Source organism: Pimephales promelas, chromosome 18, assembly GCF_988280905.1.
Source record: "Pimephales promelas chromosome 18, fPimPro1.hap1.1, whole genome shotgun sequence".
Taxonomy (NCBI): domain Eukaryota; kingdom Metazoa; phylum Chordata; class Actinopteri; order Cypriniformes; family Leuciscidae; genus Pimephales; species Pimephales promelas.
Genome location: NC_142786.1, coordinates 7,418,497 through 7,529,555, shown reverse-complemented (window position 1 = coordinate 7,529,555; position 111,059 = coordinate 7,418,497). Strand labels below are relative to the sequence as shown.

At 38.5% G+C, this 111,059-nt stretch overlaps 4 protein-coding genes across 6 annotated transcripts; 3 read left to right on the top strand and 1 right to left on the bottom strand.

Annotated features, from left to right (window-relative positions):
* Positions 1–14,731: 14,731 nt before the first annotated feature.
* cacng7a (calcium voltage-gated channel auxiliary subunit gamma 7a) lies at positions 14,732–43,611 on the top strand. The gene is made up of 6 exons (XM_039652964.2): positions 14,732–14,986; positions 21,662–21,857; positions 27,150–27,236; positions 29,676–29,816; positions 36,205–36,350; positions 42,763–43,611. The coding sequence occupies exons 2-6, from the start codon at positions 21,662–21,664 to the stop codon at positions 43,213–43,215; spliced, it is 1,023 nt and encodes a 340-aa protein (XP_039508898.1). The 5' UTR covers positions 14,732–14,986; the 3' UTR covers positions 43,216–43,611.
* A 5,905-nt stretch (positions 43,612–49,516) lies between these two features.
* Positions 49,517–64,244, top strand: cacng8a (calcium voltage-gated channel auxiliary subunit gamma 8a). Its single transcript, XM_039652912.2, has 6 exons — positions 49,517–49,759; positions 52,197–52,487; positions 56,644–56,871; positions 59,941–60,024; positions 61,785–61,925; positions 62,344–64,244. Exons 2-6 carry the CDS (start codon positions 52,457–52,459, stop codon positions 63,129–63,131), a joined length of 1,272 nt encoding a protein of 423 aa, XP_039508846.1. The 5' UTR covers positions 49,517–49,759; positions 52,197–52,456; the 3' UTR covers positions 63,132–64,244.
* Positions 64,245–73,775: 9,531 nt separating this feature from the next.
* On the bottom strand, positions 73,776–77,468 carry cacng6a (calcium voltage-gated channel auxiliary subunit gamma 6a). The gene is made up of 4 exons (XM_039652227.2): positions 76,980–77,468; positions 76,813–76,887; positions 75,931–76,068; positions 73,776–73,996 (listed from the first exon to the last, which is right to left on the bottom strand). Exons 1-4 carry the CDS (start codon positions 77,371–77,373, stop codon positions 73,776–73,778), a joined length of 828 nt encoding a protein of 275 aa, XP_039508161.2. The 5' UTR covers positions 77,374–77,468.
* On the top strand, positions 73,831–110,510 carry LOC120463267 (uncharacterized). Of its 3 annotated transcripts, XM_039652223.2 has the most exons (9): positions 73,839–73,921; positions 75,434–75,540; positions 75,743–75,806; positions 88,464–88,555; positions 97,884–98,946; positions 102,756–103,359; positions 107,163–107,413; positions 109,692–109,871; positions 109,949–110,510. In XM_039652223.2, exons 5-9 carry the CDS (start codon positions 98,161–98,163, stop codon positions 110,156–110,158), a joined length of 2,031 nt encoding a protein of 676 aa, XP_039508157.2. In that variant the 5' UTR covers positions 73,839–73,921; positions 75,434–75,540; positions 75,743–75,806; positions 88,464–88,555; positions 97,884–98,160; the 3' UTR covers positions 110,159–110,510. The 3 variants fall into 3 exon arrangements, with proteins under 3 accessions (XP_039508155.2, XP_039508157.2, XP_039508156.2); XM_039652222.2 differs by lacking the exon at positions 88,464–88,555; XM_039652221.2 differs by lacking the exons at positions 75,434–75,540; positions 88,464–88,555 and having other exon boundaries at positions 73,831–73,921.
* Positions 110,511–111,059: the final 549 nt, after the last annotated feature.

Sequence of the window (111,059 nt, the reverse complement as noted above, 5' to 3'; positions counted from 1 at the left end):
CCTCGCGTTAATGTCCGTTAAAAATCAAAGATGGCGCCGACGTGTTTACGCAAAATGAACTATCCTGGTATAAATTCAGATCATTGATGCAAATGCTTTAAATGAGCATGCTTGTTGGCATAACAATTTGAGTGAATCTCAGATGTTAAATGTTTACTAGCCTGGATTCCACTGTAGGTGCAGCGATTGAACATTTTCAATGTAATTAAATTACGAATAAAAGGCCCATATATCATGGCATTCTCATACCATGCCACAAGGGGACAGCATTTCCATACTTCCTTACAGGAAATCCCAAATAGAAACGTTCAACAGGATAGATCATAAATCGGAATGACAACCAATTACACAGCCTTCTGCCTATTAAATCCACTAGTACAGCCACATTTAGGCCAAGAATGAAAACACACAAAGAAAATATGGCCCAGCTGTCTTGACGCATTAAATATACCAATAAACTTCACAGTGGTGGATAAATTTATCCTGCGCATGTGCCACAACTGACAGCACAGCAGTGGGGCGCTCTCAGGCTGAACTGGGGCAGATAGACAGAGGGAATATCTGTGTTCGAGCATATACTGGATGTTAGACAATATAGACAAGTAATAATGACGAGATGGAATTTTATTGGCATCGCTAAATTAAAAAAAAAAAAAAAACTCAACAAACGGCTGTCAATTTAAAGTGGTATCGACAAGAAATGATCAGTAATGAGAAAACTTCAATTGGGGGCTAATTGATTATGAGCAGTAAATAGGCTACTACAGATGTGGTTTTTTTTGTCTTTCTACCCGAACAAAATAAACGTTATAAAATTAAATAAAACTACTCAACTTTCTGATAATGGAGTTCCCATAATGCACTTGGGCATGAATAATGAATAAGGTTGTATTTTCCAATGTTTTGTCATTGATCTTGCTTTTTTGTGACATCTGGAGTTTATTTTCTACTCAAAATGATCACATTAATATACCTAAAAATGATTTAACGAATGTGTGTGTTTTCGCGTGCGTTTTTTTTTTCATATTCGTGATTCGGTGCCTCTGATTTGTCAAAACACCATTCAAAACCCATTCAAACTGCTTGCTATTGCAAAGTAAACTTCAACTTAGTAAAAATCACTCAAACAATTTTATTGTTTATTGTAGCCTACTTAACTTAGTCAAGTAGACTTACTTAATTCATATGTGAAATTTACATAAAACATGTGTGCAAAAGAAAAAAAAGTAAAGTTAATTTACAAGTAGGCCTAAAGTAAATTTAACAATTGTTTTCAGTGTGCAGACAGTTAGCAAACAGCATACCTTTTTTCAACGTTCATTTTCTCACTCTGGAAAAAGACTTTGAATTTGATTTTCCTTTTGCAAGTGCATTTTTCACTTATACTGTATATAAATAAATGTTTTATATTTATATATATATATATATATATATATATATATATATATATATATATATATACACACATTGTATTGTGTTACAGTTTGCAAAAGTAAAATGTAAAGTAAAACAATAACTGTGTAAAGAATTGTCCTAGATAAAATTGCTGAAATAAAACACTAACTCCACACAATATTTACCCTACCTTCAGATTAATAACAATGGTCTGACAATGGTCAGTAGATTTTGCCTTTCCAGTCACTTAGGCCTATATGATTCAGTGAGTGAGTGGTTTGACTGATTCATTGAACTTATTCAAAAGAAAAATTCACTCTCAAATTGAAAACCACTTTGGCTTGGAAGCAATCTACTATTTTAGTTATTTAAAAATATGATCATCAATCATATTAAAAATTAAAACATGAACACGTAAATAAATGAACAAGCTATTATAGCCTGCTTATTGCCTGACTGTTTCACGTAGTTTTCATACAGCAAATTCAAGGAAATTGCCATAATTGAGATGACTGTAAATATTGAATTGCCTGAAAGATGTTGAATTGCCTGAATTATCATCTTAAATCTGAAGTTAAAATGAGCAGAAGTAACTAACAGAAAACAAACAATGAAAGACCAAAACAGTTGTTTCTCACTTTTAGGAAAGAGTTGTCAAAGGTCAGATATGAGGAACATATGAGGGAAATAAACTGTTACAAGCTGTAATGAAATGAGAGAGATAAAAGCCGAGTCGTGCACACACACAACTGCTCCAAACATGCAATCCAAACATCATTAGGTAGGCTACAAATGGCAAGCTGGCCTTAAGACATTTTGTGATATGGAGAAATGAGAAACTGTGATCTGACATCTTAAGCTGCTGCACACTCAATTGTGTCTGTTAGATAATCGAGGGGAGCCGAGCCGGAGTGAGTGGGTGTACGGACATTTCAAATGTCCTTTTAGTTATGACATTTTCTAGGTAATAATTTGCCTTGAACTATAATGGCAAAGTCAAAGTGTCATTAAAAAAGGATTGTTTAAACTGTTGGCCACTGAAGCATTCCTAGTTCATTCCTGACTCACCTTAGTATCCTAATTAGTCAAATTAATTAATAATTGGGCCTAGTTTCTCTTAACAAGACTATTAGCAGCCCCGTATGAGTGTAGCTATAGGAACAGATTGCGCCTGTATTTTGACCTAAAGGGGCTTATGTAACTCGTGAGTTTCTATGTTTGTGTGCACTAGTGTGTTTCTTTTTTGTGCACTTTTTGCAGTCATCTGACAGTAATGAGGAACTGCATGAAAAAAATAAACAAAGTCTTTTTTTCACATAAACGTTTCTATATAATCCTTGAATGAATTTAACATTGCTTTCTTTATGTCATATTTTCTCTCTAATTCTCTACACTTCACTGGTTTACATGCTTTATGCAGAGATGCAATGATAACCGTTATGCAAATAACTTCAACTTTAGTCTGGTCTTTAGGATGTAAACTTCCAAGGCTGCAAGGCTGCATTTATTAAATGAACATTAAAAATATCTGTTGTTTGTTTTAATATCTTTTATTCCTGTAATGGCAAAGCTGAATTTTCAGCATCATTATACTCCAGCGATTGTCTCATGATCTTTTAGAAATATTTCTAATATGCTGATCAAGAACATTTCTATCATGACAACTCTCTGAAGATTTGAGTGAGTGAGTGATCATGTATATTTTAATCACAATCGCGATACGGGAGGTAAGACCGCATTTTGAGCCAGCGGCTGGAATTTATATGGCCCTGTGTCCACAGACAATTCCTTCACTTCAGGTGAAGGTGGGGGAGAAAAGTCCTCGACTTCAAATGACCGCTCTGTTGCAAAGCTACAGTCGCTCTTTTTTATTTTAGAGTCTGACAGCCCATTTTTCAAATATTGCCAGTGGGTGGAGTCAGGCTCTCATCCCAAGACGTCATATAACTGACGTCTTGGGACGTCTTTTGACCATACATCAACATCCGCCTTTTTTTATGGTACCCTTAAACGTCGGTTAGATGACGTTATCGGATCCTAACCCTACCCCAGAGCTAATTATACCAGGTCACACAACCGACGTTAAAGGTAAAGCGTCAGTTGCATGACGGCCTGGGATCGTCATGTAACCGACGTTTAAGGGTACCCTAAAAAGGCGGATGTTGACTGATGGTCAAAATACGTCCTAAGACGTCAGTTATATGATTTCTTGGGATGAGACTGTGTTAGACCAGGGGTTTAGTTACCCATTAAAAACTGCTAGATCTGCTTATTTTTTCGACTCTCTTAGAAGAAAACAAACACAAACCTATGTGTTTATTTGATACAGTAGCTAAGTTTACAAGAAATTAGCTTCTACTTCTGACATTTCCAATGAGCAAAAAAGTAATGATTTTATGAACTTCTTTACTTAATATATTAATTATATTGGAGAGAAAATTATAACTATGCAACTGTCTAGTAGTATCGCATCAGACAGTGCAATGTAATGTCCCTGAGAAAAAAAAAATCATTCATTCGTTGCTATAGAAGAGGAAGAATTGTCTAAACTCGTTAAGTCATCTAAATCAACAACATATGTTAGACTCTATTCCGACTAAGCTACTGAAAGATATGCTTCTATAGGTCATAGATCCTCTCGTTAATTTCATTAATTTGTCTTTGTAACTAGGATATGTACAGAAAACTTTTAAGCTGGATATTATTGAACCTCTTATTAAAAAAACGCAACTTGATCCTATACAAAATTAGTCAATTACAATTACATCTCAAATCTACCCTTTTTGTCAAAGATACTAGAAAAAAAAACAGTATTCTCACAATTTATGTTCCTTTTCAGAAAGAAATGGTATCTACGAGGATTTCCTGTAAGGATTTAGACCATAGTACTGAGACAGCTTTCAATAGAGTTTGATTTGATTTGCTCTTATCATCAAATTGTGGTTGTATCTCTATTAGTGTTACTTGATCTTAGTGCTGCATTTGACCATTGACCACAACATTCTTTTAAATAGACTAAACAATTATTTCGGCATTAGTGAAATTGCATTGTGGTTTAAATCATACTTATCTGATCATTATGAGTTTGTAGCAGTAAATGAAGAGATGTCATATCGATCACAAGTTCATTATGGAGTACCACAAGGCTCAGTATTAGGACCTTTGCGGTTCACTCTGTGCATGATGGTACCTTTGAGTGATATCATTAGGAGGCATGGCATTACTTTTCACTGTTATGCCGATGATAGGCTACTCAGCTGTATATCTCTTCGCGCCCCAACGAAACTTGCCAATTCAAGAAATTAACGGAATGCATAGCTGATGTAAAAATGACTACTATGTATGACTAAATGACTTTCCTACTACTTAATTCTGAAAAAAAAAGTCTAATGAGAGTTTCTAATGATTGGACCAAAAACCTCTGCAAAACTGTCTAACAATCGATGGTTGCTCCGTCAAGTTTTTGTTGTCGATTAGGAACCTGGGTGTGCTCTTTGACAATCTTTCATTTGAAAGTCACGTTTTTACATCTGTAAAAACGCATTCTTCCATCTTAAAATACATATATAAATTACGTTATATGCTCTCAATGACAAATGCTGATCAGTTAGTTCATGCATTCATGACCTCAAGGCTTGTTATTGTAATGCTCTCATGGGTGGCTGCCCTGCACACATAGTAAACAAACTACAGCTGATCCAAAAACCAGAACCAGGAAGTATGACCATATTAGCCTGATTTTGTCAAGCGTCCTATTAAACATTATACATTTTAAAATATTGCTGATTACTTACAACGCACTAAGGCCTCGTTTACACTGCATGGTTCAAGTGACCCAAATCCGTTTTTTTTCCTCTCATATGGCACAGATCGGATATGATCGATGAACATGTAAGCAGGAAAAAACGCATGAATTCCGATTTTCTCAGATCGGATTCATGCCTCATTCATATGTGGTAGTAAATCGGATATGAATCAGATACGTGAATTTGCGTGTGCCATGTAAGCAAATATTCCCCATTAAATGCGAGTCGTCCGTCATTAAAAAGTGTGCGATTACAGGCGCGATGGAAGAAAGGATACACACAGTGGAGCAATGCGGAGGTTTCATGTCTTTTGAGTGTTTGGGGCGAAGAGTGCAGGCTAAAATGCAGGGTTGTTACAGAAATAAATCTGTATTTGAAGACATTTCACGAGATATGAGGCATCATTTTAAGCTCTCGTGGCTACAGTGCTTCTCCTCCCCTCTTTTTTGTCCGCCGTATGAGACCAATCTTTTGATGACTTTTCAAAATATTGTGGAAAGAAAAACACTGGATAATTTTATTCACATCTGTATCCATTGCATTTCGTGCTGTTTTACTTCATTTCCCGGGTCAGAACGTCTACATTTGGTAGTTTCAGCAGTGTATAGTGTAAATGCAAAAATCGGAAATGGGTCATTTTTAAAAGATGATGTAAGCAGGTCGTCCAAAAAATCGGATATAGTCAGAAAATCGGATTTGGGCATCAAGACCTTCAGTGTAATGCAGCCTAAATGGTTTAGCTTCCCAGTACTTGAGCAATGTCCTTCAAGTCTATTGCGATCTCAAATTTCTGACCAGTTGATAATTAAATAATTAGGAATAATAATTAAGTAATAAATAATTAAGTCGATTGAATATTAAAATCCACTGCTGGCGGTAGATCATTTTCCTATTTACAGTAGCACCTAAACTCTGGAACAGTCTTCCTAACATTGTCCGGGAAGCAGACACACTGTCAGTTTAAATCTAGACTAAAAACACATATCTTACACATAGAAATGATACATTTCTATTATTCAAATCAGTTAAATGATTATTAGGTTGGATAAATTAGGTCAGTCGGAAGCGGGAACACTTCCTATAACACACAATGTACCCGTTACATCATAAGAAAAATGGCATCTACGCTAATGTTAGTCTTTCTGCTTATTCCGAGGTATATCAGCCGGATCTGGGCAGTATCCCTGAAGTGTCAGCAGAGATTGTGTCAACTATAGGCTCTCCCCTGTGAAGGCCTCATCAACACGACAGCCATCGGCACTGATCCTCAACAAACCCATCTCCATACCCATGTGAGTCCAATCTTCAACCAGATGGAACTGGATAATATTCTGATTGTTCAAAATCCAATCTGACTTCTGACCTACTGTATAACGCTGCCTGAATCATAATCATACACTGTTCATTCGTTGGCCAGACTAGAACTGGCCCGCGACTGAGCCTGGTTTCTCCCAAGGGTTTTTTTTTTTCTCCATTCTGTCACCTGATGGAGTTTTGGTTCCTTGCCAATGTCGCCTTTTTAGCCTTTGTCGCCTTTTTTCACCTTTGTTGCCATTTGCTAATGGCTTGCTTAGTTGGGGACATTTAAAGGAGAAGTTCACTTTTCAAAAAACTTTTGCTGATCATTTATTCACCCCCCATGTCATCCAAGATGTCCTCGTCATTCTTTCTTCAGTCGAAAAGAAATTAAAGTTTTTAATGAAAACATTCCAGCATTTTTCTCCATATAATGCACTTCAGTGGTACTGGGAACCAAACGGTTCAAGGTCCAAAAGACAGTATCAGTGCAAACCGCAAACTGTTCAAAGGGCTTTAAACGATTCCAAACCACGAATAAGGGTCTTATCAAGCGAATCGATCGCTCATTTTAAAAAAATTCTTGCCTTGGTCTGCACTGCGATGCACGTTCGTGACTCTCCTGTTCTAACTCGTTCATCAAAATGAGCGAATCTTTTTCCGAGTCAATTAGTTATTTCGTTCGTTGAATGAACCAAATGACTTGAAAAAAGGTTTGTTCATTTTGATGAATGAGTTCGAACAGGAGTTTGTGTAGCAAAACAGAGCATTTGAGCTTATAAAACTTAAACTTTATTATTTATTTATTAAATGAGCGATCGTTTCGCTTGATAAGACACTTATTCATCGTCTGGAATCATTTAAAGCCCTCTGAACAGTTTGAAGTTTGTACTGAAAGTGTCTTTTGGACCTTGAACCGTTTGGTTCCCACTGAAGTGCATTATATGGAGAAAAATGCTGCGATGTTTTCATCAAAAATTATCAGCAAAAGTTTTTTCAAAAGCGAACTACTCCTTTAATTTAATATTCAACAATATTATTGGTCTGCCCAACCCGATCTCACGACCAAGTCGTACTACAGTAATTCGACGAATGATTAAAAAGTGGCTAATTCGTAACAATTCATACGACCTCACTCGTACGAATTAATACGATTTTGCTAAATTGTACATATTTTACGAATTGGCCAATTCGTATAAATTCTTACGAATGACCTACCCCTTACCCCGCCCCTAAACCTAACCATCACAAGGGTTTAGACAAATCGTACGAATTAGTACGAGTGAGGTCGTACGAATTAGCCACTTTTTAATCATGCGTCGAATTCGTACGAATTGGTCGTGAGATAGTGTTGGTCTGCCTGCATTGACAACATTATACAAGAACGAAATAGCTGGACGATGACATCACAGTTTTCCCCAGAACAGCTATATACTGTGTATAAATTAACTAAATTAATAACTTTTTTTTACAACACAAATGATCCATCACTGGACTGTGATGCTATTTTCTTTTGGAGACAAACTTTGCTGCATTATTTTCCTGTTATCTCCGTAAAGCTGCTTTGAAACCATCTGTATTGTAAAAAGCACTGTATAAATAAATGTGACTTGACTTGACTACAGTGCAGATACAAATACATGTGAGTGCTAACTCCTGTACACTCCACTGCACACTGACCAAGCAAAAGATGCAAGATAGAAGTGTATTACATTTTCCACATGCATATTCAGTTCGGCGTGTATATGGCCAAACATTTGCCGGTTTGTGTGTAGAGTTAGGCAACTATGCAAAAACACAATTTTTTTAGAAGAGTTTTGAATGAAGTGTTTGACTTTTGCAAGAGATGTGTGGGACATTTTATTGTGACGTTGTGCGCGTAGAGTTTTGAGAAATGGAGCCAGTCTTGTAAGCATTTTTTCAAAAAATTATGATATTTGCATAACAAATATTTAATAGTTTGCATATTTGCTTTTCTTGTCATTAAGGTTGGTCTGTTCAGATACACGTGAGTCGTGTGACAGAAAAGATGGGGCATTTTTGAATGCTTATCTTCCTGGAGGCTGTGCGTGAATGTGCATGCAATTTGTAATTAAAGCTGCCTCAAACAAACAAACAAATACATTTTGCTCCATGTAAAATAAAACCACTTTTATGGATATAGTTGGAGTTTTAACATATTTTTTTCAAAAGTACCATTGATTTGTCTGTGTGCAATGTTTAATGGGAAAAAAAATATTTCAGTATAGTGAATGCAATTTTCACAGGTTCCTATTCTATGTTTTTGACAAATGTGACTAAAAGTGATCAGTTTTTTGATATCAGAAGGATTTCTTAAATACTGAAGATATCTTGAAACATTGCAGAACTAAGTCCTGAAAAACCTGAGTTCTCAGAGATTTTTGTCACAGATGTGGCAGAGCTGGACAGCTCGAGGCCACTAACACACACACACACACACACAGAGAGAGAGAGAGAGAGAGAGAGAGAGAGAGAGAGAGAGAGAGAGAGAGAGAGAGAGAGAACATCAAGGCACAGCACATCGCTGCCCTGAACTGGGTCAGAGCCACAAAACATAACAGTCCTAAAAACACCCAATGCATCACACAGATACTTTTAATCATTTCCATTGACTAAGTGAACCCACTTATATATCCTGGTGAACCCTACGTCGTGAGGACCAAGACAAGTGTCCCCAAAAATATAGCAATAGCAGAAATCATTGACCTTGTGGGGTCCCCATGAGTAAAACAGCTTATAAATCATATTATATGTTTATGTTTTTAGAAAAAGGGATAATGCAGAAAGTTTTCGGTGAGGGTTGAGCTTAGGGGTAGGATAAGGGGTTGAAATAATCGTTATCCCTATTTATAGTCCCAATAAAACATTGAAACCCAGTGTGTGTGTGTGTGTGCTATTATGCTAATACTATAAAATCTATTAGGTATTATAAAATAAAGTATTATGAAAAAAAATACTATGCACTATATTGCTTACATAAAATTATATGCCTTTTCAATTAACTGATTTCATCTCCTGATTAAAAAAAAAAAACAGGAAAATTTTTTTAAAGGCCAAAAATGATGTATTACTTTTAACAAATGTAGAAAAAAAAAAATGATTTACACTTCTTTTTTCAGCCTACGTACAAATCTCTGATGCTCAGCTTGTTCTGTCTCCATCCATCTTTCCCTGTACGAGCTGCCTTTATCCCTACGAGTTCTCGGCATATATGCATAAATGAATTCCAATCATCTGTACATGTACATTTCCCTATAATCTGTGTCCTCATTTGCATAATCTTCACTTGGGTACTTGTGCATTTCCCTCTCTCTGTTCTCCCTGGCTGGACTGTGAGCTTCTCCCTCTTGCATTCCTGCCTTCCCCTGTCCTTTTCCATCAAACTCTTACTCTCTCTCTCTCTTTCTGTTGATTTCATGTTTTAACTCGCCCCTACTTCCCGCCTCTCTCTGATGAGACCTCTTTGAAGTCACGGTTGTCACAGCAACGACATGATAGTGAAGGGATGGTTGCGGGCTATCTCTCTGTGGAATGCTGGGGATTCTCTGATCGTCCCAAGTCTATAAATCAAACTCTAAAATTAGCATTTTTCCTGGTGAGTGAATGTCTATCATTCAAACACACTCGTAAATGTTCACCAGCAGTAGTGGAATGCCCACCCCAGCACATTTAACAACGTGAGCATCACTGAATGCTGCGAAAGCGCTTTGATTGATTTCAAATGTCACGCTGTCTGTGATATTTGATAGTCCAATAGAGATATGAATGCAGATTTTAGGCCATCCTTGAATGGAGATATCAGGTCACTCAACAGCACTGTGTTTTATTTTTGTCACATGTATTGGGTTTCCCCACCAGGCGCCTAAAAATAGACTCAAAAAAAGAAGGGAGAGGCAGTTTAGTGGGGAGTGGGAGGGAGGAAGAGGAGAGAAAAGAAGAATGAGCAAGTGAAAGACTAGCCCGCTCCTCCTCTTGTGTCCTCTCTTCTGGAGTGGATCGATCACGAAGACTCTCAATGTCGGGACCACCATACAGTGAATCCTTCATTACACTGCCAGTGGCCAAGCCTTTTGTGGTGTGTGAGTCTAAATTGAAGCCTGAGTTCAGTGAAAAAGCTCTAGAAATTGGATGAAGCCAGATTTGACAGAATCTGACAGATTTATGCGTTTAGCTAAAGCTGTTTTATGAAATATTATCATTACTGTTATTTACGCACACGCACACACACACTGACCTTTCCATAGACATTATGATACAAATTCAACCCTAAACTTCCCCTTAAAGGGATAGTTAACCCAAAAATTAAAATTCGCAACGCATCCTAGGGCGTCATCTAACTGATGCTTTTGACCATGCGTCTAAATCCGACGCACATGGCAACCTTTAGCGTCAGTTATATGATGCGGGTAGGGTTAGACCATTAGGAGGCGCGTCTCATATTGACGCTAAAGGGTGCCATGTGCGTCAGATGTTGACGCATGGTCAAAAGCCTTAGGCTAGTTAGATGATGCCTTCGGAGAAGAACCTGCTGAAATTAGCCAATGACAACGCATTCTCCTCCTAGGACGTCATCTAACTGACGCTAAAGGTTGCCATGTGCGCCGGATTTAGACGCATGGTCAAAAGCGTCAGTTAGATGACATCCTAGGATGAGTCTAAATCCGACGCACATGGCAACCTTTAGCGTCAGTTAGATGACGCTCATCCTAGGGCGTCATCTAACTGACACTTTTGACCATGCGTCTAAATCCGATGCACATGGCAACCATTAACGTCAGTTAGATGACGCTCATCCTAGGATGTCATCTAACTGACGCTTTTGACCATGCGTCTAAATCCGACGCACATGGCAACCATTAAAGGGTTAGTTCACCCAAAAATGAAAATTAAGTCATTAATTACTCACCCCCATGCAACCCCGTAAGACCTTCGTTCATCTTCGGAACACAAATGAAGATATTTTTGATTAAATTTGAGAGCTGGATCACTCCTCCATAGACTTCCTAAGGGACTAGCACTTGACGGCCCATAAAGTCATTAAAGAAAAGGTTTAAATATTCCATGTGCCTACAGAGGCTCAATTATAAGTTTATCAAGCGACGAGAAAACTTTTTGTCCGAAAAAAACATAAATAACGACTTTATTCCACTATTCCATTACTTCATTATGGGCCTTGAGACGAGAATTGAAGAGATTTCCAGAACGCATGCGCGAGAACTGAGATGAGGACGTTCTTCTTCGACTACTTCTTGCTACCGGCTGCTCACCGCTTAGGAGTTTTACCGCCACCTACCGTATAAAATGATGATCCATATATAAGGCGCTCCGGATTGTAAGGCGCACAGCACTGTCGTATTTCAGAAGATTAAAGGCTTTTAAATGCGCCTTATAGTGCGGAATATACGGTAATTGAAACGCGTATGTACAGCGCGCGTCTTCCTCTGCTTGTAAACAGAAAGTTTTGTGCTTCCAGCTATATCAGCACATCATCTTATACGGTAGGGGGCGGTAAAACTAGCGGTGAGCAGCCGGTAACAAGAAGTAGTCGAAGAAGAACCCCCGTCCTCATCTCAGTTCTCGCGCATGCCTTCTGGAAATCTCTTCAATTCCCGTCTCAAGGCCCATGAGGAAGTAATGGAATAGTCGAATAAACTCGTTATTTATGTTTTTTTCGCATAAAAAGTATTCTTGTCGCTTGATAAACTTATAATTGAGCCGCTGTAGGCACATGGAATATTTAAACATTTTCTTTAATGACTTTATGGGCCGTCAAGTGCTAGTCCCTTAGGAAGTCTATGGAGGACTGATCCAGCTCTCAAATTTAATCAAAAATATCTTAATTTGTGTTCCGAAGACGAACGAAGGTCTTACGGGGTTGGTACAGCATGGGGGTGAGTAATTAATGACTTAATTTTCATTTTTGGGTGAACTAACCCTTTAACGTCAGTTAGATGACGCTCATCCTAGGATGTCATCTAAGTGACGCTTTTGACCATGCGTCTAAATCCGACGCACATGGCAACCTTTACCGTCAGTTAGATGACGCTCATCCTAGGATGTGATTCTAGACCACTAGAATGGATGTGAAAGTGAACACTCCTGATTTCACTGAGAGCAAGTCATGTATTGTAGTGTGAACCGCACAGTTCAGCCTGACGTTTTAAAATCATGTAGTGTGAACAAGGCATTACATGCCAAAACTATTTAGAGAGGTGTCATGATTGAACTACTTTTGAGTCCTGTAAGAAAGTCATACAGGTTTGGAATGACACGTGACGTGGATGAGTACATGGGTAAAACTGTCACACATTTGTGCATTTATTTGACCTTTCTTCCTTCCTTTCTTTCTTTCTTTCTTTCTTTCTTTCTTTCTTGAGATTGCTTCAGATATATGTTGAATTTTTAACCTCAGGATCTATTTTTCAACTCTATTATTGATCTTGATAGAATTGTTAAATGTATTACTAAGACTGAGAAAGAAACAGAGGAAAAAGCGTGGGTGTGTGATTGTTGGTGTATTTGCAGTCTGTTTTGGTACAATCTAAATGTTTCCAAATGAGAGGCTTTTGTTTTTCACCTTATGCTTCCTTCTTCAATCACACATGCAGAAATGCACATGCTCCACAAATGCTAAAAAGCTCAGTTAAAAGCTCAAGGCTGTGCAGTGCTGCAACATGAACCACACACACACGTTTTCTTCAGGCTATTCTTCACATAAAGCTTAAAGGTTTATCACATACAGACACTAGAGGTGTATACAACACTCGATTTTGTTATCTTTGTTGGGCCTCTCCATAGTCGTAATGATTTTTTATACTGTTCAAACGGTATAATTCCCTACACTAACCCTACCCCTAATCTTACCCATCACAGAAAACTTTCTACATTTAAAAAAACAAACAGAAAAACCCCCACATATGTTTATTAATCCATTTCCCTCATGGAGAACGCTGGTGAGTCCCCACAATGTAGGTGATCTCAGTGTTACTATCCTTGTGGGAACATTTAGTCACTGTAACATAAACCTGTACACACACTCACACTCGCGCACACACTCGACACTCGCACACACCTCACTGCAGTGTTATAAACATCTGCTCATGTGCTGCAGTCTAGTGGTATCTCTTAAGTTTCCCATGCAGAATTAGTTTTCTTTTACTGCAGTATAGTGGACATCTGACAGTGTGTCATGGACCAAAACATCTGTTATGCATCACCATTTCACATTGGATTTCACACACAAGTTTGTAGATGTTCTCCTTGAGAGTTAAGGTAATAGATATTGGGCATCTAAATCTTTATGTTTCTCATAGTTTTTTTTTTTAAAGATTTTTTTTAAACGTTTAAATGCACAGTAGAAAATGTTAGTAAAAAGTTAGCACAGTTAGAGTGGAAAATTTTACATTTTAAAATGTCAAAACAGGCCTATTAATTTAATATATCTTGTACTTTATATAGGCTAGTTTTAAAACTGTAAGACTGTTAAAATCGTGTCTTATTAGTACATTTTGGACATTAATTTGAACTTTTAGACATCATTTATCACCTTTGTGCTGTCTATGAATATTCATTCATTTTACTGAAAAAAACAAAATATCGAATGACTCAAATTGGTCGTTATATTAACATTAGCCTACTTTATACTTTAATGACATACAGTTAGGAACTGAAACGTAGTCACCCAAATGACATTGTAAAAACGCACCATATGTTTGCAAAAATTACCTTACCTTAACATATATGTATTTTTTATTTAAGACCATACATATACTTAAAGTCAAAGTATAGCCCATTGTTAAAACTAAGTTTTTAGTAGTACAAAAGTCAAAAGTATGACTCTCTCTCTCTCTCAAACACACTCACGCGCACACACAGACACACACACGTAGGCTACGTCACAATTACTAAAAAATATTATATATAGGCCTACAGTATATATATATATATTATTTTTTAGTAATTTTAGTACAGAAAATGTAGTACAAAAGTATATTAAGTAGGCTTATATGCACTTATGCATTTTAGTTTTAAAGGACACACAATTTTTGTTGTTTAGGGATCTGCTAATTAAACGTTAACCGTGTACTGTATGACTCACATGCCTTCACCGACATATGCAGACCTAAAACTAACGGTGACCTTATTGAGCCTCATCAACGTCAAACTGAGTGAAAGTCTCTCTTCTGTCATCCCATCCCCATTCAGCCAATTCACCGCAGTGCTGAAAGAGTGAGAGCGAGCGAGCGAGCGACGTGAGAGAGCGCGAGAAAGAGAGGGAGAGAACACGCGTGTGTGCTGTGTGTGTGTGCGAGTGCGCGCGTGTGTGTGTGTGTGTGTGTGTTTGTTAGTGTGTGAAAGAGCGAGTGAGGTAGAGAGAGAAGAAAACTGCGAAATCTGTCAAGGTTTTCCTGGCGTTTGGTTATTCCTCTCGACGCCTGTGCCGCGCTGACTCGGTCGCGTGCTGGAGGGTGAGTGCTCGTGCTCTTCTTTCTTCATGCACATTACCTGAGCTGTATGAGTGGCGCGTGATTAGAGAGATCGATTCGTTACGGTGCTTTCGAGCCAAGTATGACAGGTCAATTCATATCCAATAGTCCTGCGGACCACGTAGCCTACTATAGTGAAACGCTGATTTTTATTTATTTATTTATTTTTAACATGTATTCAGTAACAGTATATTCTCTAGTTTGCGACCAAAGTCGAAATTGTAACATGTGAGTTTTGTATCTTTATTTTTTTTTTGTCGCACTTAGCGCGAGACTCGTAGTTAGGTTAGATTATGCGCTCGTGTCGTGGACGGACTGGTATGTGTCATGGATGTTGCTCATTTCTCTAGTGCTGACTTTGGGAACGCTACGAGAAGAGAGAGTAGGCTACTGCGGTTGTGAGGATTTGACAAGGGGTAGACACGATGCTGTATATGGGACAGGATTTGCCTTCATTGTAAGAAAGAGATGAAATGCAGCTGACTACTGTACTGAAATATGCTAAATAATGTCCTAATGATATGTAGCCTAAATATATAGAAATGTTTCTGTCAGTGTTGTGTTTAGATGGATAGAAAACATCATTAGCCGAGATAAGGAAGTCCCCATGTAATATAGGTGTTTGTTTGTCTGTATTGTAGATAGTAAAATCTGAAATCACTTTGTGAAATGACTTTGTAGGGTCCAACTAACTGTCTCAACGAGGAAAACCGGCTTAAAGTGATAATGTTCTAATGAAAAAAATGTTTATGTGAGGATATGGAATATCATTACCTCAATATAAAAACAATAGAACTCTAAGGAAAGTCTCCTTTATGATGTTGTGAGAGAGATGGGGATAAAGTGACGTGTAGAATGGCCAAATTATTTATATATTTGATTCTGCCTTGAGTCAGGTATGATTATTTTCTGCCTCCTTGTGCCTAGAATGAAGATCAGTTTGAGCTTTATGAATGGCGCTCTGTATCTCCGGCTGAAATCATGAATGTGCACATGTGAATGCATGTGCGTGTGTTATTGAAAGCTCGCACATGCGTGCAGGCCTGCATGCGTGACTGTCCTCTGAGATATTTTGGGCCAAGGTCTTTCCTCAGACCCCTTCCTTTTTTTCTCTCTCTCTCTCATTCCTTTTGCTCTAAATACTTGAATACCATCTTTTCATAAGCACGCATTTCTGTGTTTTCTCTACTCATTTCCTCCCACACTCTTCCCACTTGCCAGTTGGCCTAACCTGCTGACAGGGGAACATATTGCCATCTCTACAGAAAACTACACTCCCCTTGGGCTCTTGCTCCCCAGTCGAGTGGACACACCATCTGTGGAAGTCCCAGTTCACCACGAGGGCTGTCTTTCTAAATGTGGTCATGTCTGGCATATTGAACGCCCTCCTACGTAAGACCTATATTGCCCAAATCCCCTGGAAGACATAAAGGACGACTGGATATTGTTCTGTTGTGCTGTAAGGCTAATAGGGGCCGATGTTTTAGATTGGTTGAGTTATGTTATAGTGTTTTTAATGGTCACAGCAGTGAGGGTTTTATTACGTTCTTTACCGGACTGCCAGATTTTCAGCCCGATGTAGATTGCAGCACTGTACAGTTATTTTACGTTCCTGTAGGATGTCACTCTTTTTAGGTGAGCACACCTAATTTTATTGAGTGCAGTTTTATATGTTGTACACAAATATAATATTTTGTACTTTGTATTTTCACAAACATGTGACAGAAATCACTAACCCCCTAGAAACCCTTCTTGGTCAAGATTACAAAGTTTTGGTCTGTGCGTCGCCTGATTTCAGCACCACTGTGACGGACAGCTCCCAATTGCCTGTTTCCTCTCCCACCCTGTATGCCTTGATTTGCCCTCTTTTATCTTTTTCTCTTTCACTGAGTGTCTTTCTACTCGCTTCGCCCCTCACTTCATTTAAATGGGTTATATTGGTACCTGCACATTTACATTTCAATAGCTGTATCACATGACCAGCTGTTTCTGCAGTATGCACATTTTGACCACTATGATTTATTCATGTATTTTTAAAATCATCTCTATGGTATGACCATATGCTACTTGTACAGTATTCACACACTCATATTTAAGTAATTTAAATATTTAAATATTTTCTCTCTCCCTTAAATTATTCAAATTTAATTGCTTTAAATCATTTAAATATTATTTTTATTTTAATAATTTTAAATTTTGGCTTAAATATTATAAATATATATATATATATATATATATATATATATATATATATTATAAACATAAAAATAATATTTAAGCCAAAATGTAATCTATAAATAGGGCTGATATCCCTCAATACATGCATACTTGAGGCACTGACTGGACTCCGTGGGATAATCAAATGAGTGTCACCCTTTGGGTTATCAAGTGGGCGCCCTCCTTCTTTGGCGTCCTGGGTTCACTCCCTAGGTGCCATCACTTCATTTGACGACCCAGACCCAGAGTCCTTTCTCTTCATCCACAGCCACTGGCTTCCCTTTTCAGCAGCCCTGGAGAGGTCTTTGACTGCCTGCCGATGGGCTTTCCCTCGCACTCCCATCTCCCTGAGTAGCCTGGATGTTGAGGTGGCTACGGACCCTCTGCAGCCTACTTCCACTGGGCGTATGTTCGCTTTCCAGCCTTGTTGTTGTGCATCGGCTGCAAGTTCGACCCAAAAACCCTCCCAGCGCACGGTGAGCTCGATGATGTAAACAAGCTTGAGTGATGTTGAGCACAGAACAAGGTCTGGTTGCTGGTTTGTAGCGGCGATCTCAACTGGGAAGCAGAGTTTCTTGCCCAAGTCAGCCAGTAGCTTCCAGTCCCGTGCTCTACCCAGCTGACCAGTGTCTGGTATTGTGGCGGTGAGGCTGGCTTGACCCTCTCCCTCTCGAACAAATGGTATTAGCTGCCCCCGGGATGACTGGAGAGGAAGGGCGTTCACACTTGCCCTTCGACTTTCTAGCACAGCTGCAAGACTCTTTAGAACCTGGTTGTGCCGCCAGGTATAACGACCTTGGGTGAGGCTGGTCTTGCATCCCACTAAGAATTGCCAGACTTGGACATAGAGGGCACGAAGGGTCTTCGGTGTACCACTGGCTTAGGTTTGCTGGGGAAGGCAGGACATCGTAGGCAGCCCTGATTGTGAAACTTGCCCTGAAAGCCTCCATCTCCCACAACTCTTTCCAGGAGATCCTCTGCCCTTGTTTTGCCTGCGCCACAGCTTGGGTGCACTTTTCTGCTTCCTCCTCCCGACGTATCTCCTGAGTATCTCTTGGTGTACTGACCCCGCTGCCTAGACCACTCCTCCCCTCTTGTACTCGGCCCACAATGTCCCTGTGTCTGAGTGCTGCCTTTGCCTGCTCAGTAGCAGCCAATGGGGTCCATCTCCTCCCGGTGGCGAGGATGGGGGCCACGTGGGCTACAAATGGATCACTCGAATCCAGCAGCATCATCTCCAGTCTGACTTTGGCGCACTTGTACTCCTCTGTCAGACTGGAAATGGGCAGTTGTAACATCCCCCTACCATAGAGTCCAATTCTACTGAGGCGCCTGGGAAGGCCAAGCCACTTCCTTATATATGAACTGACCAGTCTCTCCAGCTTCTCCACCTTTGAGAGCGGGACTTCATAAAGAGTTAGCGGCCACAGGAGATGTGGAAGTAGTCCAAACTGCATGCACCAGAGTTTGAGCTTGCCAGGAAGCATGGTTTTGTCAATGTTCTCCAGTCCGGTGGCTACCTCCGTCCTGAGCTGCTCTACCTGGTCTTTGTCTTTGAGGGAGGCGTCGTACCAACGACCTAGGCCAGGGATGCCCAACCCTGCTCCTGCCGATCGACTGTCCTGCAAAGTTTATCTCCAACTCTAATCAAACACACCCGAAGCAACCAATTAAGGTCTTCAGGATCACTTGAAAATTAAAGGCAGGTGTGTTTCATTAGAGTTGGAGATGAACTGTGCAGGACAGTCGATGTGTAAAAAAAAAAGTGTATTTATGTATAATAATTTAAATTATGTATATATACATGCAAATATTTCTTAAATATATACATGCATATGTGTATATTATATATATAGATAGATAGATAGATAGATAGATAGATAGATAGATAGATAGATAGATAGATAGATAGATAGATAGATAGATAGATAGATAGATATCATATATATATATATCAATGATTTATCGCAATTAATTGCATCCAAAATAAAAAATATATATATTATTTTTATATATATTATATTTTTATTTTATTTTATTTTTCTACTGGACAATGAATAGCATACTATACCCAAGCAACACACACATTTTTTTGGGGTGATACTTGGGCCAGTAACCCAACCATCCAGAGTTCCCTATAGCTGCTCAGAACACTTTAGACGCTGTGCAGCAATGCCCTGGCAACCACCCACAACATCCTTGAAAGAGATTTTGCATATGGAAACTCTGAACCTTCATAAAATGTACTACTATTGCAATGCACGTACACCGGGTGCTAATGCATTCTTCAGAGGAACTTCATTATTCACCATATTATCTTTCCTGCAGCCATTTTTCCTAACCTTTAACTTCTTCAAAGCTCCTCTTTTCTCCTCTGCTCTGTCAATGCTCTCTGGATTATCTTAACCCTCACACATAAACCACCATTCACTACGAATCCTTCATTCATATCAAGCACGCCCTGGGGCTCCCGACACTAACTGGAGAGGATTTCACCAATAATAACCCATTGTGTTCTTCTCCCCCTGCCAAAAACCAAGCCTAAAAAAAAATTAAAAAATTAAAAAATTCAGGGCTTCTAATCCAACGCTGTATGGTGCCATTCTGTGAATTAAGGGGAATTGTGGCTCTTCAGGAGGCATGTCAATCAAATCCTCGCTCTTGTTCCAGAGCGTGAGTGCAAACCGTGTAACAATCCAGGAGGCATTACATTGCAAAATCTTTCCAATACTATTCACATTCTCTATTTGTTGCTTATTCTTTCGGTATTTACCTTCAAGCTTTGATGTGTCGATCTATTCAGCAGATATAGCTGTGATGTTTCAGTGCCGGGTATTACCACAACCAGTTCTGTAAGACCAAACAATGAATGTAGCTAATGATCTGTTTGTGTAATCGCCTATTTGTCAGAATACAGACCTTTTTAGGGGCTAGTTGATAGCACAAGTGGGTAGTGAGGTGCAGAATCCAGTTTGTGTCCCAATCTCATTCTCCCTCTTTCTCCCTTGCACTTTCCTGCTATTCCGTCTCGTTCGTTAGAGGCAAAAGCCATACAAATAAAATAACTAATGATTTATAGTGTCTTTAAGCACTCATATAAGTCCAAAGATATGTCTCACTGCACGCTTGCCCCTAATCATTTTAGTCATACATTATTTAAAGGACACTGTTTGTCCTTCATCTGTTTGTTCTGTTGATGAGTCACACACTTGTTCAGTAGTCGATGGAGGGGAATTTTTCATCAAGCCCTTCAGGCACAGCTAATATAATCATTTTTGACTTATAGTTATTCTAGTGTCCTCTATTTGCCTTGGCAAGTGGTTGATATTAAAATAAAACCTGGTAAAACAATTCAAGAGTTTTTCCACATGACTACCGCTTTTGCACAAATTAAGGAAGAATTATTCATTGGGAAATGGTTGTTTCACCTCTTTGCAGAGACATAAGTTGTTGAACAATTTCTGAATGGTTCAAATTGAGTGGAATTATTTTAATTATATTTAATAATTGCAACTACTCAAGTGACTAAGTTGGTTTGAAACCAGCAACATTATTACATACAATTTTTTTTTCTGCTCAATTTCTCTGCTCTCTTGGCTTCGAGTACACACAGTGACGGGATAGAATTGCTTATTTATAAGGTTATGTATTATTTTCAAGTGTTTTTATTTATTTGTTTGTTTATTTATGTGATCAGACCGATCGTTTATCGTCCAGAACATATATAGTGTTCAAAAGTTCAAGGTCAGTGAAAATATTTGTAATTTTTTAAGTCTATTATGCTCACCAATGCTGCATTTATTTGATCAAAAGTTGATCAAATATTTTGTAATATTATTAAAATTTAAAATAACTATTTTCTACGTGAATATATATATATTAGAACGTAATTTATTCCTGTGATGGAAAAGCTACATTTTCATTCCAAAATCATTCCGGTGCACAAGAAATATTTGTTATCATCAATACTGAAATCAGTTATGCAGCTTCAAATAAAATTTTTTTCCTGATTTGTAATCGCAACATTTTTTTCTTTTGTCAAATCAACTTAAATGATTTATTGTGAGTTTCTGGTGATTAAATCTCCTTCATTGTATTAACTCAATTTTTCCATTTCAATGAACTTAAAATTTTAAGGCAACCAGGTTACTTCATTTTTTAAGTTAAACCAACAACATTTTTTACTGTGTATAGTTAAAAAAAATAGCATTTATCTATTGTAACATCATAAATGTTTACATTTTTGATCGATTTAATGCATTCTTGCTGAGTAAAAGTTTTATATTATTTTTTTAATGTTAGTGTATGTGTTCTTGTTTCACTAGGGCCAGTAGCCAACAACCCAGAACACAATTGCAACCACATAGCAAAGCCATTTATTTAATTGCATATTTGTATGTTTATTTATTTATTAACGTTCTTCTTCTCTCCTCTTTTTAGATGAGTTCATTTAGCACCAGGGCACTGACGCTTCTGTCGTCGGTGTTTGGGGCTTGCGGGTTGCTCCTGGTTGGTGTGGCTGTGTCGACGGACTACTGGCTGTTAATGGAAGAGGGTATTGTCCTGCAGCAGAACCAGACCAATGAGGTGAAGATGGCTCTGCATTCTGGACTCTGGAGGGTCTGTTTTGTGGCTGGTAGGTCCCATTACTGATAGAGCTGCATCCTCTTCTATATCACCTGACATGGGGTGCGTTTCCCCAAAGCATCGTTAACCAACTATGGTCGCATTTTCCGTCATTACCAACTTAGTTCAACGATTTGCTGTTTTCTGAAACCATAGTTCCAATGAACATTCACATACAGCATCGCAAACTTACAGTGGTGGAACTACAGCTTTCGACCTGTGGTTAGAAGCATATTTTCTTGTTAAATGACACATGGACTTAAATAGATCATGCTATTTTTGCACAATTAGCAACCTAACATTCAGTATTCTTTGGGCCCTATCATACACCTAGTGAAATACGGAGTATTTTTTTCAAATTTCAGCCTGACGCAGGGCGTGCTGGTCTGAAAACGAGGTGTGTTCAGGCGCATTGTTGACGCGTTGCTAGTTTGAGGCAACTGAAATAGACAACTGAAACATGGTCTAAAGATAAACAACTGAAACCTGTCTAAAGTCAATGGCGCAATATTTTATTTTGTTATTTAAAGAGCGTGTTTGTAATGTGCACCTATAGGTGCATCCACAATGCGCGTACACTCTTCTTATTAGCCACACAGGGACACAAACCAGCCAAATATTAAAAATGAAAGTATCAAAATTTAAAAGATTATTATTGTGTACATATGGTGGAATCCGGCTTGTCCCATAGATGATCTGTTGAGATGAGACTGCAATTGTTTCAGCTCAAAATACCCCACAGTTAATTTATTATAACCATTTGAAAATGTCATTTTTGGGGCCTGTTTTAAAATGAGCTGTTTTGGTGTATACAACCTTAAATGCAAATGAGCTGCACATCCCCGCCCTGCCTTTGGATGAGGGCGTAACTTGATACCTATGGCAGTCGTTAAGCAGAAGGGCTGAGAGAGTGAGAGACCCGCTGTTTTGAATGTCATTCAGTCGTACATGTTTGAATCGAAATATATAAATAGTCTCTGATCAGACCCAGATGACGAAGAGACTCCGGCAGAACAAACACAAATGAGAATGGACCAGTACCTCTTGGTATGGTTATTTGATACATTTATATACTTATAGAGTTGTAATCACGTCCCCTTTGAAATTATGGATGTGCAACACACACTCACAAACACTAACGTTGGCACAATGTTTTGAAACTACATACACATACTGTGATAAAGTTTGCTACGTACAAGCGAAATTACATTTATGTGAGGGACCTGTTGCGTCATGTTTACTTGTCATACAGGTGCTTCTGTGGCAAATGTGAGAAGGTGACTAACTTACAGAACAAGAACATATATGCAGTTTTTAATACAATATCTTTAAATATATATATATAAACGTGTGGTTACACACTATACAAACAAGGTTTAAATTAAATACACAGACATCCTACGACGACAGCCTAGACGCATTTGTTTTTGATTTGGCTGACATCGACTGAAATGACTATTTGCTCAAAAATCATAAAATACACTTACTGTTACTGGAGGTGTCGTTGGATCGCAAACAGTAGACGACGATCCACGCTTGAGGATTAACTTGAAGCAAGACCTGCTTTCAATTGACCCTCGTTCACAAAACAGTCAGTCAGAAAATGATTCGCTCAAACATAAACTTATTTACGAAGGCAAGGCGCCACTTAAACTTCCAAAATACAATACATCCACTGTGTTTTCAGTGGCTCTGATGTCGGAAATAAGTGAAAACTACTATGTCATTATTACATCCCATCCCACAACAGAACACTTATGATGCTAGGAGACATTACCGGCTGTCGTTGAAACAATGGAGCATGGTGTACAGATCACTGAGGGCGGGGTCTATGCCACAACCACACTGTCAATCAAACCCCTTGCTCAATTCTACGTCACAAAGCGCTGAATCTTCGCTGAGACAATGCATATGATTTATTGACATTAAAAAAAACACTAGGTGGATTTTTTATCATTCTAGGGTGGTTTTGCTCACACACTGCCAACGCACATTTAAGTTCAAACACCATGTAAAAGTGAATTTTCCATAATAGGTGCCCTTTAAGAGAATAGGGACAACCCTTTTAGACCATGCGCCGGACACACCGACCATTTTTCCCATCATTAAACTAGCAGAAGTGGATTCAGACTCGCCCTAAGTGCACTTGCGCCGTGCGCTTCAGACCATGCGCTTAGATTGTTAAAATAGGGCCCTATGTCTTTCATTCTAGTTATATATATATATATATATATATATATAAACCATTGTGAGTTGGTTATTTCTCCAGTGATGCATCGTACTAGATAATCAATGAGTTACATAGTTGTATGGGAAACACACCCCAGTTTGTTTGATTAAAACCCAAATGGCAAATGATTGTGGCATCATGTTGTGTGAAGCAAGCATCACTTGATGTTGACTCTTGCATCTGGTGTTGCTCACAGATTCAAAGGTGAATCCCTTTGCAACTGTGTATCATCAAATGGCAGTGTCATCTGAATGGTTAAGAAGCAGATTATTTGTGGGGCGTCATGCTGTGTTATGCAGCTGGTCTTCAGTGTCCCTGCACTGGTGTGGCATCCTATTGCATCACCCTCCCAAATCGTGTCACACATTGAAACAGGAACTAGTGAGGCTGTGTGGGCAAAGCACTGCAAGATGCCAAATCAGTAACTACAGTACATAAAATTCCTAAGCTAATAAAAGATGCAATGAAACACACCTTTTTTAGTTTGACTGAAAGTGCACCTATTATTCTATTTTTAAGGTTCCACATTTTTTTTAGGTCTCTTACAATAGCATTTAAGGTCAAAAAACACTCACAGCGTCTGAAACGGTTTGATCAAGGATCTGGTCTCTCTAAACCCCTCCTTTTCGAGAGCTACTCTGCTCTGATTGGTCAGATGGCCCAGTCTGTTGTGATTGGTCTACCGCTTACAGCACATATCAGAAACGAAACTCCTATTATCATCTGAATTTGAGCTTCCTCAGCACTTTTATACACAGTTATGTACAGTAAAGATGGCGTCAGTTTTAACGTATCAATTCGATCCAAATCCTAAATCCTAAGTCCTCATCCTTGGAAGTACATGCAAAGTGGATTTGCTTTTGCAGTCTCGACATGTCGACAACACAAACCAAATTTCTCCAGGCATCAGCTACAACTACAGTGTTTAAAGGAGTAGTTCACTTTAAAAAAAAAAAAAAAAACTTTTGCTGATAATTTACTCACCCCCATGTCATTCTTTCTTCACTCGAAAAGAAATTAAGGTTTTTGATGAAAACATTCCAGGATTTTTCTCCATATAGTGGACTTCAATGGGAACCAAATGGTTCAAGGTCCAAAAGACACTTTCAGTGCAAACTGTTCAAATGGCTTTAAATGATTCCAGATGATGAATAAGGGTCTTATCAAGTGAAATGATTGCTCATTAAAAAAAAAAAAAAAGTTTAAGTTTTATAAGCTCAAACGGTCGCCTTGCTCTGTTCTGTGATGCATGTTCGTGACTCTCCTTTTCGAACTCGTTTATCAAAATGAACGAATCTTTTTTTTTTGTCATTTGGTTCATTCAACGAACAGAATTAACGAGTTCACTCGGGAAAAGATTCGTTCATTTTGATGAACAAGTTCGAATAGGAGAGTCATGAACACGCATCACACCCTAACCCTAACAGAGCAAGGCGACCATTAAAGCTTATGAAACTTAAACTTTGTTTTTGTTTTTTTTTTTTAAATGAGCGATCGTTTCACTTGATAAGACCCTTATGCATCATCTGAAATCGTTTAAAGCCCTATGAACAGTTTGCAGTTTACACTGAAACTGTCTTTTGGACCTTGAACCGTTTGGTTCCCATTGAAGTGCATTATATGGAGAAAAATGCTGGAATGTTTTCATCAAAAACCTTAATTTCTTTTTGACTGAAGAAAGAATGACATGGATATCTTGGATGACATGGGGGTGAGTAAATTATCAGCAAAAGTTTTTTTTAAAGTGAACTTCTCCTTTAACGGTCAAAATGTTGTTCATGGGCAGCCAATGAAGACCTGGCATTATGCAAATTTGTTGCAAACCTACTTAGGTTCATACAGGAAGTAAGACTGGAATTACTGACAACTCGTTTCAGAGAGTTCAGAAATGTTTTTTTCAAAAAACAGCTATGTTACACACTACATGAAAGGTAATACCGGAATAGGCATAATAGGGGCACTTTGAGGAAAATGCAATCGTTTGTGTTGCAATTCGTATATGTTGCTTTGCATGGCATGCTGGTTTGTTTTCATGACATTGACAGGAAGTGCTGAGGTGGACTGAAATGATGCCACACCAGCTGGTGGCAAATGGCTGACTAAGAGAAGTGTGAGGATGATGTCACCTTGTTTCTAGCTTAACCAGGTCTGGTATTTAGTTTGCCTGTATGCCTGTATGTGGGTGTTTGACAAATCACTACAGGAAGGCGTTTTGCCCATTAGGTGTGTTGTGTGAATAATTTGCACTCTTTTCATGCGCTCTAGAGAGCATATGATTTATGTGTTTAAAAATGATCTTTTATATGTGTGTGTGCCGAGAGGGAGGTCTAATGTGTCCTTCTTTCATGCACATTATGCAGAAGTGTCATGTCCATTTAGAGCCTCTTCAGATTTTTGTGTTGTTGATTTAAAATAATTAAAATGATTGTAGGTTAAAAATGTTTTCAAAATTGGGACCACAATGGGGTGCTAGATCTGCGAAAAATTTGAGAGAGAAAAAGAGAAAGGATTATTTCAATGAAAAAAATCTCACAAAAAAATATTGCATTTCCCCCAAAATGTTCGCATTCACTCGATAAAGCACAGATCTAGTTTTCCTTCCTCCTCATATTATTTCGTCACAAGTATTTTACACAAGCAATGTACTGTAATTTTTGCCCAATCAATTTTTTTTTTTAAAACTATCACCACGTCCATTTAAGGGCTCTGTAAAGATATGTTGTAAACCTATTTTCCAGGTAATATTTAACAACATCATTTATGCCAGGTATTTAAATTAGTTGTCTTCAAAATGCAAAATGCATACATGAAATTATTTAGCAACCTTTAAAAAACTGTATGACGCTTCTGACTATAAGTGCAGTGTATACGTGTAATACATGTCAGTTTTTTTCCGCCTCTGAACCAAAATCATTGGTGTGTTTCTTTCTGTTTGTCCCTGTCTCCCCTACTGTCATTGTCAATCTCTGTCCCGCTCTGCCTGTACACCCTCTCTCTGTCTCTCTTTGTGTCCCTGTCTCTCTTTGTTCCCCTGTCTCTCTCTCTTTCTCTCTGTCTCTTTTTCTATCTCAGGGCCAGAGAAGGGGAGATGTGTGGCATCTGAATACTTCACCGAGCCAGAAATAGAGATCACTACTGAGAACACAGCCAATATACTGAGTAAGAAAAATTAATACACTTATTGTGCATGAATACACTTGGAAAAACAACGGTTTGAGTGCAAGATGTTAAATTCAGTAGTTCCTTTAAAGTGCTGTAAAAGAGTGAATTGTATTCTGTAATTGTAAATACAAAAAATCAATGGCATGACCTTTTTGTTTTGCAAAATCTAGATTTTACACTGTAAAAAATGATCATGATTTTAACGGTAAAAGACATGATGCTAAAATGCTACAGTACAGACAAAATGCTACAGTGCAAAACTGTTAATTCGTTAACAGAAAGTTTCCTTCCTATATACGGTAATGTAATTTTATTGTAAAATACCGTTACATTTACAGTTTTTGAAAGTGAAAAAGAACAACTCATTCTATAATTTACAGCGAAAAACCATAAATTGACATAAATTTCCTGCGTGACACTTCACATTTGATTTATTTTTGTTGAAATAACTGTTTCTTCTTAGTTTTCTTAGTTTTTTTCTAATCAGTTACGTACATTAGGGTTTTATGTTGCATTTAATGTTGTTAAATGATTGTTCACTGTAAAAATTAATCCTGTAAAACAAACAAAAAAAACAACAACAAAAAAAAAAAACGGTAAACTACTGGCAGCTATGGTTGCCGGCATCATACCTTAACAATACGGTGTGTTACTGTTTTCGTGTTACAGCATATAGCTGTTAAATTAAAGTTTTATACTGTAGCTGACCATACGGTATTTAGCTGTTAATTTATAAAACAGTAACACACCGTATTTTTATGGTATGATGCTGGCAACCACAGTTGCCAGTAGTTTACCGTTTTTTTTGTTTTTTTTTACAGGATTATTTTTTACAGTGTATTGTATTTTTAAAATTTCATGCGTGTTACCATGATGGTGTTTAATGTTTGTGCAAATAAGTCTGTGCAGCTTCTATATAATAGACTAGTATTAATTTTCTTATGGAAGACTGTTTGAGATGAGCTTTGATCATGTGACTCTCATCACTACTGTGATGACTGTTGGTTGTCAGTGTATTACAATGGTACATATATTTATTTTTAAATAGGTTGGTAAATTAAATTAGATCAGATAATGAATTGGGTTTATTACTGTAAATTTTAAGATAAATCTGTTAAATCAGTAACGTTGATACCGTATTTTTGACGGTAAAGTTCTGGTAACCACAGCATGCGTTTTTTTTCCCCCGTAAAAATGTAGGTTAAAATATATAGAGAGCATATATTTTATTATATTATATTATATTATATTATATTATATTATATTATATTATATTATATTATATTATATTATATTATATTATATTATATTATATTATTGTCACATTGCACCGGTCAAATACCATGACGAAGGAGATATACTTATGTAGGTTTTCTTCAAAATACTCGGGACAGGAATACGCAGGAGAAAACACAAACTAGACTTCCACATACACGTTAACGAGAACCGACAACTATGAACTGAAACCGAAGGATATGAAAACAGAGGAAACAAACAAAGGGAACTAGATTAACAGAATCTAATCAATGATTAACGACCAACGAACTAGAGAGTGTTTTGAACACAGGCAAACGAGAACAAAGGATATACACGTTACAATTATTATATTATATTGTGCTATAAATTAAAAGCATTATAATCACGTTTTAGTTTAGTTTATTAGTTATTTAGTTTTTTTTTAAATCACAGTTAGTACAATTTTAAGTTTTTCAATATAATATGAGGCCATAAAATGCATACACATTTTACAAATACACACACAAGCACAAATATACAATATATATAATATATATATATATATATATATATATATATATATACACACACACTAATAACACTAATATTAAAAGTCCCCCAGGTCTGTTAAAAACAGTGTACTGTAAATAAGAATGAATGGTATTATACTTTAAATGGGCACTGTATGTAAGCAATAAGGTTCGAGAGCCTGTGCTGTGTCGTGAATAAGTAACGGCTAAAGGCGTTGTTACCCCCTGCAACCCCTTCAGCCGTTACTTATTCACGATACAGAACTTGCCTCGAGTACCTTATTGCTTTTATAAAACGGTTGCCACACAATATTAAAATAAAAAACAATGTATTAGTGCAACTTTCTTGAAGTAAAATCACTAAAAGCCTTCCTTCCGCTAGAAAAAAATAGTCCCTGACTGTGAACAGCAACAACGTTCCAAGGTGTAAAATGCATGAAAGCTCAAATAAAAACAACATAGATCTGCAGTGTTGCGCAGCGATCAATAGAACTGTTGGGTGAAGCGGTCATAGCCGTGTTTTATTGTGAATAAAACACAGCTCTTGACCAATCATAATCAAGGATTCGAACTAACCGTTTTATATATATATACTGTATAAATACTGTATATACTTTGAGGGACTAACATTTGATAATTTCAATAATTTGTTGTTTCCTTTCCTCTTCAGAAATGGTGAGGACGGCCACCCCCTTCCCGATGGTCTCACTCCTCTTCGTCTTCACGGCCTTTGTCATAAGCAACATCGGCCACATCCGCCCTCAGCGCACCATCCTGGCCTTCGTCTCTGGAATCTTCTTCATCTTATCAGGTAAGTTGTGTGTACTCTGCTCAAAACCCTTCTTGATTCTCATCATCATGTTTCTGATGATGTTCACACTTTTGCAGCCTATAGTTGTGTACCCTCTTAAATATTACATTCTGTTTACTGATATTCAGTTTCAGTGGTAAGCCTGGTAATCCTCCACAACTCTGTCCGAAATCAGGCTACGAATCCCACTGAGAGCTTTGCATATTTAATAAATGGTGTTCCCGATATCCATCTATGGTAATGTGCGATACACAATATCCATTAAATGTTCCTTTTTCTCACAAACAGTAATTAATAAGAGAGGTCTCTCTGATCCAGTCGACAGAGCTCTGCCTAACAGCTGTCATTTGCTCTCGGCTAATATAAACAAATTATTAAGAATGTCAAAGTGCGTTTAGATTTAACTAATTTGCATGCAAATTACGTCCTAAAACAGATCTGGTGTGCATTAATGTTCTGAAAGAAATCTTTATTGGAGCATTACTCTAAATACAACATCACCAATATATAAAGAATGATACTGCAGGGCTGTATTGATACCAGAAGAATAATTGCCAATTTTCTCAAGTTGTACCAGGACATCCAGATTGTTGTGAGGAATTGTGACTTTCACAATACTCCGTGTGGCTTGAAGACAGCTATATGGCAGATCTATATCAGTTGATTGTATCAGTTGCCTGCTGACAGTTGTACAAATCAGCCTGCAGGAACAGATTTCCCTTAATGGTTTAGAAAGCTTGTGTTTGAACAGTGCTAGTATACTGGAACAGGACAGGTTTTCGAATAGCTCTATGGAATACTTGATTCTAATTTTGGAATATTGCATTTAGTCATATATTTTTGGATTATGTAATAGTGTAATATCTGTGTAATGAGGATAAATGTTCATCGACAAGCTTTTTTTCCCATGAATAAGACGAGACGATGACGAGGCAACAATAAGCTCAATAAATGATAACTGCGATTATATCAACTTGCAATATCGACTAAAGACTAAAATGTAGTTAAAAAATAAAAACTTTACAAAAATTATTTTGGTTGAAAGAAAACCCCCGAAATATTACTGATGCTGTACAAGCCTCTACTGCAAGCGTTCATGTTTGCGGTTGCCAGGTGTCAAGAGTGTAAATCCACCAATCAGAGCTGTTCTGTTAAAAGGATACATTTTCTGCCCATTTTTTTTTTTTTTTTTTTTTACTTAAAGGGATAGTTCACCCTAAAATTCTGTCATTAATCACTCACCCTCATGTCGTTCCAAATCCGTAAGATCTTCGGAACGAAAATGAAGATCTTTTTTTTATGAAATCTCTGAGAGCTTTCTGTCCCTCCGTTGACATACACAATTACCACTTTGAGGCTTATTTTTTAATTTATTTTTTCATATAATCACTTTATATGATGAATAGATTTTTTAATTTTTTTTAATTCACATTTAAACATTTGGTTAACACTTCATTTGAAGGGGTGTGCATAAGACTGACATGACACCTTCATAATCATGACATGACATACGTCATAAATATGAAGGGGGGTTTATGTAGGCTACAGTATGTTTACGACAACTGACATTTAAGTGTCATTCGCTCAATTATGACATTTTTAATGCAAATATGACTTTGTTTGAGATGTCTTTGTTATGACAACTTGACATTACCAAGACAAAATTAATTGTCATAAATATGTCATAAACATGACATGGCAGATTAATTATCAAACTTAAGAAAGCACTTGGCTTAATGGGTTAACATTACATTAAAGTGTCATGTGGTTGGTTTTGACCTTGGCTGTCATGAGGGCATTATAAATGTGTTATAACTATAAGAAACATCTTTCTTGACCTCAACTACAGTGGTACAAATTGAATTTGTCATGAAAATGTTATAATGCCCTCATGACAGCCAATTTTAAGAAATATAAAATATGTCAAAACAAGTCATGATTATGAAGGTGTCATGTCAGTCTTATGCACACCCCTTCAAGTAAAGTGTTACCAACATTTGTCAGCGAACAAATAAGAGAATGTCAACTGAACCTGCTTCACGCACAAGAACAAACCTCATTGGTTCTTGAGGAAGCTCAGACGTGCTACGTAACACGTGAGAATGAACCTCATTTGTTTCATGGACGTTCATTTCATTGATTAAAACTAGACTAAAATGCCCAGACAATATTTCACAGACAATGCTTAGATTAAGCCAGGATTAGATCTTAGTTTAATTGAAGTATATTTTCATAAATGTTCCTTAGAACGTTTTAACCGATGTGCATCTTGAGACAAAACAATGGCACTGGCATATTTTAAGATATGCCAAAGCAAGTTGCTTTCAGTTAAAACAGCTCATGTATTCATTTTAGTCTGGGACCACACTGTAGACTTAAACTTTGTTTGTAAAACTGGGTATTAGTTGACTAAAACTTGACCTAAAAACATGGATGAATATGATAGAATAAATATGATAGAATTTAAGAAGTGTATTTGACACAACAATAGCAATTACTGTGTAATTGATCATGTCCCAGGCTATCGATTTTCCTCTTAGCTCTGCTTGTTTCATGTCTCTTATATCACTCAATGGTCTAAAATAATAAAATAGTTTCAACTAACTTAAATTAACTTCATACAGAAGCAGTGGTTCTCAACTTTTTTTTTTTTTTCAAAAGTTTCAAAACAAAAACTAATTCAGTGTGAATCCCAAAACTAACTAAGACAAAAAAAAAGACATTTGTCAGTTTTTTTTTTTTTTTTTTTTTTTTTCAGTTTTTTTTTTAAATAAGTTATTTAAATGAATAGAATATCATATTTGTGTATTCATTTAATTTGTTTTCAATAATTGTTAGTAATAATCAGGCATCTCCCTTGGAAGTTTGCTAAGGTTGGACCACTGGTTGGTCTCAAAAACATCCTGATCACAATGTCAAGAACGACTGACTCAATTTAATCTTATTACACAACTTGATTCTGATTGGTTAGTCACCGCATTCTGAATTTTTATATTGTATAACAACAGTTACATTACTGTTCAAAAGTTTTGGGGTGAGTACTTTTTTGCTGTTCTTTTGACTTTTCTATTTTACAAAGAGTCCTCAAAAAATGTATTGCAGTTTCCACAAAAATATTAAGCAGCACAGCTGTTTTCAACATTGATATGGTAATAAATCTTCTTAAGCATCAACTCAATGATTTCTGGAGGATAATGTGACACTGAATACTGGATTAATGATTCTGAAAATTCAGCTTTGCCATCACAAATATAAATTACATTTTTAAATACATTCAAATAGAAAACAGTTATTTGAAATTGTAATAATATTTCACAATTTTACTGTTTTTACTGTATTTTTGTTAACATGAATGAAACCTTGATAAGCAAAAGATGCGTTTTTCCCCAAAAACAGTAAAAAATCTTATGAACCCCAAATGTTGAATGACAGTATACATTGTTTAATTGACCATTGACCCAGGTAACTGATTTCCTACATAACTTTGCTAATTAAATTTTTCCCATCACTCCATCATCTCTTTCTTTTCACATAATAGTAATTTCAGCTCATAACCTTGTGTTTCTGTATTCACAATACAGCTTAGTCTATCACTTATTGCTTAATTGCAGCACTCGATTTGCACATCTACGCGATACCCTTTACACTCCAATCAAAACAATCAACATTTGCTAATGAGGATACAGTAAATCATTGAGTGGCTGTTAAAATCTAATTTGCCTCACCGCCTTCATTAGATGTCAGGAAATGAACAAAGAGGCAAAAGCAAGGAGTCAGCAGCAGTGGGAGAATCAGCTCTCCCCCCCAATCGTTTGTAACATGTCCCATGTGTTGCAACCGATGTGGCTCTAATGCATGCACTGCTGCAGTTTAATAACACGGATTTTGTAATGCTGGAGAAAGTGCGACTGCAGATTCCCGTGGAAGCACTGCATCAGGTGCTAATGTTACATTTAGCTCAGCATTTTGTACTACAGAATTATTAATAAAGGACAAGACAACACAACAGCGCTGTTGCAAAGTGCTGAACGCAGATATGCACAACGCTGCAAAAAACAAAACACAGACTGTGATGTTCTTTACCATTGTATAGAAGCAGGTACTACATCCAGTATGAATAGTCTTTACTCATCTTGCTTGGTTGTCCTGAAATATATGCCCTGATGTGACACAGCATCTTAATATCAAATCTCTTGCATTTCTAATGTGAAAAGGAAATATGTATGCACATTCCTTGTCGATATTAGCAGCATAGACAGCTGGCAGTGACAGACTGCGATAATGTGTTTGATTGTGCCAGAGGCTTTTCCTCACCGCTGTCTCTCTCTCTCTCTCTCTCTTTCTCTTGCACTCCACAAATACCGCAGCAGAGATTTCTCCATCATAACACAGCAAAATTTGAGCACACTATAAATGTTAATGTCTCCTTTTATGACAGGTTGCGTGTTGGTGGGCTGCTTTATCGGTCGCTCTCCGCATATAGCTTTCGGGAAGAAAACAGTGTTGACTCTATATAGTACCGTAATAGGAAAACACTGCAGTAATAACAACACTTTTACTTGTGTGTTTACAGGGCATATTTGCTTCTTTCATTTGCCGTTTTCATTAAAAGCTTTTATTCTCCTTTGGGTGTATAAACTAGTTTTTCCCTTAACTAATGTGAAGGTGTAGCATAGTTATTTTCCAAAACCCTTTCAGACAAACACAAACCGCTTCACACCATATACACAACATGGCAACATTGCATTGCTAAGTAACAACATATGTATTGCTAATACCCTAATTCTCACCCAAAGACTTTAGTCCCAGTAAGTAACCACCTAGCAACCACATAGTTATCACCCTATCAACCAAATAGCAGTACACACACACATAAATTTTGCATCTGTGAGCACCACTGATATTTTCTTTACAATATGTTTCCTGCCAAAAAAGAAAGAAAAAAGGTGGTTTGCTGGTCTTTGAGGGCTTGGCGAGGCTCAGAGACCAATGTAAACTAGCTAAGACCCGGTCAAACCATCTAAGACCAGTAAACCATAGACTGGTCTGGCTGGTCTATTGGCTGGTCTTAGAGGGGTTTTGGACACTTTTCATCTGGTCAGGCTTGGAGCCCAGCTAAACACAAGCTTTTCCAGGTTTTCCAGACCTAAACCTACCATAATACCATTATTGACGCTAAAGGGTGCCATGTGCGTTGGATTTAGACGAAATTTCAACAGTGTCACTGTATGACGCCCTAGGATGAGAACGCGTTGGTAAAAAATGCATAATGCTTATATATAGTAATGACAGCTTACAGTAGTAAGGTGAATAAATTGTATACTGTATCCACTGCAGCAGTGTTGTACTGAATATTGAATAGTCGGATGTCTGTATATTCACCACTTGCATAGTGTGAACATAAAGTGACCCAACTGCAAAAGCCAAAAAAGTTCCAATACGTAATAAAACTCTACATGAAAAGCATTTTACAGTAAAGTACACTCAGAAGAGTTGTGCAACTACAAAATCAAGGTTAGTTAGAGAGATCTGATTCTGCTTCAGCATCATGTCTTCATGTTGGTCCGGCTGAAGGAGTTTCTATACATCTCGGACAACGTCATCTCTGCAGACAAAGGGAAAAACGCTAAAGCGGAGTCAGCCTTGATAGTTTTCTCCTTACCTTGCTCTTCCTCATCCTCTTCCTGCTTGTTCACCTCCTCTTACTCAAACTCTTCCTTCTCTCCCTCTTATATTGTTTCCATCCATGGTTGGTTTCAACATTCAGTGCAACATTTTGAGTACATTTTGGGACTCTGAACTGACTTGTATTATGTACAGTTGGTTTGGTCACGTCATTAGAAATAAGTGTGAACAATGTTGAGTCGTTGTGTGTAAACAATGACAACTGTGTTGCAGTTTAACTTGTTTAACTTTCGCCTGTCTGCGTTTAGCATTTGGAAACATAAGGGCATCAAAGTGCTAATTGTGTTTTAGTGAGTGAGAATGTGATTAGAGTTTTGAAAAAAGTGCATGAGAGTGTTTTAACCACCTGAACTTATTTAATGTTTTGCAAAAAGAGTGATTTATTCAACAAATTGGTTTAAATTATTGAGAATTTGGTTCAGAGAATGGGGTTTAGTGTTTTAGCAATTCAGAAAAACTAGCTAAGACTAGTTTAAACCATCTAAGACCAGCAAACCAGAGATGGGTCAGACTAGTCTTTTGACTACAGTCCAGCTAAACACAAGCTTAGCCAGGCTGGGGAGCCATCTTAAACAAGCTTTTTCAGGAGGGTTGTTTCCAATATTTCTACTTTACTTTTACTCTTTTATGCATGATTTACCTTTTGTAAATCTGTGTAAATTGCCTTTATGCTGCCTTTATCCTCTTTCATTGTCTTTCTCAGGTTTGAGCTTAGTGGTCGGTTTGGTGCTGTATATCTCCAGTATCAACGATGAAGTGATGAACAGGCCTCGAGAGCCAGAGCAGTTCTTTCACTACCACTACGGCTGGTCGTTTGCCTTTGCTGCCAGCTCCTTCCTGCTCAAAGAGGTCAGTCACAGAGACCAGCTACTGTTAACACTTGAGCTGACTGCGTGTGTACTCTTATCACAGAGCTCAGTTCATTAATATGCAGCTGTGTTAACAGCTTTCTCTCCTAAACCAACAGCTCTGCCCTCATCAGTATGCATTCATTTTAGCCTAGCTTTTGCGAGGGGTGAAGGCTACACATTTTCGTTATGCTGCATATATGCTAATTCAGTAAGTTCAGTGCAGCAATTTGTAAATGTCAGCATCTAGTGTCTGCAGTAACCTCAACTTATATTCATATGATGTATATGCATAGACAGTGGGGTTCAAAAGTATGGGATCACAAAAAAAAAAAACACTAATTCAAAAAAAGTCTAAATATAAATGGAATCGGTACATAAATGCATAATATTATAGATGAATGAGAAACAATGAGTGCTCTTTGCCATTCCGGCTATTTAACTACAGAAAACGGGCAAATACCGGTCTATCTGGGTTCCCGAAACCATTCAGTCACGGAGTCATTATGGTGAACACCACTGTATGTAAACGGAGACATATAATCAATTATAGGACAGTTTCTCACTGCTAGAATGAGCTTCTCGTTCAACTTGCCTCGGTCAGACTCAGCACTGAAGAGTGACTCGCTCCACTGACTTCACTACTATTGGTTGTCGCTTGCGAAATCGCTCTTCATTTGCATAAAGTTAAAAATTTCTCAACTTTGTCGCGTCGACAGACACGCCCCATCCAGTCGACAGCGGTCGCCGGAAGTCGCCCGCTCACCATTGAAAATGAATGGTATTGTGTCGCTTGGTCGCGCGTGTAGTGTGAACGCAGCTTTAGACGGAGCCGACCGTAATGAAGACACTGGTGGAGCCGAACAAGGTCTAACCGGTCTTGGAGCACAAGGCGGACTAGCGGCCGAGGCGAAGCTAGGGTGCCGGAAGACTGAGGTCACACCGAAGGGAAGCCAGAGCCAAAGGGGTTGAGGGATGAGTCGCAGACGAAGGCCCAGAAGTCCATGGCGAAGGCAGAGCGATGAATGACGAAGGCGGCGCAGGAGGGACGGGGAAGCCTGGTGGAGCCGTAGGGATGACAGTCCCAGCTGGAGCTGAGGGGAAGAGGTAGACTTGTAGTCAAGACCGCCTAAACCGAGACCAAGACACTACCAAGACCAGAGGGTATCGAGACCAAGACAGACCAAGTCGAGACCAAGACCGGTCTCGAGACATACATCACTAGGAAGAGGAGCCACAGTTGAGCCGACAGCTTGATGGGTAGAGGTGGAGTTGCGGGCTCTGAACTTCTAGGTAGAGAATTAGGTCGGCAGTCCAGGGTCGAGTTGACAAACAATCAGCCCGAGGCGGATACACAATGTACCGAGCAGCCAACATAGGAAGAGATGAAGGGCTGATGAGAGGCAGTGAGGAAAGGGCTGGAGGACTGGGTAGTGCAGAGTGAGGGTTAATTAACGACTGACATGGAACAGGCAGACATCTCAGGAACGGTCTCGTTGGCCGACACGGAACAGACTGAATTTTTTAGGAACGACTCTCTAGGCCGACTAGGAAAAGGCAGAGGAGGTGGGAGTGGAAGGCAGGGCGGGAACATCAAAGATATCATTAACAGTGCTGGGGCAAATAAGTAAGGGTTAATGCCCGACGAGGTGTCCATTGTCAGGTTTTAATGGACGACGGCGAGAAACGAGATTTACTTAGATTTCCACGACGCATGCGCGAGAATTGCGATCTGCTTTACACTACTTCAGATCGCAATTCTCGCGCATGCGTCGTGGAAATCTAAGGAAATCTCGTTTCTGGCCTACAAGGAAGAAAAGAAATAGTCGAATAAACTCGTTATTTTTGTTTTTTCGCACAAAAAGTATTCGCGACGCTTGATAAACATATAGTTGAGCCACGGTAGTCACTTGGGATATTTAAACATTTTCTTCATTGACTTTCTGGGCCGTCGAGAGGCAGTCCCTTAGGAGCCAATGTGGTAGTTATACAGCTCTCAAATTTAATCAAAAATATCTTCATTTGTGTTCCGAAGACGAACGAAGGTCTTACGGGGTTGGTACAGCATGGGAGTGAGTAATTAATGACTTAATTTTCATTTTTGGGTGAACTAACCCTTTAACAGATACTTTGACTGCCTGTTGCTATGGTTACTCACAGCTGTTGTAGGCAGCGCATTTATTTATTCATTTCGAATGGTAAACAGGCAGTTTCACCAGAACTACTTTACTAGGTGTCCTCTGTCACTTTTTAACGGACACCCTGCAGCCAATCAGAATCGAGTATTCACCCAGACCATGGTATAACAGGCAGTAAAACAGGCATTGTGCTCTTTTCATACTCCTCAAGCTACTACAGTACATAAGTGGTTCTGAGTTCAGCACACTTATTTCCGCATTGGTTGAAGGGATTGGGCTCCATCCCATTCCACTAGTATCCATTCTGCAACAGACGATGTTGTCGCCTCACACACCTGGTCAGACTCAGTGTTGAGCTCTGGTTCTGCGGAGATATAAGGATCAGGTGTTGGCGCTGTCTCTGATAACGCAGCAGGCTCAGGCTCTTTGTCTGCTGTGGGCTCTGCCTTTCTGTCTGCTGAATTGGTTGCGGTGAGTGACACAAAGTGCACGGAATGGACTGTTGTGGTTTGATCCTAAATCTCGCCGATGGTAAAGGGGGACCCACAGTGAAACAGGACCCATTCCACAAACGCCTGAAATCTCCCTCGAGGTCCGTCGCTCGTCATCATCGTAGTGTACTAGATGGGCAAAGTCTAAAAATGTGTGTCTCTTGAGGGAGCAGAGGAGGAGGATGCGAACTGATGCTAGCTCCATGTGTTGGTCTGTCCTTCTGTCACACACGGTTGCAGAAATGAAGGAAAAGAGCTGGATCTAAATGCAGTTAGTGTTAGTGTTAGTGTTTAATAAGAAAAAAAAGAAAAAAAAAACAGGTAACAAAACAGAACAACCGGTAATACATGCAAGACCTGACGATGAACAGAACAAATGTAGAGTTTAAATACACAGAAACGAATTAACAAAATTATGTTGGATATAAATCAATAAGCAACTGTGGAAACATTAAAAAGCAAAGCAATGACACTGAACTAAACCCCACCCAAAACAGAAACAAACACAGATTTTAAAACAGCAGCTTAATATTTCTTGAAAACTTTGATTCATGATTTTTGGTTTTTTTCAGGAATATTTGATGAATAGAAAGTTCAAAGAACAGTAGCCTATGTATTTGAAATAGAAAAATCTTGTAACATTAGAAAAATCTTCACAGTCACTATGCATCTTTGCTGAATAAAAATGATTATTTTGTTTAAAAAAAAAATCATACTTACCTTAAACTTTTGAACAGCAGTATACAAATGTCAAATATTTACTTCATGCCATCATGTGTTATGGAATCAGCATTGGCATTCAGCATGATTTAAAAAAAAACTTTTTGCTGACTTTTTACTCATCCCCATGTCATCCAAGATATCTTCAGTCGAAAAGAAATTAAGGTTTTTGATAAACATTCCAGGATTTTCTCCATTTAATGGACTTCAATGGGAACCAAATGGTTCAAGGTCCAAATGAGAGTTTCAGTGCAGCTTCAAAGGGCTTTAAACGACACCAGACGATGAATAAGGGTCTTATCCAGCGAAACGATCGGTCATTTAAAAAAATAGATAACAAAGTTTAAGTTTTATAAGCACAAATGCTCGCCTGGCTCTGTTCTGTGATGAGCGTTCGTGACTCTCCTGTTCGAACACGTTCATCAAAATGAACAAATCTTTTTTCGAGTCATGACTCGATGGGTCCTAGATAACACCCTTATTCATCGTCTGCCATCGTTTAAAGCCCTTTGAAGCTGCACTGAAACTCTCATTTGGACCTTGAACCATTTGGTTCCCAATGAAGTCCATTATACGGAGAAAAAATGCTGGAATGTTTTCATTAAAAACCTTGATTTCTTTTCGACTGAAGAAAGAAACACGTGGACATCTTGGATGACATGGGGGTGACTAAATTATCAGCAAAAGTTTATTTAAAACTACTCCTACTCCTTTGATGGCAGTTGCCATCTAGTCGTATAGACACTCTGTAATAATGGAGCACTAAAACAGTGTTGTAGTCGAGAGTCGAGACCACCTCACTCGAGTCCGAGTCGACACCGAAACCAGAGAGAGTCGAGTCCGAGTCAAGACCAAGTCCATAGAGAGTCGAGTCCAAGACCAGAGACGGTCGAGTCCGAGTCGAGACCGAGACCAGAGAGAGTCGAGTCCGAGTCAAGACCGAGTCCATAGAGAGTCGAGTCCGAGTCGAGTCCGAGACCAGAGACGGTCGAGTCCGAGTCGAGTCCGAGACCAGAGACGGTCGAGTCCGAGTCGAGACCGAGACCAGAGAGAGTCGAGTCCGAGTCAAGACCGAGTCCATAGAGAGTCGAGTCCGAGTCGAGTCCGAGACCAGAGACGGTCGAGTCCGAGTCGAGTCCGAGACCAGAGACGGTCGATTCCGAGTCGAGTCCGAGACCAGAGACGGTCGAGTCCGAGTCGAGTCCGAGACCAGAGACGGTCGAGTCCGAGTCGAGTCCGAGACCAGAGACGGTCGAGTCCGAGTCGAGTCCGAGACCAGAGACGGTCGAGTCCGAGTCGAGTCCGAGACCAGAGACGGTCGAGTCCGAGTCGAGTCCGAGACCAGAGACGGTCGAGTCCGAGTCGAGTCCGAGACCAGAGACGGTCGAGTCCGAGTCGAGTCCGAGACCAGAGACGGTCGAGTCCGAGTCGAGTCCGAGACCAGAGACGGTCGAGTCCGAGTCGAGACCGAGACCAGAGAGAGTCGAGTCCGAGTCAAGACCGAGTCCATAGAGAGTCGAGTCCGAGTCGAGTCCGAGACCAGAGACGGTCGAGTCCGAGTCGAGACCGAGACCAGAGAGAGTCGAGTCCGAGTCAAGACCGAGTCCATAGAGAGTCGAGTCCGAGTCGAGTCCGAGACCAGAGACGGTCGAGTCCGAGTCGAGACCGAGACCAGAGAGAGTCGAGTCCGAGTCGAGACCGAGACCAGAGAGAGTCGAGTCCGAGTCAAGACCGAGTCCATAGAGAGTCGAGTCCGAGTCGAGTCCGAGACCAGAGACGGTCGAGTCCGAGTCGAGACCGAGACCAGAGAGAGTCGAGTCCGAGTCGAGACCGAGACCAGAGAGAGTCGAGTCCGAGTCAAGACCGAGTCCATAGAGAGTCGAGTCCGAGACCAGAGACGGTCGAGTCCGAGTCGAGTCCGAGACCAGAGACGGTCGAGTCCGAGTCGAGACCGAGACCAGAGAGAGTCGAGTCCGAGTCAAGACCGAGTCCATAGAGAGTCGAGTCCGAGTCGAGTCCGAGACCAGAGACGGTCAAGTCCGAGTCGAGTCCGAGACCAGAGACGGTCGAGTCCGAGTCGAGACCGAGACCAGAGAGAGTCGAGTCCGAGTCAAGACCGAGTCCATAGAGAGTCGAGTCCGAGTCGAGTCCGAGACCAGAGACGGTCAAGTCCGAGTCGAGTCCGAGACCAGAGACGGTCGAGTCCGAGTCGAGACCGAGACCAGAGAGAGTCGAGTCCGAGTCGAGACCGAGACCAGTGAGGGTTGATTACCTAATTTACTTTTATTTACTTAGAGAAATCCTTTTTTTTTTTACTGAATTTACTTAGAGTTTAAAAAATATGATCAGTTTAGGGTAAAAAGGCCACATAGTAGGTGGTGTTAAAAGTAATTTTATTACAATTTGTCATGCGCAGTTGCGCACTAGAAAATCACCAATCACTGGGCGTGTCAATCAATTTAAAGAAATATTTTATTAACATACATTAATAATCATGAAAAATATTTTGAATTGAACTCGAGTGGACTCGGAAATAATTCCGAGTCCTAAAAAAAAATAATGTTCGAGTACGAGTCAATTCCGAGTCCAAATGGACACGAGTCCATGACAAGACCAAGACCATTAAAATATGGTCTCGAGACCGAGTCCGAGACGAGTCCGAGTCTCGAGTACTACAACACTGCACTAAAACATCTAATATAATGAACTATTTGTGATTGATATTTGTTCTTGCAAAATACAAAAATGTTTAATGCATTAAACTAAATGAAACATTCGTTTTGAATGGCTTTTAATGCAAAAAGATGATTTTGTCCCCAGATGGTGCAGTCACAGCTAACTGGGTCATGTCAAGCAGCCAAACCTTGACCCCTTAGGTGGAGAGCATTTTTAATTGGCAAAGTTTTCTGTTTCAAAAGACAAGAAAAGAAAAGCACAAGCTCAATCCCTGTCAGTTTGTCGAATTTTTCACAGAGAAAGGTGCCATTTCTCAGAACAGTGATAGCCGTTAGGTTGTAAGGTTGATAATCCGTGAATTTAAAAAGAACTGATTTTGTCTTTCTAGGGTGCTGGGGTCATGTCTGTATATCTCTTCATGAAACGCTACGCCGAGGAGGAGATGTACCGGCCCCACCCGGCGCTGTATCGCCCCCGTCTGTCTGAATGCAGCGACTACAGCGGCCAGTACCTGCACCCCGACTCGTGGCCTCCTCCTCAGCGCGGACGCAGCGGCTCCGAGGTGTCCAGCGACATCTCCATTCAGCTCAACCAGGCCCCACTGCCTCCGCCCAAAAGCAGCGGGCCGTCCAATCCGGCCTCTTCCTCGGGCCCCTCCTCCGGGGCCAGCTATCACCTCCCACCTGCTTCTTCCTCCTCTTCCTCTTCCTATCCTCACACCATCCACTCCTCCCATTCTGGTGGCCACGCCCCTCAGTCCCTCCCAATGGCCACGCCCCCATCCGCCGTCCCGCCCCCTCGCTACCACGCACACATGCGTATGAGCGCCTCTCCGTGTTAGAGATTCCTCCGTATGCGATACCTAAGCAGAAATATGTGCATAACATTAGGTAAGAGGATCACCGGGGCTTTTAGTACTCCAGAGACTACGGGAGAAAAATGGCAAAAAGGGTGCTAAGTGGAATAGAGGTTGGCGAGGAAGCACTTCACTTACAATTCTGTGCCTGAATGATGTTTTAACAGATTTTTAGAGCGAGAATAATAAGTGAGGGAATAGCATTTATACATATGGAAAGAATGTATGGAGGAGGAGGACGAAAATAGGGGAAAAGTACAAAATAGTTGAGAACAGTTGTATCTAAATTTGTATGTAAAATGTTTAAATCTTATTGACAGCATTTTTCAACCCCTCATTCCTCATATATCATCATTATCATGAGGCTATTTCTCCATTTCTTGTTTATACAAAAGCAAAAAGACACGAATGTGCCCGAAAGGTGGCGGATTCCTTTTAATGGTGTGGCAGATTTATTTGCATCATTTCTGTACATAATGTATCAAAAACAGCAGTCATCTAGTGTAGTCCAACATATTTACCTGTGTTTTATCACGTGGGCAAAGGTGCAGGGGGCCCGATTGGTCCTTTACTATCAATTTGTAATGTTTTTAGATTTGTACATCAGGGTAGATGTTCTACAAAGCTGGCTGATGATGTTGTACGCTTGGCCCCACGGCCCTCAATATGCCTTGTTTTCTTGTGCTCAAAAAATGTTCAAAAAAAAAAAAAAGAAAAAGAAAAAATTTTAGCAGTGATCTAGCACGACACAAAAAGGAAACGTTTGAACATATTAAACATATTTACCTTCACCTAGAATGGAGGCTGACTCCTATATGAATGCCAGAGATCTACTCTCCTTCACTGTTCAGTCATGCAGCCGTTACTTCTCTTTTATCACTACAACTATTAATTGAAATGTTTATTATACAAAATGAATTGTAAACGTGTTATATTACAACAGAAGCTATTGTAAATCAGTCCTGTGCGTGTTGCATCAGTGTTTCAGAGATCGTGTTTTAGAGTAATATGGGTTAATGAAAAATAAAAACAGATATCATCACGAGGAAGCCTTCGGTAGCACAAGGTGTTTAGTTTTCCACCTCGAGTGAACGGTTGTTCTGCCCCTTGTATCTTGCGCCATCTTCTGGTCAAGCATTAATAGTGCATCAAAACAAGCACTGAAGTCTTAGCTACAGTATATGGAATCTGTATTCAATTCATTGACTAAAATGAGGCAGATGAGTCAGCATGTCCATACCTGGTGCCTGCGGATGCTGCATCGACTGAGCAATGCAGTAAAGAGAATATGTACAGTATGATTAGCTATTATACCACCAAACCCCTTTCCCCAATAATACATGAACATTGACCGTTGTAGAAAAATATCCCTAAATAAGTAACAAATATTATAATAATTATGTGTTATGCCCTATTTTCATGCACAAACGCTTGAAATGTTTTCCAGAGAGTTATATCTGATAGAGTTCATTATTGTGTGTAAATATTATAAACATAAATAGTTATAAAGAACAGGACTGGCTCCTGCTGGATAGTAAAGAAAAACATAGAATAGCCATTTATATTATAGCCATATTACAAGTGAAATATGCAGAAGTGAAAGTATGATATATGGAAAATTAAAAGAGCGAGAGGAATGATTTTGTTTTATCCTAATATTTATTCAAGCAATGCTGATGGTACAAATTTAGTCTGCTTTTAAGTCTCAAGCGTGTAAATATCTGTTATTGTTTCTCGTCTGTTGGTAATAATTGCGTTATAATGATCTTTCTGTTCTCACTGTTACAGTTGACATTTTGACATTTGTTGTTGTTGCGGTCTACGCTGAGGGTCTGGCTTATAAATATATGTACCATTTTGCATGACATTTTTTTCGTCTTCTCACACTTTTCCTCTTTTTTTTTCTTCTTTCTTTCATTTTTTTCATTCCTGTGGCTTTGGGGGGTCCTTTGTCTTGATTTGTCTCTCTCAAAGTCCCATTAAGCTACAGCTGCCTCTCTCATTTGACATGTCTTTTTCTCTTTTACCCCTCATTTCTCTCTTCTCTCTCTCAACCTTCCAGGCTTTAGTTTTTCAGTTTTTTAGTTTTGCATGCCTTTGCCTTTGCCTTTCATTCCATAATGCCAAAGCAATTGTGCCTGATACTTAAGATGATGATGACAGTTATTATTATTATTACTATTATTATTATTAAAACTGTGGCATTTCTTCTTTGTAATCTGGAATTTGCTAAATAAAACTTAAGAAACTGAAAAAATGTACACAATAAATGACTTGTATTTTGTGCACAATGCATTTTACTGTACATACTGTATGGGTGTACTTTAATGTGTTGTTTAAAAATGCAGGGCCAAATTGGAGATGATTATACCCAGCTTAAAGTTTCCATTATAGATACAATTTCATTATATTCTTGTAAAACATTTTGTGTATTTAAAAAACTGAAGAAGAAGAAGAAGAAGAACATGTCCAGTTACATTTCTCCCCAAAATAAATAAATTTAAAAATAAAGTGAAAAAAGACTAGATTTTGCCTGAAGGCATTGAAGCTTTTTACAAGATCATTACAAATATTTCGGTAATGCTTCCTTTTACAGTCCTGTTACCCATGTACATACTATGTATTTATTGTAGTAATTATTACTGGGTAATACTAACCCTGAACCTATCCCTGACCCATGGACTTGCGTTATATTAGCGAGTACTTTCTAGGTAAGTACACTGTAAGTATACTATAAGTACTGTACTGTAAAAGGAAGCGGTTCCAATATTTCCATTGTGACAATTTTCTAATTATTTTGGACAGGAAAAAAAAAAATCAATAATTACATTTCAAGAACATATTTAAATAGTATTTGATTATTTATTTTTTGTGTTACAGCAATAAGAATGAGCCGATGCTTAATTGATGATTTATTTATGTATTTAAGTTTATTTGAATAGGGACAAGTATGTCACATAAGCTCATGTTCCATACTACAACATTTTAGCCGAGGCTAATTCTCAATGTTAGTCCCTAGTGGGTCTTTACATAAAACTACACAATACATAGTTAAAATAAACACAATATAACAATTAACAATGATAACAAGTTACATTTAACTATTTATTTATTTTTAATTTTATACATTATTTACATACTGTATTTCTTCTGATTGTATAGGGTGAAATATAACCAGGGCATGTTTCATGAGATTCACCCATGCTAGTTTTTGAGATTTTAACATTTTTCACTAAAAATTCATTGAAAAATAGGTAAGTCTAGTTGTCTGTGTTTAAGGGTTTGTGCTGTTAATCACTTATCGATCACATGGCGAATTTCAGCCTGGTGGTTTTCATTATTGTTTGACAACTATATGTTTACATTCAAATCATTTTCATCTTGCTATTCCTTATGCAGATCGGTGTTGTTTTGCATCAGAGAAACCTTTCTTAATATTCTTAGCAGTTTAAATAACACCCAAGAACGAGACCGATGCTAGCTGGTTTGATTAAAGAAATGTTGTCTGTGGACATTAAAATTATCTCTGGTAACACTTTGAAATTCATTAATGGGTTACCATTACTCATAATATTAGGTAATGGTAAGGTAAACCCATTAGTAATGAATCAAGTGTTACAACATCCTTCTAAAGGAACTACCAATAATTTGGATCAGTATTCTGTTAAATTCTAGTTGAATTCTAGTTCATTGTTAGCTAATCATCACGACTACTATTTTTACTGAAGACTGTAAGAAATACTATATACAGGTTCATAATTAATATAAATAATGCTTAAAGGGACAATTCACTTTGAAATTAATGTTTGATATGTTTTAGCTTACCTCAAGGGCATCCAAGATGTAGGTGTCTTTGTTTCCGCAGTAGTTTAAATTTTTATATTTTTAGGTCAAACCGTTGTCTGTCAGTCATATAATGCAGGTCTATGGTCACCACCTCAAAGAGCAAGCATGGAGAAGACCAAATTAAACATGATTTAATGACTCGTAAATGTAAGTACACATTGATGGCCTAAGACACAAAATGAGTGGTTTGTGTGAGAAAACGAACAGTATTTATATTGTTTTTACCTCATGTAACCACAGCCATGTCCAAGCGATCTGAGGGCGCGGGCGCTTTGGTCTACTCAAGCAACGGAAAGCACCCGAAACAAAGTCACCTACATCTTGGAAGCCCTTGAGGTAAGCTACAACATACCAAAGATTCAAAGTGAACTATCCCTTTAATAATATTAGGTATGGTGGTAACCCATTAGTAATGAATCAACAACATCCTTCTTAAGGAACTACTAATAATTTGGATCAGTATTCTAAATTGAAGATCATGGGAAAACACTAACGACTCAAGTGCTTCCAAATCCATCGGAATGAATTATTATTCAAAATCTTACAAAAATCTCAAAAGCTTACAATGACTTTTTCACTTTAGAAAACTGATCCAAATTATTACGCTGTAAAAAAAAAATATTGTTGGTTTAACTTAAAAAATGAAGTAACCTGGTTGCCTTAAAATTTTAAGTTCATGGAAAAAACTAGTTAATACAATAAAGGAGATTGATTTAATCATGAGAAACTCAAAATATCATGTTATCTGAACCACATAAATTAAGTTGACTTGACAAAAGAAAAAACATTTTTTTTTTTCACAGTAGTTCCTTTAAAAAGATGTGCTAAAACTTGATTCATTACTAATGGGTTAGCATTACCTTATATTATTATGCATTCTTAATATTAATTATTAATTATGAACCTGAAGTATTTCTTACAGTCTTCATTGAGGTATCAAAAATAGAAGTCACACTGATGAGCTAATAGAGCCAGCATTCTGATAGAACCCAGCGTCACGACAATTAATGGGTGAACTAAAAACTAACTAACCCTTTAATAAATCTGCATGATCAAATAACAACTCAAGCATGTCTGCGGGGCAGGAACTTTGGGGCAAATGACTTAGTTGTGAAGAAATGAGTAAACGGTGGAGGAGTGTGTGAATTGATGGGTCAGTGCATAAGCAATGAGCACTTGCTAATGTTTGGCCCACAAGCTTTAGATTCAGGATCGACTTTCATGCATTCAATTTCCATTGATTCCTGCTTTCTCATGTCTAACTCTGATAGAATGGCCTTGGACGACCTTGGGAAATTTTCCCAGAGTGCTCAATGCACCATGCTCCTATAAGGAAAGGCCCCCTGTTGTTTAATACGATCGCATTATTGCTGCAACAACAGCATCACTTGGAATTGCTTTGGTGGCATATACCCTGGTGACAGAATGAACACCCACATGAATAAGGAACCACAGACTCTAATACATGTTCAGTGTGTTCAAACCATTTGAAGCACTACATAACTGAGTGTGGATTATCAGCGCTTCTTCCCTACCTGAAGATGTGTGGGCGAATAGTGTCTGTGTGTGTGTCTCTCTCTCCCTTTTTCTCTCTCAGAGGAAAGAACATTGAGGAACATCTGAGCAAATGAACACACGAAGCTGCATTATCTTCATCATTTTTCCAAGGAATAACAAAATAAATACTTCACAAGTACATTTAATAGTCACACCACCATGCATGTGCTCCATTTCTGATCCATTTCACCAACAAGAATTATTAATCACCCTTGACCAACCAAAAATTAGAGGATTCTTGTTGGAGGAATATTGCAATGCTTGAAATGACATGAAGTATGTTTTATGAGGGGTCTCCAACTTGAAAGTGAGGGGTAGATGAGATCAGACATATTGCACCATCTTGCTGACTTCTTAAAGCAAACTGATTTTGATATTATTTTACTGTAAAATATAATGCCTTGTTTCCTTTTCTCTGAAATCAATATTGAAAGATTAACAGAAGTGTTAATTCTCCTTTACGTGAGTTACAAAACCAGTCACCATGTCAGTTGTATTATAAGTGGATTTTAAGATAATATGGTGTACAATTATTTATAATAAATGTCGATATCTTTGTTTTTAGATATGAATTTCAGCATGGATCTTTAATAGATCTTAGGGTAGATTTATTTATTTTTCCAAATGAAAACGAGACAGCTGAAGGAAAAATGCTAATGAACATTGCATCTATTCTGGCCAAACATCAGTGCCTTCATTAGACTTATTAAACTATAAGGTTCAGATTAGATTAGATCAAGAGATGAAAATGGCTTGATGAAAAAAGTGTGTGTCAAGTAATTAAATAATAATAATAATAATAATAATTAAAACGTTAGTGCCATTTTTAAAATATCAGGCATGCTCAAACAGCCACAAATCAGTCAATTCCTCATCTTCTGACAGAATCCATAACATTTGTTCTATTAGTTCGGGTTTGTCATCGTTCAGACATGTTCCTAGAGAACTGTGATTTGTCTCTTGATCAATATTAACCAAGTCCTGTCGGCTAACAATTCCTGCTTCACCATCGTTTATTCATATGAACACAACTGTCTCTTAACGCCCCCTCGTTCACCGCCTCTCCAGAACCGCCTCAAAGAATTACGACCAAAAAGCAACAGGGATACATGTCTAAACTGCAAAGGTAAGGCGAAAAACCATCAACCATTTACAATTTTACACGTCTGGTGATCTCTGAAATCCGTTTAGATTTATTTACAGACTACACAGTATCAGAAATGAATCGAGAAATTTAACGGACGCTGTCTGGTCGGTTTACTGACGTGTGGAAGCTTCAGTCGATTGTTTAGCGATACATTCGAGTCAGTTTTTGTATCATTTATGTTTAACGAACGTGTTGTATGTTGTTTCTATATACAATTGTTTGTGAATACTGTGAAATTTGTAGGCTAAGTCGTTTCACGAGCGTCTTGGAGCGCTCAAAGGAGACGCGCGCGGACTGAACGCTTGTAACGGTCTCGGGAGAGTCATCTGTCAGTCATTTTGATGGCTGGGGGAAATCAGTCATTGGTTTTATGTTGTATCATTCCCTTTAGCACCTAAACAACAAATCATTCATCGAATGGAGTTTGGCACTGGCACTGCAATATCACTACGTGTTGCACTAGTGCATGGCTGATTTACAACCAAGGGTTGTGATGTTAATTGACACTTTTACTTGAAAAATGTAGGTGATATACATGATTTATGCACGTATATTAAATAGCCTAATAGCAAATGTAAGTAGGCTACAAATCAGAGCCATTGATGCTTCTCATTCATTCATTCATTCATTCATTCATTCATTCATTCATTCATTCATTCATTCATTCATTTATTAATTCATTCATTCATTCATTCACACCAAAGATGCAAATGTCTCCTGGTGCTTATATTGTGTTTTTAATTAATTGGTCACTTTTAACTGCTCTAAATGCTTTATATGTGGCAACAGCAATAACGTAAGCAATGTGAACTGGCTGCATGTGAAGTTTAAATGAAATTACTGAAGAGGTTTGTATGTATTCCTCCTGTTGTATGAGATAAGCAAGGTCGAACCATTCCTGCAAGGCTTGAATCCTTTGTAGTCCTATCAGACATGACACATGGTTGCCATATTATGTGAATGTTTCAGCGCAGGGAGGCCATTAGTGCCCAAGAGAAGTTCATTCAAATGTATCATTAAACCTATAGCTTTCTCCTCAACTTGTGTAATATGTGACCAGAGGATGACTCAAAGTATTTTATATTATTTCAGTATTTTATATTAGAAGTAAAATATTACATTTAAAGTGATCAGTAATAATGGTAATATTAAATAATATAAAATAAGCATCATATTTAAGATGAGTGACAATTTTATTAGTATCTTTGCTGAGACTTAAAGTTATGTGTGCGAAAACTGCATGCATTTTTAATTAAATTACAATATAAATGAATATATACATTTAAAAATATTACAGGAAAAATTGTCCATAAAAATAATAATACTTATTATTATTAAATTCATTACATGCATAATATAGTGTGGGAAATTTTCAATAAAAGAGATCGAAAGTTTCGTGCATCTATTATTTTATCAATAAATTTACATTATAAATTAAATGATTGAATTTGGCATATAATAACAATAATAGTATTTATAGTAATAATAGTATTATTAATAATTAATTAATTCTTTATTGTTCTTACTATAATTCCATATTCCATTTTTTGTCACCAGGGTATATTCAACTTAATAAAAAAATAATTTTAAATTAATTTTAATTAAAAATTAATTTTAAATAATTTTAAATGAATGTAAGTTAAGTGTGCATGACAACCTTTCATTTGTATGTTCCTGGAGGAATATACAAATTTTATTTTTATTTATTTATATTTTTGTGTTAACTTATTTTGTTCCTAAACACCGTGTAACTTCCGTTCTATGTGTCTGGCTGTCGTGTTTGTTACCATTTGGGTTCCTGTTTCTGAGAATGAGCAAGAGTGACACAAGACTCTGAACATAACAGAACAGAACTCTAAGTAACTGCCTATTAGAGTCTGAGCTCGTTATGGGGGAAACAGATCAGCTGTGCATGTCATTACCGCATCACCACACGGTAAGAAAAGAGTGTTGATCGAAAGCACACACCAGGTGCATTTCTGAACATCCATGACAGTCCAGAGTTTGGCAAATCACTAGGTGTGTTATGATGAATATCGCCCCCCCCCCCACCCCCACCCCACACATACACATACACTAGCATCACCTCACTCACCAACATCACACACACCATCCTGTTCTGTTCCCGACTTCAGAATGCGCTGTTGCCATGGTGACGGAATGGCGCACGCTCTGTCTTGCTTTCTCTCTATTCTCTTTTTCTTTATATATCCCTTGGTCTTCCCGCGGATGTATGGGCGATGTAACCATCTAGGTTCACTGCTCGTCTGGGTGAAATACACGTAAACCGTACTGGTGTCATGATAATGATCATTTAATGGCACTTACACACTTTCGAGCTGTTGTTTTTCTCCAGCATGTACCTTAAACATGTTTTGTCTCTCTGTTCTCTTTTTTTGTTGTTGTCTCTCCTCAGGAGGAGAAGCAGTAGGATTCCTGCCATGAAATCTCTCTAAGAGGAGAAAAGCAGCGAAACCTAGAAAATCTACACCCACCCACGGGCAGGAGACAGGGGGAGAGAGAAAGAAAGAAAGAAAAAGAGAGAGAGAGAGAGAGTGAGTAGAGGGGTGCGTGAAAGAGAGGGGAAAGAAAAAGCGAGGGACAACAGTCGATGGATGCTGCTTGGACGCTCTGGTCGGCACAATATTCAGTGACAACGATTGGAGAGCTGCAGGGATGGATGGGAAGGGAAGACACATTCCTCCAGGTAATCGGATCTCATTAATGGCCGCCAGTGCTGTGCTGAGACCACCGTGTCTAATGCTTGTCATCATGTTTAATGAAATGCTCTTGAGTGAGTCTCAATGTGTTCCACTGTATGACAGCATCATTTTCAGCTTACTGTTGTCTTACCGGGAAACTTTTTTGCAGATTAAGATGTTCCACAAGAGTTTATAGTTCTTGCATTATGCTTGGTTTGAGTTCACTGTGTATTTTATTACTCAGCTCTCTATCTGGATTTCTTGATGTCAATTGTGGAGCAGTGAAATATTTTTGTATAATGGCGCTAAATTGTGTTGTTCACCCTTGTTCACAGAAACATATCGGTTCTACTTTCAGATCACAAAGACATATTGTATATATATGTATATATATTGTACAGAAACAATATATATAAATATATATATTGTACAGAAACAATATATATAGATATATAATATATATTAGGGCTGTCAAACGATTAATCGTGATTAATCGCATCCAAAATAAAAGTTTGTGTTTACATAATATATGTGGTTGCACTGTGTATAATTATATATATATATATATATATATATATATATATATACACACTTGCATGTATATTTAAGAAAAAAAATATTTATATATAAAATATTTATATATAATATAAATTATATATAAATCTATATACATGAAAATAATTCTTAAATATATACAAGCATGTGTGTGTATTTATATATATATATTAAATAATTATACACAGTGCACCCACATATATTATATAAACACAAACTTTTATTTTGGAAGCGATTAATCACGATTAATCGTTTGACAGCCCTAATATGTATGTGTGTGTGCGTGTATATGTGTGTGTGTATACTGTATATGTGTTTGTGTATATATATTCAAACTTGATTCATTAGTGGCGTGATGTGTGTATCCAGCAGTATCTCACGACCAATTCGTACGAATTCGTACGAGTGATTCAAAAGTGGCTAATTCGTACTAATTCATACGACCTCACTCGTAAGAATTTGTACGATTTGTCTAAACCCACGTGACGGTTATGTTTAGGGGCGGGGTCAGGGGTAGGTCATTCGTACAAATTCATCCGAATTGGCTAATTCGTAAAATATGTACGATTTAGCAAAATCGTACTAATTCGTACGAGTGAGGTCATACGAATTGTTGCGAATTAGCCTCCTTGTAAAATTCGTTTCTTAAAAATAAATTTCTTTGCACTTGAGAGTTCATTAACTTGGTGACAATGGCAAACGCACAACGTTCAATATTACACTTTTTCAAGAAATTACGGAAAGATGAGCCTAAAAAAGGAGAAAAAGTGGCATCTACATCGGAACCTTCTTCACCTTTCCATGAGGAGACAGCGATTGAAGCTGTTACAAGAGGTTTCCCATTTCCAGGACAGGCACTTCATCACTGGACTAGTAGTGAGACTTCCACGACACAAACTGTCGGAATATACAACTTAAACAGAGAAAACAACATGTCATTTATGGTCATACAGATAAAATAAGACATCATTCGAAACTGTAAAGGGTCTATTTTTATCTGTGTACACTCACAGAAAAAACAAATCATTGCTCTTTTGTAAAATAAAGAAAAACAGAACTGCCCTCTCAGTTTCCTTTCCATTAAGTTTGTGGAGCGCGTCACAAAAATGAACTGAAACTCAGTGGCTACTAGCAAGCTCTTGCGTGTCATCTGAACTCTTGTTTTGGGTTGGTGCATAGCATAGACATATACACTAGACGTCACCTTGGGGTTCTAAGCATGCGTCAAAACCGCCGCCATCTTGGAACAGGGGTCTTGTCATAGGAAGTAGCTAGGTAACGCTGCTATCTCTGGCTTTACTTCAAATTCATTGATGGTGGCGGACTTTTGTGCAGCGTATGGTGTTCACGGATGAAATCTGAACTAGGAAGAATGTTTTTTTTTTTAAATGAAACTTTTTTTTTCTGGAATCCATGATAAATACATGTCTGACCGTTGGAACAAACCAAAATAATGAGAAAAATCGCATTCATTATGATTTGTGGTGATTTTATTTCCATTAGACCTGTGTCTACATTGACTCTGACGTATTAAAGTGGAGGGGCTCCCCTGTTTCAAGATGGCGGCACTATTGACGCATTTGTTCCAATGAACTGCCGTAGCCAAGGTGACATCTAGTGCATATGTCTATGGGTGCATAGATGGTCTCTTCTTCTTCTGCTCTTTTTTTGATGGTTAACAAGCATTACCATGCATACCCACTTCTGGATTGGAGTGTGGATCGCCTCTGACTGACTGTATTCGTCGTCTGACTGTATACTGAATCGTGTAGGGATGCACAATATATCGGCCAGCATATCGGTATCGGCCGTTATATGTCCATTTTTAATGTTATCGTTATCGGCCCGGTAAGAAAATGTGGACGATATATTAAAGCCGATGAATAATGTATTATTCCCTTTAGCTGAGACACTTGTTGAGCACTGTTTATGTTTTATGTCTTGAAATATGATTGAAATCTCTTCAAAAAATGAAAATACGGTTCGGTACAACATGTGCAGCGCAAATCTGTCATATCGGCTATACAACACTATAATGAGAACATCATTATAATTGTGCGCTTGGGACATGGATTTAATTGTGAGACTTTTGTTTTTGTAATCAGGCTCTCAAAATTAGATAAAAATTTGGATTTAAGTTTATCGGCCGATATATCAGATATCGGTTATCGGTATCGGCCAAAATTTTCATATCGGTGCATCCCTAGAATCGCGACGTCCGTACAATGATATATATAGACTATATATAGATATATAGTGCCGAGTTTTGTTCTGCACTGTAACAAAACAAACGTCAAGCTAATCTAGTAAAAAATATACATTTTTATTTGTAAAAATGTTGAAAAGATGGGCTGGATTTTCATGCTTGGGTTCATTATGTTATTTTGTAATGGTGTATTTAAACCTCTCCAACAAATACTTAATAGACTTAATAGGGACTGTTTACACGACACCATTTTCAACTAAAAACTTAAAAAATGTTATGCTTTTTGGCCATTCGTTTTCACCATAAAAGCATTTTGGGTGCCTGAAAACGCAAACCTTTGAAAACGGGTTTCAAAGTGCAAGTTTTTGAAATCGTTCTCCTTGTAAACTACAAAAACGCGAATCTCTGAAGACGATGAAGTCATGCACAAGGGGATTACATGGTCAGTCTATAGTTTGTCATCGCCATCTAATGGCCTGGCAGGAGAACACAGGGTTTTTATTCGTTTTCGCGGATCCGTGTGAATGGGGATCGTTTTGGCAATGGCGTCGTCTGTACGCGAAAAACTCAAAGGAAATATTTCTCCGTTTTAAGCATGTCGTTGTTGTGTAAAAGTACTCTTAAAATGTCAATGAGCAATTTTTTCTTTTTCATTTTGAACAAAAAAAGAAGGCGTTTTGATAGTATGTAGTTAAGAAATGATGGCCATGTATATTCACTATTATTATCATCATTGTTACTGAAATAAGCATTGTATTAAAAATAAAAAATCGGTCACATGATTGTACTCATACTTGAAATATATATAGTAATGCAGTCAGCTGACATATTTAGCTTTATTAATAACAAACAATCTAATGTTCTTCAAGAAAGCAGTGGACCATAGCCCTAAATATGTTTTGTCCAGTTCAACATGCTTGAATTGCTTCATATAAAAGATGTATCCATGCAAAGAAATCTCAATTACAACTGTCTTGTGACTGTTCATAGCTGCCTGGCTACTATACATTCCCAATGGGACTATGAGTAGTTTGGTTATGAGCTAAAAGATATGACCCTTCTGGCCTCTGCATTGTATTGTGATATTTGGCTCTTAAAGTTATACTATATTCTGAAATGTGCATCCAACGTGGCGTTTGATCGTGATCTTAGTAACATATATTTGGGCACACTGATGACAATTTGTGCATCTGGGTTCAAAATGTCCTCAGCAACTGATCTTCCAACACTTCAGGATCACACACTCATCTCATCTGCTTCTTCCTCTAACCTTGGGCTTTGATTTCAATCTTTTTATGTGTTTTTATTCATACCCATCTTTTTCCACTTAAACTCAGGTTCCTGTTCACACTCTCGTATTCCCTCGTTTGACCGAGCTGTATTTTTGTTTATGACTCCAGCCATGGTATGGTGCGAGCGGGGAATTCAGGTGCTTCTCACCACTGTGGGAGCATTCGCAGCCTTCGCCTTGATGACCGTGGCCATTGGCACGGACTACTGGCTGTATGCTCGGGCCTTTATCTGCAACAGCACCGCCAACTCCTCTCAGGATGACCCACACAACAAGGACAAGAAGGATCCTGGAGCTCTCACCCACTCCGGCCTCTGGAGGATTTGCTGCCTGGAAGGTAAGTGAACAGCTGTGTTTGTGTGTGGGGGCGAAGGTATGGATTGGGTCATGTGTGGATGTATGAGAGGGGGAAATGATGCATGAAGGAGGTCCCCACCTGTGCAGTTTGCATAAGTGATTCATGAAGGGAAAATGGTTGGATTTGAGCTTGTGTTATACAGTCTGGATGGCCTAACATTTCATGTTTTTGCATCTCTGTTTTGATCAATGCCACTTAATATACATTATTTGCATGGGCAGGTCAAGTGCCCTAAGGCAATGTTTTTATTAGGTACATTTTATTTATTACCATAACTGGACCACATGCTTGGGGTCATTAACTCTTTCCCCGCCACTGACGGAATATTCCGGCTTTCCATGTGTTCACTGCAATACAGTAGGAGGCGCTATTACGCATCTTCTGAAAGAGTAAAGAACCTTTGGATCAAAACACAGGGAAAAAAAAGAGCAGAAGTAAGCGATAAAAGCATTGCAATTGTCATAATTTATGAAACTTATCCACATTCCCAAGTGTTGATGGAAAATGATGCATGAAGCTTGAGTAAAATGTTTTGTTGTTGTTGTTTAAAAGCAGAGGATCTCTTCTTTTTTGACATATTGCATGTTCAGATATTCATACAACAATATATTCTGGGGGCCATGACATTTTTTGTAAAAATGATCAAAAAACCTGGTGGGGATGGAGTTAAGATTGTTTAATGTTTTAGAAAAAAGCCTCTTATGCTTATGAAGGCTACATTTATTTGATATAAAACATTTAAATATAAAAATATGATATAAAATAAAACTCGGTAAAAACACTAATTGCAATATTGTGAACTACTATTACAATTAAAAAAAATATTACTGTTTTAGTATATTTTTAAAAAAAAGCTTCAACAATTTTTCAAGATTACAGTCTACCAATGTGTCAACTTGCACAAAAATTTTGGCCGTCTGCTTCCACCAACATGGAGACATGTTACCTTCCAAAGGATCTTTTTCTTCCTGACTGGAAATTACTTTTATTGGTATAACCTGATGCAGGTTGATTCACTTATATTAAATACTATATTGAAAAAATGCTTGTGATATATAGTAATGTGCTACAGAAATAAAAACCAGTCAGAACCCTAACACAAACTGATTTTACTGTCTAGCTCTAGGGTTACTGTAAAGTTATCAACGTCATTGTGGTAAGCGTTGCCTCCAGATCCATTTAGTCACAGAGCTCTGCAATGTGGGGTATTCACGTTAATCTAGTTGTTTTAACAGTACGCAGTACCTCCTTTGCTCTAGCCAGGTCTCAAGAGAGGTTTTAAACAAACATGGGCTGTATTTTTTTCCACATTTGCATTAGAAACCTGAAGAGTACATGTCGATGGCTATGATTATGTGATGAGTCATTGCAGGTCAAAGGTGCCTGCAGTGCTCATTGCATTTGCAGAATAATCAAACAGACAAAACAGTCATTTTGACTTACTATATTGCTCACTCAATTTGTTCCCTGCGTTATATAGCGTAAACTAGTCTGCTTTTTGAGGAAAAGGTTTATTGATAGGGTTCATTACAAAATTACATTGTCCACTTTATATGTTTTTGTTATTATTAAGGTATATTTTATATATATACCTTTGGATAGGACAGTCAAGGAGAGACAGGGACTGTGGAAAGGACCACAAGCCGGTACTCAAGCTCTGGTTGCCGAAGCGTTACTGTCAGAGCACTACCCCCACATGGCTCCGATTTCCACTATATATCTTTTAATATTTTTATCTTGTACGCACAGAAGAACTTCTCACGAAATTTCTCTGCCCAATTCACAACACGTGTGTAAGCACATGAATTTGTTATAATCCTGTAAAAATACACTGTAGTACACTGTAAAAATTAATACGCTTTATCTAATCAATAAAATTGTGGCAACAGATTACAAGCAATATTATTAATTAAGTTGAACAAATTAGAATTGAGTAATAATTAATCAAATTAATTTCTTAAAAGTTAACCATTTAAAATGAGTAAAGTTTACACCCAAAAATGTAACAAAAATTTCTGAATAACAGACAGACGTCAAATATTAATTAAGAACTATTTATATGTTCTTGCCAACATTGAAGACACCTGATGTTTTACTGAAGGAGAAAACCGTAATTTTAAAACAATCCTAAAACAAACACTGATCACCATAATGGTGACTTAAATGTATGTTTTTTGTTTGTTTGTTGTTGTTGTAAGTTTTACTCATTTTACATGGTTAACTTTTAATGAATTGATTTGCTTAATTATTACTCAATTCTAATTTGTTAAATTGAATTAATAATATTGTTTGTAATCTGTTGCCACAATTTTTTTGATTACATAAAGCATATTCATTTTTACAGTCTAAATGACCATGTGCACAAGGTTAGTCATTTGCATAAAACACGCCCAAATCATGTCCATATAAGGGCTTTCCGCACAACCTTTCATTCACTACCTTTTGTCGTTCTCTGCAGTCATTTTTTTATTCAGACCCAGATTACAGACCTCCGATTAGCCAGCTGTACATACACGTAAATCTGCGTTATTCCGAGAAATAACAGGGTTTGTTGGGTCGGATTGCTTTCTCACCTCAACCGAACCACCCCAGAGTTCGTTATCAATCGGGACAAAACGGTCTCGTTCAGGTGATCTCTGCTGAACAAACCGAACTAAGGGATAACACCAGGTTCCGAGACAAAGGCGCCGAATGAGTCAGGTGTGCAAAATAATAACCTTGGCAGTAAATTAAGACAGAAAGTACTGGAAGACACTGGGAATATGCAGTGCACCAACATGTTGACTAAAATGAATGGTTTAAATCACACGAGAGAGAGGGCACCGCATGATGCCTTTGACCTGTGGTGACTTACAGCCATTGACGTCTACTATCTGACATTCTGAATCTATTTAGAATAAAACACCTCACCGACTGTTGGACTGAACTTCATTTAGACCCCCTTTTTTGACTTTTGTCAATTTTTATTTAAAGTGCTACTTTATTTAGTTCAGAAACCAGAAAATATGGTGACACTTTTGAAGGATCTCTCTCTCGCATTCTCTTTAGGATTGAAGAGAGGAGTGTGTTCCCAGATTAATCATTTCCCAGATGATGCTGATTATGACCAGGATGCTGCAGAGTACCTTTTACGTGAGTCAAGAGTGTTTATTTGTGCATGTTTTTGGCATATAAGATGTTTGGTACACTGTAAACCCGAATAAGTTGGCATAAGTCTAAACATTTTAGGCAATCAGTCACATCACATTTTTAAGGTAAAGCTGCAGTCCGGCGTTTTTCCTCTTGGTCGCCATCTCTGTTCGAAATCTGCAATTGCAGTCATTCGCGGAATTATCAACTTTATGTAAGTTGTACTGCAACACCCTCAATATGGCATGGCGCGGATGAACACAATGTGAACACATTCAGAAATACAGATTATTCTTTTTGGAAGTATGACCAACATAATAATTTTCAGCGGAAAATGTCAAACATCCACTTTTGTTCTGGTTCTGCCATTGGAGTAAATTGGGCTGATTAAATCTAACAATCGCTTATAAGTTATCGTATCACGCAATTATGCGTGTCACGCAATCTTTAGCATTTTACAGCGGGTGAATCTGTTGTCAATGGTGATTGTCGTTTGATCCTTTCTGGATCCGCCATCAAATCTATAAGTTTAATTATAGTGCTGTGAGAAAAGTCTATAAATCTCCACCTCCAACATCCTCACACGCAATAAAGCCTACTAGCCGAGATTCCTTCTTTAATTGTACAGATATGACGTAATGATGCAAAGACATGCTCAAATCTCCCGCGGAAATCCACCAGTACCACTGGAATTAAAAACATTATTACACGCTTACCGCTTTGAATCGAGCTAAGGCAAGCAGACAGTTTTTAACCCCCAAAAAAGCTACGGACTGCAGCTTTAAGAAATTTTAAGTTTAAGTATTAAGTAAGCAGTGTGAAAGTATGCTTGTGTGAAATATTTGAGTAAGACAACACCAAATGAGACAGACACGTCAACAGAGAGCGCTTGCTGAAGAACAGAAAGCGGATGCTTGTGTCTGCCGGCGTCGCTTTGTAAGCTTCCACGTCACACGTAATGTCATGATGAAACACCAATCATGATTGGGCTAGTATCATTCATGCTTCAGAGGCTGGGGGCTATCCCCAATAGGGTTGGGTATCGTTTGAATTTGAACGATTCTGGTTCCGATTCCTTGTTTCGATTCCGGTTCCTAACGATTCTCGATTCTGATTTTTTTAAGAGGCAGGGTCAAAAAAGTTAAACTAACCTTTCTGAAGGAAATACTCCTTTTGTCACAAATTTAGCATTTTGCCGAGATTTCGTTATTTTTAGAAAAGTGAAGCCACACTTTGGATCGTCGACGTAAGCTAGTCATGTTCGACTCGCGCGGTTATGCCAATACTTCCGGTAGACGCTTCTTCGTTGGTGTTGTTCAGCGGTTTCTTCTTCCGCTCGGCGGACTGTGAATATCGAAACTAGGAATCGAAATTTTAACTTTTGAACGATTCCCGGGAAAAACGAAAAGTTAGTCCCATTTCCAATCGATACTCGATTCTCGATACCCAACCCTAATCCCCAATGTGTCATATCGGCACAGTTCGAGTCCCCTCCAAAGGGAACTGGCTAGCTTCGTCCAGCTAATTCAATAAATGCTACTGTGCTAATTGGTAACACAATACTTTGATAGCATTTAGCATAGTATAGCTCTGAGTAGAAATTGTTGTACAAATGAGTACAATATAAAATATTTAACATATATTTATTCTCAAACTAAGCTCATGCTTGTCACAATTAATTATTTTGAGCATTTGGGTTTACAGTGTATGGGGAAAACAATAAATTTGAACATTCATTTGTGCCATTTTTTTTCTCTTATCAGGTGTAGTCAGGGCCTCCAGTATATTTCCTATCCTCAGTGCCATATTATTGCTGCTAGGTGGAGTTTGTGTGGCATCTAGTCGGTTCTACAAGACCAAAAGACACATCATTTTGGGAGCAGGCATTTTGTTTGTAGTCGCAGGTAACATTTCTCAATATGACAGCATCCTAGTTTAGAAATTTGTGATGAGGTGAATTCATAAAACTTTTGTGACACTTTTTGTGTGTCAGATTTCTACGAAGCCCCTATAGGAGACATGATGGTGGAAAAAAATACAAAATGGGAGGAATGTTGCGTTCTCAATGCTTCTGCGTTCCCGAGCAAGTTTGCATTTCTTGGGCGAACTCAAAACAATTGCCTGAGAACACAAAACCATTAGAAAATATTTTTTCTTCCCATGTCCCTTTTGGGGCTCCGTAGATTTCAGTGTCTTACTTTGTCTTTTATTTTTAAAAGGTTCAAATATTTTTAACAAAAAGTGAATTCCCTCCAGATTCTTCAATCTGAAAAATCAATCTGTTGACCTAACCCCCTCCCATTTTGTCTTGAATTGATACAGGCCTGAGCAACATCATAGGTGTCATCGTATACATCTCTGCAGCGCTCAGTGACATCTCCCCCAAAAAGGACGAGGACAAGAAGTGGCACTACTCCTACGGCTGGTCCTTCTACTTTGGCGGCCTGTCGTTCATTCTGGCGGAAGTTGTAGGCGTGCTTGCTGTCAACATTTACATCGAGCGCAACAAAGAACTTCGCTGCCGCTCGCGCACTGACCTCTTCCGCAGCACGACTTCTGCTGTGTTACGCTTGCCAGGATACCGATTCCGCCGGCGCTCCTCCCGGTCCAGCTCGCGCTCCACAGCGGAGCCGACCCGCTCCCGCGAACAGTCCCCGACCTCTGCCATCGATCCAAAGAACTTCGGCCCGCCCCTGGCCGCCGGCCCACCGCCGTTTTCAGTAGCCACGCTCCCCAATCCACATACACACGCCGGAGGAGGAATGGGAGATATATCGATGTACACGCTGGGGAGGAAAGGGGAGCCACCCATGTACGGCACAGTCGACCGTGCCACACTCTACCAGCTGCACAATTACTTTCCGACAAAGGAGGGAGACGGTGGAGCGCTCATGACGGGAACGCTGCCTTCTCGTTCCAAGTCGAACCTGGCCGCGTCGGCCAACGCCACCCTCAATACCTCGTCTTCATCCGGCCCCCAGCAGCCGCCGCTATCCGCCGGCTCCTCCGCCACCATGGAGAGGGATCGAGGGCTGGGAACCTTGGATCGACTTGGAAAAGGAGACAGTTCAAACACTAACACTCTCAACAGGAGAACAACACCTGTGTAACAAAAGGCTCGAGGAGGGAGGGAAGAGAGCGACGGGAAAAACAAGCGATTACACGAACTGCAAGTAAGGTGAGAAGTAGGAGAATGTGAGAGACAAAAAGAGCAAGAAAGGGCTGAGAAACGGAATAAGGTCCGCTCACAAGACGACAAAGAAGTGAACAAGAAGGCAATACATCCTCTTTTTTTCTCTCCATTTCTGTTTTTGAACATGGTGACTTGAGTAACAGAATTCCATCCGCACTTCTTATTGATTCATGTTGAAATACTCGATGTGTGTGATGGTGATATTTCGGTTCTTCAAGCTCTTTTTATTCCAGTGCTTTATCATCAGGTTATTCCTGTAACTTATTTGGCATTCCAATATAGTTGTTGTTGTTGATTTTTTATTATTATTATTATGGTAATTGTTATTGTTGAGTTAACTTAAACATTATACATTTTTATCAAGCTATTTTTTTTTTTTGCACAAGTATCCATTTTAATTTATTTCCGAATCCTTTCGAATGATGAACTAAACTGTGATTTTTTTTTCTTGCACATGTTGACACAATATTTCACGATGTCATTCAGTGTCAAGCATGTGTTAATTCTGCTAGAGTGACGACTATTACTATTATGACTTTTTTTTAGTTTTTACAAAGATTAATAATACTTAGATCTGTGGAATTTTTCATTGTAACCGTAAGTGTACAAGTAGTTAAGTCTTCATATAAATATATTTGATTTATTTATCATATTAACAGTCTTAATATCGTTACGATGGGATAACAAATATAATGAACTGCTTTTGAGACAAAAGAAAGAGACAGAATACAGAAGTGAAAGGCATTCATTCCAGGGGAGCAATACGTATACCTAAAAACCTCACCAGAAAAGACAAAAAAATCGATTAAATACATAGTATATTATGAATATAAATATATATATAAAAATGTGTGTGCGTGTGTGTGGGGAAAAAAAAACTTTTTGGTAAAATAAAATATGATATATTCTATGAATGTCTAAAACTCAGATCTGTGTGCATACTGTTAGCAGTTTTGACTGCAGCATTATTTTCATGTTTATTTGTAACTTTGTATGCATGATTCATATCCAATATATGATATATTCATAATGCTCTGCCTTTTGGCTTTGTGTCCATTGCCTGAATGTGTTCATGCGAATTAGGGAAAACCCAGGGGGCTAAAGAGGGATTTGATACTCCACAGTTTATAAACATATATTTCTACAGAGGAGGCTTCCAGAGGAGTCATGAGCGAAGATACACAGGTGTATTCTTTGCGAAAGAGTTTTATCGACCAAACGTGATTCACGTATCAATTCTCCTCCCCCTTCACAATCACAACCCAGATAGCAAACTGACATTGAATCAACGTGGAAATATGACATCGAAACAACGTTGATCTGACATTGTTTTGCTCATCGAATTAACGTTGAACCAACGTCATTCTTTCAAAACTAACGGAAAATCAACTTGAAATCAACGCGTTGTTTCAACGTTATGAAAGCAAACCAATTTTCGATTTCATTTAGCTTTGAAGAATGCCGCGTCTGACGTTGGTTCAACGTTAATTCGATGCGCAAATCAACGTTGTTTCAATGTCATGAGAGACGTCGTTTCCACGTTGATTCAATGTCAGTTTGCTGTCTGGGAATGTTCACAATCCTTTTAATGTATACTTTACCTTTGCAGTTTATATAAACCACACATCTCGCATATTTCAGGGTCTCTTGCTATATTATTATTTATTAAGAATTTCTAAATTAAACAAACTTCAACAACATAAGGGCAGATCCTTTGAGCGCTGCTGATGATGCTGTGAAGTGATTCTCGAGTGACCAAGTATTCCAATGTATAAAAAACAGCTTTCAATCTATTCCTCAGTCCTCCTTTTCTTTACTTGCAGCCTTCCCTCGGATCCTACTGGTGGAGCGAAGACGCGAGGAAAGGTAACGAGGATACACAAATAAGAAATGAGAAGCACCCATAGTAAAGGACAACCTTGATGTTAGCAATAGCATTTGGCTAAGCTAACAAAGCAATACTAATGGAATGCAAAGAAGTGGATTTTCAGCATTCTGGAGTCACTTTCTCTGGAAAGGCTCCCTTTGAATTTGGCCAAAATTAAGTATCTCATAAGGCTTTAAAATGCTGTATAGGTAGTCAGCCCAGTCCCCTCACAAGCCTTCAGGAGACATGCATTTTTTCACACACACAAATAGAGTAATATGAAAGAAAGTAACGCATTAATGCATGCGCCTTGCTCCAGGGAAGGACATGAATGAAAGAAACAATTCTCTAGTGTGTCAGTTCACTTTTATATAAAAAAGCAGACTGAGGGGGCCTCGTTTATATGTGCCCTGCGTTTGTCCATTCACTCCCACACGGATATTTAGTCTTAGGCTTCCTACATATATTTCAGAGAAGTGTCAGGCAATAAAATGTCATCAATCTGAGTTACAGTTTTAGTCAGCACCAACAAAGCTCCTGTCCAACCCACAAACAGCAGCCACAAAATACTCTTCAATGAAACATGATGTTCAGGATCAAACTTAATCACACAATAATAATAGCTATAAAAAATAGTTATAAAACTAGAATTTTACTACCGTAGCCGAGAGAGCTCAACGGGCTGCAACTGAAGAAAACACCTGCAAATAAAAAAAACACCCGCAAATAAAGAAAACATCTTTCAGTTACTTCGGAGTGCGCAGTGCACTTGTGTGACCGTTTGGAATGCACTTGATGAAGAAAACAACCCGCAATGGGAACCGGGACCATAATAGAGGCAAGGTGGGCCTGGTTCGTGAAGCGTCGGCAACCAAGGTGGAGCAGGATCGGCAGACGACCAGGGCAAAGCAGGATGAGGCGGAGACCATGGCGGAGCAGGATGCGCAGGCAGCCATGGCAGTGAAGACCCTTCGGGCAGCCACAGCGGAGCAGGCAGTGCCGGCAACCAGGGAGGAGACAACACTTACCTCAGGTGGCCAGGGAGGACCAAATACTTCAGGTGGCCAGGGCGGACCATGCAGTTCAGGTGGCCATGGTGGCATGGCCTCCATGGTCCCATCAGGGGACCTACTGCCCCTCCCCAAACTTTTATTGGGGGCAGCTATGGGGTTATGGACCGGGACAGGCCCCGGTTCAGGAACAGACACCGGCTCGGCCATCCTATCTGGAGATACTGGCTCGAAAGATGTGGCGTGCACAGTCTCTGGATCGGCAGAGGTGATGAGAACAGGCTCGGAGGCGGCCATCTTGTCCGAAGACACTGGCTTGGCAGACGTGGTGTGAACAGTCTCTGGATCGGCAGACGTGACAAGAACAGGCTCGGTGGCATCCGTCTTGTCCGGAGACACTGGCTCGGCAGACGTGACGAGAACAGTCTCTGGATCGGCAGACGTGATGAGAACAGTCTCTGGATCGGCAGACGTGAAGAGAACAGGCTCTGGCTGGGCAGACGTGACAAGAACAGGCTCAGTGGCAGCCGTCTTGTCTGGAGACACTGGCTCGGCAGACGTGGCGTGAACAGTCTCTGAAATTGGCAGACGTGACGAGAACAGTCTCTGGCTGGCCAGACGTGACGTGAACAGGCTCGGTGGCAGCCGTCTTGTCTGGAGACACTGGCTCGGCAGACGTGGCGTGAACAGTCTCTGAAATTGGCAGACGTGACGAGAACAGTCTCTGGCTGGGCAGATGTGACAAGAACAGGCTCGGTGGCATCCGTCTTGTCCGGAGACACTGGCTCGGCAGACGTGACGAGAACAGTCTCTGGATCGGCAGACGTGAAGAGAACAGTCTCTGGATCGGCAGACGTGACAAGAACACGCTTGGGGGCAGCCGTCTTGCCTGGAGACACTGGCTCGGCAGACGTGGCGTGAACAGTCTCTGGATCGGCAGACGTGACGAGAACAGTCTCTGGCTGGGCAGACGTGACAAGAACAGGCTCGGTGGCAGCCGTCTTGTCTGGAGACACTGGCTCGGCAGACGTGGCATGAACAGTCTCTGGATCGGCAGACGTGACGAGAACAGTATCTGGCTGGGCAGACGTGACGTGAACAGGGTCGGCGGCCGCCGTCTTGTCCGGAGGCTCAGGCTCGGCATACTGTTTTTGGCCTACTTTATAAGTATGCGATTTCGGATGCAGAGATTGTGTTCAGCACAGACCTTATTTCAGATATTTAACCAAAAAGTCAATAAAAAAAAAAGACAATTAAAATGTGGACTCTGAGGTTTGGCCTACAAAAATACACCATACCTTCAGGATTTACAACTCCTCTCCCATGGCCACATTGGATAGTATTGGGATTGTATGTGCACTTCAGAATCTGGGAAGAAGTAGTTGGTTGTAGTTTGTGTATTAGGTTTGAGGTCATCTATATGCTAAAAGTTGAACTTGTGGCAGATTTGCACATGTAAAGCTTTCTTTTCTAGAAAACCAGGTCAAAAATATAGTTGATACATTCTGCATCATGTGTTTGTTAGAAATGTTTATGCAATAAAAAATGATCTGAAAAAAAATTTACTTTCTCTTTACACTACCTGCTTCCGACTAGCTTTAGCAAGTAGCAATTAATGATTCACAACTCTGATGTTATCTATAGATGCTACTAGCTATTTAAAGAAATACGTCATCAAATATTTTCATGGGGTCTTTAGGATCAGGTGTCCTATCCAATACCGTTAGTGATCATTAGCTGGCTGAAAGTGTACAGTATGTGTCAAATGTATGTGCAGAGTTTTTAGAGGTCAAAAAGGGCAGAGTTTAAAGATAGTCGGACATAAACAAGCTGTAACTCATTAGAAGATTCAGTTGCTGTGCCCTGAAGATTTATCTAGGTCACACTGTGACTGAAAGTAAAGATACCTGATATGTATAACCAAAGCTAAACTTATATACAACACCCACTCCATAATGGTGTCTGTCATAGTTAGATGTTAATAAAATCAGCTATACTGATGGTCACTATTTCTACGAGAGGTTTGCGTGGCTCGGTAAGACAGGGGAACTGCACTTCCAATCTATGTTTGTGTTGCTTGCGTCCTCTAGAGCGCGATTGGCCATGCTCTAAATTTAGAGGAAACAGGAGGGAGGAAATTGGATGAGTGGGATGAACAGGGAGATGGAAATCTGGAAGGAGGTCAAAAATAAAATGACATGTGACAAAAAAAAAAAAAACAAGGTATGATGATATGGCTAATGTTTTATTCTTTATATCACATTGTCATTCATCCAAGTCAGAAGAAAGGTTGAGTTCACTCAATGATTGGCACGCTCAGTAATTCATCAGGAGAGCATGCTAAATATCCGAAACGGATGGATGGAAATAGGCAATAGAATCTCGGCTTCAGCATGAATGTCACTTCACATATATGACAAATACTAAAGTGCATGGATTGATGCAAATGTACAAAAAAAAGGTTTAGGATAAGAATCAGTGCATACAAAGGTCTGCACCACATAAGAAAAAATTATAGAAGTGTACACCTGAGAGCATAAAGATGCAATACGTAGTGACTGACTAACAAGTTCATATATATAAATAATACAAATAATAAAATATACTTGCACCCCGGTTCCCCGAGAAGCGAATAAGAAACTGTGTCATGTCATAGACGCTATAGGAACGTTTCCATTTTACCTGGTGTCTGATACACTTGTGTGCACATGCCAATCTGATTGGCCGAACGTGAGGACACAGTGATGCAGCATACTGCGTCACTGAAACTATAAATAGACACCTGAAATCAGCATCATCAGATTCTTATTGTCTGAAGAAGTTGCACTGGCATGACCAGGGCATGGAAATGTGACACGGTGTCTCGTTCCCTTCTCAAGGAAACTATGCTACATACGTAACCTGAGACGTTTCCCTTCGGGAGTGGAACTTCATCGTGGTATTGAAGCTTAAATACCAACGCTGCCACGCTATGGGATAGTACCTGCCCAACAAGGGTGTGTATCTACACGGACAGTTTTTGAGCGTGGACTGAGTACTGAATCAACCCTGAAGGACCCAAGGGTTAAAGCTGCCGTCTGCAACATTTTTTTTTGATCATATTCAGTGAAATCGACACTATAATCCGACAGAACAACATAAATAAGCATACCTCCAGATAATCCATGGTGTTGATGAATGCTGATGAGACGGTTGTGTTCACAGAAAACCTGGTGCGCACGCACTCGAGCACGAACTCTGTAGGAGGGTATTCGTTGATGGTGGGGGAGGGCCGTATGAGTTGTAAACATTCAAAATGTTGCCAAAGTCCACTCAATCAGCCATAGTTGCCGACGGCAGCTTTAAATTCCCATCTAGACTTTAGAACCTGATGAATGTGTGCGGAGAGGACCAACTTGCCACAACACAGACATCTTGTAAGGATGCACTCCTAATAGGTGCAACACTCCTAGAGGAGTGGGCCAGAGGAATTCGTTCCTTGAACACCACCAATTGTCGCTTGGCCTTCTGGTATCTGTCCACGATGACAATAATTGCATCGACAAACAAGTCAGAAGGTAAAATATATGCATTCAGGAGAAATGCTTTATCCCTCTCCTTAATCCATGTGAAGTTTTTAAGCAACAGATGCCGCTCTGTTGCAACTATAAAAGCCATCGAATGACCAATGGTACGGACCGTCTGCTTGGTTGCATAGAGAGCAAGATCTGTGGCCCAAGGAAGCTCATTTATCACCTTAGCTAATCGCCATAATCCTAGTCTTTGAGTTGGTCAGCCTGGAACGTCAGCAGAACTGACTTGCTGCCTAACCCACAAGACTGGACGTTACCCTACAGGGCTTTGAGGGTAAAGCTTCCACCTTCCGCATCATCCGGTACCGAGGGCCGAGGGAAGACAATCCAATTCGTCACATATTGACCCCTACTGTTGACTTAAGGTGTAATGAATTAATACAATTTACTCACCATTTAAAATTGCTTTGGCTGCTGCGAACTCTTAAATTCATTAACTTATCATGGCGTAAAAAGGCCCATCCCCACACACTAAAGCAGAATCCAAAACAAGGACTGGTGGGACGTTGTCCTGCTCCACTTCACGCTGAGTGAAAGGATAATTTTAGAATGAGGAGATACTAATTTATATGCCACTTTATTCAACAAGAAGAGCAGCTCGTTCTGCGCCTCATATGTCATTACGCGATTTCTACGTCATTGCACATGCGCAGCCCTTTCAGTTTTTCAGTTTTCAATCCGATCAAGTGTTTACATGTCCTCTCGATCGGATTTGAAAATGAATAAATCTCCCCTTTCAATTCGATAGAAATTTCATTTGGATCGAGCTCAATCGTTCGTGACTCTGCTATTCAAACTCGTTCATCAAAATCTTTTCCCGAGTCAACTCGTTCATTTCGTTCGTTGTTGAACCAAATGACACGAAAAAAGATTCGTTCATTTTGATAAACAAGGTCAAACAGGAGAGTCACGAATGCACATCACAGAACAGAGCAAGGCGACCATTTAAGCTTATAAAGCTTTAGAGCGTGAAGACCCTTATTCATCATCTGAAATCGTTTAAAGCCCTTTGAACAGTTTGCAGTTTGCACTGAAACTTTCTTTTGGACCTTGAACAGTTTGGTTTCCATTGAAGTCCATTATATGGAGAAAAATCCTGGAATCTTCTTTTCGACTGAAGAATGAAAGACATGGGGGTGAGTAAATTATCAGCAATTTTTTTTGTAGTGAACTACTCCTTTTAAGATTATATTAGTATATCTGTGAAATATTGAGACATTGCATGCATAATATCACCAATAGTACAGTATTTAGTGAGTTCTAGTGAGTACTATTAACCTAATTTGATGACGCTAGATGTTACAATGTATGGATAACATGACCATAACACTGCAATGCTTATGTTCTTCTGTACATACAGTAGCTATAACATTGTTATTTTGAATATGTGATCATTTAAATATTGTTATTTCTATTCTATATAGATCCACTACTGTTTAAATGTCGCAGCAAAATACTACCCATTTAGGAGATATACTGTACGTCTCTGACCGGACATCTTGTGACTGCTCACTTCCCCCCAGAACCTAACGTAGTCTTCATTACAACATGAGTATAACAACCTCAAGCAGCTCATTGAACGTGGCAGATTGAGGAAACTGCTCTGCCGAAGCACCCGCCTGCCTGTCTGCATTCAGAAGGACTCAAGGACCTTGCATGCTCCTCACCCAACACATTTCGCGTGAGTCGTCCCCCTTAATATAGCGTGCATGGGCATCTCCTAAACTTTAGACTTGACATTTTTTTCTAATTCCTGGTCTAAAGACAAACCACACAAACAATTGTTCAATGCAAACCAAACAACGCAAGCTCAGCAAACATGCAGCTTCTGAAGACAAATAAGCTGATAATGCTCATTTCAGACATCTATTCATGGTTTCAGTGACATACTGCACTGTGTCGCTATACGTTCTCACATTCGGCCAATAAGATTGTTGTGTTTAAACACATGCTGGCCCACGTGGAACCGTTCCCATATTGTCAATGCCATGACGCACCATCGAAAGTTACAACATAGTCTATAATCTTCATCAAAGTAATCATTGAATAAAAACAAAAACTGATAACAATGTAAATAACAGAACTTAAAAAGACATTTATTAATTTGGAACAATTTTCCTAGTTTTGCAAGAGGGGAAAAAAACACAGAGAGGCAAATTTTCTGTTGAAAAATTCAAATAATTAAAATAAATATTCTTTTGTTTTATAAAACAACACATTCTCATCCCAAGATGTCATATAACTGACGCTTTTGACCATACGTTAACATCTGACGTTTTAGGGTACCCTTTAACGTCAGTTAATGACGCTATCCTAGGGCGTCATCCAACTGACGCTTTACCTTTAGCGTCAGTTAGGTGACGAGGGTAGGTTTAGGTCTAGGGTTAGATAGCGTCATCTATGACGTTAAAGGGTAACCTAAAACGTCGGATGTTGACGTATGGTCAAAAGCGTCAGTTACTGTAGATGACGTCTTGGGATGAGAATGGGCTCTATAAAAAGGTCATATTAATACATTTGAATGAAAACACTCAGTTTGATTTTTAAACCAATGTATTCCTAGTTCAGATTGTTGCATTATCCAGCCCAACTGAGTAGGACAGCTATTTCTGTCATGCACCAGAGCCAACAATGAAAGTTTCTCATTATTATGATATGCTTTCCTCTAACACTTTCAATAACCGATTCTAGATCAGCATCAATGTCAGCGTTCACAATGAGAAACAGCAGGAGCAGCAGAAGTGGATGTGGAGGCTTTTAATTAATGCTTTTGATTTGAGTTCATCTCTTGCTGTCATCAAGAGACCACCTTCAGATGAAAAGGGCTGGTCAAAACCGGAGATGAATCAACTGGGCCTTTCATTACTGCCAGACTAAACCACAGATATAACAGAAAATGAGACTTTCAATATGGCTGGAAGCACCATCATGTAACACTAAACTGCCCTCTGTGCATTTGACAACATATTTCTACAGTTTACGCTGGTATGTATATTTTTCTCATTTCAATTTCTCAGTATATATCTGCAAATCAGCCATAACACATAAAGTTCCAGTAAATAATCATTATTTTATTTCTGATTTATTGACAATGCAGCAGTTTTGTCCACTACTAAAAAAATAAAAAATAAATAAGTAAAAGAAAAAGTGAGCGATCATGCTGTTTTTCAAATATGCAATGGGGGATTCCATGTGGTTGCTTCACGTCAAAGGCATTGCTGTTAATAAACAATCAGTGTCGACCGGCAGCAGAATAAATTCACTGATGTATCTCAAGCAGTTTTGTTGTGGGTTTCAAGTGGTTCTCTTATTTCCTTCACCATGGGTACAAAAAATAACATGGAGGCATAGAAGCTGATTTCCATGAAGGAGAAAATGTAGGTGTTTTGGGTATGTAGCCTACTTTGCCAAGACTTGGTCAAAGATTGCAAACGTCTTTAGAAACATAAATATAATACAAAACATAAATAAATTAGCTTATTTTCTGTTACTACAATTGTAAAGTTACAATCCATTTCACTTTGCCTCTGGAAACCCAATCATGCCAATTAAGGCATTTACACTACAATTATGTTTGAGCAAAATTCCAAAATTATAGTCCTAGATTTTAAATATTATGTTATGATCTTCAGAAAAGGTTAAATGAAACAGTATCCAAATAAAGTATCCAAGGTCTTCTTCTCTAAACAGCCCATCTGGTATATAAGCTAATCAAAATATACAGCATCAAATGTTATGCTATATTATATTTGTCATATAGAATATTATATCATTTACAAACAAACTAATAAAAGGAATAGTTAAAAAAATGAAATATTGCACATGAGTTTTACACAAAAGATGGTACAACATATAATCTGCAAAAATGTCTGGGTCACCTCCTGTTACGTTTCCAGCACCATACTCTCCTGTGCCAACTCATCTATAATCACATTGCCAACCACCGTGTGGTTGTGTGTGTGTGTGTGTGTGTGTGTGTGTGTGTGTATAGTTCATGAACCCCTTTTCCCCAGATTCACCAGGATAAATGGGACTACTGTTGTTATCCGTTCCACATTATCAGTAGGATTCAGTGCAATCTGAATGAGAAGCACACTTCAGCCTCCACACCACTAGATGTCACTGTTCTTCTTAGGTAGGCACCTTTTCCATGGACTGTATGGAAGAGCAAGGACCAAGAACAAGACCCCAGCAACAACAGCCAGAGCCCCTGCACAGCCCACACACGTCACTGACCATGACATTTCATGGCGTAGAGGTATGGATTGGTCACTTGCTAAGAATAAAAGCACTGATTGGTGGAAAATTATGAGGCAGAGGAAGATTAGGACACCTGTTGAGAGACAGAGGGGAAAAATGTCAGATGTGTGAGAGCTTATGTTTCTTGGCTTTTATCAGGAGTTTGGAATTGCCTTGTCTTTTCTGAATGACCCTGCCACAGCATTTGTGTTAGCATATATTGTCGGCTAGTTCTGCTCTTGCTCTCAATGTTACTGTTTCCAAATCTATCTCTGTTATTATATTTGTTGTAATCTTGCACTTTTTTGGCCAAACAGTTTCTTGTGCCTCATTTAAAAAAAAGTTAGACATAGCTCCATGGAGGACACAAATGTCCACGGCAAAAAACGGTCATAGAGCACAATTTAAGTTTGGTATCATTTTAAAGAAGACCCTTGGTAGATTATTGCTGAAGTAATAAAAAATGAATCCTTAAAAAGGTTGTTTAGGTTTAAGTTTATCAAAAATTTTTATGAACATTATTTTTTATGAAATATATATTTTATAAAACAAGTTGAACTCAAAACCGGCTAGAAAATCAAAGCCATTAATATAAATATGTTCTGTTCCTTACAAATTTGAGGTTGATATCTCAAAAAAAAAAAAAAAAATAGCTTTCTGCTTTATTATATGCCGACGCAGAAAAAAAAAGTTTTAATGGGTTTCAATGGGGCCATTTTTGTCCTAAAGGTGCTGAGTGGGAGTGTTTTGTGTCTCGTGTGCAAAAGAAAATGTATTTTTAAGGATATAGTGGTGAAATAGTAAAATTACAATAAAAATACACACCTGCGCCACATTTTATGCAAAAATATCCCTAAGGAGGCACAAGGGTTAAAAAATATATATATATAATTTGGCTATTCATTTGCACGACTTTTGACAACTGAAGACAACTTTTTGACTTTTAACTGAAGACAACTTTTGAAAATGTGTTTCAAAGTACAAGTTTTAAAGATACCATTATTGTCTCCATGTAAACTCCAAAAACATGAATTTGTGAAAACGGTGACGTCATGCACATGCGTATGACCGACACGTAATACGAGCACGTTCTCATCCCAAGGCGTCATATACGACGCTTTTGCCAAAGCGTAGACATCCAATGCACATGGCACCCTTTAGCGTCAAATGAGACACTTCGATTATGGTAGGTTTAGGTCTGGGGTAGTGTTAGGGTTAGACCACTAGGAGGCGCCTTCTGCCCCATATATATCTGCGTCTCATTTGACGCTAAAGGGTGCCATGTGGGTTGGATGTCTACGCTTTGGCAAAAGCGTCGTATATGACGCCTTGGGATGAGAACGTGCTCGTATTACGTGTTCGGTCTATAGGCATGTAGTTTTTCCTTCACTACATGACATCGCCAACTATTTGCTAGTAGCCAGACCTTCTGCCATCAGTCTGACTCTATCGCAGCTTTCATTAACAGCTTCCATCTCACTGACAAGAAAAGCAACTAATCACAGTTCGTTTTGTTCCGCGTCGTGGTTAGGGTCGTGAAAATGTAACGACACACACGTCTCCTGTGTCGGAAATCCTGTAGAATTCATTCAACCAATCAGATGATGACTTCGAAACTCCTGAAGTTTTTCCAGTAAGGTGTGTATGCATCAGACATTCAACCAACAGTCTGTGGGTGTGTGATGTCTGAGGCTGACACTAACTACTATACTGCCAGCTTGCACAATACAGCGTTTTTTAGTCATTTTTTTCATGTTGTGAAACGAAAAACTTTACGTTTTTAGTGCATCATTGTCATGTAAACGTACCTTTTGCTCATACAGTTTATTTCTTTTTACAGTTTATGTGAAGTATGGTATCAGCAACGCCAAGGTCACTATAATTCCCAGGAAATACACATATTGGTAAGTTTAAATGCACTGAAAGTGTTTTTTTTTTATGATTGCAAAAAAAAAAGCATGGTAAGCAGGTAAAAAGCAGGTGTTTTATGTAGTTAAAGGATGTTAGCCAATAGCATTATAATGTTACCTGACAGTATGAAGCAAGCTGAGGCTGGCTTCAAGAAGAACTGAACACCTTTGCCTACTGCCATGATAATGCACATAGCTCCCATCACCATCAGGAAAAGACTAATGATAGCTAACACAGCCGATGCTACTGTCAGATCTGAAAAGGGAAGAAGGTTTAAATCAGCAATAATTATGATGGCATAATGCACACATCTGCTGAGCTGAATTAACTGACAGAGAATGGTTTGATTTAAAGGTGCAATCTATGTGTTTTTGTCATCATGTTTAGATGGTTAGGCTGAGGTTTTTCCTGTGGCTGTCCATTTCAAGACACTCGTGTACTGAAAGAGTAGGCAATTTTAATGAAATAACTTAAAAATAATAATCATTAACCTTTTTAATTGGCACAATATTGCCTTTGTATATGATGCAGATGTTCTTATAAAATTGGGTAACAGTTTACGATAAGGTTCCAATAGTTAATGCATTAACAGATCAATACATTTGTTACAGTATCTCTGTTAATATTAGTTAATAAAAAATAGTTCTGGTCATGTTAGATCATGTCCACTTTATAATATTAACATATACAGCTTTTGAATTTAAGAATGGATTAGTAAATGTTGAAATTAACACTAAGAATAATCATTTCATTCATGTTGACTACTATTGTCAACAATTTAAACCTTATTGAAAAGTGGTTCGGATACTGTTGGAAATGTAATCATTAATTCCCTTCATATTATTATTCATGCTATTTTTTGTTGCTCATACAACATTTAAGTATCATACGTTGGTAAAAAAAATGTATAAATGGGGTCAGCGCTCAGTGACGACATAAAGAAAGACACATTAGTGCTATGGGATCTAAAGACGAAGAGGGGGATGTGCGATGACTCACCCTTTTCTGGCGTTTTCTGAAATAGGACAATGTTTTCTCCAGTGGTGTAGAACTTAAAGAAGGTGCAATTGGATTCTATAATGGGATCCAGGAAGGTGATGTTATTCTAACCGATCATTCATAAAGCTTTCACTCCAGTTGAGACATAATGCAACATTTTCTCTTACCTCCATGTGCATGCGAAGGCCCACAGATCTCCTGCTTTGGGTCCATATCTGACAGCCAGAATGTCTTGGTACAGCATTTCCATAAGCCATAATGTGCTACCAGACAAGTCTGATTGTTGTCGAAGTTCTTGGGTGGTGTAAGTTCCACCCAGAACTCTGTGCCCACCCCTAGCACAGTGAGCATAATGCCGGTTACAGCCAAGAATAACGTCAGCTTGATTTTGCCCTCTTGGCTTTCGCTGATTCCATCTCCAGAATTGGAGTGTGTTCTATGTCGGCGCTTGCGCCCGCCGCCCCGTGATCCCAAAAACCCTTCCAGCGCAGGTTGGTGTACCCCAGCAGATGCATTCCCTGTCCTTACCTCTTCATCCTGCACGATGAACGTGGACCACATGATTGATTTGCAGCTTCAGAGATCCAAATAAGTGAATGAGAGGCAGCAGCTTATTTTGAAAGGATATTTAAGTCTTCTTAGATGATTGAGGACAAAATAATCAGATGGGAGGTCAAACAAATATAGTTAGTGCTGGAAAAGTCTGAGTTAGATTGATCCTGCAAGATAAATCTAGGTCAGTCTAATGTGTTTCATATGTAGAGGTGTGACAGGCTTTGTCAGAGGAAGATGCAGCGGAGGATGTTAATTATGGAGGCGTTAAGGCCAGATAGACAGCTGAAGGAAGCTGGGAGCTGCAGGCATTGCCCATTCACACAATTGAGTGCTAATACAGCTTGAAGATGTGAATGATGATGAGGAGGTGATGAAGTCAGGGGTTGGTCAGACTGGTTACTCTAAAAATTAAGAATATGATTAAAACAGAAAATCAAACTTAAGCACAGTTTCAAGAAATGTTCATCATGATGACTAGTACCACCAGCTAACCCAAGATATTTAAGACATTATTTTTGTTCAAACAATGGAAACTTGTGGTAACCAAAACTATTTGGTAAACATCATTCTTCAAAATGTCTTATATTCTGTTCTGCATATATATTTATATATTCATGTTTGTGTTTCTTTGTTAATCTTCTAGTCTGTTAATTAGTTCAGTTCTCCTCCGTTCTCTCCCTGTTTGTCTCCATGGTTTCTAATTGATTGGGTTCCTCGGTTTAGTTGTGTCTATTTAGTTTCTCCCTCTGTCTGCAGTTTACAGTATATAGGCTAAGCCCTCATTTTGCATGAGTTCTTTGTTGCAGTATTAGTTAGAATAGTTAAGAATAAGAATAGATAGGCACACCTGGGTAAAAGGCCCATTTGACTTTGTTCTATTTTAAACCACTAGATTCAGCTAAGCACTTTTCTTAAAGTGCCCCTATTATGGATTTTTGAAAATGACCTTTCATGTGGTGTGTAACATAGTTCTAAGTGAATGAAAACATACTGCAAAGTTTTAAATCTGAAAGTGCACCATAAATGAAGTTATTGTCTTTCAAATTCGACTCTGAGTCAATGAAATTAACGTTTCGTTGTGACGTCAAAATGTAACATTAGCATATTGCCAACCCACTTATTGCGTGCGCAGACACCAGGGAAAACTTACTCGGTTACCTAACTTAACCTCGGTTCTCTCTAGAAGAGGGAACGAGTTTTGCCTAATTTTAGTCTACACTACGGGCAAGATTCATCTTCTCGAAATATTGAAGCCAAAAAAATTATCCTTAATTTTGTATTCATTGTCAACACAGTGCAGCAGCTAGCAGACCTAGAACGGGCATTCTAGCGCACTCATTGGCTGCTCTGCGGGATTTGCACAGCCTACCAGCGAGCCCGGTGTGACATCACGTCCCTATGCACCCTAGCCCGCCAAAATGGGTGTAGCTTAGCGTATATAAGCAGGGCTCGGAGGCTATTTCTCGTATTTTCATCTCTTCAGCGAAGCTCCCGCATCGCTGGATCTAAGAAGCCTTGCCGCCGTCGAACAGCGACAGCGACACCACCTTCAGCCTTCCGAAGCAAGCTTTGCTATCTGGTGACGTATCTTTTTTTATTGCAAACCTAAGCATCTAAAAGAGCCAAGCGTATTTTTAAAGATGCCTCGCACCAACTGTGGCTCGTGCAGAGCCCCGCTCAGCGCAGGAGACCACCACGGGATCTGCGCTCTCTGCCTGGGCCAGGAACACTCTGCTCTTGCCCTCTCTTCCGGAGGATGTGAGCACTATTGAGGAGCTTCCGATGTTAACCCTCGACTCAAAGCTTTCCAGGACGAAGCTGTCTCTCCGCCCTTTGCTGGACCACACAGAAAGAAGAATCGCTGCTCTCAAAGGCCGCCGGAAGCTGTGGTTGATGCGACGTGCACGTCGGAGTCCCTCCCTCGAGTCTTGCCCTCACCTTCTCAGCCTCCCCTCACCGACGCGCAGGCGCCGGCTAAGGCCTGCGATGCCCTCGAGTCTGAGTGTGACGCGGGAGGACCCGCAGCAGGAGACAGCTGTATGCACTGTTATTGATACAGTTTCCACATGTTCACAGCAATAAATTAGTAAAATAATCGGTTTGTTGATGGACATACATTTGTTAATGCTGATGGTGTGGAATTACAGTTGCAACATCTCATAATATACCTCAAACTGAGTAAAGTTAGTTTATCACTGAGAAACACCGTCCTTGCGACGGAGGTTCGGGTTGAATAACTAGTTCCCTTTCAGTCGATAACGTCGGACGTAGTCGATGGTCAACTGAATGGGGATTGCGTCAGAGAGCCAGTGTTCTTCAGGTACTATTGAACGAGCCAGTGGAATTGCAGTGCGTGATTCGCATCACACAGTCCACCCCCATTTATATGTTCAGCATGCTGAGCCAGATTTTGTGGATGGCTCATGTTCTCATTGCGGGAATATGACTTTCGCAGTGTTGAGATCGAGACTCGCCTTCATCCTCGAAGTGCAAGTCCCCATTACCATGCCCTACCTCTGGGTGCTGTGTGGGATGGGTAAAGGGAGGATAGTGATGGATGTCTCGCCAGGTAACCATTCCCTGTGGGCTCCTCAATCCTCCATCACACCGCAACCGATAGAATTCCTGTTGAGCATGCTGGTCCCCTCTGTAATGGTTAAATCAGCTGTTTCAATGGGGGTTCCCCCAGAGGATAAGATAGCAGCATCGTAGGGTGAGCTGACCTCTGGAGATGACAACTCAGCTGTGTTATCTTCCTTTGGGAGTGTAACATTGCCCGAGCCAGATCCAGAAACGTCAGCTATGCTGAAACGGGCTGCCAGGCTCAAGGGAAACTCCACTGTGCTTCGTTCAGTCTCGGTTGGAGGATTGGTACCTTGGGGTGGACCGCACTGGTTCTCAGCTCGCTACCCCAGTACCTTTCTTTTCCGAAATACATGGAGAGCTTATCAGGCTCTGCTTTTCCCCCTCACTACCCTTGATGGAGGAACTGTGAAGGGCTGTGAGGTTTTCCTCCATTGGAGTGGTCTGTCATGACACAGGTACACCTGTGTCTGGTGGCGGCTGCCTTGTGCCCCCCCCCCCCCAACTTTGAACTAGCTAGACGGTCGTCAGGAATTCGAATCCCTATCAGTTACGGCTACTCGTCACCAGCTAACGCATTTGCATAGTGCTTGCATAATGTTCTACTTCTATGTTGTCTGCTCGCGTGACGCAGAGCATGACACGCCCTTCAAAGTTTGGGCAAAGGGCAAAGTTTGAAATAGTTCTGCAAATCAACTCTGGGACACCATTACCTAAAACTGTGTGTATTAATGCAGATTATCTGTTGTTCTTACTACTTTGAGTAAGGATTAAGGATTGAGCAAGATTTGTTTTACAAACGTTTGTTACATCAGTCATTCACGTCATCAGTCATTCACATGCTCGGCTAACCTATGTGCTGTTATTGACGTAGTTTCCGCATGTTCACCGCAATAAATTAGAAATAGAAACATCGGTTTGTTGATGGACATACATTTGTAAATTCTGATTGAGGAATTACAGCTGCAACATCTCCTAATGTACGTCAAACTGAGTAGCGTATCTCTGAGAATCGTCTTGCTCAAGTCCTTACGATGGAGGTTCGGGTTGAATAACCAGTTCTTCCAATTTCATCTTAGGATTCGGAATGATATTGAGAGTGAGGAGTCACGTGCCGATTTGGGCGGGGTCTGAGCCGGTCGGCCATGATGGTAGGAGACGCTGTCGGTTGCCAGGGGCAACGCCTTCAGAACGTCACAGAGGCACGACTAAACATGCCAGAAATAGCGAAAGAGAGACACCGCAGCTTAGTATTTGTTTACATTTTAGCGATACGCCACAGTTTCTTTGGAAAATTTGGAGAAGGAAGAGAAATGAAAGGGGTTCTATATCGGCAGAGACTAAATGGAAATGCTAGCCAGCTTTATTTAAAGAAACTGCTTGTCAATAAACTGACAGCAGCAACAGAGAGCAAAGCATGGTTTCAAAAGGAACAGATTTCAGCACAGTTCGCCTTTTATTCAACACAAACAAATGAAATTAATACTCTGTTATTCAACTAGAGTTGTTTAATTTGTTATAGATATATCTGTACCGCGAAATGTTTTAAAAAGACACTTTTTTAATGATTTGACTTACCTTGACAGGGGAATATCTGATCTGTCCGCTTCACGTTGCACGGCAGGTGAAAATGCACGTACAGTATCTGATTCATATCAGATTTATTTCCACATATGAATCAGGTCAACATCAAGTATGACTGAACTCTCGCAGTTTAACGTTACAGGTTTGGGGGTTTCTAAGTCTTGCACCCAGCCGCAGCAGAATTGTTTATAAGCTTCTAATGACTTAAAGCTTCTGAACTCTTGCATTGTAATGTCTTGGCAGTAACGTTTGGCACTGATACCATAAATCAGGTAATTGACTATGTCAGGGTATGTGAAAGGTACTGTAGTGCTTTGGGTCTTTCGTCCATTCTATAGCAGGTCGTACGGGTCCATGTTGATATCAAGTAGTTTGTCTCAGCAATGTGTTGTTATTTAGTCTCTCCTTATAGAGCCCCTTTCCTTTTGCTTTTATTCCCAAGAAACTGTGCCTTATCACAAAAAATGCAAACAAATATCAAGCTGCTCTCTTTCTCTGTCGCTATTTCTCTCTGCCTTACGGTCGAATCCTTCCCACAATGCAAAGCGTAGTGATGCGCATCACATTCTCATTCTCAATAGTAATGTTGCTGTATGAGCTGAAGTTCAGTTGTGGTAATGGTGTTTTGTTTCGACAGACGCTGTAAGCGGTAGACCAATCACAACAGATTGTGCCATCTGGCCAATCAGAGCAGAGTAGCTTGTGGAAAGGAGGGATTTTTCATCTGACAAATCATTTGAGAATCATTTAAAAATGTGGAAATGTGCAATGTATATTAAGAGAAAATTAATTAAGTGTTTTTTGACCTTTGATGCATGTAAACCTGTTGTAGGAGACATCCAAAACTAAATTAGGAATCTTTAAAATAGCGTAATAGGGGCACTTAAAAAAGGCTTAATTGTGTGTAACAAAGTTAATCTTATTTAAATTTATTTGAATGGTTTTTGCACCATGTATGCTGCAATATAGCTAATTTCTGTGTATGTTCTATGTTTATAATGCGATACCATCTATCTAAAAATATTAAAAGTAGTTATTTATTGACATTAAATTAGCTTGCAGACAGCACTAACCAAACTATTTGAAAGAAAACCAGGACATAATACTTCCAAAAGATATAGAGAAAAAAACATTAAACATGACTTGATGGTCAATCATTCTAGGGTACATTAGTAGCTAATAAAGAAAGCACATAAGCTCCAAACTGACTAGAATCAAATGTAACTTTACAGTGTTGACAAAGCAAACATGTAGCCTACTTCTACAGTGAATCACAACAGCACAAACAAGCAGCTGACCTGTCGAGTGTCGAATAATACGTGCAGGCCGGTTTGCAGAGGGGTTTTCTTTGAGACAGAGAGAATGTACGTAAGAGGGGTTTAAAGAGGGAGGACTTCGAAATGGCACACCACTAGTTGGGTGGGTGGGGGTTGTTTGCGTCTGAAAAAGATCACGCCCATGTCCGGGTATGATATCAATGATTTTTTTTAGGTTTGCTGGGACCAGGTTCCGTGTCTGTCTGTCAATTGTTACTTCATGGCTTCCCTGCTGACTCCGTCTGAGAGATTTCAGTGTGCGTCTCCATGCCAGTGTGATGGTTGTATCTCCTTGCATGAGTACGAGTGTGAGCATTTCTTGATTCTATTTTAGAAAGCCACCTGTTAATGATATTAAAAAGCATGGCACTCAGCCCACTGAAGAGTTGAGGTTACAGCATGTATGTCTATGGGTGTTTGTGTATTCTGGGAAAATGAGGCCTTGAATCCTGAAGCAGTGTCAGTATTTCAAGCTTTTAAGTTTACTTTTGGTTAAGACTGTGGAAGAGTTACTACTTTTACTACAGTTTCTATACAACAAAATATTAAATTAATTTTATTATTATTTTATTATTTATTTTGATTATTTAGACTTTATTTGTTATGGAATTATTTGTATTGTTATTGACTTGTTCATTTACTATGTTTTCTATTTTAAATATATATTTATTTTATTACTTCACTAAAATAAGTTTTTATAAAGACTTTTATTTTAGGAATTATTTGGAGGAATTAATTGTATCATTAAATGTGGGTGTTACAATTCCAGTCAGACCTTCAAGTTTGCTAAAACAACGACTATTTTTATTAATATATTTAATTTAATTTAATTGTCTTTCTATTTTAATTCTATTTTATTAAATTAAATTAAATTATTTTGCTAAAGCCATCATTAAATTTAATGTAATTTATATAATTCAAAATTGGGTGTAATATTGGATGTAATATCATTACATTTGGGGGTTATAAAATTGGAGTCAGACCTTCAAGTTTGCTAAAACAATGATTACATACAGTAACTATTTGGCTAATATTCAATAGCCCATAAGTAATTTTATTTGATGAAAGATTACAAAGAAACTAATAAACTATTTATAATAAGACCGTGAACACATATTTAAAAAGTGTCAATTTCACCAAACGGTAATGGAGAACAGGGCAACAGATTTGCTTACCAAGAACGCAAACAGAAACGTCCTTGATTTCACAATGCAAGATTTCACTGACAACTAGTTAAGTGGTTAAGGTTGCTATTTACAGATGCTATTTAAATGTGAGTTATGTATTAGCCAAATTTAAAGTCCCCTTTTGATGTCATGGGGGCATGTCAAATGAATTATGACCGTTGACGTGCACCTACTGTACTGTGTCCTATAGGTAAAATAAATTACATTTGCATTTGCATTTATTCATATGAGAATTTTACGAAGCGTTCTTCAAGTGAAAGTAAAATGTGTATTTGTCTTTTTTACTATGTCTAGAACTATTCTGGTTAATTTTATGTATTCCCAGGCAGTTAAGTCATGGGGCTATGAGACAGTGATGTCATTTTAATCAGGCAACAACACGGATAATTCAGTTGTCGTATTATGTGCTTTTCTGTGCACTAGAGTCCAACCATTTACAGATGATATTTAAGTTAAATAAAAAGACAATACAATTTCCCTCAATTTACTTATATTATTTTGGCTCTCAAATAGCTCATACCAAACATGTTAAACTCTGGACATCCCATGTTTATGCAGAGAAGACTATCAGTATAAAAAGTCATAATTTTCACTGTTTTGAAAATGTTTTGCCCAATTTAAATCTGAATGAGATAAAATATTTATTATATATATATTTTTACATATATTTTATATTATTGTTTATATATATATATATATATATATATATATCAGCATATCATATGAATAATGTTTCATGGGCTTTTTTTTTTTCAAACGTCAAAAAATAGCGTAGCACACGTTTACAAGCCAGCTCTTTATAGTAACGTTAGCCTATTGGCTGCGGTTTTACATGATGGATATGCTAATTCAATTCAATGTTTGTGTGGTAGATAATAGCCATATCGTCAATAATATCAAGCTACCATAGATGAATCTGCAAATTTGAAAAATCGATTTGCATTATAGCCTGAGGTAAGACACTTTCACCAGAAAAAATAAGTAACAAACATGACTATCAGCCTGCAGACATAGGATAGTTATCCTGACTGATTATTTTGTCCGTCTAATAATGTATTATTTACTTGCAAGAATGTCGCCCCTTCCAAACTCAGCAATCAGTATACTTTCACGTCTCGAGCTGGCACGACGCCCCAGCTCTACGGGGATGCTTGAGTGAGTTAAGCGCCCTCAAAAGAAAGAAATGCAGTCTACACTGGATGCAGCGAGGGGCGAAGCTACACAACACAGTAAACTGATCGCCCGCGCGCTCTGTTCACTTCACATTTGCTAGGCGGGGGAAGATTGATGCACCGGACCGGAGTCGGGGGACTTAGTTACGTTTTTGTGGAGTAGTATTACGAATTAATGTTTTTAAAATTGTGCTAGTATAAAAATATCACAAATATCGTATGGATGAGTGGCGCCAGCAAGCTAACGCTGGACCAATATTGATCCTCGTCCAGCCTTTTATTTTGCCACTCTCCTTTTTTCTCTTTCTACTGTCTTCCGACAAACCTTTGGCTTCTTGGTTTTACTGCTTCAGCCATGACAACATAGTAAAAAAAAAAAAAAAAAAAAAAAAAACCGCTCGTTGGCCTCTCACGGAAGTGGGGGAAGTGATGTATGCCGTAAGCAGGCGAATTTTGTAGTTCTTTTTGTGCTCGGGTTCCTATCCTCGAAGTTACATAGTGCCAGTAAAAGCGAAACAGACACTCTCAGGCTGTGGCAGACATGTCATTCAACCTATTGTAAGTAGATGTACCATCTCAAGTGTTTTGGAAAAATATTTTAAAGGTTGAAAAAGTTACATAGTGCTGCTTTAAGTTCAGATCTAAGCTCAAAAAGGGGGGTGACAGTTAGTAAAACGACAGCCTCGCAGTCACCGCTCATGTGCATCTTTGCTTCTTTTTTTCAATGATATTTACAGTACAGGTGACTATTGCTAACATCATCTATTTTGAGAAAAATAACAAATAGGTTTGTGTTGATGTGAAGGTGAGTAAATGATGACAGGTGAACTATTCTTTTAAATATGTGCCTTTGAGATGATTGCAACTTCAACATGCTTGCAGTCCAATCTTTATTCAGTGCTTTCAATGGATCTATGATGTACTGACATGGGTGGTCCTCATTTGTATTATGTAGCCTTATCAGACCGACAAGAACAGAGAGGCAGCGAGAAAGAGACAGTGTGCTGCAGTCTTATGTGCTCAGCATGGCGATGGCTCTGGTTTGTGCACTCACTAACCTCTACTTTACCAACACTGACCTGTAGGTGGCGCCAGCAGGCAGAGGTGTCTCAACACGTCTCCAGAAATCCAATCAGCCTATTAAACAAGATATAATAGAAAAAAATGCCTATTTTTATATTAGCTGTCATGCCAAAAAATGCCTATTTTTCTAATCCTTTATAACAGGGGTCTCAAATGACGTGTGCCACTAGGTTGACAGTTTCCACAGGGACAAATATACAGGAAGTGCTTTTAAGAGCTTAAATTTGAAGTACTGTTCAAAAGTCAGTGAAAGTATTTTTTTGTATATACTTTTATTCAGCAAGGATGCCTTAAAATCTATTTTGAAGTAGACTAAACTATGTTTATCTCTCTCTCTCTCTCTCTCTCTCTCTCTCTCTCTCTCCCTCTCTCTCTCTCTCTCTCTCTCTCTCTATATATATATATATATATATATATTCAAAGTATCTCAAAATTTCCACACACATACACAAAAACGTTAAGCAGCACAAATCGACATATTAAAATTATTTCTGAGGATCATGTGACTTTGAAGACTGGAGTAATGATGCTGAAAATTCAACTTTGACATTACAGGCGTTATAGCAGACTCAAGAGATGGATATGGAAGTTAACAGGAGTTTATTGACAACACAGAGTGGGAACAGAATACATGTACGTGATATGAACAATGATAATTTGTCCAGACACTGGAGACACAGGAGAGACGAATATTTTATATAATATTCCGGTTTTGAACAAGTTATTGGCTGCATGTAAACATAGTCACTGTTTTAGAAGACAGACCCTCTCACGTTTGATGGAAATATTGTCGAAAATTGGCAAAACTTCGGTGCGTCTCACAGGTGTCCCTCATTACACACCACAGGCCTCCCGTCACTCAGCCTCGTCCTGCTCGCCACAGTGCAGTTTCAAATATTATTTCATAATTGCGCACATTTAATGCAATTCCACTTTCAATTTCATTGTGAAAGCAAAAAGAACTGGATTCTTTTTCACCCAATTCATAAATTCGGCATTGGTCAGCCATTGTGTATAGTGAGCAAAAAGGTTAATACCCTACCCTGCACATAATGCCCCACTGCCTCCACATGTGCCATCCAAGAGTGTCCGTGTGAGTATTAGGCTTTGTCCTGACGCATAGGAGAGAAAGAGATAAAGAGATTACTGCCTTCATACAATGAAAAACTCTGTTGTCTGATTTGCTGCTAGCCTAGTCATTCTCCTTCATGTCATTCTCTCTATAATCTTCGCGAGTAGAGCGAGTGATTATAGGTACTGTAAGAGTCAATCGGGGAGTCACCATAGCTCTTACTAAACAAAGGAGAGTGACCTACGGAGTGATCAGTACAGGAGCTGTTAATTAAGGATCAATTACATCTGAAAGTGGACGATTAAACAACACCAGCAACCGAAGCCATTCACCTGATCCCGAACCTTCAACAGGCAGCAGTTCGATCCGAAATCTCAAACGTAATTGGATAATTTGCTGAAGAAACGATACCAAAAATTATACGGAGAAACACTAATGAATCGCTCTCACTAATAGCAACATTTCACCATAGGTTAAAATATTCGGTAACACTTTAGAATACGGTTCCTTTGTTAATGAATAACTGCACAAGAACTAATGAGTAACACAATATTAACAATCTAGTAACTATTATTAACTAACAAGAAACTCTGATTAACGAACTAGTAAGTAATAGCGCACAGACGAAAGTGGTAGTTCACTATTAAGTAATCAATAACTACTATTTTTTTTAATACTTCCCAGAGAACTACTGAAAAAGTTTATTAACAATCTAGTAACTACTATTAACTAAAATAAATTCTTATTAACGAATTAGTAAGTAATAGCTCACAGATGAAAGTGTTACTAGATACTTCTGTGGGAATTACTAATTATTTGGATCCGTATTATAAAGTGAAGATTATTGGAACTAACTTGTAATTACTCAAGTGTTACTACATGATCTAGTCATGATTTGTGCAACCGTTTGAGATTTTTGGTAGTATACTTTTAGAAAATGTCTAAATGTCTTTAGTAACACTTGAGTCAACACAGCCAACATTCAGTTATTGCTGTCATCGCCATTGATACCCCTTTCAACGTTTTATTTCCCAGGGTGCATTTTCCAAAGCTGCACGCTATTCCCAATCTAATAGAAGGTTCTTTATTTTAACTCCAGAGTGCCTGTGAGGAGGATGTTGGCAGACCACTCTCACCAGACACATGGGACTCTGGTGTCTAGCAACTTCACTCTTCATCAGTGTGTGCAAGGTACTCGCTCATCCAATTTAAAGTAGTGACCAAGCCCATATATCCAAAGTTAAGATGCGCTATGTGTAAATGTGCAGATGCCTCACTTGGACAGGTGCCAATCTGGAGCATTATTAGCGATCTGTAGGCTATTTGAGACAGTCTCAGCAGTCTTTGAGGCAGATTAGAACCTGCAGATCCTCTGGTGGTGTTGTTTAGGGGTTGTGGCATGTTTTTTGCATTGTCTATTTTTGCTGAAATTAATTTCTTAAATTAACTTTGATGATTAAAATTTGGTATGATTGATTTAGCTACAGTATACTTTTCTACACTGTCTCTGTCTTGCTGTTCAATGCTGAATATATCTCTTTCTTTCACTTTTTAGACCAACTGGCATCGGATGTGTGTATGTGTGACTAGTTTTAGGACTGATGCTCATTATGTCATGGATGGTTGCCAGCGTCCATTTTCACATTGAAATTTCATCATTACAAATGACATAGAGTGAACAAAACAAATGTGAAATAAAGAACAATGAGGGTTATTTTTTTCACTTCCTAAAAGAAACCAAGATTGGTCTCTATTTACGTCTGCTGAAGTTAGCAGCTCAATGGGTGTGCAAGTAAGTTTGTTCACGGGTCACCTGAGAAGAATCTATTACCAGGATGTCATAACCAGGCTGTGTAGGGTCAGCTGTGACTAAGTCTAAGTTTGGCACCTTGGCGAACACAATTAGTTTGAAGCAAGGTGGAGATTTGGATTGTGAAACATACTTAGGTACAATTATGGGGCAGTATGAGATCAGTCAGTGATTTGGATTTTCCCTATATACATACAGTATGTATTACTGCATTTTGTAAGGTTTGAACTTAATGCCACAGATGAGATATTACAAGTAAGGGATGATGTACATCCTGCCAGTAGTTATCTTTGAATAAACCCAGACATGGTGATCAGGTCTTGCATCAGCCTGAAGGGGTTTATTCTGAAATAACACATTATATCATCCTGCTTAATACATGGCTACTTGCCACATAAATAGATAATTAGACACAAAATATTGAATCGAAATATTATTAGAGAGCAGTTGCTAGCAAGCGGCAAGTTCAAACTAGACGGACCTTTAAGGGCTATAATACAATCATACCACTTTTTACACAGCATTTTGCCACATAAATAATTATGGGGGTAAGAGATATTGATTTGAGATTAAACTGGCAACTGCATTTGAATGAAACAAGAGAGAGTGAGTATTGGATGACATAATTGGTTAAATAACTGTACACAAAATATTGATTTCGACTGAGTTTTAAAGGTTTATTATTTTATAATGTTTCCTGGGTTGCCGTTATAAATGCCCTTATAATTGAACGCTCTGTTTGAAGAGCCCGTTCTCATCCTTTGGCGTCATATAGGTGACGCCATATGCCATTTCGTCGAAATACTATGCACATGGCACCCTTTAGCGTCAATATAACACGCAAAACCCAAGGCGTCATATAGGTGACTGGCGTATAGGCGTAATATAGGTGACTCCTTTAGCGTCAATATGAGACGCAGACCCTACCTAAACCTACCCATAACAGTGCGTGTTATATTGGGTATTGGCCATGTGCGTAGTATTTCAACGAAATGTCATATGGCGTCACCTTTATGATGCCAAAGGATGAGAATGTGTTGGTTTGAAGGGGCGTGTCTGCTTTGTGATTCAGTGTAACTGGCCACTGCTGTGATTGGCTGACATGCTTGCATATGGAATAGCTACGTATTACATGTGAATCTCTCTCGAATACTTTTACTACAGCTATTATACGTTTTTCTGCAGCTATCTATCGAGATTAACGAATCGATCATTTGTTTTACTCGATCTTTACTTTACAGTTTTCATTTTATTCGATCATCATTTACCATTGAGCAAGCAGAGGACAGTCTGTTGATGTCGAGAATACATCCAAAATCCAAGCCGTGATATCTCTCGAGGGAAAACTCAAATGGCACTCACGGGTTCACACTTCCTAGCTCATTTTCTCATGGGCGAGCCAAATTCTCTGGGTGGTCAAAACAGACAAACAAAGCTCAGTTTACATCGATTGAAAGCCACTGGTGAACCATATACAGGCTAGGGGAACTCATGTTAATGTTAAAAAACCTGAACCAGAACGTTATGTCATAACGATTGTGATTGTAACTGGACAATCAAACTCACACACACCGTCACTGTCCCACCAAACTCACAATATAATGGGAGTTGCCTTGCCCACTAACTTTTCTTTTATTACACATCAATATATTGTGTTAAAATTCAACTAAACCACATTTTGAAGTGTCTATCATTGCATTAAATAAGAATATAGCACTTCCAAGTTTATTAACTTGTATAGAAGAATAATTGTGTGTACCTTTAACCTAACCTAAACTTCATGTTCATTCAAAAATTCCATGAATAAAGCAAACGTACAGTGCTGTTGACGCCAGTGAACTTCAGTGAGGCTGTGTTATCTGTTTTCAGCAGTTGTTATCGGGAGAAACGCTGGATGTAGTGATTGACCAATCAGAATCAAGTATTCCACAGAGACGTGCTCTCTCTCTCTCTCTCTCTATATATATATATATATATATATATATATATATATATATTAAAACTATTAAAGTCATGTTGTTTAATTGAAATAAAGTTATTTAAATATATAAATATTAGAAAGGAAGCCTTAAACGTAAACAAAAATTACAGATATTTCCCTGGCAATTATAGTATAGCCTACTAAAATTACACCAAAAAATCAATAAAATTAATTTACAGATGAGATATAATCAAGATTAGATATTACAACAACAACAAAAATAGTTTAAAGCACTGTAGCAGTGTAAAAAACAACTAAAAGTGTATTAAAATATTTGTGTTAATAAATAAATCTAAAATAAAATAAACCTATTTGGAAGGAAACGTTGAAACGGAGAAATGTTGCCTTTGGAACTAACTGAAATAAAAAAAATAATATGAAGTTGAAGCACTAAAATTATAAATAATTTAAATAGAAAAACAAAATAAAAATGTACAAAAGCACAAGATTAAAAATAAAATGAATGAATATATATGTAAAGCTATAAATACTAAAACTAAACTGCATTTTTGATATGGTATTAAATCGTTTAAACTCTGTTTAACTTTAAATTGCCTTTAATTCCCAGTCTTGTGTCACACAACAGATCAGTGTTTAGGAATAGGTAATTAGGCAATTACTGTGGTTGTGTTTGTTGCTGTTTAGTATTTTACAAGAAAATACAAATCAAAAGAACCATTAAACTTGTGGGACCATTGGCCCCTTTGTACCCTATAATTACCCTGAGTTTATGACTGTTGGATAACTGGTTTTCGCCTTCTATAACCATATGCTCTCGATCTCTCAACCACAAGGAGAATTAGTGTGCTGCTTTTTAAAGCTTCTCTAGTTTAAGCATGTAATCTATCACATGGGTCATTATTCAGATTCGTATCTATATCCGTGACACTAAAACAAAAGTTTTACCCAAACACAATGTTAATATAAACATCACAGTGCAAGGCTAAGACAATTTAGGGTATTAATCTCAAAACAAGAGTGAAAATCCTTGATAAATCCTTGAAAAATCCACCAGAAATCTTTGTTTAACAACACACATCAAAGCTGCGAAATTAAAAGAGGAGTGATAGAAAACGAGAGGGAGGGATGGATGGGGAGGGAGTGGAGAGAGTTAAAATTATCTTCCCTAAAGCAAATCCCTCTCAATCTGATCAGTGTGTTCGGAATAGTCTAACTTGCCTCAACTCTGTGACTGACTGCAGGTGAGGGAGCTTTTCTTTCTCTCTCCAAAATAAATAAATAAAAACATAAAACTCATATTTATGGCAACTATCTGATGGAGGTGATTCAAAATGACATCAGCAGGTATAGTCCCGATTCTTTATCAGTCAGTGTCATTTAGAGACTGTGATATAATTGAGGCGTTTAATTGAAGGATTGGACTGCAGATATTTTACTTAGCAGATGTAGTGAGTAAAACATTTGTTAATCAAGAATACCCATATGGTTTTAGGAAAACCTAATCCGTTTTCGATCTTGAAAACATATATATCGTCCTTTATGTTTGTTTTTCTTAGAGAAAAGTTTCATGAGGTTTTGGACGTTGTGAAATATTTAGATGTTGATTATATTGGCCAAAAATAGTTTGGAAATGTCTTCTAGTAGAAGAATGTATATTTGTTATGTCATATGTCATGCCTATCAAATACAAAGTGTTTGTTTTTCATATTTGTATTCTTAATAATAATTGAATGAATTGTCTTTAACAGGACTTTTCAGTATTTTTCAGTAGTGATGGTATGTGTTTTCCTCACTGAGCTGTTTGAGGCTTGCAATTACATCATAGTTAGGTTTAGTCTTTTCACACTCAATTTTCTCACTCGATATACACACCACTGCCATTTGCCTTATGTTGCCTAAATATGTAAAGATTTTTTGTGAATATAAAACCATTGTAGTTACTGGATGTGTTAGACTTATCAACAAAGGACACTGTCCCTCAGTAAGTAAGTACTTTGACCTGATACATTAGGTGAACAAATCTCAACATGTCTGTCTTCTTAAGGACACCATGTCACAAACTCTGAGCAATGCCCTATGATTTTATTTTACACTACTGTTCATGTTAAAGTGTAATTAGACGAGAGTAATGCTTACAAGCAGAGTAATATGGTTACATGGATGCTCCATGGAAGGTGTTAAGAAAGGTTTCTTAGACTCGAGGGAGTTTGGAGTTGTCTCGCATTTGATATAACCAGAATAGCAGTCTTTTATGCCCCTAGTAAACAGCCAGGCTGTCTTGTGGAATAGTATGGTTGATTTGACCTGTGTTTCAGATAATATTCACCTTTTCTGAACTTTGTCGAAGCTAACCTGAAACCAAATAACCATTACAGTCTTGCAGATGTCAACTCTTTTTGCTCTCTCTAATGTTTCTTGTTTTAAAACATCCATTTTGTCATTTATTTTCATTTTTTAAAACTAATGGCTTGCTGTGGCTGGATGCCATTTCTGTTTCTTGCTATTTTGTATTAGTTTTTGGGGTTACACTTTATTTCGATAGTCACTTTAGACGTTCTACTAATTATAAGTAACTTTTCAACTACATGTCAAGTAACTCTCTTTAGAGTATTAGTATATTATATTATATATTATTATTATATATGTTAGGTTATGGTTAGGTGTTAGGCTTTGGGTTAGGAGAAGAAGTTTACTTGTAGTCGCCAAGTTACTTATAGTCAGTTGAATGCCTGTTGGGGGACCAACAACATAAAGTGTTAGCAGATATTAAGCAGACAGTCTACTAATACTCTAATGACAGTTAGTTGACATGTAGTTGACAAGTTACTTGTAGTTAGTAGAATGTCTAAAGTGGACTATCGAAATAAAGTGTTTCCGTTTTTGGTCCAAAGTAACTTAATTGCAGAAACGAAAGTTTCCAGAGCGAAGTACAGTAAAATCGTTACTCTTGATGATTCACCTTTCTTTGGAATTTGAACTTGTGTTGGTGCACTTTTACCATTAATCAGTCCGGAACCTTAACCTTTAGCCTATCTCCAAATGCTTACATGCACTCAATGTCCATTTCTGTGAAGATTAAAAAAAAAAAACTATAACAAACTTTGTCGTAAAAGATTTGTGAATTAATTTAAAAAGGTGAAAAGACTGCAATGACGCTTTGGTTGGGGTTTGTTGAATTGCATTTCAATGAAGAAGAAGCTGATCATGTATACAAGTGCGTCCATGACATCTGTTTGTGACATGATACTGACAGATTTAAGGAGCTTAGCAGCAGTTTACTTCCCTTCATCTAATTACAGTCTTAATTAGCCAACATAGTATGAATGATTCAACAGATTCATTTAAGTATCCATACAATTAGGTTGAGATACTGCAGGACGGGTGATCAAGCGATTCCTGAGACAAAGTAAATGTATCTGCTTGGTGGTGGTCCAGGTTCTGTCAGTTGTAGTTTCCTTCCTAAAATAGGCCTACATGTAATAATTCCAAGAGACTGATGTGTAAGTGCATGTAAACAACAATTCACAAATACAAAGAAAGTTTGATGCCTTACAAAAATAGGAATTTTCTCTTCCTTATATCATCAATGCCACCATTATCAAAGCAGTACACATTTCACTAAAAATTTACTGATTAAATCTATTTTTATTTTTTGAATATATGTCTGAAAAAAGTTCACTTGCGTTTAATCCGTACTGTTTTTTCTTTTAAAGTTGGTGCATGTTCAGATGGGCATCTTTGTCTGTAGCAACAGTGTTGCATTTTGCCCCATAAACTTTGAGTTAAGAGACTGTGAAAAATTCGGTGTGAAAAGCCCCTAAGAAACACGCCTGGTGGAGGTCTGGTGGGCCGTAATTAAACAGTTGACTAGTCTGTAAATCCTAAGCTGACAGGCAAAGTGTCCTTTGCAGTCTCCTTGATCTCTCACATTCTCACGACTCACTCTGTCTCAGTCACACAAGGATGCCATGAGACTGCTGGCCACATGTAGAGTGCTTCTGAATTGGCTCACAAGCACTAGACTACAACCAAACCAATCCACCATGGCCTTTAATCCTTAGATCCTATTAGACAGTTAACCTTGGGGACGCAATGGTGAGAACCCCCTTCCTGTGTCTTAATAGATCCTTAGGCCGATTCTTTCAGATCTAAACCCTGGATTTTTAACCCTCTTCTGTCAAAAATGACAGACAATTTTTGGTCCCACTTTATATTAAGTGGCTTTAAGTACTATGTACTTGCATAGGAAAATAAGTACAATGTACTTATTGTGTTCAGGTTGTATTTTAAAACACTTTTGCTGCTATTTAGGTGTGATATGGGTATGGTTAGGGACAGGTGTGGTGGTATGGGTAGGTATCAGGGTGGGTTAAGGTGTAAGGGAAGGGTCAACTGTGTAATTACAATTGTAATTACATCAATTAATAACAGTTGTAGTTACATGCAGGTATTTTCAAAATATAAGTACAATGTAAAAACATGTATGTACACAATAAGTCCAATGTATCAAAGTAGTAACTTCAATGTAAGTATATAGTACTTAAAGCCACTTAATATAAAGTGGGACCCAATTTTTTTTTCAATGGGATGACACTTGGTTTGGTCGCATTATGTAAAACTCTTATGTAAAAATCTTTTGGTGGTGTTTATTACAATCAGCCACTGTGCAAAAAAAAGTGCACAGCAATAAAGGGGTAACACTCTAAATTGTCAAGAGTGCAAAATATACACATCCAAGAAAAGAACTCTTTTTTTTTTACTCTCATCAGATGGCACTAATCTACCTTTAAAAATTGGATTTGAAATGCCTATTTAAAACCTTTATTTTAACAATACTGTAAATAATAAATAATAATTATCAGATGCCGACAGAGTACACAGCTTTATTACTTGAGTAAAAGTACAGATATCCCTTGCTAAATTGTACTCAAGTACAAGTAAAAGTACCATTCCAACCCGATCTCACGGGAATTCGTACGAATTTTACGAGGTGGCTAATTCGTAACAATTCGTACGACCTCACTCGTACGAATTAGTACGATTTTTGCTAAATCGTACATATTTTACGAATTGGCCAATTCGTACGAATGACTTACCCCTGACCCCACCCCTAAACATTACCATCACGTGGGTTTAGACCAATCGTACGAATTTGTACGAATGAGGTCGTTGGAATTAGTACGAATTAGCCACTTTTGAATCACTCGTACGAATTGATCGCGCGATAGCGTAGCACAGTCAGATGTCTACTTAAGTAAAAGTACCAAAGTACTTGTTTTTAAAAGTACTTCAGTATCAAGAGTACATTTTCTAAATATTGCATTACTACTGCCACAGTGCTCACATTTATGGACAGAAACGTCCTACATGGAGTTATGAAAAATGTTAATGTTAATACCTTGGAGAATGTAAAAGGAAGTCATTTTACCATGTTTCTTTATATAACAAGAAAATTTCTGAAAATTTCTGAATTTTCGGTTTCATCTCTTATCTAAATCTGACAATGGAGTTGACTTTGGTGGAAAGCTGAAGGTGATTGCTGATAGGCTGTCCCAATCATTGGCACCTGCATAATCCAGTCACGTTTGAGAGGGAAACAACACATTTTTCTTTTTTAGAAGTAGTAACAGGTACTAACAGTTATGGATAGAAATGCAGTGAAGTAAAGAGAACAATATTTCCCTCTCAAATGTACTTGAGTAAAGTCATGAGTACTCCCCAAAAATGATACTCGAGTAAAGTACAGATCCCTCAAAATTCTACTTAAGTACTGTAATCAAGTACAGTAAATGTACTTCGTTACTGTCCGTTACTGTGTTATTTTCAATGGGGGAAAGGCTAATAAAATACAAATATTATGCATAAATATTGTATAGTATCATACAATCCAGTCAAAATTCTAAATAGTAATCAAAAATATTATTGAACAAAAATGTATTACATTGGTTTTCCTAGAATAAAAAAGGGTAACATTTCAAGGCTTCTGTCACTTTTGTCCAAGTGTGACCCCTAATCGAAGAGGACCCGAAGGTTAAAAAAGTTGCCCCTCTACTTATATATTCATAATTACTCACATCTGTCCGTCCGTCCGAGTAGATTCTTTCTTTTAGGAGACAATAGCTCTATTTATCGTAAACTTTCGACTTTACAACTTTGCAGACAGCTTGCATCCACTGACAGCTATATTACACACTGCATAAAAGAATATATTTTGAGAAAAAAAACTTAAAAGTTGTCTTTTAGACAATGTTTGAGAAGTTAACAGTGTACAGAGCCCCCCAAGTCCCACTTTGGCAAAAAAATAATAAAAAAATGACAAGTTACGATCTTGAGACCACGAGTTATAATTACTTTTTTTGGCCAAAGTGGGACTAGGGGGGCTCCGTAACAGTGAGCTGTGTCTCCGTATTTGTTTTGTTTGACAGTGTGTGAAGTTGAACTTCATATTGCCTCTGCTATTCTTCCCATGCATCCTTCATTAGCTACCTCTGGCTGTGGGCTTTTTTAAATTGCTTGGCTGCTCACATGATTTTGAAAGCCATCGTTCCTCATTTGCATCAAGTTCAAGTAACAGTAATCTGATTACAATAGCCAAGGGTTTTTTAGCATTCACCTCAGGGCTGGTTCAACAAGGCCATGGTGTTGACTGATCGACTCCGTCATTAGAACTGAGAAATATGGGATCCCACTACTGGACATGCTCTTTGTTTTATTAGAATGATTGTAAAAATGATTGAAATGAGTAAAATCTGTCTTCTAATCTGCAGGGATGCACTATGGCCTAACAGAATCCGGAAATTAAAGGATTACTCATAACTGCCAAACACTGGAGATCTGGTGTGCCAAAGATTTCGTCAGGCCACCCAGGGTGAAAGAGTGGTCAACAGGTCTTGCTTCTGCTCTGCTTGGTTGACAAGTACATTTATAAACTGGAATGCCTGAGATTGGTGGATTTACAAGCGTTCACAGTGGAAATAAACAAAAAGAAACAATGCATTTTCTGGACATTTCTTGTGGATTTCTAAATCCACTGATTGGTCTCCCATGACCCCTTTTCATGGTGCGCATCCCACTGCTGCGAAGGAGAAATCGATGATGACGAAAAACACAAATTATGCCATCATGTCGCTGCCTTTCTCAGAACACATATACTGGGGAGGGATTTTTAAAGGACTGTATCTGCCCTCTCGCTCCCTCTTTCTTCTTCTTCTCCTATTTTCATCGCCCTCAGTTGCGTTTAGTAGCGTGCCGGGTTTGGAATATGACTGGGGAACGCAACCCAAACTTGTTTGCATCCCTATCCCTGCCGATGCAGATCCTGGTTGTTTCACACCAGGTGGAGCTTTACATGGGGCGTCGCATGGGGACTCGCATGGAGCTTCACATGGAGCTTCACATGGACACGGGAATGGACATCATGGGCCAGTTAGCAGCCCGCCAAGTAGTCACAGCAGTAGTAGTAGCCGACATGGCATATCCGATGAGGCCAAATCCACCATCCTTCATCTGAGGGAGAGCCTTGTGCGACAGAAGGAGACCATCTTGGATCAGCGAGAGACCATTCGGGAACTGACAGCAAAACTGACTCTCTGCGAGAGCTTTGGGAGAGGACATCATGATGACAGCCATCATGGGCCTTCACATCACAACTCCCAGCATTCCTCACACCCCTTTGACAACCACCATGGTGACCCACATTTCCCTTTAAACGGGCATCGCAGTGACCATCACAGAGGGAAGACTCCGTATCTGGGCAAACAAGGAGGCTTCTCCCCAGAACAGACTGGAAAGACCCTGCAGGCCCTGAAGGAGAGGCTGGAAAATCTTCAGGTGGGTGGATTTACTGAAATGTAAAGCCTGTAATTTGATTTAAACACATTAGATGGGGTTAGTGAGTTTACAAAAAAAAAAAAAAAAATCATATATTTAAATAATTTTAAATAATACAAATAACTGTTTTTGTTTTAATACATTTAAAAATGTAGTTTATTCCTGTGATCAAAGCTGAATTTTCAGCATCATTACTCCAGTCTTCAAAATTAGAAATAATTTTAAGCTGATTTGGTGGTCAAAAAAACAACAACATTTCTTATTATTATCATCATTGAAAACAGTTGTGCTTCTTAATTTTTTTTGTGATTCTTTTTTTTCCGGATTCTTTGATAAATAAAGTACATTCTATGGAAGCTTGTTTCTGCCATACAATGAAAAATATAAAAGGTAATTGCAACTTTTTATCTCACAATTCTGACTTTTTTTTCTCACAATTGCGAGTTTACTTCTCACAATTCTGACATTATTTCTCACAATTGCGAGATGGAAAGTCAGAATTGCGAGATATAAAGTCAGAATTGCGAGATATAAAGTCAGAATTGCGTGATATAAAGTTGGAATTGCAAGATATAAATTCAGAATTGCAAGATATAAAGTCAGAATTGCGTGATATAAAGTCGCAATTGCGAGATATAAAGTCAGAATTGCGAGTCATAAAGTCAGAATTGCGAGTCATAAAGTCAGAATTGCGAGTTATAAAGTCAGAATTGTGAGATATAAAGTCGCAATTGCGCGTTATAAAGTCAGAAATGCATGATATAAAGTCAGAATTGTGAGATTTAAACTATTCTGAGGGGAAAAAAGTGTTTTCCCCCCTTAGAATTGGCCTGATAACTCGCAATTTCGAGTTTATATTTCAAAATTCTGAGAAAAGATGTCAGAATTTCGACATATAAACTCGCAATTATGTGTTATAAAGTCAGAATTGCGACTTTACATCACGCAATTCTGACTTTATATCACGCAATTCTGACTTTATATCTCGTAAATCTGACTTTATATCTCACAATTCTGACTTTATCACGCAATTCTGACTTTATAACTCGCAATTCTGACTTTATATCTCGCAATTCTGAGTTTACAACTCACAATTCCAACTTCACGCAATTCTGACTTTATATCTCGCAATTCTGACTTTATATAACGCAATTCTGACTTTATAACTCGCAATTCTGACTTTATATCTTGCAATTCTGACTTTATATCACGCAATTCTGACTTTATATCTCGCAATTCTGACTTTATTTCTCGCAATTCTGACTTCATATCTCGCAATTCTGAGTTTACAACTCACAATTCCAACTTCACGCAATTCTGACTTTATATCACGCAATTCTGACTTTATAACTCGCAATTTTTACTTTATATCTCGCAATTCTGAGTTTACAACTCACAATTCCAACTTCACGCAATTCTGACTTTATATCTCGCAATTCTGACTATATTACGAAATTCTGACTTTATATCTTGCAATTCTGACTATATCACGAAATTCTGACTTTATATCTCGCAATTCTGATTTTATAACTCGCAATTGCGACTTTATATCACGCAATTCTGACTTTTTATCTCACAATTCTGAGAAATAAAGTCATAATTGCGAGATATAAACTCGCAATTGTGAGAAAAAATTGTGAAATAAAAAGTCATAATTATTTATTATATTTTTATATTCAGTGGCGGAAACAAGCTTCCATAACATCCAGCCGGTTGTTATCGAAGAATGAGCCCCGACAGGGAGATCAGGATTTTTTTGTTTTTTTTGTAACGTCTTGAAATCGTACCTGTTTATCATCTTATTATCCAATACAGTGTGCAAAACAATAAGCACAGCAACAATATTACTTTTTTAATACTGAAGTCCTCCGATTTACTTTTCAATATTCTACTATCACAAAATGATTGTATGAAACAGTCCGTGGCATGAGAAGAGAGACACGAAAGACTCGTCAGGCCTTAGATACGGATACCCGGATGAGCTCTATGTTATTCCGTTTTGCTCTTGAAAACAGTTGTTATCGGGATTAACAGTTCTCGGAATCAAGCAGTCCAGCCGTGTAATAAATAGATTTGGCAATAGCATCACATCACAACATTTACAATATTTTAAATCTTTTGTATGCATTTACTATCACTTTAGAGCATTTTAATGCATCATTTCCAAATAAAAGTTTTAATTTCTTAAAAAAAAAAAAGAATATTAATAACACTGACCCTAAATCTTTTAACGATAGTGTGGAGTGCATATATATATAATTTTATTTTTTTATTTTATTTTTTTTCCTCTTCTGTGAAAGTCATGGAAACTATTACTTTCTAAAATTTCCTGATATTTTTCAACTGCTTAGATTTTTGTTTGCTGAGGTTATGCATGTCAAAACGTCTCAGGATGACATATGCTCATTTATAGGTCTGTAAAGTACACTTTGGTGGCTTCCTGTGCCAACAACAGATCATTGAAAACAGTCTTCCATGTACACAGCCCAGCCAGGATTTACTTATTAAATTAGCCAGATCCCTACCCTTGAGAGAACACACAAGTGGAAAAACAAACTAGCTACAGTACAGAAAGAAACGCATCACAAGTATGGTTGCAATGCACTTAGAACTGTAAACAAGTCACCAAGTGACAATTTTATTGAATATAGTATTCAGTTAAACTAATGATATGCAATTAAACTCTCCCTATTTAATTGTTCTGTATAATCATTGCTGACAAGTTGTAGAAATTTCGTCCAAGTTTTAACTTAACTCAGTTCTTTAGAACTCAGACACCTTCCTTTTATTTCCCAAAGTGACTTAGATATCACTCCAAGCTTTATTGGAGAGGAAGTGCACACACAGCACGCTGGTGATGGCACTCTACAATGTGCTAGTTACTGCCATCAGCAATTAACCCCATCTGCTTTGATGAGCCATTAAGCGCAGAATGCTGTGGCGCTGAGTAAAGCTGGATTTGCCACGACTTATCAAAGGAAAGAAGCTGACGGTGAAGGAAGGGCTGGCTTGTGATGTCATAACACTCATCTGTATTAATACTCTACCGGTCAAAAGTTTAGGGTCGGTAAGATGTTTTTAAAAAGCAGTCACTTATGTCACTAAGGCTGTGTTTATTTAAAACAACTGTTTTCCATTTTAATGCGTTTCTAATTGTAACGTGTTTCTGTAATGGCAAAGCTGAATTTTTGAATTACTCCAGATCCTTTAGAAATTATTCTAAAATGCTAATTTGGTGCCAAACATTTCTTGTGCTACTTAATACTTTTTTTGAACCCGTTTTAGGATTCATTGATGAACTGAGTTCAGAAGAAAGAAATATATATTTTTACTAACAATGTAAATTTCTTTAGTGTCACTTTTTTAATCAATTTAATATGTCATTGCTAAATAAAATAATTCATGAATTTAAAATAAAATCTTACTGACCCCAGATCTGTCAATGGTTGTGTGTGTATTGAATGCGAATGATTAAAAAGTTAATTTTTTTCCACAATATACGTCTGTTGTTGAAAAAAAACATGGTGTGCTATGTACAGTATTTGGTTGAATTTTCATCTATAATTTTAGCCTTTCATTTATAAAATGAAACAGTTTAAAATATATGTAGATTTTTAATTATTATATTATATTATATTTATTTATTATATTTGCATGAGATTGTGAGTCAGTGTTGTGCGGTTACCCTATTTTCAAGAAACTGTACATTACAGCATTATATATTATTATCATTGAATTGTAAACATTGTATTTACAATCTTTCCAAAACCGTGTACTGTTGTTTATTGTTTTCATTTTTGTTCTTATAGGCAAGAAATTCTTCCAGTTCCTATTCAAGTTCATTGAGAGACCTCCTACAGCGCAAAATCAACGCACTGGAAGAACAGCTCCATCATCACTATGACAGTCACTACGGCCACCATGAAAACCATCATGGATATGGTCATCATGAGGATCATCATGACCTTGATGACCACCATAATACCCACAGCAATAACCATCACGATGACCATCACGATGACCATCACGATAACCACGATGACCATCACGATAACCACGACAACCACCAGGCGAACCATCACGATGACCATCACTCCAGCAACCATCGTAACAACCATTATAATTATCACTATGAGCGTCACAGCGACCACCATGATGATCACCATGACAATCATCAAAACGGCCATGATGATCATCATGACAACCACCATAACAGCAACCACCATGATGATCGTCATGATGACGGCCATCATGGCACTGGTCACCATGATGATGGACGCCATGGAAATGATGATCATGTCCACCATCCACAAACCTCTTTCAAGCCACCTGGGCCAAGAGCGCCTGTCCGTGGAGCCCTCAGTAAGCTAGATGCAGTGCTGAGTAACCTTCACCACAAGACTCCAGAACCAGGTGATGTGTCCTTAAAAGTAGAGTATAGGAAGAGACGTGTGTGTGCAGAATCTTAGATTTTTATTTAACCATTCAAACTTAATGTCCACTCTTTGATGTATTGTAATGTTTTTTGTAATTTTGTCCTAACCAAATATATATTGAAAAAAATTTGAGGGGAATACGGTATATGCATATGTATATATGTCACACTACCAGTCAAAAGTTTGGAATAATTCATATTTTTTAAATATTTTTTATCGAAGAATCTCATCCCAAGGCGTCATCTAACTGACGCTTTTGACAATGCGTCAACATCCGACGCCCAATGGCACCCTTTAGCGTCAATATAAGACGCAGATATATATGGCCCAGAAGGCGCCTCCTAGTGGTCTAACCCTAACACTACCCCAGACCTAAACCTGCCCATAACCGAAGCGTGTTATATTGATGCTAAACGGTCGGATTTAGACGCATTGTCAAAAGCGTCAATTAGATGACGCCCTAGGATGAGAATGCGTTGGACATCTCTGACTATAAAAGGGTGCCTGCGTTAGACGTTATCAACTTAATTTTGTTTGAAGGAATACGTGCCGACAGTGTGACAAGTATGGAAAGGCGTATGGAAAGTATGGAAAATCTAAGCCCAGGCTCGATTTTCCAGTTGCCTAGGCGTTTACTATGTGACCATTTGTAAGAGCTTCAGTGTCTAGAGATGTGAACACTCAGCTCATGTCCAGCTTACATCTTTCACTGAAAGAGAGTAACGAGACCAAAGAGTGGATCACCAGTGCACTCAAACTAGCAGGATCCGAGGGAACACTCTTACTTCCAAACTGGAGGAGTTGACCTTCTCTGATACACTTTTCCCACCGATTCACAAGGGGAGCTTGTTTTCTCACTTCTACTGTACATCCAATTACATAAACTGTGTTTGGAGGACTATCTGTGAGGAGGGAGCCATACAGATAGTGGGTGACACATATGATGACCTAGTCTTTCTTCAACACCTTAAAAGCACTTAACCCTAGGCTGATAGTTGTTCCTTCCTTCTTGTCTGTGATTGTGAAAGCTCCCAGAGCTCTCTTTCATTTCTCGGGAGAACTTGCTCGATTCCTTACCATAGGCTTGAGTTTATGGCTTTTTGGCTTGGTTAGTTGGGGACACTTAATATTGTGCAATATTATTGACTTAAATACACTGGCGCTGTTGGATGAGAACTGAACTTCATTTAAACTGAATAAAGACAGTTTACTGTTGTCATTTTAGAGCTGCTTTACAGCATAATTGCATTCTGTTTTTCTTCATTAAAACATTATTTTCCTGTATCACTGTAAAATCACATTAAAACATCCTTAATTGAATATATATATGTTAACACAGTCTTTTGACCATACGTCAACATCCGCCTTTTTAGGGTACCCTTAAACGTCGGTTACATGGCGATCCCAGGCCGCCATACAACTGACGCTTTACCTTGACGGAGTAGGTTTAGGGGTAGGTTTAGGTCTGGGGTAGGGTTAGGATCCGATAACGTCATCTAACCGATGTTTAAGGGTACCCTAAAAAGGCAAATGTTGACGTATGGTCAAAAGACGTCCCAAGACGTCAGTTATATGACGTCTTGGGATGAGACTACGCTGTATATGTACATGCTGGGGAGGATGGAGGTGAATAAAAGAGTCAGGATCTGCGAATTCAGGCATATGAAAATAGCAATCTTTTATACTACGTTTAAGTATTAGAACATGATTGGCTAGACGAGAAGGTAATACGTGACATAACAATTGAGTCTTCCCAGCAGAACTTACGCTAAAGCTTTCATTTCAGACACAGATGCTGCTCTGTGGCAACATAAGCAGTCATAGATTGGCCAATGACATGCCGTCCGCTTCGTGGCACGAAGGTCTCAATCCCTCAACATGATCCAGGTCCTTGAGAAGGTCAGCCTGGTACGCCTGCAACACTGCCATTGTCTGCAGGGCTACACTGGCCTGACCCACCGCCACATAGGCCTTGCCCACCAGCCGTAAGGTGGTCTGACACTGCTTGGATGACAAAACCGAAGCCTTCAGTGAAGATGCCGCACCAGAAGTGAGGTAGCCGGGGCATCTTCACAAATCCTTGGCCCCTGCACATTCAAATAATTTGATGGTTTCTCCCACGATCTCAACAACCCCTCATGGAGAGCGGAAAGAAATTGAAGGCTTATGATGAGAGCATCAATAGCCCCTTTTCCACCAAAGCATTTTGAGAGCCGGTTCGGAGCCGGTGCCTGCGCGTGAACCAGTTCTCGAAATGACCGGTTCTCGACCAGGGGAACTGGTTCCAAAGCGGTACCAACTCTTTTCTGGACTAGAACCGTTCTTACACTACGTCATGCTTACGTCGGGGGCTGGGGCGGGTTTAGATGTGTTCTAAACATCTTTTCTGACCATAATAAAGGATCGCAAAGCCAAGAGAAACATTTGCAGAAACACGATGGAGTCCGCCTTTGTAATTGTTATGCTTGAAGTTGGCGCAAGCGTTTCTATTTTTGTATTTTTTTTTTATTGAAGACATTATAAGCAAAGAAGAAAACAGTCACAATATAGAACAAATAAACGGAAAGAAAAAAAGACACAAGACAGGGGTACATAACTTATCAGAAAAGATTACACATCAAACGAAAAGATTAAAACACTTACACATTTCAATTGTTTTTAAAGCCTTCTTGGTACACAAGTTACTTGTGAACCAACTTGCAAGCGTTTCTTGCTAAGACGTATGGCGACGTACACAGTGACGTAACGACGTCGTTCCCTGGGCGCTCTAGTCAGTGGAAAAACAAACAGGTTCTGAAGCGGTTCGCAAGTTGAACCAACTCCGAACCAACTTTGAACCAGCACCAGTTCCGAACCAATTCTTTTTTTGGTGGAAAAGGGGTAAATTGGGAATAGTCAGTCTGCACTGAATGACCTCATGCTTTTCCAAAATCCAGTCTAGACTGTGTCTAGTCCTGGTACAGGACATCATTTCCATCAACTCCTCATTCGAGGGGCCACAAGAGGATGTGGTAGATATAATGTCCACCTTTTACTCCCTCCACATCTAACTCCTCAGATCTAGGTAATAACATGCTTTCAAATTAATCAGAAGAGGCCACAGAGCGGGCTTCCTGATCCAGACTGAGAGTCTTGGAGCTAGCGGTTGAAATCCAAGAAAGAGATGCACACATCTCAGATGCCTAGCTCCACCTGTTACCTCCACGATCTGAGTCACCAAACCATGAGGCACAGTTGCCTGGCTCCCTTCCCTCGTAAAGAGAGCCAGGCGGGAGTGGAGCTTCTACACTGTGAAGGAATCACAGTAAAAACAGCCAGCTGCTTCAAGAGAAGATAGTGTGTGCTCCACTCCTAAACAAATTAAATATATATTGTGTGATCGTCACCCATAATGAAGTTTCCTTGTCCTCCTAATAATCATTGAGACAGACACAGAGCTTTTCTTGAAGACAAAGAAGCTGATGAAGTCTAACGCAGTCAACCTTTTATAGTCATGTCAGCATGCTGAGTGATGTCACACAACTTCCTTGGCCAATAGAATTGTCAAATTACACGTGCTTTACACATTGGCACACACTGAAGGCGTTCTCATAGTATCAGCAACTGATGCAGCATTGAGTACCCTCGATAGGGAACTTAATTGTTTTCTGAACAGGTTAAATAGTCTTCTTCTAGGAGATCTGTCTTCAAATGTCTTTTGAAGATATCAGTTGAGCTTTTATGTGTTGTGCTGCAGAGAAATGAGATCCTATCTTATAACTTCTTTATTTTCACCAACAGGTCTTAATAAGAAACTCAAAAATCCTGATGCTTTTCAGATTGGCTTTCCGATGCGCACCAACTACATGTATGGGCGAATCAAACGCACCCTTCTGAGCGAGATCTTCGCCCTCACAGTCTGCCTCTGGTTGAAAGGGGGCTCAGGTCCTGGGATCGGAACCCCGTTCTCCTACTCTGTCCCTGGCCAGGCCAATGAGCTTGTCCTGATTGAGTGGGGCAACAATCCCATGGAGCTGCTGGTGAATGACAAGGTAAAGAAATGACCTAATTATATAATGGGGATTGTGTCCACCATGCTGGTGGAATGATCTGCCCATCTCTTCCTGAATGCTACTCCGAGCAATGTCTGAACCTTGTATTTTGAGCACTTCTTGAGTTGTTTTTGCCTCTTCACAATGACTAGCTTGGTTTAAGTCGCTTTGGATAAAAGCGTCTGCTAAATGTCTAAATGTAAATGTAAAATGTAAATGTGTAATGAAAGATTAATGTCCTGGTTTCGCAAAACACAGGCAATCCGAAAAGAAAAAAAAACCCAAAACAAACCCAAACAAACAAAAACCATTATAATTTAGAAGTGTATTTAAATAGATACTGTAAAATCAAATATGTCAAAACATTGGACAAAATAGCTAATAAAATGCCAGACAACACAGTTTGGAAAAGGGATCACCAGACTTACGCGGCTGATGACCTTGTCCTGCCATTGCAACAGTCTGCAAATCTCTCTCTTCCTCTTGGCTGCCCAGCTATTGCATCACCCTGCCTAATTAGTTAATGGCTTATCCTTGGTTGACCTGTGAATACATTCTACTGTTTTTTGTCAATCGTCTGTCAGTAACTGTTTACATGCTGTCAACTAAACAACTAATGCTAGCAGCTAATACACATTATGAGGTTTGTTAGAGTGCAGACTTTAGCAAACTAAAAACAATTAATGAGAAGTTAAAGACTGAGCATGAATGTTCTGTTGTGAAAATTTGTATGCAAATATCAAATTCTCTATTTCTATCTTTCTTTCTTTTTTTGTTCTAAAATATCTTATTACTGTTTTATGGAGAAACTTTTGAAATAAATTACAGTCAGTGAGTGATCTGTCTGGATGATCCAGATTGGACCACAAACTAATTCCGACCATTATGCTGTTTATGTGAATTAAGTTTTACGTTTTTTTTTTATTATTATTTATTTTTAATCAACAATTTTTTTAATTTGTTTATAAAAACATCTTTCGACCCCAAACTTTTAAATGGTAATAATGAGTATGCTTAGCTAGCTAGCTAGCTCATAATTTGTGCACCACATAGACAACATATTGTGTATGTACTCAAAAAAAGATATAAGTTTCTGTGTATATATAAAAAATAAAAATAAATAATTAATAATAAATAATAATAAAAAAATAATATATATATATATATATATATATGAAAAGTTCAGATGCAAAAGCCTCTAAATGCCATTTGAAATTTTCTTCTTTAATGATGATTTTTATCAAACTTGTATATTTAAGCTCAGTAATTTCACTTAAATAACAATTAATAGGTAATTATCATTGCCATTTGAGTGAAATTACTGAACTTAAATATACAAGTTTGATAAAAATTATCATTAAAGAAGAAATTTTCAAATGGGATTTAGAGGCTTTTGCATCTGAACTCTTCATATATATATATATATATATATATATATAAATAAAGTTGTCCTCCGAAGAGGGGGGGGGGAGGTGAAAATAAAATAAAAATAATGAGTGTGCTTAAATATTGCAGGAGAAAATATTTATCAGGTCAGTATTTGTTAATCTCCATCATTAGACAAGGAAACATCAGTAAAACTGAACTAGGGCACAACAGTAGTTAAAGGAGAACTGCGGCGCAAAATGAACCTTTGGTCTAATTACACATTGGTACATAGTCAATCGTTCTTTGAGATTTGTTTTCATGATTATCGAATGTAAAGACTTTTATCTTTAAAAACTGTTTAGCTTATAACGCTAGTATATGGGGCATAAAAATTACTAGTTAATACCAATAACAAGGCTCAAAATAGCCCAACACTAACACTGTAGCATAATCAGGGTCCCTACATGCAAACCGAAGCACTGAGAATGTTGTAAGTGTACAGACCGTTTAATAAGAAGATATTTTTGAAAGACAGTCCACTTCGCGAAAACAGGCAGGAGCCATCTTTGGAAAACAGTCTCGAGCAGTCGAACCACGAACGCCGAGCTAAGTTCTGGCGCATTCGTTGTTCGATTGCTCGAGCCATACTCTATGCCCCATAGTGTTATAAGCTAAACAGTTTTTAGAGATAAAACTCTTTACATTAAATGATCATGAAAACAAATCTCAGAGAACGGTTGAATATGTACCAATGTGTAATTAGACCAAAGGTTCATTTTGTGCCGGAGTTCTCCTTTAATGAAAAAAGAACGAAATATGTGAGCGTTTGTAAGACAGAATTCCATCTACTATACTAGCAAAAAAATGACTTTATTGTTTAAAGATGTACTCTGTTTTTGCCCTCTTTCAGGCAGTCACTCTTCCTATTTCTCTGACGGACAGTAAGTGGCACCACCTCTGCGTAACGTGGTCCACACGGGATGGCATGTGGGAGGCTTATCAGGACGGCGTGAAAAGGGGCTCTGGAGAGAATCTGTCCCCCTGGCATCCGATTAAACCAGGAGGAGTCTTTATCCTGGGACAGGAACAGGTACATCTCACAAAAATCAAGCATAAGTGAATCGAAACACACTCGCACTAACTAACACCCGACTCTTTTGTACCCAGGACACTCTGGGCGGCCGTTTCGACGCCACACAGTCTTTTGTGGGCGAGATGTCGGATCTGCAGCTGTGGTCGCGTATGCTCACCTCAACCGAGATCTACGACCAAGCGTCCTGCTCCAGCCACCTCACCGGCGACATCATCACCTGGAGCGAGTCCATGGTGGAGCTCCACGGAGGTGTCACAAAGTATCCGTTCGACCCTTGTCATTAAGGATCTAACCAAAGAGACCACCTCTGCTTAACTTGCAGCTGGAAAGGTGGACAGTTATGAATCTCGACTCGTACTGCGGCTGCTCAATTAACTAAGCACTTTATTAGTTTAAGGGTCTGAAAGTTACATAATGCAAATCGATAAGCTCTCAGGATGTCAACAGACTGGTTGAACCCCATTTTGTGTTTTTGGTTCACTTCCAGACACTACTGAAAGCACTTCAGTATCACTAATACATGCGAAAACACTTCAATTACTGTTGACATGTACTATTAAAATAAGGTGTGACAATGTGGACTATTTTTATATCTGTACAATGTCAAGTGAATTTCCTTTTCTTTAGTTGGTTAGACTCATTACTACAGAAGCCCTGAACCGCAAGCTAAAAAAAAAAAGTCAGTAAAAAAAAAAAAAAAAATCTGTAAAAAAAAAAAAAAAAAATCTAGCATTTCGAGATTAAAGTCGAAATGTTTCGAGATTAAAGTCGGAATGTTTCGAGATTAAAGTCGAAATGTTTCGAGATTAAAGTCGAAATGTTTCGAGATTAAAGTCGAAACATTGTGCATTCATAACAGTGCGCGTCCACTGGCTCAGAGCGCGCGCGTGTGTGCGTGAAGTCGAACTGCCATGGATAAACACAAAATAGTAACTTTTTACTTTTATCTGAATTACTTATCTTACTTTATCTTTATAAAATATAATGCGCCGGAATAGACTTTAGCCTATAGGAAAACCAACACGGAAAACACTTTTCAGACTGGATGGAGAAATCCAGCTTTATGAATGAATGAATGAATGAATGAATGAATGAATGAATAGGGCATTTATATAGCGCTTTCATATATGCCTACTCAAAGTGCTTTACAATCATTTCAGAGAATCTCTCCTCAACCATAAGTGG

Bases quoted from the DNA above. Each gene is read 5' to 3' on its own strand.
- cacng7a (XM_039652964.2), top strand. From the start codon at position 21,662: ATGAGTTCATTTAGCACCAGGGCACTGACGCTTCTGTCGTCGGTGTTT. The intron at 21,858-27,149 runs GTAGGTCCCATT...TTTCTATCTCAG, and splicing joins GAGGGTCTGTTTTGTGGCTG to GGCCAGAGAAGGGGAGATGT. The intron at 27,237-29,675 runs GTAAGAAAAATT...TTTCCTCTTCAG, and splicing joins GAACACAGCCAATATACTGA to AAATGGTGAGGACGGCCACC.
- cacng8a (XM_039652912.2), top strand. From the start codon at position 52,457: ATGGATGGGAAGGGAAGACACATTCCTCCAG. The intron at 56,872-59,940 runs GTAAGTGAACAG...CATTCTCTTTAG, and splicing joins GAGGATTTGCTGCCTGGAAG to GATTGAAGAGAGGAGTGTGT. The intron at 61,926-62,343 runs GTAACATTTCTC...GAATTGATACAG, and splicing joins CATTTTGTTTGTAGTCGCAG to GCCTGAGCAACATCATAGGT.
- cacng6a (XM_039652227.2), bottom strand. From the start codon at position 77,373: ATGTGGTCCACGTTCATCGTGCAGGATGAAGAGGTAAGGACAGGGAAT. The intron at 76,069-76,812 runs GTGAGTCATCGC...TTCCCTTTTCAG, and splicing joins TCAGAAAACGCCAGAAAAGG to ATCTGACAGTAGCATCGGCT. The intron at 73,997-75,930 runs GTAACATTATAA...GTCTCTCAACAG, and splicing joins AGCTTGCTTCATACTGTCAG to GTGTCCTAATCTTCCTCTGC.
- LOC120463267 (XM_039652221.2), top strand. From the start codon at position 98,161: ATGACCCCTTTTCATGGTGCGCATCCCACTGCTGCGAAGGAGAAATCG. The intron at 98,947-102,755 runs GTGGGTGGATTT...TTGTTCTTATAG, and splicing joins AGAGGCTGGAAAATCTTCAG to GCAAGAAATTCTTCCAGTTC. The intron at 109,872-109,948 runs GTACATCTCACA...TTTTGTACCCAG, and splicing joins TTATCCTGGGACAGGAACAG to GACACTCTGGGCGGCCGTTT.